Raw genomic sequence first — 134937 nt, 5'->3', positions numbered from 1 at the left:
GGGGACCTGATGTCCTGCCTAAGCAGAGGTGTCTGGGGCAGCCTGTGGCTCAAACGTCGCCATATGAAATGCTCATGCTCTGATTTGCTTAGACAGGATGCAAATTCAAGTGTATGCCGTCATGATTCCATTCACAAATGTGCACAGGCAGATCTCCGGGAGATACACACCAAGACCCAGTCACAAACAGAGACAAAGCAAACGGACAAACAAAACTAAAGTAAAAGATGCTAAAGTTTAAGGGTTTTTGTTGGTGAATTCCTTATTTGTTTTTCTGACTTAAACTTCCGACTTCTGTGGCTTTCAAGTAGTCTGAAGATAAAGTGTCCTGGTGGCCTCAGGGCTTTTCTAAGTGAAAGAAGTCTGATAACGCACAGGGATCCCTCTGTCCCTTTGTAGAGAGGGGAACCGAGGGAGATCAGGGTCTCTGACCAACGAGCCAGGCCTGCTTTCTTCTCGTAGCATAGTATCTTGTGTTCTTTTCACTGCACACCAAGTCTTGACCTCCTTGGGAGGCAAAAATAACCCTCTGGAAATGTGGGCCAAGCTAAGGAGTAAACAACTTTAGCCTTTCAAATATTAGGGTCCAACATCATAGTCACCATCATCACCACCACCACCACCACCACCACCACCACCATCATCATCATCATGACCACCACCACACCACCATCATCATCACCACCACCACCACACCACTACCATCATCATCATCCTCTCTCTTTCTCAATGATGCTTAGAACAGAACTACCTCAGGGCCCTTGCACATGCTAGGCAAGTATTCTATTGCTGATCTACCACAAGTCACATCAAGATTCTGGCCTTTTATTTGATTTTTCCATTGAGAGAATTTTAGGACAGTAACAAAACTTATTATAAATGGCAGATACATTATATGATATGGAGCTGATCATCAATATTATGTTAAGCCATCGAGTTCAAACAGGAACTCAATGAGAAAGGAACTGGGATTATCCCCGTTTTACAGATAGGTAAGTCAAGGCATAGAGAGAGGGATTGGCTCATACAAGTGTTATGTAGAGAAGTAAGATATAGGCTCTAGGCAACTTGTACCCAGAATTTGTACCCATTCATTATGCTTTCCTGTCTCACTAAACCTGAATGTGATCCAAGGAGGTGAGCCTTACAGAGGTGACCAAACCAAGACAGACCAAGTGTGTGTGTGAGCTACTCAAGCATTCACAAAGTAGCCAGGAAAAATTACTCTGTAAACACTTACCAGGCAGGTGTGCTCTGAAAGCACTTACTAAGCACATGCACTCAGCCAGAATTTTTCAAGCACCTATACTCTGCAAGTATTTCTCAACTACATGCACCCTGAAAGCATTTATGAAGCACCTGCTGTATGCTGGCTGCCACGGGAGCACGGTCTGGTTGATCTGCTGGTGTTTGTTTTCAAGGACTTCCCAGGAGCACTTTTCTCTGGCCCCAGACAACTGTGCCAAGGGCCAGGAGCTGGGCTGAGCCCTGTGGGGGAGGACTGGGGAGGCAGAAGTGCTTTCACCGCGCTACATCAGACTGCCCACTTATTAAACCCAGGCTCCTTGACCTCAGGTGCTTTGCCTTGCTGTCTCTTCCCCTAAGTCCCACTAAAACTGAGGTCCTTCTGTGGTGGAGGCACAAGCTCAGGAGTTCTTAGGTCAGGGCCTTTGCCCCCGAGGACGGATATACACTCTGCTGCAGGGACGGTGCGGTTATCAGGGTGGGATTCTAATAGAAAAGACGGCTTTGGCTCCCTTTCTTGTTCGCACACAGGGGTGCGCTCCTGCTTTCCGCCTTGGGCACCCATGCCCTCAATAGAGGCTATACCTACTCTTGGACTTTCTGCCTCCAAAGCCTGAGCCAAATAAAGTTTTATTGTTTATAAATTGCTCGTTCTTTTTTTATTTTTAGATTACGGAAGCAGAGAATTGACTAAGGCATCAGGACACACATGCCTGCCCTGCCCTGCCCCCACCCCCTGCCCAACCCCCCTGGTGTGGGCAAGCCACAGCCCTCAGAAGGCCAAGTCACTACTCACCTTACCTTCTATTAAGTCATTCCATGGCTGTTGTGGTTGCAAAATGCTGGGAGCTGAGCATGCTGGGTGCTGGGCAAAGCAGTGCCTCCAGGCTCATGGCAGGAGCAGTGGGGAGGTAGCAGGAGACTGGTCTGAGCTTTGTGCCTCCTTTGCACAGACCAAGGGTGCTGCTTTACCCTTATGGGTGCTCTGGCTACATGAGCACAGTTTCCCACCCTGGCTTATGGTTCATTTCAAACCAAAGAAGCCTCGCGGTGGGTAGGGAGACTCCTTTTCACTGCTTCTGGGCTCCACGTCCATCACATAGAGGGCACCAGGCAGTGCTCACCGTGGGAATAAATGACTCTGCCATGGGGTGTCCTAGAGAGCAGAGTGTGAGTTCCGACTAAATGAAAGCTTTGACTTCTGAGTGCTATCCCCAGCCCTGTGATGGCCTTTGTGTGAGCATCCAGGAGTGCCTCGGTTCACCCTGAAGCTATAAATACATTTATGTCTACTTCCCCATCACCTTCACCGATTGCCATCACCACCACTGTGTGTCTTCTGTCTGCCAGTCATTCATCTACCAACTTTTATCTCAAACCTCACCTTATGACAATTTAGAAAATCGCAGACTGTATGGGAGTAAATGGCGGACCGTTTGGGAGTCAATCTAACTACTTGAGACCACCCACTCTTCCCCCATATTCTGTGTTCATTTGCTTTTTCTAAGGCTGGTTCCAGGCTGGGATGATAGGCCAGTGGGTAAGATACTTGTCACAAAAGCACAAGGACCTGATCAGGTGCCCAGATCAATCTGGATGCACATGTTTGTTTTCCCAGCAAGCGGGTCCTGGAAGCTTACGGGCCTGCCTGATGTACAGTGGGGTGAGTGAGAGAGCCTGCCTCAATCAGGTGCAAGTGGAGGACCAACACCTGAGGTTATCTTCTGACCTCCACACTTGCACATGTATGTGTGTGTGCACACACACATACACACACATATACGTACACAGACACACACACGCATATATACCCATACACACATACATACAGATATACACATACCCATACAAACATACACACAGATATACACATATCCATACACACACACAAACATGCACACACACACACACACACACACACACACACAGGCAGACACACCCACACATACCCATACATACATACACACAAACATACATACAAACATACACATACATACATATATCCGTATACATGCGCAAACATACACAGACATACACACGCCCATACACAAACACACAGACACATAGACACACCCACAGACAGACAGACACATCCACACACTCATACACACATACATCTATACACACACATAAACACACACAGACATACATACACCCATACACACAGACATACATAGACATATACACACATCTATACTAACGCATGTGCACACGTACACGCGTGCGTGCACACACACATCATCACATACATACATACAGACAGACAGACATAATCAAGCAGTTAGATTGATCTCAAAGAGTTAATTCAGCTCCCCATAGAGCCCCTTCCTCATGAGGGCATGTGGATACCTAGTACCATGAGTGCCTGGTGCGTTGGCATGGCTGGCAATGTCATGGTCACAGGTGTCTCCATCTCTTTCAGACCACCTGTGCCTCCTGCAAGCATTTGCTGGACGCGTGCGTTTCCTGACTGGTCCTGCAGTGCTGGATGTCACAGATCGCCTCTCAGGTGAGTGCCTCTGACGCCACCCAGCCCACACAGCGGGTCCATCACTGTTCTCTCCTGTACTGTAGTTCCTTAGGTCTCAAAGGACATTTAGGAATTTTCATAGTCTGCTTTTTCTGTGACACTCTCCCCATTACCAGGGACAGTCTTTGCTTTCAGTCAAAGTGAAGCACAAATGTAGATAACCAAATAGTTTCTAGGAATCTATTTATTTCTCTTACAAACCTGGGTTCTCCTAGCCCACTGAGAACCTTTTTTAAAAAAGTGTGTGTGTGTGTGTGTGTGTGTGTGTGTGTGTGTGTGTGTGTGTGTGTGTGTGTGTGTGTAAAAGACACAGGCGTGGGCATGTGCACATAGAGGAAGCCACTTAGGGATTTCTGAGAGAGGGTCTCTCACTGACCTGGAACTTGATAAGTAGGCTAGGCTGACTGGAGTTTACTCTTCAGCATGAGCCACCACACCTGCTTATTTAGTTATTCATTACCATCTATTTATTTAGTTACTTATTTATCCTCTCATCTATTATCTATCTGTCTATCATCCATCTATCATCTATCTATCTATCTATCTATCTATCTATCATCTATCATCTGTCTATCTATCATCTATCAATCTATTTATCATCTAGCTATCTACCATCTATCTATCATCTATCAATTTATCCATCTATCCATTTATCCATCTATCATCCATTAATCTATCAATCTATCCATCTATTTATCTATCATTTATCATTCAATCTATCATCTATCTACCTATCATCTATCTATCCATCTATCCATTTGTCCATCTATTTATCTATCATCTATCTAGCAGCTATCTATTTATCTATCATCTATCCATCTATTTATCTATTATCTATCAATCTATCCATCTATTTATCTAGCTATCATTTATCATTCAATCTATCTTCTATCTATCTATCTACCTATCTACCTATCATCTATCCATCTATTTACCTATCATCTATCAATCTATCAATTTATCCATCTATCCATCTATCTATCTATCATTTATCATTCAATCTATCATCTATCTATCTATCTATCTATCTATCTATCTATCTATCTATCTATGTATCTATCTATCTATCTCTGTGTGGTGTATTAGTTATTTTCCTGCTAGTTTGATAAAGCACCATGACCAAGATCAATGCATGGAAGAGAGTTTATTTTGGCTTACATTTCCATAGGGATTAGAGTTCACCATGACAGGGAAGGTGTGGTGGGAAGCAGCTAGAACAGGAAGCTGGGAGACTACATAGTCAGATACAAACATGAATCAGAGAGTTTATGTCTGGTGATAGATAGTTCAGCATGAATTCTATCCCTAGAACCACATATGGAGACTTCCATGGCTCAGATCTGGAGCCCTCAGTCCCCAGCTGGTGCTGTTTCAAGGGACTGTGCAGCTTTCCTGAAGGAAACATCCCTGGGGGTGGGGTAGGGCTGTTCTTGGGATTGTTCTCATTTCTTCTTTCTTTCATTTGTTGTTGTTGTTTTGTTTCTCTCATTTTTAAAATTGTTTTAAGACGCGTGTAACATGGGTTTTTACCACTATCTCCATTTAAGGAGGTTCTTTGGTATCGAATGTATCCGTGATGTTGTCTGTCTGTACTACTATCCATGTCTCTTCATCTTGTAAACCTGGAACTCTCGCTTGAGAGATGGCTCAGCTATTAAGAGCACTGACTGCTCTTCCAGAGGTCCTGAGTTCAATTCCCAGCAACCACATGGTGGCTCACAACCATCTGTAATAGGATCCGATGGTGTGTCCGAAGAGAGTGACAGCATACTCATATATATAAAGTAAACAAATACTTTTAAACTAAAAAACCCTGAAACTCTCACCATATCTAACAGTAACTCCCTGCTTCCCTCTGCCCCTGCAACCATCACTCTCTCTCCAGTCTCTGTGCAACTGACTACTGCAGGCACTTGGAGGTGGGCTCCTACCCAACTTAACTTCTGGAGTCTGGCTTACTTCAGAGTTAACATGATGTCTTCAAGATTCACCCATATTGTAGCAGGCATTAGAGTCTGTGTGTGTACACCCGTGTGCACGCGGGGGGAGCATATATGTACATATATAGGCTAGAGGTTGACTTAGGGTGTCTTCCTCAGTTGCTCTCTCTTTTTATAAGAATACATATTTACTAATTCTATGTATGTATTCCCGAGTGTATGTCTGTGCACCATATGTAAGCAGGAGCCCTGGGAGATCAGTGGATGCATTGGATCCCCTGGAACTGGACTTACATGAGGTTATACGTCCCCGTGTGTGTGCTAGCGACTGAACCCGGGTCCTCTGTAAGAGCAATAGGTGCTCTAAACCACTGAATGAGCTTCCCAGTCTCCATCGCCTTACTTTTTGAGACAGTCTCCCTCACTGAACCTGGAGCTCATCGATTTGGCTAGATTGGCTGACCAGACAGCCCAGAGATTCTCTGGTCTTTGCTTCCCTACTGCTGGGATTACAGGTGCCTCAGTATACACGTGGGCCTAGCTCTTTTAAAAAAGCGTTTGTTTGCTTTTAAATGTGAGTTTTGGGGGACTGAACGTGGGCTCTCATGCTTTACTGATTAAACCGTTCGCTTAGAGCCAGGCTTCTATTTAACATCTTCAAGGCTCCTTGTAGAACCGCTCCCGTTCTAGTAAAGGCAGTCAATGAGATTTCCAGTGGATGCCTGGCTGGTCAAGTGCTAGCAAAGGTAATTTCTAATGGGTGACTGCAGGCTGCAAAGCTGCCTTCCAGCCATCACCTCGCCATCCGAGAGAACTGTGACCAGTGGTGGTCCCAGCAGACACCCGGATGGGGATGCGGGAACCTTGGGGTAGTCAAGCCAACATTTGCATTCCGTGATGATGCTATGGAGCATTTCTGTTTCCCTGAGGGAGGGATGCAGGTCATCTGGTTCCCCTCTGTTCCGGAAATCCGAGGAGCACCCTAGGTTTTGGGAGATGTTAAGTGGATGAGGGAAGGACAAATTGGGGATTTTCTTTTTAAAGCTCCAGACTAGGGTTGGAGACATGGAACTCCTTGAGTTTGGAGAACAGTGTGGGCGAAGGCTTTGGAGTCAAGGCAGAGTGGCCTCTGTCTCCAGCGAGGCCTTTATGAAGGAAAAGTCCTGGGTCCGAGTCTTGTTTTCCTCCTCTGAACAATGGGCTCACATCCATTCTTTTGGCATAAAGTGGAGCCTTAAGTCTAAGTCTTGGACTGAGGAAGTCTTCCAGAACCTTCTAGTTTCTTGGCCTTATAAATCAATGAAGCCCTGTTCTTTCATTGATTACCTTTACTAGCACTCGAGCAGGATGCCAGACAGAGTGGACAGCCTCAGACCAGCCTCTGGTCGGGGCAACCTCCCCATGAAGGCCTGGAGGCTTTGATGCTGCTGCGGCCCTGAGACCTACCTTGGTGATAGAGTGTGCTTGGGCTTACAGGGTTGTGTTCTCAAATAACCAGGTTTGGGGGTTTCTTCACCAGGATGGAGGGTCTATTTGGAGCCTGATGGCTTGCATACATTCACCCTCACAGACTGCCTCTTGGTTGTGAGGGTAGATGTCCAGATGCTCGGAAGGATCTTGTTCCTTGCCTGTGGTTTTATATGCCAGACTGCTTCTTTAGAGAGTCCCGACTTCTCTCCCTATTCCTCAAGTTGCTGGAGTCAGGACCCTGGTACCCCTGTCAAGCCAGTCTCTGTTACCTATCCTGAAGAAGCCAACTACAGGGGGTTGGGGATTTAGCTCAGTGGTAGAGCGCTTGCCTAGCAAGCGCAAGGCCTTGGGTTTGATCCCCAGCTCAAAAAAAAAAAAAAAAAAAAAAAAAAAAAAAAAAGAAGCCAACTACAGAACGAGTTATAAGGAAGAATACAGAAAGGAGATTTATTCAATGTGGCTACACTGGGAGGAGCAACAATGAGGCCCAGTGGCCTTCCCCGGTCCATCTTTGGGGTCCAGGTTGGAATAGAGGTATATGCAGCCACATTGCCCCAAACCAGGTAGATTTATTTATTGTCTCCAGTCTTACTGCAGGGCAGTCTAGCAGGGACCAGGGACCAGTGCCTCTTGAGGCTGGCATCAGTCCTCCACCTTTTCTTTCTATCCACACAAGATTCCTGGGGAAATTCTAGTTTCTTAGAGGCCATTGTCTCCATAGTTGAGTAGTCAAAGAGAGGGTTATGTCCCTAGCATAACTTCACTCCGACCGGGTCACACATCGCTAGTGTAGCATCTCTTGGTGTTGGTCTGGCCCTCACAGGTGGCCATGTGGATTAACGTAATGCAATATTGGCTCCTGCTTGTCGCCTGCTTGTTTAAGATACCTGACATTTATTTATTATGGGATCCTAATGATCTTGAATGCGTGGCTTAGGCCTCTGGTCCTGACTTTACGAATGTAAAAAAAAGGCTCAGAGAGGTGTTGTGCCTTTCTCAGGTTCACACAGCGGCAGATGGTGGAGGTGAGACTGCCACCCACCGCATCCCCCTCACTGGGTCCGAGGGAACATGTTAGGATCGTCATGGACCTATCTCGTTTGCATTGGCTTGGTGGTCCTTTCTTTCATAAAAAACAAAATTGTACTTTATGACTGTTATAAATACAAACCAATATTTCTCTTCTGGTGTTCAAATAAATTGAAACATTTGAACGGGCCTCTGATTGTCGTGGGGCTTGAGCACAGTGCCTAGTTGGGAAGCCCTGCTGGGTGCCTGCCCTTCGGAGTCCGGAACTGGTGATGCCAGAGACCGGAAGAGAGAGTGTGCGGCTCAAATGACCCTCCCTCTTTTCTTTGTGACAGCGCTGGTTGCCTCGGTGTACCCCCGAAAGCCGCAGGCTGTGGAGCGGCACATCCTTCCAGTCCTCTGGTACTTCCTGAACAAAATGACCGGCAATGGCGTGCTGCCTGGGCGTGGCGGGAACGTCCGCACAGCGGTGTGCAGGCTGGCCAGGAGTCTGCAGGAGCAAATGGGGTCCCGCTTGCAGGACTTCGCTGCTAATCAGCCCCAGCAAGCCCTCAAGACACTCCAGGGACTTTTAGTCTCTGAATCTCTGGGGGGCAACAACAAGGTCACCAGTGGAGGAATGGCCCCTGACATCCAGATGACTGGAGACATCTGTCCCCAGCAGCTGGATTAAGGATGGGTCTGAAATGGGCGATTATTATTTTCTACCTTATTTTATTTTTATGGCGGAGTCACCTCATGGCCTATGTTTCCCTTAGGGTCCCCAATGTATGTATATAGTATATTTTGAAGTAGAATAAAAGAATTGCTTATTTTTCTAAGGTTTTCTTATCTTACTTTTTTTTTTAACCACAGAGAATTTTCCAGTAGACAAGTTTGTGAACCAAGCCAATCTTGAACTTAGGTTTAGATGTGTCCAATAGCTAGGAAAGGAGCATCTAGTCCCACACGTGGCAGGAATACAGCCCCTGCCTCCGCATCCCTGAGCAGCCGGAAGTCCTCCTGAATCTCAGAGCCCCTAGCTGCTCACTCAGATGTGGTCTGTTTGTCATCGACTTGATTAGAAGTCATCATATCAAGGGTCTTCTAGCCTGTCATGCCTCAGCCCTGTGACATCTTGAGCTAAGTATCTGTTTATCCCATGGGACTTTCTAGGAGGATCTGCCCAGCTTGTCACAAAGCAGGAAGGACCTGACAATGCACCACTAAATGCCTTAGCCAGAGGTTGCCCATCTCAGGTGCCGCACGGCTATAGGAAATGGCATAGGCTGCTATGGATGGGCTGACTCAAGGGAATGCTGGGTTCAGTGTGGGCCAGGTTGCGAGAACGCAGAGAAAAACATTAGTTTCTAAGGAAAACCAGGGAGAGGGGTCCTGACTATGGGAGGACGGTCTGGACATCCTTGCGATAGCCTTGGTTTGCCTTGAAGAGTTGGCAATGGTATGACTAGGACTTAAGAGCTCGGGTCACTGCCTTGAACATGCCAGGCTGCTCTGATGTGGTGAAGGCTGAAGGGGTGACATTTCACCGTTGGTGGAGGGCTCAGACATAGCACCACATAGGGCAGGTACAGAGCGTCAAGTCCTGAGGCTCGGCAGGTTTTCTGGCAGGGTCTGCCCACCCAGAGGAATCCCCCTGCAGCATCCATCATCTGGCCTCTGGGTTTGATGAGAGGTCTGTGCTGGTTTGAGCCTCTCCAGGGGAGCCAGACCCTGAGCCAGAGAAGCTCTGTGCCAGGTGAATGTTGGTCAGCCCCTCCCAGGCTGAGTGGGTGATTGGAAGTCAGGTTGGGGTTTGGCTATTAATAGCCGGCTTAAGTGTGACTTCGGGTCATCCAGAGCCAGTGAGAGCAGCTGTTCACCTGATGATGACCCCAGCAGGTCTTCCCAGAAGCCATCTGAGACTGGGCCAGGAGAAATACTTGCAAAGGAAGCTGTGCAGATACACTCAAAGAGGCCGAGCTGTAAATCTTTCTAAGGATTTATACAATTTAATTAACTGAGTTTGCTTATTGTCTGAGCAAGCTTTTTTTTTTTTTCCAGTGTGTGCGTGGGAAGGCGACAGAGATCTGTATTTTCTGCTTGTCATGACCGAGGGAGAGATGAGATCATTCCAAGGTTATTTGGAATGGTAAACACCCAGGGAAGTAGAGGCTAACAGAGATTTTTGAAGGCAGAAATGAAAGTTAACAGGAGGATGGCTCGGTGGTTAAAGCACTTGTATGCAAAAATGACAGCTGATGTTTAGATCCCCAGAAGCTAGGTTAGTGCTGGTGGATGTGTGGTTGCTGTATAATTTCAGCCTCAGAAGGGGGGATCCCCAGAGGAAGCTGGCCAGCAGACTAGCCATGCTGGCAAGCTCTGGGGTGACTGAAAACCCCTGCCTCATTGAATAAGATGGGGAGCCTTCCACATATAACACACACTCATGCACACACGCATGCTTGCATGCACAGAGAGAGAGAGAGAAAGAGAGAGAGAGAGAGAGAGAGAGAGAGAGAGAGAGAGAGAGAGAGAGAATTGAAAGAAAAGGGGTTGAAGATTGATGCTATTTCCTGCCTTCTGTACTCACCTCAAACCCAAAGCTTCCTGTTTCTAGGGTTCTCTGGGTGGATGTGTTGAAAATAACTGTCAACTCTGGAAGAGTTTGCTCTGTTCTGTTTTGCTTCATGATCTCAGGGTCTAATCTATTTCTGGGAAGTCAAGGCCTCTGCAGCCCACACCCCTGGCACAGTGTTGGTTCTGGCAGACCACGGGAACCCTGAATCAGGTGCGTTGGATTTGAGCTTCAGGCAAAGCTTATAAACCAAAGAGAAGATAGCACTCTAACCAGGCTTCAGCCTTGGACAACTCCTCCAAGAGCCTCATATGAACACAATTAATAGGCAGTGAGCATTGTCCCAATAGACCCCAGAGATGGTGGCTTGGAGCTGGGCTCATCCCATTCATTGATTGGCTGTCTGAGCCAGAAACGCCACTTCTAGGATTTGCTGGTTTATGATATCAATTTGACAAGCTACAGTCATCTGAGAGGAGGAAACCTCAATTAAGAAAATGATGCCATAAGACAGGCTGTAGGCAAGCCTGTGGGGCATTTTCTTAATAAGTGATTCATGAGGAAGGAGGGGCTACTCCATTGTAGGTGAAGCCATCCCTGGGCTGGTGGTCCCGGGTTCTATAAGAAAGCAGGTTGAGCAACCCACAAGAAGCAAGCTTCCCCCTTGGCCTCTGCATCAGCTCCTGCCTCCAGGTTCCTGTCCTGCTTGTGTTCCTGTCCCGACTTCCTTCAGTGATGAACAGTGATGTAGAAACAAACCAAACAAATCCTTTCCTCCTCAAGTTGCTTTCATTGTATTATTTCACAACAGCAACAGTAACTCTACAAGACACAGGAGATGCTCCTGGGGGTGGGCAAATAGCTACCAGGATCCCACACTACTTCCTTTTCTGAGACAACAACTGCAGGTTTTATTTAGATCATGGTTTGAGGGAGGCATGGGGGTAGGAGGGTGAGGCAGTTGGCCACATTGTATCTTCTGGCAAAGAAACAGACAGAATAATGCTGCTGCTCAGCTTGCTTACTCCTCTTTTTATTATGTTTAGAGTCTCAGCCCATGGAATGGTACGGTGGTGGTTTGAATGAGAATGGTCCACATTGGCTCATATATTTGAATACTTGGTCTCCTGTTGATGGAACTGTTTGGGAAGAATTGGGAGGCGTGGCCTTGTTCGGGGAGGTGCGTCACTGGACTGTGCTTTAAAGTTTCAAAAAGCCATGCTCTTCTCTCTCTCTCTCTCTCTCTCTCTCTCTCTCTCTCTCTTTGCTTTGGTTTGTGTGTCTCAAGGTTTAAGAGCTCTCAGCTATTGATCCAGGGCTGTGCCATACTCTTTGCCATGATAGTCATGGACTCTAACTCTCAGAATCCATATGCCTCAAATATACTTTTCTGAGTTGCCTCGGTCATGGTATCTTATTAGAAAAATAGAAAAATATCTAAGATGGGTGCCATCCATATTCAGGTTAAGTCTTTCCCACTTGGTTAAACCTCTCTGGAAATGCCCTTAGAAACATGTGTCTTGGATGTTTTTAATCCAGTCAAGGCGACAGTGAAGAGTGATCATTACAACTTCCTTTTACATCAAGCAGAATGTTTGGGATTTTAGGAAGCATTACCCCTCTCTCCTGCCGAAACCCATCTTTTTAATCTTGTTTTTGCTTCTTATGTGTTGGAGACTGATTCTAATGCTTTGTATCTGTGTGTCTAGATGCTGAAGGTCCTGTCCCCAGTTGGTTTTTGATCTGTCAATAAAGATACCAACAGCTAATGGTTGGGAATGGGGTGGGATCTGGGCAGGGAGGTAAAGAATAGGACACAGGAACAGCAGGAGATAAAGCCACCCAACCATGTGGGACTTTGGGTAAGTGACCACCGGATCCGAGATAGTTCCTGGGCGGGTGTGGGGGTGCAATCTGCTGGGAGCGCAAAGCAATGTAGTCAAAAACTACATGAACACCTATATTCATGTCCTTCCTTCTGTGTAAGACCGGGTCTTCTGTTCTCCTTGGTGGAGGAGAGAAAATGGAGCCTAGAAAGGGAGGTGGGAGAAAAACATAGCTCCACAATCCACCTCATGCTTCAGACTCATTTGGCTGCAGTCTAAGAGTGTAACAGCTGGGCCCCTCCCCCAGGGTTTTGATTCAGTTGGTCTGGGGTGTGGTTCAGGTTATTTCCCTTCCTCCTTCCATCCATTCCTTCATTTGTTCCTTCCTTCTTTCTGTCCCCCCTCCCTTTCCTCCTTCTCCTTCTTCCTCCTCCTCCACCTCCCACCTACTTTCTTCAAGAGATTCTAATCTGTGTCTAACTTCAGGAACAACAGCATAATGTTTATGGCTCTATGGGTCGCTAGGCCTGTCAGTTGCCCTCTCATCTCGGGGGGGGGGGGGGTCCTGGGCTTGGAGACACAGACTGAGGTCAGGTACAGAGGCCTGAGGCCTGAGCTGAAGACTAGGCACTGCGACTAGCTGATGTGAGACATTGAGACCTTTGTCAACCTCTGTGTGCCTGAATATGTGGTAGTGGTGGTGGAGTATATATGACAATAACATCCACCTTAACGGAGCTGCTATGAAGACTAATGAGGTAACTCTTGCAAACTGTTTAGCATAAGACCCAGGGAGCCCTGACTGTGGCTGTGGTGTTGTTGGGGGAGGGGGAGGGTCCCTGCTTTGGAGACATTATCTTTGCTTTCCTTGTAGTCTTCGTCCTGGAGCCTGTGAGGGCTGAGAGCAGCCAATGGTTTCTTTTGCCCTCTCTGTTAGGAAGTAGGTCCCACTCACCTTTTGGGGTCCTGTCTTTTCTGCCCCTTTGTCCTTGCTTGGTAGGCGTTTGTCATCTCTCACTCCCACCCCTTCCACTGGGAAGAAGACCTGGACAAGGCCTTCCTCCCTGCTGGGTCGCTCCTAACTCCTCAGGAGACTCGCAGCTGGAAGCAGAAGTACGTGGCTGGCAGAGCACTCTCCAGCTGACTGAGTTTTCCTCTCATTTTGATTCAGTTCCGTCCTGAGGAAGGAGGGGTGCAGGGGAGGGTAGCGCTCTTTCTGCTCTCCTTGTGGAGTGAGCCGACGGAGGCTGGAGAGCGAGGCAGCCTGACAATCAAATGCTGCCATTGTGCTGGGCTCTGTCAGTCTTCTTGATGTCCTTGAAGGAAGAGGTTATTTCTCTCCTTCCCTGGAGGAACCTGGGACCCAGGGGTTCATTGAGAGTCCTCAGCCAGTATAGAGTTCTCAGGGAGTCTGGTCAAGTACAGACTCTGTTCAGATCAGGCCCTACAATGTAGACAGAAAGTGGCTGGAGCTCGGTGTGTGTCCAGGCCTGTTCTCTACTGAGCTGGACCTATCAGGGTCATCTATACCTTTAAGACAGTCCCCCCCCGCCCCCAAATCAGTCACAGCCCTTTGAGAGGAACTGTTGAAATCATGTGGGATCCGGGAGTTACCCAGAGATTTTCTGTCAAAACCTCAGATCAGAGAGAGCCTTTGGGTATCTGAGGCATGGTCTCTCTCTTTCCCTGACCCAGGGCTTACTGCGAAAAAGGATATATGGGCTGCCAGTGAGCCCTTGGGACCCAATTGTCTCTACCACTCTAGTTCTGCGGATACAGATATGAATTACTGTGCCCAGCATCTTTGTGTGAATTCTGGAGACTGAACTCAGGTCTTCGTGTTACTCGGTCAACACTTTACCCACTGAGCCATCCTCTCAGCCCAGAACCAGCCCACACAGGACCTCTGCTGTCTTCTTAAGACTCTTATTGTTAAGTTTCCAAGCGAGCCCACGTCCAAGTGGTCAGAATTTTCTAAACTAGAATCCCTAAAACATGATTGATGAAAAGCTCTGGGGAGGGGGAGAAAAGAGGAGGTCCTGATGGCTGCTTGGTTAGTCTCACTGTAGAGCTGGCTCTGGGGGAGGGGCCCGGGACTCTGCAGAGGATCAGACAGCCAGGCCAATGAGACCTAAGAGGAGACAGGAGGTTGGAGGAGGTACTGCTGCTAGCTGGGCTACAGGGTGCTCACTGCTTGCCCGGTGGGTGTTACTGAGTCAGGGCCATGTGGGGGATGTGTTTGGTCATTATCCCCGGGCTTATTCAGGGGGTGGTCTGGTGTCTGATTCCCTGTCAACCTGGTATTCCGTTGAAGAAGGCTGTGACATCTGAAGGGTTTGGTTTGTTTTAATCATGGCTTTATAATTACCTCCTTGTGGGCTGACAGCTGTTATTAGCATCACCTTGGGCTCTCCTTGGGTTTTACATGCAGAAAGTGATCCAGAGCTTCCGGAGCGATACCAGATGCCTGTAACCAAACAATAGTTCTAAAAAAGCACCCGGCTTTGTAAACACAGCCAGTTCTGTCCTGTTCAAAGGAAGGGTTATAGCTAAATAAGCAATTTTCATGAAGGGCCTGCATTTTCTTTTTCTGGTGAATCTGTCACCTTTTACCATTTTGTGGGTATACTGATGCTCCCTGAAGGGGACTTGTAACAGCAACTGCTGTGGACTGTCATATTGTCACCTGGCAGCTACTCTGTGGTTACGGCAGTGAGGGGCAGTGAGGTTTTAAGACTCCTATTCACTTAATGCTAGGAGGAGTCTGTGTTTGGAGAGAGAAGAGGGGACTAGCTGGGTCCAGAGTGAGGATTATTGTTTAAAATTCTACCCAAGTCAGTTTAAGAGGAATGGATAAAATTAGGGTGGAGCTGTGGTTGGATATGAAAATTAGCTTTCTATTTATAAATGGGTTCCACCCCCCAAGAAGGCTGTGCTGTCTCCTTCAAGAGCTGCTGCCTCAGCCCACCCTGGAACCATGTAGACTAGTGATTCTCAGCCTGAGGATTGAGACCTTGCAGGTGTCAAAGGACCCTCTAACGGGGTTCCATCAGAAAACAGTTATTCACATGATGATTCATAACAATAGCAAAATTACAGTTATAAAGTAGTGACAAAATAATTTTATGGCTGGGGGGAGGTCACCACAACATGAAGAACCTAAAGGGTGGCAGCATTAGGAAGGTTGAGAGTCACTGTTAGAAGATGCTTGTGGCAGGAGCATTGGGAAGGAAGCTGTTTTGGAATTCCTGCTACTAGCTGGTGACACATCTTTGACCAGCTCTCAAACATCACTTTCTATTCATTTTTATAAGAGGTGAGGAAGAAATACTTTGTTCATAATCTGGTAGGACATAAGTTTAATGAGACAATGTAGGTAGTTGTAGTTTGGAAAGGAAGATTGTTACACACAGAGAAAAGGTATAGACCTTGTCAGACTTTCCTCCTTCCAGCCTCTGTATCAGGGCTGCCATTTAGGGGCCACAGTAATTGCTCACCATCTATCGGACTGACAGATCACCCCAAGACTCTGCCTGAGGTAAAGGAGTATCAGGAACTTAATTTCACCCATGTTTGGTATATTTGACACAGACTTGGGGCTGTGAGCAAAATGTTTTAATCTTTTGTTTTCACATTGAAAGACATGGAAACTTTCAAAGAACCCAGTCAATTCTTACAAAGTTTGACAACTGATTTTCCTCCCTTCCCTTCCCGTCTTCTTCCCTCCTCCCTCCCTCTTTCTTTAGACAAAGATTTGTTATATACCCTAGGGTGTCTTGATAATGTGTGTGTGTGTGTGTGTGTGTGTGTGTGTGTGTGTTTGTGTGTGTGTTGATGTCTTTATGAAGGAAGGCAGGTACAGGATTGGATGAGACGGAAGGATGGACAGGAGAAAAGTTTTAGAAAGAGGAGAAGGAGCTGGGAGAACATGGCGGCAAATGTTAAGATTCTTCTCTGCACAAAGATACAGGTTGTTACGAATATTTTTAAGGGATGGGTGTGTACAGGATTTGTGCTGTCTAGATGGGCAAGTTATATCTTATCAATTGGATCAGAGGTTATTGTGTGGTGTGTTCTTTCATGTAGCGACTTAATTGAGTTCAAGAGACGGTGCACCAATCCCGCCATGGAATCGGGATGTGTGTGCCTGGCGTGGCAACAACCCACCAAGCCAACTGTGAGCGAAAGCAAAACAGCGTGGCAAGGTGCCGTGCTGGAAAGACTCGTGGACCGCCTGGGTTAGTGAGTACTATGGGGGCCAGCGTGGAGCTGATATAAATCAGCACTAGTTCCAATGGTCCACCGGAGACAGAACTAGTGAGAGAGCCACTGCTCAGGTCAGAGGGAGCCTGGGAGAGAAGTGTGGAACTGTATGCGAGGGAACCTGGTGCACCGTTTGTTGTTGTTGTTGTTTTGTTTGTTTGTTTTTACTACAACATGTGTGTGTGTGTGTGTGCATCTGTGTATGTGTATGTATGTATGTATGTATGTATGTATGTATGTATGCATGCATGCATGCAGGCCTGGCATTCATATCTTCCTCCTCCCCCCTCTCCACTACTGGGAATAACTTTTGCTACTAGATCCAGCTCTCTGACAGCCATTCCTCGCTTTTCTTATGGGTCAATGTGAAGCTCTGGGAAGAGGGGGAATGATATTGAGTTCTTTGTCAGAATTGTGAAATAAAGGCAGGCAGAGGTGAACATTCAAAACACACACACACACACACACACACACACACACACACACACACACACACGGGGGAGAGAGAGAGACAGAGAGACAGAGAGGCAATCTCTAAGATGCTCAAAAAGGTGATTTAAACAGGTGTGCCTGCCCCCTAGTCCCAGTCACCAGGAGCCATCTTGGTTTCCAAGAGTGAGCCACACTTCTGTCACCCCCCCTTCTCTAATTCTACTCTAATTCTTGGTCACACTCCCTGCCCCCCCATGTGGCTATCCCATAGTTAGCTAAGGCCTGTCATCACAGCTAAGGTCTGATGCTGGTGCAAACAACAGACTTTCGGGGTGTCTGGGATGTCAGCATTCAGAGCCCTGGTTGTTGGATCAGTAGAAAGCTACTGTTATCCAACGCAGGGCCACACGTAACCCTGGGAGTGACTTTCTGAAGTCCACAAGTGTAATCAAGCCAGCAGAGTCCGAGTTCTCCATAAAATTGAATTAGGGGAGCTGAGTGGATTAACTGTTTGCACCTCCTCGTGTGCAATGCATCTTTAATTACATTTCATAAAAACGTCTGGATGGATTGATGGGACTTTATCTAAGCTTTAGGTAGGCACAGGAAGTAAACGGTAGTGCAATATACCATGTTCTGTTAATACAGGCTCAGAATTCATTTACTTTATGGTGGTTCAACAAAATCTTTGATGTGGGGCTACTTAAAAATATATTACCTTTGAAAAGATTTCCTTTGGAAGACAGAGTGGGTGCTTGGCAGCCCGTAAGCGGTCGACCAGATGATCAATTGACAAACCTGTCAACACGCATAACTCACTGTACCAGCTCCCCTGGTACATGCAAAGCACTGGTTTATTTTAGAAGAAAGAATGCATTTCTAAGATCTTTTTCCATTCACACGGTAGGATTTATGAATCAAGCCTTGTTGAGCATCAGCTCTTTGCAATGGAAGGGGAAGAAAAATCTCTTTGGTCTGCCTGCCATGCATTTCTATCTGTTTGGATTACTTGAGGTTCTGGACTGGGTGTGTGGCAGAAGGAAAACAGATATAGCTTACGGTAAACAACAGCACAGTCCACAGAGAGTGGTTATATTTCATCGTGAGGATTGTATTTATACTTGCGAAAAGGTGTCACTGCTCTGTCAGAATACTATATTTGCACCGTTTTTTCCCCTCCCTTCATGATGCTTTTGATGGAAATAAAAGATTGTGTTTTCCCCTCGGGGCCTATCTGTTTGCTGTGTTACTAAATGTGTTGGGTAAAAGCTGGGCTGGTACCTCCCTCCTTATAGCTCTGAGGTTGCCATGGGGATGGAGACTGTGTCTGCACCGCCAGAGGCGAGTTAGCCCAACTAAGACTATGGGTGGGATGCACCCCACGGATCTGTGGAGACACCTCCTTGTCTGGTATGAAGGACGGCAGATTAGAATGCTGTTGCTTGCTGGTTTCTAACTCTACCCGGGAAAGTACATTCATAAGTGTTTGGTGGGTTGGACTCATTGGTTTAATAGTGAATAAAAATTGCGTTTTTTTCTCTCTGGAGCAAAAGAAGTGGATCTGGCCCCAGCAAGGCTCTCTGACAGAGTGGGCAAGCATAGGTAAAAGGCTCTGCAAGCCTGTGCGATGGAATCTGCCTGTCATGCTGTCAGTAATGCTCTCCCTATGGAAAGCCAGAGACCTGACTCTTGGGGAAGGCCTGGTCTCTGGAAGGGATACACCTGAGTTGATGCTTTAACTCTTGCAGGTTGAAGTGGGTTTAATTTCTTTCGAATGAAGTCTAACTCACTGGTAACTTAAGCTAGGTGAAGTTGGTACGGAGACCAAGCCTCCACTGCCAGCCACCTGCTCTGGGGTCAGCTCGTCATGTCTGACCTTTGAACTTCACTGTGTCTCTTGCTCCTTAACTCTCTCCTGACGTGCTCTGGTAGAAGGTGACTCAGAATTCCCATAGCCTGAGGGCCACTGGGCCATATGAGTGCTTGGTCATTGCTTCCTGGGTCTAGTGGCAGTTGGGGCCTCACATTATATCACACATAAGGACATATGGCCAACCAAGGAAGGCTCTCAGTACGTGACAACTTCTCTAGAGGGTAAGATGCTGCATGTGTGGCTGACAGGGTACTTGGCAGCTGCTGTTCACTGCCTCTGCCTGCCACACAGCATGCAAGGGGAAGACCTAGTTTCTGGGAGGCCCCTCAGATGCCCCATTCGAGAGGTACAGCATAAGCCCACCCCTACCTCTTTCAGAAAGTTGTCTGGGGCGCTGACCCTCTCTGAGGTAGCTCCCCTTCTGGTTTCAGGCTGCTTGCCTTAGCTCTCACAACTGCAGTAGAGGCTCTCAGACACTAATGGACTGAACCTAACCTGAACTTCTACAGTTGGGCCCTTAGATGAGGGAGGCCTGGGTTGGTGATCTGCCTTCCTCTGGGATTACCAGGTTCATCTTTGCCTCTGGGTTTCAGAAACTCCAACTTTTAAAAAATTCTTCTTCAGTTACAGCCATCTGTACCCCAGTGTAGTGAGCAAGAGGTCCACGAGCTCACAGATAAGTACTGGGGAGAACACAGTCGTTACACACGCGGGCTTCCCTCTTCAGTGGAAGGAACTGACACCTGTCCCATCTGGAAGGCTCCACGGAGCCTTCGCCTCAAACCCCAAATCCTGGGCATTGCTTACCACTCAGTAGAAACCATTCTGGTGCAAACGGTACCGGATTCTGTTAAAGAGATTGTACTTTGCAAAGGAGTTCGTTTAGCCACACCCAAAGCTTTATTGTAGTGATTGTCCTGAGGAAACTTTTTTTTTCAAGTTTTACTGTAAAAATAATTAAACCACTTGGCATCCGACTCCAGAAGTTTGACTCGGCACTGGCTAACTAATGTGAGCTGAACTGAATTTCCTTTTACCTCACCTTCATCATTTCTCCGCTGTCAGGGTCCCCTACACCCCGATTTCATCTACTCTGTTTCTGTGTAATACCAGTAATACCAACAGCTGGGGCTCTGCCTTGTCTCATTAGAACCCCAGGAATCTGCTTCTAAACCCGTGGTTCCCAGCCTTCCTAATGCTGCGACCCCTTAATACAGTTCCTCAGGTTGTGGTGACCCCCAACCACATTTCATTGCTACTTCATAGCAGTAATTTTGCTGTTATGAATTGTAATATAAATATCTGATATGCAGGATATCTGACATGTGATCCCCCAAAGGGGTTGGGACCCACAAGTTGAGAACTGCTGCTCTAAGCCTGAGAACAGGTCAAGAGCTACTTGCTCATCAGTGGTCCCTGAAGCCAGTGCATTGGGTAAGCTCTCAAAGGCCACTTGTATTGCTTGCTTCTGCTTGCCCTGATGTGCTGGGCTTGCCCTGATGTGCTGGGCTTGCCCTGATGTGCTGGGCTTGCCCTGATGTCCTGGGCTTACCCTGATGTCCTGGGTTTGCCCAGTCCTGCTTGCTTGTTCCCCAAGCTGCTTGCCAACCATTTTGGGAGCTACCCAGATTGAAGGCAGCATGTTTTAGACTCCATCTCAGAACTACACCCAAGGCTCAGGTATTGCCCTGAAGTCAACACAGCAACACTAACACACACAGGCCTGCTAACAGGGACAAGCGTGGCGCCTCTTGGTCATTTAGTTAATCAATGGTGATTCTGGTGTCACTGAAGGGATAAGCCCCGTCATTCCCATTTTAATAACGTGATAATTCACATGAGATCCTTGTAGTCAGAGTCACAAGTCTGACCCTGGGAAGAGAAGAACAGGAAGTAGCTAGAGGCTCCAGGACCCAGTATAACATGTGCTCAAGGCCACAATCTATTTTAACAACCACAAAAAGATTTGAGGTCAATCATTTTCTCAAACTTAAAACATCAGCGTTGCAGCAGATCGGGTGCGTTCAGCCTGCTCAGCTGTGCCCCTGGGTGAGAATTCTTGTCTTTTGACAACCCACTGAGCAGGCACTGAATCACCCAATTACTGCAAATTCTTTTCTAGACAGAAAGTACTGCACAGCTCCCAATGGAAAAATTCCAGGATCCACAGCAAGTATCTAGCTGTTTGGCAGAAGAGGGGTTTGGGGCACGAACAGTGCTTCTTCGCTTTGCTGCCAGCTCCAGCAGACGTTCTCTGCAGATGACCTAGGAATAAACTTGGCGAGAAGCTTCAGGGAGCCAGGCATGTGAGCCTGCACCACACCTTTCCCACCTCTGGAGAATTTGATCCACTCTGGGGCTGACGGAAGAGAGGCTGCAAGCAGGAGCTGGAGGCTTTGTGTTTGTAGCACTGGCATGAGCAGGGGTGCAGGGCTGGGTTGGTGGGGCTGGAAACCACTCGTCTGAGTCACTCTTCTTGATGGGACACACTATGTTGACAAAAATCGGCTTAAGGGAGGAAGGGTTTATTTTGGCTCACGGGTTGGGGGATGCTTGTGGCGGGAGTTGGAGGTTGCTGGTTACATTGTATCCCCACTCAGGAAGCAGGAAGACGTGAATGCTGGTAGCCAGTTGACTTCCTCTTTCTGCAGTTCAGGACTCTCCGTGGAATGGTGCCAACGACGGTGGGGGTGGGTCTTCCTACCTCAGTGAACTCAATCTAGAAAATCCCTCACAGACATGACCAAACGTTAACCGTCATAGCATTTAACCTTAAATCGAAAAGGCTTCTCTTTATTCGTATGCCGAGGTGGGTACAGGGGTGGAACACTTAAAGGCAATGGAACACAAAGAAGGCCACCTACGTCTGTACCCTCACATCTGTCTGACCCCCAGCTTGACCCTTGGGATCCCCCCACCCCCGACACATTTGGTTTTCCTCTCTGTAAAACTGGAGGACACGGTTTCACACGCTGTTGTGGTTTAAATGATTACCACCGGTTATCTTGTAAGACACATGGCCCTCTGAGCATGAATACGTTATCCCTCTAATTAAGGCCAGCACTCAGAAAGATAAAGAGTATCATCCTAGGGTCTAAAGTTTTCCTTAACATTTAAACCAAGGCAGAGCAGGCTCTGGAAGTGAATCCAACTGTTGCTTAAGATTTTGGAGACCCTTTGGCGGGGGCATCTTCGAGGTCTTTCCAAGTCAACTCCCCGGTGTGGACTGGTTTGCCTACCACCCATGGTAGAGTGTGAACATGTCTCTAGTTCTTCGTGTTCTAGGGTGACTGGCATCAGTGTGTGTGACCCCACCGGCCACCCATCACGAAACTTCCTTGTGCTGGAGATGTGACTCTGGCTGGGATCTGTCCTGGCTACGGCTCGGCCGGGCTTCTGGCTGCAACCCATGGCCCAGCACACAGAGCTCCAAAGGAGAGGTCCACTTGGTGCTACTACCCTGCAATTCTGGGACACGGGAGTTGTTCCAAGGTGGGAGTTCTTGCTTGGTGTTCTCCTCGCTGCTGCTGCTGCTGCTGCTGCTGCTGCTGCTGCTGCTGCTGCTGCTGCTGCTGCTGCTGCTGCTGCTGCTGCTGCCAAGAGAAAGAGAACAGGTCAGACACTCCTCTACTGTTCCTTCCGGTTCCTTCCCTGTACCTGGCTCCCCTCTGCCTATCCCTTCCCTCCACATCCCTCTTACATCTAGCCTAGGGCTTGGCCTGGGTACCAGTTCTCTGCCTTTCCGTCACTCAGCAGGCTAGATTGCTGTTTCTGTGTGCCTGGTCTGGTTAGGCATGGTGAGAACCAGCTCCCAGCACTTCCAGGGCAGGTTGGTTCCTGCTCTCTCCTCTGTGTTTAGAATCCTGTGGCTCGGAACTGAGCCAGAGAGGACTGACCCTTTATCTTGTTTTGTTTTTCTAAAGCACTTCTTGTTTAATAAAGTGCTAGGCTTCGTTGCTTGAATTAAAAACAATAACAGCAAGGGGGGGAAAAAGAATCATCCCTGCTCAGCACAACTGCCGTTCCTTTCCTGAATGGAATCAAATAGAAATGGCTTTGCCCAGTCTCACCTAGTGTTTGGCTAAACTAGAGCTTCCCTACCCCTGAGTGCCCTGACTAAGGGTCCTGAAAGGGGAAGGGACCCTCACAGAGCTCCAACGCTGATTGGTTATGCTTTGGGAGAATGGGGCGTGGTTTTGACAAGCGTAGAACAAGTCTAGTAGGCAGGACTAACTCTGAAAGCCACACAAGGCCTGCTAGCAGGCTGGCCTGGGATTGCTGGGGGAGGCTGGAGTCTGGCTGCCTGGGTTGAAAGCTTGGCTCTTCCTCTTGCCGTAGGTGTGCCTGGCTGCACGTGAATTAACCCCAATGAGTTTGAGTTTTTCCTTTGTAAACTGGAAATCATAACAGTGCCTCGCTTCCCAGGGCCCCCCAGGTACCAGTACTGGGTGAAATGGAGAAGTGCATGCACAACTCCCATGTACAAGCTCAGTGGATAATGAGGAGTTGGCTCTGTAGTGCTGCTTTACAGGAAATCGCACCCAGAAGGGGCTCTAGGGAACCACACATCATACAGTTTTGGTACCCAAGGCTCAGAGAAGTGGGCCTTGACTAGGGAGTTCTTAGTCACTTCCAGAGCAGAACAAGAGTTCTGCCTCCTACCTGTGCATCCCTGTGACATTCTGCCTGTAACAAAATGCTCTCCTATGCTTACCCAGCACATGGGTGTCAAGCCAGTGGACAAACTGTGTTTGGAGGTGAACAACATCAGGGTGGGAGGAGGAGAGTGTGGTCAGGGTAGAGCACATATGTCAGGATCAAGAAGCTCACTGGGCCTTTGAGCCACTGTCCCAGGGCTCTCCCGGAACCTGTTCAGAGCACACAGGGATCTCTAGCCCACCGATGCTTCTTCATTCATCTGCCGGGGACCTTGGGAAGTAGGAAGCATATACAGGTTGTACTGTATCCACACCCTGGTCTCTGTTCTCTGTGTTCCAGGGGCTGAAAGGGAGGGGAAGAGACATGCTGCCCCGTGAAGGCTGACACAGTGGCATGAAAGTTTGATTTAAAATTCTCTCTCTCTCAGCCCCACCCAAGTTCCATTGTCTGCGTGAAGCTGAGGCCAGAAGTCTGCTAATTTACAGGCTGTCGCTCTGTGACTGTGGCTCTGACTCTTTGGAATTGTTAAGACAGACTGCCTACATGCTGTCCTGCTGGCCACTGGGTAGCCTGAGCCAAGCACCATGTGGGACTCCCACAATGCTCCTGCCTTACCAGTTCAGGTCAGACAATGATGAGAAGCAAGGCATGTAGGGAGAAAGCCTAGAGCCTTCTGAAGTGCTTACGGACTTCAATACTTTGAGACTAGAGATGCGGTCTCTCCTGGGGATTCGGTATATATTCAGTCAAAGCTCTGATCTTCCTGGGGTACCCCCAAGGACTGTTCCTGATCCCCAGGGCCACCCTTTCCCTACAAAACAGGCTTCTGCCCAGCATGGCGTGACAGGAGAGTCAATGACAACTTTAGGGCCCTGGAGTCTGCACGCCTGACTCAGCTGCAAGACAATATCTTTGCAAGCACCAGCTTTGGAAGCACTCTCTGGATCTCTGGCACCAACTTGTTGTGTGGTCTTGGGGAAGCCACGCCTAAGCACCTGGTACAGTTTGCTCATGCGCAGGATGGTAGGAAACAATACTTGTTTTCTGTAGAGAGGCAAAGGCTCCGTGTGCTTACTTTGGACGGGCTTCTGCCTCCACGTGCAAAACGCACAGCTTGGTGTAGGGTGGTTGGTAGGATGTAGGCGTTTCCCCTTCGTGTGTTCAGACTTCGTAGTCATATCCAAAGGGTGGGGGATGGAGCAAGTGATAAATTGACCTTCCACTTGACCTTGGGGGACCCTTCTTTCAAGTTACAAGTATGCCTCCTTTTACACACACACACACACACACACACACACACACACACACACACACACACAATTGAGATTCAGAACATGGAACAAGCCTTTTAGGCTGTTCTATTTGGAGGAGAAGCCTGGGAGAAGGGCATTATTTTCTTCTTGAGCAATTTTACGCTCCCGCTGTTTTAGAATGTTGGTGTTTTTAATTACTGCCCTTTCATTGTTCCTGTACTCTCAAGCTCTCCTCCTGAAGGGCACAGTTTTAGAAATCTAATATCAGAGTAAGCAGTGTTTATCGAGGTTCTTAGAAAGAAAAGAGCAGTGTTATGTTAAGATTCTTGCAAAAATAATCAATATTTCATTTCTTCCAAGTGGCTGGGGAAGGTTATAGAACGATTACCATGCACAACTTTCCCGAGATACTATCTTTATTTAAAATTGACTGCCGAGTACTTTGTAAAAAAAAAAATTACCATTTATGCCTAGACACATTGTGAAGCCCGTGATGCATTCACCCAGGCAGAAATTAACTGCCGGTTGACACAGCTGCGAGCGATCCAGACAGCAAACGCCGGTGTTGGAGCATTGTCTGATCTGATCGCAAGTGCCCTGATAGAGTGTGTCTCTAATAGGCCTCCGGTTAACACATCCCCCACCCCACCCCTGCATATTCTGTAACACCATCTGTCAAGCATAGGAGTTCTTCTTCTGCCTCCTGGACCCCTCAGCTGTATGCTGGAACTGTCTGCAGGCTGGGCCGATAGCATGTATCAGCCTGTCCCTGCTGAGAAAGGCACACTGGGCATTCAGTGTGCCTGGGGCAGGAAGGGCAGCTCACCCTCTGGACGGTGGTGCTCATGAATGCCCCCACTCTACAGATGTCTGAAGCGGGCGGTGACGTGCAGCCAAGCCCTTGGGGATCTGGGAACCTGCTCCACTATTTCTAGTCCTGTCTTCAGGGCCAGCTGATCTTAAATTATAATCTGTGGGTCCTGGGTATCTCAGAGACACTTCTGGGTGGGGCAAGTTCAAGGTTCAACCAATTTCCCTCATAATTCAAAGGAGTTCCTGGTCCATTTCTTAGGAATGCGAGGGTAATTTTGAACCAGTGGATGTGTAGTATGCACAATAGAAGACCTGAGGATTCAACTGTCTTTCTACTAAGCCAGAAGACACCAACGGGTCTGCAAATGCAAGATGGAAATAGTCCTTTCATCTAATCTCCACCCCATCTCCTTCTAATGAATATATTTATTTTTGGCCTGGCATGGTAACTCATGACCGTAATCCCAGAACTCAGGAGGCCGAGGCAGGAGGATTGAGTTTAATGCCATTTATTTTTGACGAATGTGCTATTTTTGTGAGTGTAAAATGGGCTTATTCTTTTTAAAAGGTATTTAAATATTAATCAGTTTAAACTTCTAATAAAAATAGTAGGTGTAACTCACATTTATAATGGCTACTGGGTTCTCAATAATTTTTAAGAGTTTAAAGGGTCCTGATGATTAGAGGCACCAACAACACAGGGTAGCTGTTGTGTTCAGGCAGGCGGTGAGCTGGCTGCTGGGGGTGGTGTGAAAGCCCACGATCCGTGGGAGACCTGGCTGCTGGCCACACTTTCTCTCTCTCCTCTCCTGCCTCTTCCTTCGGAACACAGTTTGAAATCTATTAACCCAGACGATCCACAGAGCCCACTCCCTCTGCGTGGGCCGTGGTGTGAGGCACCTTTTACCTGTTTTGGCAGGGATGGGATTCCAAGTCTGAGCTGGGCAGCTGAAGTGGGTCGCCCTGCTGGCGCTGGCGGTCGGAAGCTGTCCTTCTGACAAAAGGCAGGGCGTTCAGAACTGTTCTCTTCCGTGAATCTGCCCTCAGTCGTGGCCCTGAGCTGCCCCTCCAGCCTCCTGCTGGGGTCCTCTGAAGGCCCCCAGGTTCTGGTAGCGTCTGTGGATGGGATGTTGAGAATGACGATTTAGCTTCACAGAAAGAAGTTGTGGCTGGGAAGAATATGGAACACGTGCCCCTGGTACCTTCGCTGTCCTCAGAGTGACTTGAGTCCTTGGACCCTCGAGACGGAGACACTGAGGGGGATGAAGAGGAAGCAGAGGAGGGGGTGTTTGTTTCTGTCCTTTGGACAGGAGGGCTCCCTGGGGCTGGGTTGGACTGCGGGTACTGGCATGGTGGGGAAGTTGGTTTCCTTGTGGCGGGTGGGCTCAGTGTCCTGGGGCTCAGGGGTGGGCTGGGGGAGCTGAGGACAGCACGGAGGCCCGGCTGGGACGGTCCATGAGTGGAGGGCAGGCTCTGCAGCCTCCTGTCTCCTTGGGATGCCCACTGAGCTCTTGGGGGAGAGGCCTTTCTGACTCTTGGAGGGCTTCTCTCTGGACCCTTCCTGGACGCTTCTGGAGAGTGTGGATCTCCTGAAACTCTGGCTGGGCTGGGCTCCAAGGTCCTGCTTTGCCCAGATGTAGGGTTAGCGTGATGCCTGGGAATTGCCTTTTGGTGATGCTTGGAGAGGCCTGCCGTATTCTCTGGGGGTGCCTGAGTCTGAGCCCCACCCTCTGCCTCTGGGCTTGGGTTAGCTGTTTGCTCAGAGTTAAGGTCCAAGGTCAACTTTCTGGAATTGCCCACATTCCTGGTGCTCCCGGGCCTGGTGCCCTGTAGCCTCGGGGAGCTGCCATTGCCCTTGCTGGGGAGCAAGTCCATGGGGCTCATGGAGGCTCTCAGCTTGGGGGAAGCCCATGTTCTTTTTGGACGTCTGGCCTCTTGAAGTTCTGGTAACAGCGTCTCCTCCAGGCTGCATTCTGGATGTTCCAGAGCAGTGAACGATTTGTCCATCAGAATTTCCAGAGGTGGTGGAGGGAGGTTCTGCAGGTCTTCCTCCATTTCACTGCCTATGTCTTCACCCTCAGATGCTTCCGCTGGAGGAAGGGAGGGTAAGGGTGCAGAAGGCCTCCAGCTCATGCCCAGCTTGAGAGGGTCTCTGCCTACTGCTGGAGAAATCTGGGGCTTAGGATACAGGGGGGCTAGCCCCCTGTATATAGGAAATCTGGGAGGCATGGCAGGAACCCCCCACTTCCTGAGGCAGGGGCTTGCCCCCAAGTTCCTGCAGTCCCTTGGCATCCTCGGACTCTCAGTAGGACTGAAAGTTTCAATAAGCTTCTTGACTGATGTTCTGGTGGGACAGGCCCTGATGTCCCTTTCATTGTCTCCGGGAGCCCTACTGTTCTTCTTGCCACAAAAGATGGCACTTGGCAGCTTTTCAGCCTTCCCCTGGCAGGGCTGGTCACTGTCAAAGCAGGGACTACCTCTTTGGAAGATGCTCTTGTCCTGGTTGGGCAAAATGCTGAAGTTTTGGGTGAGAGAGGCCTTGAACTTGCTGATGGCACTACTGGGACTCACCCTGCAGTTGGTAGGAGGCCATAGCAGTGATGTCCTGGGTGGCAGACATTGCTCCCGGCTCTGCCCCTGCTGTGTGGCACCCAGAGCATAAAATACCTCCAGCCTCTTACTGAGGTCTGTCTGGACCCTCCTCAGCTCCTGGAGGGTGGGGTCTTCCACATGGCTCTTGAGGCATCCCTCTGATTGCGACCTCCTTTGTCTCTCAGGGGCCCTCCTGCAGTCACTGACAGATCTGGGTCTTGGAGGGACCACTGACCTCCCTTCCTCCTCCTCAGCCCAGTCCTGGGGTCTGGAAGGCACGGGGACAAACTTGATCCTTTCACTGATGGCCTCTTTCATCTTCAGAATCATTTCCTGGGCCTGGGGGCTCCTGAGCTTCGTGGAGTATGGCTGAAACAGGCTCTCCCGGGAGTCTGGTGAGGACCGTGGTCTTGAAGGAAGGGCTTTCTGTGGCTCAGGATGCAGATCCGTGCTGCCAAGTTCATCCTCCTCCTCTGGGCTGCTGTCCTCATCTTCACTCGGGTACGGAGCACCCGTCAGTCCTGAGCTTCGTCGAGAAAGCTGTGTCTGCACAGGGATCTCGGTTCCCAGAGAGTCCCACGGAATGCTTTTGGCAGCCTCTGGAGGCCTGGAGGTGACTGCTTCTGGGCTAGTGCTGGAAGTGTTCGAACTCCTGGCTTCATCCTGTACTGCAGGCTGAACCTTTGCTATCCTAGGGCCTGACAGTGGACAGTCCTGGGGTCTGTCTGGACCTGTCCAGTATGGACCTTTCTGCCAGGCTGCTGGCTTCCATTCTCCAAGTTCTGCTGCAAAGTCCCAGCTGGCTTGCTTGCCCAGCTTCTCCACGGAGTGCACAGACTCATTGTCAGCACCGATGCCACTGTCCTCAGAGCATAAGGGTGGACCCAGCAGCCCCGGGTCACTGTAGCCACTGGTCAGACTCTCTAGCTGTCCCAGGGCCCTCAGGAGACATTCATCTATACCTCTCTTGGTACTCAGCTTACCTTCGAGGTGGCTGGCAGTGGCTCTGAGGTAGCTGCTGGAGCCTTCCAGGAAGCTCCCGGTGAGGGCGGCCACTGTGCCGTGCACCACCTGCAGCTTGTTGACTGTGTACTGAAGCAGCTGTTGGAGGAGGTCTGGGTGTTCCCAGGGCTCACCCTTCCTCACCGGCCATGCCAGATCCCCTCTAACTTCCCGGAGGAGCACCTCTCCATCTTTAGAGATTTCTCCCAGAAGCTGGCTGGCCTCCTCGAAGCCCAGCAGCAGGAAGCTAAGCATGGACTGCAAGAGCTCCCAGGTCTGGCTGGCTTGCTGGACGATGCGCACAATTGCTTCATATCTGGAAAGGCTGGTGTGCAGGTAGGCGTAAGCATGCTGGTGGGCCTTTACCAGGGACTCAGGGAAGTCCACTTTGCCTTTTGGCTCAGGAACTGTTTGGCAGCAATGGTCCTGGCTGTCTGATGGATGGCACTTTGGCTCTCTGCCCCGCTCTGAGGTCTCCTGGGGAGTGTTTTCCTTACCCTCTTTCCCAGAAAAGTCTACTTCTTGTATCCCGTGGGAGCCTTCTGCCCTGAACGAAATGTCCGTAGCCATGCCGCTTTGTGATTTGTTCATCTGGAAGATTTGGCTTTCTGGGAGCTGACAAAGACCTTCAGCCATGTCCGGGAGCTTCCTGGAACTTGCTGTCTCCTCTGCCAGCCTCGATCCCGGGTGCAGCTCCCCACCAGGGTCACAGAAGGTGGAACTTTGAACCAGCAAAGGGATGGGGCATTTTTGGCTGCCCCACTGACATCCTGGCAAAATCGCTTTAGGCCTCTTAAAAAACTGAATGCCACTCTTGGCGACGCTGTTGACGATGACGTTGTGTGACGGTGTGCACCCCATGGCTTCAGCTTGTCACCATCTTCTAACTTCACAGTCTTTGGAGAATCCTTGGAACGGGTAACAGAAAGCTGTCTGGCTGGTCTATCTGGACAGCTCCAGGCTGGATTGGAAGTCCATGGTACAAACTTGTAGACTTGGTGTCCATGCCACAGTGAAGAGGAAGACAGGCCTGATGCCCTAAGTTTTGATGCCGTTAGTGAGCATTGGGACGGTTCAGAGGGGCCCCGGTCTCACGGATTATGAGCCCGTGTTTTGCTCATGTCGTGACAGATGTGGATGGCAAGCGACGCTTTAAGCTTATTAGGTTAATCACGCCCCAGCCAGTCAGCGCCCGGCGCGTTCCAATATAGAACTTCTCAGCATTTACTATCTTGGGAACAGATTATTTTGGCACGTGCTTGTGCTTTAATTCCGTTCAGATGCCTGCCGTAGGAAACCTAGAGAAACGAGCCTAATTGCAAAAGGCTTAGGAAGACATCGTGGGAGGGAAATGAGGGTTTGCTGCTTGTAAAGCCTGGGGAAGAAATGACCTTCGTAGTTTAATAAGGGCAAACCAGCTAAGGGCTCTGGTCCTCTTTTTATCAGGAAGATCCAAAAGCTGGGCATGGTGATGCATGCCCAAAATTCTGGCACTTAGGGGACTGGGGCAGGAGGATTGCTGGCATATTTACCCAGTGTGTTCTAAGCTAGCCTGGGCTACAGGGTGAAACCCTGTCTTAAAGAAACAAGAGCAGAGGCTGGAGAGTTGGCTCAGTGGTTAAGAGCACTGACTGTTCTTCTAGAGGTTCTGAGTTCAATTCCCAGCAACTACATGATGGCTCACAACCATCTGTAATGGGATCTGATGCCCTCTTCTTGTGTGTGTCTGAGACAGTGACTGTGTATTCAAATACATAAAGTAAACAATTCTTTAGGGGGCTGGAGAGATGGCTCAGCGGTTAAGAGCACCGACTGCTCTTCCAGAGGTCCTGAGTTCAATTCCCAGCAACCACATGGTGGCTCACAACCATCTGTAAAGAGATCCGATGCCCTCTCCTGGTGTATCTGAAGACAGCGACAGTGTACTTATATATAATAAATGAATTTAAAAAAAAAGAAACAAAAGCAAAGCAAGATAAAACAAAAATGCAGGAATAAGCAAGAACTTCAGCAATAGAAAATTGAGTCAGATAGGAGGAATCATGTTCTTCCTGGTCTGGTCATACAAGCTCAAACCTAGCCAATAGGGCCCAGTGACTCAGGGCCATGACCTTCTGGGAAAAGGTGTTTTAGTAAATGTCTATAGGAAAACAAGCAAATCCTGGGCAGTGGCGATTTATTTGTTCCCAAGAACGTAATTGTAACACATAATGTAGTCTATCCCCCACCCCACCCCACATCCCTTTTTTGAGTGAAGGTCTCTCTATATAGCTCTGGCTGGCCTGGAACTTTTTGTGTCGACCAGGCTGGCTTTGAACTCCCAGAGATGCCCTGCCTCTGCCTCCCCAGTGCTAGGATCAGAGGCGTGCGTCACTACTCCTAGCTCTGATTCCTTTTGAACATTATAACTGTTAGAGGAGTGTAGGGCAGGCACAGCCAACATGCTGGCTAGCATGAAGCTGAAAGCTTATTTAAGACATTATTTTATCATTATTATTTATTATTATCCTTTGGCTTGATTGCACAGTTCTCAAGTGTGAATTTTATAGATGACACTATCCTGTTGTAATGTCAAAAGGTTCTAGAGAGTAAGGACTTAGAAAAGGGAGATGTGGGTTAACTTGGGGAAATAATAATAATAATAATAATAATAAATAATTAATAATAAATAATTAATAATTAATAATAATAATAATAACAACAATGTTTTATTTTTGGAACTGTGTAACAGGTTGGCTTTGGGCTTACATAGCCCTATCTCAGCCCTGAGTAGGTGGGATATAGCAGGTGTACAAACATGCAGGTTGAGTTTGGGAGAACATCTGAAAACTTGTTAACTCTGCTGAAGAAGCTTTTTGTTGTTGTTGTTGTTTATTTGTTTTTGGTCTTGTTTTTGTTTTTATTAAAAATAGGGTCTTGCTATATACCCAAGGCTAACCTGAAATTCACAACCCTCCGGCCTCAACCTCCTGAGTGTTGGGATTATAGATGTGTACCGCCATGCTTGACAGAGGCCATCTTTACAATGATGTTTGATTCACTGGGCCCTTGTGGGGATTAAGTCAATCAATGCTCTGGTAACCACTTAACTTAGTCTCTTATTCCCCTTACACTCAAGCTAGACCACTTGTCATCTGAAAAGTCATGATTTATTAAGGTCTGGTCTTTTTTGGAATTCTTTTTGGAAATACCTGTCAACCGCGTGTTGTGAGTCCTCTGAATCTGCCTTGCTTTCTTGCTGTCCCCCACCTGTGTGGAAAGGTCCTGTTGGGTGCCTGGCGGACTCTCTGATGCCTCACCTCCACTCTCTCTGCTCTTAAACGCAATGGCTCCGTCTTTCTGCAGAGGGCTAATCGTCAGCACGTCTCATTCTTGGGCGACTAGCTTATTGTCAGCTCTGAGTCATGGGAGAAGAAGTCAATGGTGATCCCCAAGGGTCCTGAGGCACAGCAGGTATTCTGGCTTTGCCCTCTTTGTTGTTCCTTTCTGAGGACTGCGGAGCCAGGACACCTTTGAAGCAGAGGACCGAGGAGCCACCTCCCTGTGCAGAGTCTCATGCCAGTCACGGCCGGTGCCCCAGAGTGCATCATTAGTAAAGTTCCCTGCTCTGTTTATTTGAAGCGGTGCTCAAGGGAAGCCCGGCTGAATCAGTACTCGGGGCTATGTAAGGCAGTGAGATGATTCATGTGTCACCTTCCTGGGCTGGGGAGTAAACATGGACCCTGTGTGGAGATCGTCTTTGCGGAAAGAGCATCTGAAGGATGCTTTACGCAAACTCTGCTCCTTTTGGGGTTTGAGTCTCCCACGTGAATTATCTGTGTACAAACCTTTGATCTAAATAACGGAAAGTATTGGAGAAAGCTGCCAGCACTTTTCAGGCTGCGTTTCTTGCCTTGTACAAATAGTTTAGAAAGCTGTCTTTGTCGCCATTCATTTTGCATCAAGACCAACTTTTATTTTTCTTTCTTTTTAAGGGGGGGGTTGTTTCAAATGATTAAAAAACAAAGCAGAAACAAGAACAAAAGACCTCTCAGGGGTGAGAATGGGAAACGCTACTATTTCGGATAAAACTCATGTTTCAACATGTGCTCTATGATGCATTCATTCTAAGATTTTTTCCCCAGGAGTATTGAATGCATATGTCCACAGAGAAACGAGTGTGAGAATATTCATTGCAGACATATCCAGTGTCCTCAGATTGGAGACCATATGATTGTCTGTCAACCGGGAAGGATAAATTTGTTATTTGTGTAAAATGGAACGCCACTTGGCAATAAAAGGAGAAAACAAACAAAATATATACAACACAGATACATTTAAGACTGGTTATGATGATAGATGTGCTGGTCACGGTGGGTCACACTTGTAGTCCTGGATACCCAGGAGGCTAAGGCAGAAAAATCTTGAATTTAAGTCTCACCTGCCTCAAAAAGGAAAAAACAAAGCCCATTGTGGTAGCACTCACCTCTGATCCTAGTATGTGGGAGTCAGTGGCAGGAGGATCTCTCTGAGTTCGAGGCCAGCATGGTCTACAGATCCAATTCCAGGTCAGCCCAGGCTACACAGTAAGACTCTGTCTCCAAAATCAAAATAAAGGAAAAACTCTGCACCTCAGCCCCCAGGAAAAACCATAGCTGGGTATGGTTGTGAGAGTCTATAATATGGAGTTGGGTGGATGAGCCAGGGGAATTATCAAGTTCTTGGTTAGTTGGGCTACAGTGTAAGTTCAAGACCAGCCTGGGCTGCATGCTGACATCTTGTCTCAGAGCAAAACAAAACATAAAAAAAAAAATATGTGAAAGACACCAGGCATAGAAGACTACATATGGGAAGATTCCATTTATCTGGTCAAGAGCAGGTGAAACTAACCTATGATTATTATCAAAGGAATTATTTATTTATTTATTTATTTATTTATTTATTTATTTTTTAGCAAGAACTATGGACTGGCTGTGGACGTGGAGAATTTCCTAGAATAGAGGAAACAGTTTATATCTTCATTTGGGTGGTGGTTATCGAGGGATATGTGTATGCACACAAATTCCTCAAGTTACACAGTTCAGTGGTGCACTTTGTGAACACTGCACGTAATTCCTAATCACGATACAGTATTGTACACTTCCTGTCAGAGAGAGTTCTAACTGTTGCTGGTTTGGATAAGGGGGCCTCTTTTCATTATCTGTTGTTATGTGAGCAGCTTAAGATCATAAATACTCTCTCATGTTTCTGTCCTTGTCATGAAGGGCTCAGTGTAGAGCTGCGTGAGTGTTCTTACAGTATAGTGGCCTGCTTTCCCCGGAACAGAGGATGAGAGGGATGCAGAGAGCAACGTGCCCTTATGTCATGAAGCCTCTTCACTTTCTTCATACTGTGGTATTCAGAAGACACTAAATGGAACCGTCCAGGAAAATAAACTCTACCTTCAAAAGGTCGATAAAAAGGAGGTCATAGGTCAAGCTATGACACGAAAAATGGACTCAGCTATAGTGTAAATATTCGTTTGTAACGTGTTTGCTCCTTGTTCTTCAATGAGTTAAACTGCACTCCATTTTGATTTAAATGACCCAGATTCAATTAACTAGTGTGCTGGCTAGTCTTATGTCAGCCTGACACAAGCTAGAGTCATCTGTAAGGCAGGCACCTTCACTTAAGGATATGCCTCCACAAGATCTGGCTGTAAAGCATTTTTTAATTAGTAACTGATGGAGGCAGGCCCAGTCCATTGTGGGTGTTGCCCTCCCTGGGCTGGTGGTCCTGGGTTCTATATGAAAGCAGGCTGAGAAAGCTGTGGGAAGCCTCTGCATCAGGCTTCCTCCAGGTTCCTGCCCTGTATGAGTTCCTGTCCTGACTGCCTTTAATGATGGACTACAATGTGGAAGTGTAAGCCAAATAAACCCTCTTATCCACAACATGCTTCTGGTCATGGTGTTTCATCGTAGCAATAGAAACCCTAACTAAGGCAGATAACAAGAGATAGTTTCAATGTACGATGAGTTTTGATGTGAAACTTAATGTAACAAACATAATCTAGAGTTCTGTACAGACAGGATAATTTAATTTAATTTTTTTCTTTTTGGTTAGTGTCTTTTCCTCAGTGAGGTTACCATTGTGGATCATTGATGTGCTGTGTGCATCAGTGCAATTGTATATATGTATGTATATGCATATAATAAATGTAATATCTCTATTTCAGTAGTATTCCCACATGAGAAGGCTTTTGGTAAATAGCTTGACACTTCTCCTAAGACAGTGGTTCTCAACCTTGGTAATGCTGCAGCCCTTTAATACGGTTCCTCATGTTGTAGTGACCCCCAACCATAAAAATTATTTTTGTTGCCACTTCATAACTGTAATTTTGCCACTGCTAAGAATCATATTGTAAATGTTTTTAGAGGTAGAGGTTTGCCAAAGGGGTCACAACTCACAGGTTAAACACCGCTCTATTAAACCCAATTCTCAGGTAAACTAAATATTGAACTATACATAGTACAGATTATCAACTTTGAAATAATGCACTGTTGACACAAGGGTAAAGCATGGGGCAGGAAAGGTGGCTCAGAGGTTAAAAACTCTTGTTGCTCTTGCAGAGACCCAGAGTTCAGGTCTCAGCACCCATGTCAAGTGGCTCACAATAGCACATGCCTCCACATTCATCCACCCACACAATGTCCCTCCCCAATAAAAATCGAAAAGTCTTTAAAGGTGCATTTTGTTTTCTTCATTATTGTCCATATGATGCAGGATATCATGGATAAAATCATAAAAATCACATTTCCAAACTCTCCAAGGAGAGATTGGAAGTGATCCAGTCTCAAATATCATCCTATTAATTCTTGGAAAAGCCCTATAATGAATATGTTTTGTGATGTGAGATGAAAAAAATGTGGTCGTCCATGTTGTTTTTCTTAATAAAAATACTGTTCAATAAAACAAATATATAATTTGAGGCTAGAGTTCACATGCGTAGTGAATGGAAGACTGGATCATTGATCACAAGTAAATAAATTCAGGAAATTTCAGAGTGGTACAACTTAGTTGGATATATTTTAATGAAAGCATTTTAAAACTGTAGATGCTGTCATGCTCCCACCTTGATGACAATAGACTGAACCTCTGAACCTGTAAGCCAGCCCCAGGTAAATGTTGTCCTTTATAAAACTTGCACTGGACATGGTGTCTGTTGCCAACAATAAAACCCTAACTAAGACACACACACACACACACACACACAAAATATAATAAAATTTAAAACTATTACTTGTATTCCTAGTCATTTGTATGATTACTTTTTAAAATTTGTTTTGCTCTTCAATTTATTATATATATAGTTAGCATTTTATATAGTTTATATAATTTCTCTTGTAATTTCTACCTCTTGTTCCATATGTATGTATATGTAGAGGTTTGTGTGCATGTGCAGGACTGTGTAAATACATGTGTACTCATGTCTACAAAGGCTAGAGGTCAGTGGTACTTGTCTTTCTCAACCACTCTCCCCCTCAATGTTCTGAGACAGGGATTCTCACTATTCCTGATTTCAAGTTGTACTACAGAGCTATAGAAAGAAAAACAGCATTATACAAGAACAAAAGAGACATATTGATCAATGGAACCAAACTGAAGTCCAAGACATAAATTCAGACCTATGGATACCTGATAGTTGATAAAGGAGTCAGAAATACACACCAGAATAAAAAAAGCATCTTCAGCAAATGGTGCTGGTCAGACTGGGTTCTGTACGTAGAAGAAAACAAATAGATTCATGTTTATTACCCTGCACAAAACTCAATTCCAAATGGACCTAGGTCCTCAACATAAAACTAGATACACTAATTCTGATAGAATAGAAAATAAGGAATAGTCTTGTGCTCAACCTCACAGGAAAAGACTTTCTGAACAGAACACCATTAGCATAGGCACTAAGACCAACAATTAATAAATGAAACTGAAAAACTTCTGTAAGGCAAAGGACACCGTAAATAGGACAAAACAGCAGCCTACACAATGGGAAAAAGATTTTTACTAAATATACATATGAGAGAGGACTAATATCCCGTGGGGCGGTGAAAGACACCTTGGTTCCAGACTGAGGAGCTTTGAATCCCAGAGACGCTTAAAGGGACCTGACTCCCAGGAAGCCAGGCAGGTCAGTGGCCTGCAGCCCTCCATAGATTTGTGACCATCAGTCATATAAGGGCAATGCCCCAAGCCCCTTCACAGGTAGAGGACTTGACCACAGGTCACATAGGCTCCAGACAGATCTCTATTGTAATGAGGAACCTAAAGGCCTGGAGGCTTAGCCAATGAAGCTTTCCTTCCCAGACACTCCTCCCTGCAAAAGGTATTTAATCTCAGGTCCACCCTGAGAAGTGGGGTATGGCTTTACTCATTCACTTTCTGCCATGACAATAAATGTCTTGAAACCATAAATGCCTCTTTTCATGAGATCCACCATGAGAGGCCATAGAGAAGCCCTTTGCCTATAGAGCCAACATCTAATCTCCCCCAGAAGGCCTCCCTGCCTGCCAAGCTCAAGCCCATCACTGCCACCACTGACCAGCCAAGGATTTTCCCTGCAGGACTAGTCAGAGTGTCCCCCTTCTCCCCCTCTGCCCTGGCTAGATCCAGCCCTGCGGGCCCCTATTCTGCTCTCAGCTCTTCCGTGCTGGCATCCCAGTGGTGCCTAGAGGCCCAAGAGTCTGAGAACTGATGGCCTGGCCTCCTTGCGGTCCAGGGACCCCCAAGCCAGCTCTGGCTGTGTCCCATGCTCAGACTGTGCTTCCCCAGCCCCAGAGCGGTGTCCCACAGCTTTTTATAGCCTTTCTGAGCAGCCCAAGCCCTGTGGGGGAATGGACGTGGGACCCCACCATTAATCCTACAATATCCAAAGCATATGAAGAAAGAAAAATATATATATATAAACCCAGATATCAAGAGAAAATAACACAATTAAAAATGGGGTACATATTTGTAATGGCTATTCCTGGTTGTCAACTTGACTATATCTGGATGAACTACAATCCATGATTGGAAGACTCACCTATGATCCAAATCTTGAGGCTGGGAGATACAAGTTTCTGACCTGGTCCTTGGCATGGAGATCTTGAGACATAGTGGCTATGAATCCCAGGAGACTAAAGCAAGGAAATCTATGATTTCAAATGGGCCAAAAAAAAAAAAAAAAAGTCCCAGATCCTGGCCTGGTGGTATACCTTTAATCTGGGCCACATTTCTGCTGGAGACCTACATGAGGACATTGGAAGAAGGAAGATTTGCTCTTCTTAGCCTGCTTGTCTTGTGGAATTGAGAAACTACTAGATCCTTGGACTTCCATTCACAACTGACCATTGTTGGGAAGTTAGACTGTAAGTCATCATAACAAATTCCCTTACTATATAGAGACTACCCATAGGTTCTGTGACTCTAGAGAACCCTGACTAATACAATATCTAAACAGAAAATTCTCAAAAGAGAAAACTCTATTGCCTGAGAAACACATGAAGAAATGTTCAAGAGCCTTAGTTGTCATGGAAATGCAATTAGAAATTTCATCTTAAACCCATCAGAATGGCTAAGATCAATAAAACAAGTGACAGCTCATGCTGACAAGGATGTGGTATGAGGGAAACATTCATCTATTGCTGATGGAAGTACAAAAGTGTACAGCCACTGTGGAAATCAGTGTTCCTAAGGAAGATGGGAATTGATGTACCTCAAGATCTAGCTGCACTATTCTTGGGCATATACCTAAAGGATGCTTCATCCTACCACAGAGGCACTTGCTGCTCTATTCATAATAGTCAGAAATTGGAAACAACCTTGATGTCTTCAACAGAATGATGTATAAAAAATGTGGTACATTTATATAATGGAGTTTACTCTGCCATTAAAAGAAATGAAATAATGAAATTCACTGGTAAATGGATGGGACTAGTCATCCAGAGTGAGGTAACCCAGACCCAGAAAGACAATATACCATATTTATTTGCTTATATGTGGATATTAATGGTTAAATCAATGATAAGCCACAACCCAAGAACCACAGAGGTTACATATAGAGTAATGGACTAGAGGGTACAGCTAGATCTCCTTATGACAGAGAAGTAAAACAGATAGTTATGAATGGATGAGGGAATGTTGCTGGATGGGGGATGGGGAGGGAAGAAGGGGATAAGGAAGGAACATGGGAAGAGACAGCTAAAATTAAGGACCATCTGGGAAGTAGAATGGAAATCTACTACAGTAGAAGCTCGCTAAAAATGTGTATATATAAAGACCATCTAACTGAAATTGCCAAACAATGAGAGAAAGAGCTCCAACTGGGTGTTTCTTGTCAACAAATGAAGTTTCCAATACCAGGGCTGGGTTACAACTAATCAATTGAGTTGTTGGATAAAGGGGTGCCATAGGAATCCTAAACAACTCAAGTTATTGCTGGGACTATAGTTTACTCTCTATGAACTGATGTCAGGGCTCCTTTGTGGAAAACAACACCTACGTAACTCACCAGACATGAAGAAGTCAAGCTGGTGCCTCAGAGAGCTTTCACCCCTACATTCCAGTGTCTCTGGTGCAGAGTACAGGGATAGCAAAAGAAAAACACAAACACCCAACCAGTCACAAACCATTCATCTACAATGGTGTCCTGCCTGCAAGATATGTTAGGACAATGGTGGCACAAAGCCTGTGGGAGTAACCAACCAATATTTGATTTGAATTAAGTCCCACTCCATGAGGTGAAACCCATACTGCTTGAGTGATGCAGAACCTGAGGCTATTTAGCCCAGAGACCTAGGATAAAAAAAAAATCTAAAAAATAAAGTAGGAATATAATGACTCTTAATGACATTCTGCTACCTGTAGATCACTGTCTTGCTCAGTGATCACCAGAGAAGCTTCCTCCTGCAGGAGATGAGAACAGATGCTGTCAAGAGCCGTCATAGGAGAAACTAATAACTAGCAGTGATCTTCTTGAGATGATGCCACCTTTGATTATAATTCACCACAGATTTGCTCCAGTAGGCAAAGCCCAAGAGAATGTCATTTTAGGAAAGATTCATGCTATTAATATTCTTTTCCTGTTATTATTAAACATATATAATAATTACTAGGTATTAGTCCACCCCTTTGAGCAGATCTCTGCAGAACAACAAAGACGTACTGTCTTGTAGTGATCCTATATAGACAAAAAGATGACTTCTTAATTCTTAATGATGATCCTGTAAGAATTCATAAAAGTATAACAGTATTTACTAAGCTCTTTTATAGTGGGACTTCTATTAAGTTCTCTCTGATAATCAAAACTGAAATGAGAACTCTGCCAGTCTTTAGTGTTATGAGTTAATTGCTTCTGGGTTAGCAAGCAGGCATCTGCTACTCAGAGCACATTCTAAGAGGTTGTAAAACCATTAACCAAAGATCATAAAAGGGAACTAATGATTTACTATAGGTGCTAGGACAGAAGATAAAATATTGACTGGGGTTATCTATACAAAACTTCACTAATACCTTGGTCACAAAAGTTATGGTTTTTAATTCTCTATGAACCTTGTTGAGCTTGGCATAGATGATGAATGTTTTGCCAGATAAGTACTCCTAATGGATATACATATAAACATCTTATAAACTTCTTATTCAATTTATGCTTTGAATTTATGTGTAAACTTGTTATGTAATTTTTACCATGTGATCACGTATTCTGAAAGATGTGCAGAGGACAAAGAGAAGACGAGAGTATTCTCCTTGTCTTGATTTTCTTAGCATTCTTTCTTTGTTCTGGTTTTCTTAGCATTTTACTTATTCCCATTTTTCTTAGACATCTGCTCAGGTCAAGTGGCAGGGCAGTTTCTGACTAGCAATCTGAAGCCTAGGGTTTGTTTGTTTGTTTGTTTGTTTGCTTGTTTTGTTTTGTTTTTCCCAGAAACTGACTTGCCTGGACTTGCCCAGTTCTAGGCATAGACTCCTGAGCTGCCAATTGGAAGCCTGTCATGGAATCAGCCTAGCCTTCTCTCTTTTCTTTAGCATTTTGTGTGGGCCTCCTGAGTGTCTACAAGCGGATCTCTGTTTCTTGTGCCTTCTCTTGGGGTCCTCCTTCTCCTCCTCTTTTTCTTTTTGTCCAATTTTGATTATGTTAGTTTTTGTTTTATATTATTATATTTTATCTTATTATTAAAAATAAAAGTGAGTTTTGCAGAAAAAAGAATCAAATTCAGTATACACATTGAAGGTAGGGAAATTTTTTTAGAGTTATTTTAAAAACAACAAACAAACAAAAACAGAACCTCTCTTCATAGCCATGGCCATGTAGAGCAGGCTGACCTGGCACTCACAGGGATCCTCCTGCCTCTCCCTTTTGAGGGCAGGAATTAAAGGTGTATACAACCATGCCTGGCCTTTTCAGTGTTATTTAACATACTTTTTAGGTTTTGTTTTCTGTTTTCTTTATTTTGCACATGTACATGCGTGTGTGTGTGTGTGTGTGTGTGTGTGTGTGTATGAGTGTGTGTGTGTGTGTGTGTGGTGTTTCCTGTGCAGTATAATTTGTCTGGGACTTCCCATGTAGACTAGGCTGGTCTGGAATTTTTGATGACCCCCCTCCCGCACCCCACCTTCAGTGCTAATCTTACACAGGTGAACCACTGTGCCCAGCCATTAATTTTGTTTTTTTAGACAGGGTCTCAGTACTTAGCAAGGACCAACCCTCAACTGGCATTACAAGTGTGTGCTGCACCACCTGGCTAAATGACACTTTTTTTTCCCTCTTAAGAATATTGAAATTGTTCAGGAGTTTAGATTATATTTTTTTTCTTTTATTTTTTTCTTTTTCTTTTTTTCGGAGCTGGGGACCGAACCCAGGGCCTTGTGTTTGCTAGGCAAGCGCTCTACCACTGAGCTAAATACCCAACCCCTAGATTATATTTTATATATTATTTTGTCATGTAGGTTTGTTTATTTCCCTTATGATTGGATTCAAATGAAATAACTTTGGTAAGAATTCCATTTGAGTCATCTTGTCTTTCTAAAAACCAGACTGAAACCAGCAGCATAACCTGACTAGTTTAGACAATCAGAACTCACAAGTTCTGGAAGAAAGTCCGAGGTTCGGGTGCAAACTTGATTCCTTCCAAGGCCTCCTTTTTTGGCTCATAGATGGCTGTCCTCTCTGACATCTCTTGGTGTCTCCTCTATATGTACCCCATTATAGTGATGAGTTACAGTGCCTAAGGACACCAGTCACATTGGACTAGAAGCCACCCTGACAATCTCATTTAACTAGTCCTTTGAAGGTTCTATCAGTAATACATCACATTCTAATAAGCTTTCTTCTGTAGTTATACTCTTCAGGTTTCCTCAGAGCACCCTGGGCACTTTTATGCACAGCCATATGACCTGTCTCTGGGATTCCCAACTTCTAAACCTGCCAGGAGTCAAGCATGCTCAGTCTCAGGAATTCTTCCCAGGAGTGCTCTGCTCATTATATGGCCTCTATCTTCTCAGGAATGCTGTCCTCATTATATGGCCCCTATCTCCAGGAAAATTAAGCCAGTTACAGCCTTTGGCCTTGGGACACCTAGCCAGTTGTCTGTTCTTATCAATGTATACCTACAATTTATGGTTTAGAGTTATAGGGAGGATGGTGGCAGTGATGGATTGTCCTACGTGGCCTTCCCGCCTGCTTGTCTTTATAAGCCACTGTTTTTTTAAAAATAAACTTTGAGAGTTTGATCAGAACACAGACTTGCTCTCTGTCTTTGCGCCTCCTTTCCCCCATTCTTTCGCCCCCTCCCAGGTCTACTCTGAACCCCCTCTGGCCGGGGCATAAACCAAAAGACTGTACTCTGGAGTAAGGCAGGGAGGTCTGAAAGGAGACGTTATCAGACAGAACATCAGAGTCTATCAAAGGGTTTGGAAGGAAGCCACCGGGTGTTATGTATGCAGGGCTTCTTTGTTCCCCTTTGTCTGATCTCAAAGCCTCACTGGAGAGTCCAGAGTATGAAGCTGGGGAAAGAGCAGGGATTGTGCTTTGTGTAGAACTAGCTTTCGTCCTGTTGATGTGGCAGATTACAATTGGTGTCTATGTACAAAAGAATGGGGAACCCTCTGAGTATGCAGCCGCTCTCTCCCACAGGTCCAAGTGGCATAGGAGGGCACTATGATGCTCTAAAGCAATGGTTCCCAACTTGTGAGTCATGGTCATGACATCCATTTGAGTGGGCGTTGGGGGTTTCACGTATAAGCCATACTGCACATCAGATATTTATATTACAATCCCTGACAGTAGCAAAGTCACAGATATGAAGTAGCAACACGAAATTATGGTTGGGGGGTGGTCACCATAGCATGAGGAACTGTGGTAAAGGGTCACAGCATTAGGAAGATTGAGAGCCACTGCTCTAAAGACTTCCATGAAGAAAAACACATTTTTTTTTCCCAGAGCAAGAAAGCACCAATGAGTCAGTCTAGAATGAGGCGTGGGGACCAGGTGAGAAACATAAGGATATTCTGAAGAGAGAGAAGCCATGGGGTCACCCAGGTTTAGGTACCTGGCATCTAATTTTTCTAAAGGTTATTTATTTTCATTTTTCTTTTCTTTTAGTATGAAATAGAGTTTATTTAGGGTATGGGAAGGGGAGTTGAGGGGGTGGTAGAGACAGAGAAAGGCACACATAGACACACACACACACACAGAGAGAGAGAGAGAGAGAGAAAGAGAGAGAGAGAGAAGAGAGAGAGAGAGAGAGAGAGAGAGAGAGAGAGAGAGAGAGAGAGAGAGAGAGAGATGGGAGAGGGGAGAGGGGAGGGAATGGGAAAAGAAGGGCAGAGCGGGAAGAAAGGAAGAGAGGAAGAAGAGCAAGAGAAGGTCATTTATTTTCAAAAAGAATACTTACAGCAGACTCTTTCTATAATCCCTTAAAACTTTAGTTTTTATCTCCCATAAATACAGCAGATTTTGTACCAGATATGGTACATCAATCCTAAGCACATGTATTAACTTCCAAAATGTCATACCACCACTGCATCTTTCTTATTATCTGTGTATATTCATTGTACACAGTGCCGAGTCTCACGGGGACAATTTATTTCAAGTACATTAGAGCCCAGGCTGACCTGAAACTCGGTGATCCTCCTGCCTCTTCCTCCTAAGGGAAGCCTGACATCTGTGATACTAAGGTGCAGACAGTACGAATTAGCACCAAGAAGGGTACCCATTCTATTAGCCCCCAGGAGCTTCGACTTAATTCCAGAGAAGAAAGGAAAAAAAGAAAAGGAGAATTCCCAACTTAATTGTGACTGAATTATAAACTTGAATTGACTAAGACATGACTGTATTTGAATGAGTTTATCTGAAAGTGGCTAGATTCAATTTTCTCTGCTTTGAGGCAGAACAGAGAGGCTCAGGGAAGAAATTACACTCAATTACAGGAGAATAGAGAAAATTACATTTTTGCACACTCAAGTCAGTGGCTGTGAAATTTGTGTTGGCTCCAATAATTACAGGCAGCGAGGTGTCAGTATAATCTTAAGAACAGACCAATGGATCATTATGGGTAGTTTTTCCAAGTTATTACCTGATCCACAGCTGTAACTCAGAAGGCCAGTGCAGTGTCTCATTATTAGACATCATGATGAAGCGAATTCAAATTTCCATTCAAAATCTTTTTCTTTTTATCAGAAATCAGAGTCAAGTCTTGAGAGGTAGAAAAAGCGTATTTCTTTCAAAGTTTTCAGGGGCCTGGTCCAGAATACAGCCTATGACCAACATGAAGAAAATGTGAAGTCACAGGTAGTGTTGGAATCCGATTAACACCTGTGGACCCACCCCCCACACAACACCACTGAGACCTGGGCATGGATCCCTGAGGGTGTGTCTCACAAGGACTCAGACTTTTAATAGGCTTTGGCAGGCAAGGGTCACAGAGGGAGGAGGGAGAGTGAGCTTGCCTTATTAAGTCCCCCATCTTCCAGGCCTGGGCTTCCAGTCCTGCAGACCCTTTAGAAGATCATAGTTCCTGTCAGGGAGCCTTCTCCACACATTTACGTAGCTCCCCCGGACTCTTGGTCTCTACGCATTCCATTTAGGACAGACGTGTGCTTGTTAAACTTCTCTTTCCCGTGGGGAGTTTCCTAAAGCATTGCCCACGAGCCTGAAAACAATGGCCTTTGTAAACTCTCCTCTGACTACTGTGCCATCTTCTGTGGTGTTTTTGGCTGATGCTTCAGGGACAGTTGTAGAACAACCCCTTGCTACCTGCGTGGATTAGGGGGAGGTGTATAATACCTGTGGATTGAAGGGAATGGTTTTCTTTTATAGACAAGTCTGAAGCCCCATATAAGAAGGCTTGTCTTTTTCTTTTTCTTTTTCTTTCTTTTTTACTTGATTTGCCTGCTCTAGGAAATGCTCAGGTTGTGTTGATGGCGAATAGAAAGTTCTGGATACTAAAGGGCAGTTGTTCTGTTTAAGGCAAGCCATAGTCACTGCTAAGGTGAGCACTTTTATTGAGTTTGCAATAGCTGAGAAGTCACCTTTGGATAGAAAGAGGGAAGCTCGGGGCAGCTTGCCCTATTGAGCCTCTGATCTATTATAGCCAGCGACATTATTTCAATGGAAATTGTGATCCCTTCAGCTTCTAGCCATTTGCAGAAAGTTCTAGAAGCTTGAAGCCTTCCCTCACCCTGATATGCCAGACTGAGGGACGATACCTTAATTTTCCAATGTTCTGTTTTTCATTAGCTGAACACTTTAGTTTAGAAATAGGCAAATCATCCTGACAACTGGAAGATGTTTCTTCCGGTGGGGGGACTTGGTGAGTGGCATCCTTCCAGATACAGGTGGGTCAAAAAGGCTTTCAGTTAGGTGTGCAGAGCCGTGGACTGTGTGGTGTGTCAGGTTTACCGTTATAGTGCCTACACTAGGAAATGCCACTACAGGAAATGCCACTATAGGTGATTTCCATCTGAAAGTTAGACTATCTTTCCAGAGACTTGACACAACTTGAGAACTCTGGGCCTGGCATGGGAGTGATGTCATTCTGAGTGTGGCCCCTCTGTTTGCTGGAAAGAAACTCAACAGAGAGTCGGTGATGTCCATTTCCCTGCTCTGTTCTTCAGAGCACAACAGAGGGTGCAGCCTTGAAATACTGCGGTGCCCTTTGTCTCTCTCTGTTCTTTTAAAGGTTTATTTATTTAATATCTATACGTACAGCGTAGCTGTCTTCAGACACACCAGAAGAGGGCATCAGATTCCATTACAGATGGTTGTGAGCCACCATGTGGTTGTTGGGATTTGAACTCAGGACCTCTGGATGAGCAGTGAGTGCTCTTAACCACGGAGCCATCTCTCCAGTCCCCTTTGTCTCTCATTAATCGAAGGAACCCCTGTAGCTTAGGTTTGGGTGATATGACAATTTGGGCAAATTCTGTTTTCAAAAGGTGGGTCCTAATAGCAGTCACACATAGCCCAGTGTAACTCAAGCACTCAGCCTGCAGCCTGAACTCCATGTAGGGGATTCTATGAACACACACACTGGAAGAAGTTCCAGATATTCAGAAAAGCTGATGTGGAGGGAGGCCCGAATTTGGGGGTGGTTGATCTCTTCAGTAACTTGACAGTCATTTTGAAAGAGTCTGTTAAAGCATCGGAGCTTCCTTCCTGTTGTGAAAGGAAGGGCTTGTAGGGGTTTCTTGGGTCCTTCCGCTGTCTTACTGCCGCTTAGGCTAAGCATTAGGTTAAGGGTCATAATTAGTGCCTGGCCCTTTAAATCTTGTTTCCACAGCACCTCAGCATGCCATTGTTATGTATTTGTTGCCTGTGGTGACCTAGCTTGCTGGGGCACTTAAAAGGGACTCCACCAAAGGGAGCCAAGCCAAAGCTTGCTGCCAGTACCACCGTGGCTTTCTGGAACTGGAATCTCCCTAGGGCCTGAGGGAGCCCATTATGAAAACACCCGTTTCCACACAACCCCAGCTAACACGCTAGGCAATTTGTACTCTGCTGAGGAAGGCTGATGAGCAACTGAAAATTTTTGACATTGAGAAGACAGTCACATGATTTGGGTAAGTCGTATTAAAAAAAAAAATAAACGTGTCTACTCAGACCTCCCGTGGAACTCATTTCTGTCAAGGCAGAGGTGGATAACCCCAACCACGGCAGAGCACACAGGGCAATCTCAGGCAAATGAACATGGGCCATCCTAATTGAATGCACACGCCGCCTGGCCATGTAGACGTATGTCAAAGAAATACGTCTTTTTTTTTTTTTTAAATACATGACATGATCAGGAAGTGAGGGGGTGCTCCAAACCTGGGCAGAGTGTGGGAATTCCTGCAGCCTATTCTTCCTTTCCGTAATCGTTGAAATTATCGATCGATACATTGTTATTAAAGAGGTCCCGTCATTTAAGATTAGCCCATCATCCTGTAAGTCATCTGGTTTTTTTAACAAATGCATAAGGTCTTCACCATTCCAGTATCGGGATAGTGTTCTTGTTCCTCAGATCCCTGGCGCCCCACTTACCACCCAACCTCTCTTCCCTAGTCCCGATAACCACTGAGCATGCGTGTTTACCGTATTCACCTGTTCCTGGAGGCCAGTTAGAAGGGGGTTACCCTCACTACTGCCCACGCTGACGAGATGCCATATAGCTGAAGACACGCAATATAGTCATTTGACATTTCTCTTTGACTGATATTCACTTAAATCAACTCCCTCTCATCTGTTTGTGGCGCATTAATCGATCACTGCTGCTAAATATTGTGTTTTCCCAATTTATCCACTCACCTACTGAGGGCAGAGGATGCCTTAATTGCTCCAATACTTGGTTTTAGGGGCGTGTGTGTGTGTGTATGTGTGTGTGTGTGTCTTCGTGAATATATATATATATATATATATATATATATATATATATATTTTTTTTTTTTTTTTGGTTTTTTTTTTTTTTGGAGCTGGGGACCGAACCCAGGGCCTTATTTCCTAGGCAAGCACTCTACCACTGAGCTAAATCCCCAACCCCGTGAATATATTTTTAAATTACTTGGGCAAATGCCTAGGAGCATGGCTACTGGCCCATAGCGTCACACCCTAAGAGACCGCCAGCCCATAATGTGAAGTGTGAGTACCATTTTGCTGCCGCCACAAGTAATGAATGAGAGATTTCCGAGTTCCATCTCCATCAGCCTCTGTTAGCGCTTGGAATTTTAGCCCTACTAACAGATGCACAGTGGCCTCTCACTCCTGTTTTCCGTTCCCTGATGACTTAGTGACTGCTCGTTTCCTGATTGGCCATTCATGTTTCTTCTTCAGTGAGGTGTCTGTTCCGATCTTCTGCTCATTGAATTTGAATTTTCTTACCGTTGAGTTTAAAGAGTTCTTTTGGGTGACATCAGATAAATACTTTGCAAAGGTTTTCTCTTGGTTTGTGTTTTTCATTGTCTTAACATAGCCTTTAAATTTTACTTAATTCTTTATTTGTGTTGTGGTGTGTGTGTGTGTGTGTGTGTGTGTGTGTGTGTGTGTGTGTGTGATGGCCTGTGCTTTTGATATTGTGTCTAAAAAATTATCATTGAGTCTGCTGTCACCTAGATTTTCTCTGGTGTCCTCTGGAAATTGTATGGCTTTGATTTTATTTCCATGCTCAATTGATAACCAACTTTTGTGAAAGGTGTGATGAGGAACTATCATTTTCTCGACATTGACTCGCCTTTACTCCAAAGACTTGGTGGTTATGGTGGTGTGCGTATGCTTCTGAGAAATTGTTTGACCTGTTTAATTTTCCTATTCCATATTATCACAATTACTGTAGTTTTGTACTAAAAGTTCAAGCTGATCTGTGTCAATTCTTCAAGTTTTTTTCCTAAATATTGTGTTGGCTTTTCTGGGTCTTTTGCATTTTATTCTGGGGCCCCTTTGGGTTTCTGGGCTAAGGATTCGTCAGATCAGTGTGCTTAGTGGTGGCCATTTGCCCCTGAGCTTGGCTGGCGACCTCATAGCAGAGCCATACTGGTTTGCACAATGTCACTGGATACAGCTTGCAAAGATGCACCACCATTCCTGCTAGGAACTGCACCTCTGACTGGTGAAAATACGAGTTCCTAGTAGGTGTGCGGCATCTCATTGATAAGCTGAACTTGAGAGGTTGCCTGCTGGAAAGTCTGGGTTAGGGTGATGCTGGAGAAGCGTAAACGTGGGTACCACATGGAGCTGGGTACCTAGTGGGGGCAGCAAGCCCCTTAGCATGTTGGTGAATAGAATATCACTCTGGAGAGTGGCACAGCTGTTCCTTCTTTACTAGTACTGTGCTTTCATCCAACGGGTGCTTTCTTGAGGATTATATACTAGTATATCATTATATAATGGCCGGTGATTAAGATGGTAATGCGAGCTTTCTTGTTACACTGCCAAGTGGTTAACAAGATGATGGGAAACAGAACAACAGAGAGCCAACCACCTAGGCCATCAGGATACCTTATCTTGACTTGATTTGGAATGAATGCTGTCACTGATGATACACTATATATATGAAAAGTAAGCAGTCTGGGCAGAAATCATTTGTAAAATCCGTTTATTCTTAAAAGTCTGAGCTAGCAAAGCCCTGGGATCTCAAGGCAACTTTATTTCCCGTTGCTAAATTTTACTTCAAAATGCTTAGATTTTGGGGGTGATTGTAACAATTGTTGCCTTTTCTTTATAGTGTGTAACAGGTACAGGGGGCCGAGAGAAGGACAGGACAGAGCTGACAAAGTCCCCAACTTTCCATCACTGGAAACTCGAGGTAGCTTTTCCCTGACCTTCTGGGACAGTGTCTCAGGCTGTTAATGTGATGTTCAAGGCTAGTCTAGCGCTAACTTATCTTTCTAGTTCATCTCATAGTTTCTCACTGTTAGGTTTGCTCCAGCTCGACTGTTCTGGCTTGAGTGTTGGGATTCCCCTCAAATTTTTGGTGTTAAAAGTCTAATCTCCAGGTGAGAGTTCTTAGCGGTGATGACTTTAGCATTTAGTGCATTCGTAGGAACTCTCACTTCCATTCCCATCAGATAAGGGCGAAATAAGGAGGATGCTCGCCAATAAAGTAGGAAGAAGGTTCTTGCCAGACTCAGAATCTACTGGTACCCTGTCTTTGGCTTGCCAGGCTCCAGGCCTGAGATAAATCTCTAGTGTATAAACCTTCAGTCTGTCTCAGTCTCTGAAAGCAGCCAGAGTAGACTAGGACTCTTGTGTAACTTAAATCCATTTTGAACGTTTTTCTGTCTTCAAGCTTTCTCTCACAAAGCATCATGTTTACAGAATTCAATCTCCAGGAGCTGGGGGGTGGGGCACCTCAGAGGTTAAGAGCACTTGCTATTCTTGGAGGGTACCAGAATTTCTAGTTCCCACTAGGAATTAGGGTTTCTAGTACCCACATGGAAGTTCATAATCATCTATAACTCCAGTTCCAGGGGATCTGACGTATTCTGACCTCTGCACACACACAGTGCAGATACGCACACGCAGACAAAGCACTCGCATACATAAAATAAAAATAAATAAGTCTGAGAAAAAAGTTTAACCCCCCAATCAAGGTGGTCCAGGTTTGAAATCCTGGTTCTACTCCCTAGTATACGCCCTTGGGCAAGCTGCCTGACTCCTCCCTGACCATTTTTTAAAAACCTGGGCCTATGACTCCACATGGGTTGTCTAAGGGAATGTGGAGGTGAAAGGGATCATGAGTGGAAAGACATATCAAGCCCTACTCTATACTGAAGGATTGAAGTCCTACTTCTCCAACTAAAGGATTGAGACCTGAATGATATTTAATGAATGAAGGCCCAAGGCTCACAAAGACACCAACACACAGCATATACAAAGCCCCCAGGACAGCGAGCTCCTCATTCGCCTAACAGCATCTTGTCATGCTCCTTATGAGCTCAGGATGCCTCTGTCTGAAGCCTTTCCTGACCACATCAGTCTACAGTGTGGAAAGCCTCTCCTCGGAAAACCGTGAGAGCCAGCCCATTTCTTTAGTAGGTGCCTAGCTTTCCTGTCCACGGCTTATCTTTGGATGATCACACATTGACAAACATAACTTTGAGGCAAGCCTGATGAACCGCACCAGGAGGCAGAGACCACTTAGTCCACAAAGGAGCACGCCGAGGTTCAGGGATGTTAAGAATGGTGGGGATTGCAGAGCCGGTGAGAAATGATCCTCGGGTTCTGTTCAGGCTGCCCACGATGGCCTATGGTCACGGCAGTCTGTCTCTACTGGAAAACCAGAGTGACCTAAGTTATACGTGGTCACAGTGTCCACGCTGACCTCAGAGTAGGAGGCCCTAAACATATTTCTAGTAATTTGCTGGACCCGGGTATAATTTGGTGGCTTTTGTAAGTGCTATTCAGGGCCTGAAGGCTCTGGTTATCTTGATTGTAAAAAAGATAATGCATGCTATATTTAGTGGACTTTTAAAAGCACGACTATAAGAATGTCTTACTCTCATGTTGACCTCCACATGAGTCTTAAAAAAGCAGCTTACATTTCTTTTTCTCTGGGCCATGACCTGCAGTCTCAGATATGCCTAGATGAGCGACGACAGAACCATTCATTCTCAATGCTGTTTTTGTCACAAAGGAGACTTTCTTGTGATTCGGAACCAGCGTGTTGGTCTGTCAATGGCTTTCTCTGGTTAGGTGACTCACTCAGCGGATGCTTGTTGACAGGTGCAAACCCTGCGCAGCCCCAGTGGGGGAGGGGCCTGTCCTGATAGTCTCTCAACTCCTAACCACAAAGTTACTAAAGCCAGATGGTTTATCACGACCCAGGGTGAAACTGCACTGGTTTGGAAGCAACTGATGCAAAGGCAGCTTTGCCCTTGCACTGTCAAGCATGCACGTGAAAGGAAGGCAAGCATTAGGCTTCTAAAGGCCCTGGATCGGTTCTCAATCTGTGGGTCGTGGCCCCTTTGGTGCTGAATGACCCTTTCCCAGGGGTTGCATATCAGATGTCCTGCCTATAAGATATTTACATTGCAATCATAACAGTAGCAAAATTACAGTTACCAAGTAGCATCGAAAATAACGTTATGGTTGGGGTCACCACACGAGGAAGAGTTACGCCATAAAGAGAGTTGAGAAGCACTGTGTCGGATGGTATAATCTGCCTTGACCGGGGTGAAGGGCCTGGTCCCTTCCATTAGCTCATGTTTGCCGAATTTGTTCTATTCCAGAGACTGTTTGGGTATTTGTGACAGAGCAGTGACAGAAGCCCAATGAAATCCCTGCCCTCTTAGAGCTCCTGGGAAGTAAAACAAAAAAACAAAGCAAAACATTTTTAGTATAGAAGAATTTCTGAGTTCACGCAAAAGAAGGCAGGAGGGCGAACTCAGTCATCATTCAGCATTAATTATTACTATTTATCAGTACTGTTGACCTCTCCTCCCTTCCATACATTTACTGCTAGTGAAACACCTCAAAGCAACCTCAGGCAGGAGACACTTTATCCTATCCCCATGACTGTTTAATAGATAAAGATTTTTAAAATAAAAATGTAACTGCAATGTCATGATCATAGATAGCAGAATTAATAAACATTTTTTGATATAATTTAACATCCACTTTGGGTTACATTTCCTCTCGCAGTCCTAGTGTTTCCTTCCTTTTTGTCTATAGCAGGGTCTCTCACACTGTAGTGCAGGTTGATATGGAACTCACTACGTAGCCCAGGCTGGCTTGAGACTCATAGAAATTCTCCTCTTCCCTGGTGCTAGGATTATAGACATGAGGCACATGCCTGGCTCGAGAATTTCTTTTTAATATGTATTTGTTTGAATCCAAACGAGATCTGCACTGTAGGCTCTAGATAGGGCTCTGAATTGTTCTGGTCTCTGGCAGTTTCTCTGAGCTCTTTTGCTGCTTGTAGGAATGAGTTCTTTGATCTCTAGAAGTTCCCAAATATGAGTTTGTTGGATGGCACGTTTACGTTCTCTTGATGGTATTTCTTAGAGCTTTGCCTTTTCTGTAAAATGATGGCTAGGCAAAGAGATTTTTGTCAATGTCAGTTTCAATGATAGGAAAGGGGGGTCATTGAACTAAAATTCTTGGAAAGTAGCTTGATGCTATTATGTGTGCCAGAGATGTTTCTAGAGGTATCTTGGTCACTCGAAATTTAAGTAACTGGTGTGAAAAAATGTAGTTCTCATGCCTGTGTATGTGTGCATTCCTGTATTTGTGTGTGTGTGTGTGTGTGTGTGTGTGTGTGTGCGCGCGCGCGCGCGCCCGCGAGTGCATGCATGAGGGTGAGCCCAGAGGTCAGAGGTCACTCTCCATCTTTTGTTTTGAAACTGGGTCTCTTGCTGAACCTGGAACTCACTGATTTTAACAAGGATGGCAGGCCAGGGAACTCAGGAATTTCCCTGTCTCTGCCCCAGTGCTGGAGTTATAGGCCTATGCTGCCACAGACAGCTTTATATGTGGGGCAGGGGATTTGAGCTCAGCACCCCCCATATTTGTGTGGAAGGTGGCTTTTTAACTAAGCCATCTATCTCTCCAGACCCTGAAAACAAATGCCCTTGAGCCACAGTGGTAGTTCTGACCCTAATGCTGTGAAACATTCCCTTGGTCCCTGCTTTTCTTTATGTAGGCTTACAAGCTTGGCCTTTGAAAGTGGTCGTCTGATGGTTGGAAGTGTCTATTTTAACACGGGTCTCCATGTGCAGCCTTGAGAGGGGAGGTGGTCAGAGAAGGGCAAGCCAAGGAGAGGCAGTAGGAAGGTCTGTCTGGGGTCTCAGCAGCTGTAGGCTGATGGCACTGGTGAGTTTCTTCAATAAACGATGACATAAAGGTTTTGAAATATGAGATTGGGCTTTTCATTTGGGGAGTCCAAATAGGATGACCCCGGTGAGCAAAGTGAAAAACATAGTGTCTACATGGGCAAGGTCACGGGAAGGGGTTACATTTTGTATACAGTATATCGGACATATCACAGGGTAGATGACGAGGACACATTTGGATATTATCTATATCTATATCTATCATGTCTGTATCTCTCTGTATATAGCACAGAGATGAATATGTGCTTAGGGTTAGGAAGAGAGATAATATAAAGGTATGGATTAGGTGCGATCACCCGGTGAAAGACTGGCTTCCTGGAAACCCCATGGAGAAGTGCTTGGGGACTAGGTAGGGCTTCTCTGAAGTCTACATAGGAGCACTCACTGAGCCATAGCATCTCAACTACACTCAGTGCTGCTAGACTATGATGCAGAGTCTGTTTCTCACGTTAAATACCCATAGGTAGTGCAGGAGGATTCCATATCCTTGCCAACACTTGGGATTATCTTTGACTTCTTTGCTTCTGATAGGGAGAAGTCTATATATACATCACTTTTATACTTTAACTTTCAATTATATTTTTAGGCACATATCTAACACACACACAGACACACATACATACATACACACATATAACATACATTGAAAAAGCACAAGAGTTAAAACTAGAAAAACAATTAGTTTTGTATCACCCTTCACGACTGCATCCGTCCTCCCTCATGGCCTGATCTTACCCTTTCTTGGGCGCTCTTGTTTTTACATATACTATGCCCACAGGACATTTTGTTTGCACACATACATGCATACATTGTAGGCTAGAATCCGCATGTGTGTGAGAGAGAACATGTGGGTGTTTTTTTGTTTTTTTTTTTTTTCTTTCTGAGACAGGGTGACTTTGCTTAACATTGTACATTCTAAGTCCATCCATTTCCTGGACATCTTGTGATTGTTTTTATCTCTCACCCATCTCACTGCTTGCTCACCATTCTGGGCTTTCCTTTTGACACCAGGATGAAAAAGTAGCTCGGGGAGGAAAGGGTTAATTTCACTCACAGTTCCATATCACAGTTCATCAGCAGCAGAGGGTGAGGGCAGGAACTCAAGCAGGGCAGGAATCAGGAGGCTGGAGCTGATGCAGGAGCCGTGGAGGGGTGCTGTTTACTGCCTTGCTCCTCCTCATTTGCTCAGCCTGCTTTCTTATAGAACCCAGGACCACCAGCAGAGGGGTCAAACTGACCATGACCACGATGGCCTGGGTCCCTCCCACATGAATCGCCAACTTTAAAAAGTGTTCTCCCGGCTTGCCTACAGCCCAATCTTAGGGAGGCATTTTCTCAGCTCAGCCCCCCGCCCCCATCCCTGATGATTCTAACATATGTCAAGTTGACAGAAAGTAGCTGTGTTAATTTTCTATCCGATAGCATCTAGAATTGGTTGAATAGGCCTCTGGGTATGCCTACAGGATGCCTATAGGACATGCCTATCTTGATTATGTTAATTGATGCTGGAGAACCTACCTACTGTGGGTGGAGCCATTCCCCAGGCAGTAGATTCTAAAGTAAAGTGAGCTGAGCACCAGCATTCATCTCTCTCTGCTTCCTGACTGTGGATGTGACGTGACCAGCCACTTCAAGCTCTGTTGCCTTGACTTCCCTGGGGTGGTGAGTCTTTGAATTGTGAGCTAAAATAACTCCTTTCCCTCTTAAAGTTGTGTTTGTCAAAGTGTTTTGTCAAAGGGGGGGAATCAAGATACATCCCCACAAACTGTCTACTGCTACCCTTTCTTCAGTTTTCTATTAGTTTTTTGACTGATTTTGTTTTAGGTATTAATTCCTAGTTATGCTTGTATATTTCACATAGCTTCTTTCAATTTATCATCATACCTTATGTTTTTCTTTTTTAAAAGTGTGTATCTGTATTTGGGTAGACGCGTGGTGTAGTACCCACTGAGGCCAGCAGAGGGCATTGGATCTGATAGAGTCAGAGTTACAGGCGGCTGTAAGCTGGTCTTTCTTGGGTACAGGGACTAAACTCAGGTCTTCTGCAAGAGCAAGATGCACTCTTAACTGCTGAGCTGTCTCTCTACTTCTTTTTTGCTGGAGGTGTTCACCTATGGCTACTGGGTGGAAGAATTTTGTAATTTTTCTTTGTTAGTCCTGGTTCCTGCTAAGAACACATGAGGTTGTTCTATGTCATTTCCTCCACCATCTTTGTCATTGGCCCCAGACCCCCCAGCATGTCTGGCCCACTGGTTCCCCCTGAGAGCTTTAGTTTTGTATTAGGAATTCTTACAGCAGATTCACAGCATCTCCCATACTTTCTTTTCCGTTTGTGTGTTCACACAGAATTACTCTATGTGTTTGGCACATGCTTTTCTTTTTCGTTTCGATTATTAAATAAGCCTGTTTGACCAACACTGTCCTATATATAATTCACACTTATTTTATCATCGGCTTGTGGTACCCCTTTTATGTATACCAAGGACATGCTTACCCGGGGCTGTCCTTCAGAGCCCTGCTTTCTAGGTCATTTTTCTGTTTATTCCTAGAGCAGCATCCAATTACTTTTATTATGATATAGTAAAGACTTAATCTCTAGTGTAGCAAGTCTCCTCCTTTTGTTCTTGCTTTTAGAAATTTGCCCTATTTAAAGTTATATTTGTCCTTACATATTTTATGTTTATTGAGCACCTTAAAATTTTAGTTATAAGGAAACATTGAATCTAGTGAACAGCTTGACATTTTTACAGTGCAAAGCCACCCTGCCCATGGCATATTTCTTCATCTGTTCAGTCTTTTTTTTTTTTTTATGTCCTTCAATAGAGTTTTAAGAGCTTCTCCATAAAGTTCTGAAAAGTTGTTAAGTCAATCCCCAGATGCTGTGAGTGTGCAAAATGTCTCACCCTCTCCTTCTCGCTTATTGGCTGCTGATGTTGACTAATGGATTTTATAAACTGATCTTGTATGTGGCAGCCTTGCTAAACGAACTCCTTCTAACGATGTGCTGATTTCTTTTGGGTGTTCCAGGCAGAGAGTTACATCGCCAGTGAATACAGGAGAGAAGAAGACTTTGCGAGTTCGGCTAAGCACTGTAAGCATCCCTGCTGGTTGAGGTCCCATCCGTCTGGCTCTCCCAGAAGACTGTATCTCATGCATTCACTTTGGGAAAGTGAATCTCCTCCTCCTCTCCGAATGATGCCCTTGCCCAATGTGTGGAGTGAGGAAGAGCAATGTCTGGATTTCTGAGTGACCCCTGCTCATCTTTCAGGCATCTCTGGGCCCCAGTGGCTACAAGGATATTTCATGTGGGCGATGCCAATCAATGTCTTGAGAGGCTTTCAGATCATACTTAGCGTCAATCTTCGTTCCACTTCATTTGTGGTGAAGACAAGATATTATTACGGGTAGTGTTGTGTGTAGTGGACAGTTGGCCATGCCTCTTCTCTCCATGGTACTGACCCACTGATGGATGCCATCCCTCTTGGCACTTTGTTTCATTGTGACATTCTGCTCAGCACCTGGGATGGGTCATAAGCACCTGTGATGGGTCATATCCCACGTGCCTAGCCATCCCAATGGCTAGTTCAAGCTCCGAATTTTGGCCCCATATAATTGTCCCATTTCCTTGTTAATAATTGACAAGTCCTAGCTGCAAAATTTGTGTGATGTGTTGTGATGTGTGTGTGTGTGTGTGTGTGTGTGTGTGTGTGTGTGTGTGCCAGGGAACAGCACAGCAATAAGGGCGTGTGTTCCTGATGGCAGAGGAGTGGTTTCAGGTTTTGGAATAAAGGCAACTAAGAGAGCCTCCCTGGTGACTTGTTGTACTTGGAATTTGCCTGTGTACCGTGTATGTTGGGTGTAGCAAGAAGAGGCAGTAGTCTGGCTGGTTCTAACAGAGATCTTCATTATAGCTTAGAACCACTTAGACCAACTCAGCTTGCCACACCCCGTCACCTACTAATAGTGGTATCTTAATGGATGCTTTTAATGAAAGCATTGAAAGTAAACTGTGCAGCTCCTGTTACAACAGATCTTTATGAGTTTCCGAGTTTCAGTGGCAACGGGATTCATTTAAAGGTACTTAGAACCAACTAAAGGCAAATTGCTTTCTCTTTTAGCCAGCTGAGAAGGTGGGTGGGTTAGGCAAGAATTGGGTGTGATAAAAACAGGGAAAGGGGGGTGGGGTGGAGTCCTCCAAGGGAGGGATAAGCATCTGTGTTACATTACCATCCTCAAGAGTGCATGAAGACAGAGTCTGCAGGGAAAGAGAACTTGGCAGCTGTCCAGGGGTGTGGGATGGTGGAATTTAATACTGCATAAGCACCCTGAGTTTTAGTTGGCCCCATGCCCCACCCAGTTCTCCATTGTGGTCTGACTGCCTCAAACAACTATTTGGATATCTTGGGTTGAGTTAGTAGAAGCATAAGAGGTAGGTAGAGGTGGCAGGCTCTCTTTGGGACTCCCCAGGTCACCGTTTCGTTCCGAGCATCACATTTAAGAGGGCTCAAGACAAGCCAGGATGCACCCCGAGGAGTCCTTCAACAGACTGGTGAGTAGGGTTGCAACCATGCTATAGTCGGGCAGTCTGAGGGACAGAATGCTCACCGTTCTGTCTTGAACTGGCTTAGATGTTCTTTGAGTTCCACGGCTGAAACAACCCTGGATTTTGGCTTCCAAGGAAGGATGTTTCGCAAAAGTTTAGTCTAAGCTACTGTCTTAGTCAGGGTTTCTATTCCTACACAAACATCATGACCAAGAAGCAAGTTGGGGAGGAAAGGGTTTATTCAGCTTACGTCCATGTTGCTGTTTCATCACCAAAGGAAGTCAGGACTGGAACTCAAGCAGGTCAGGAAGTAGGAGCTGATGCAGAGGCCATGGAGGGATGTTTCTTACTGGCTTGCTTTTCCTGCCTTGCTCAGCTTGCTTTCTTATAGAACCCAAGACCACTAGCCCAGGGATGGCACCACCCACAATGGGCTGGGTCCTCCCACCTTGACCACTAGTTGAGAAAATGCCTTACAGCTGGGGTCTCCCGAAGGCATTTCCACAACTGAGGCTCCTTTTCTGTGTTAACTCCAGCTAGTGTCAAGTTGACACACAAAACCAGCCATTACAGCTACCTTAAGAGTTAGCAAGTCCCTTCTTCTTAAGAGTGTCCAACTAGAGCCATTTGGTGGGAGAATGTTTCGAGGACTCAAGCAATGAGAAAGTATTTGCGTTTGTTTTCCTAGCCTCTAGAGCCAATAGTTCTAACGAGTGTGTTGGGCACTTACCTCTGGGCTGGCAGAGGTACTAATGGACATTCATTCGTATGTTCTCTCAACATGTTAGTTACCCCATGATAGCGAAGAAACGCCAACGGGGTAATAGTTTGTGAGGCCTGGCAGAACATGGCTGTGGTGTGACACTCAAGTTTACAAACTTGTCGATCGTACCAGGTTTCCCGATTAAAGATCAACATCTTTCTGCAGCGTGGGGAAGAACTAGGGTTCCAGTGCCTACATCTGCTAGTGGTCAGTTTCACTACTTCCGGTTATGGGAAGACAGATGACATGGGAACTAGAAGGTAGGTGAGGAGGGAGCAGAAACTAAGGAACCTAAGTGCGGACTGTGATTATTCACTTCTTCCCTTGGCTAAAGCACTGTCTTTGTATTTGCTAAGCTGGGAATTGAGAAGGTTTTTCACAGCAGGACCTGCAAACAGATAATTCACTGATGGATCTTACCCTAGGCCATGCATGGCCACACTATTTAAAAGGGTAAAATGTGGTTTATGTCACCAGATGCTGTGGGCGGGAGCTCTTCCGGCCCAGGATGCTAGGAACCAAGGGTGGTCAAATAGGGTCAGCTAAGACCTTGCAGGAGGAGGGTATGCCGGCTGCAGCACCAAATCGTTGTCCAGGCCAGTCGAGGTTCCTTTTAGAGCCTGGTTGTGCTGCGCTGGACAGATCCCCACTTGTGCACAGCACTGCCGGGGCTCCGGGAAGACACCGTGAGCTTGGGGACAGCAGGTGCAGCAGCCGCAGACCTTCCCGCTGTTGAGGGGCAAAGGGGCGCAAGCGGGAGGCGAGCGAGCGCAGGCGCGTGCGCGGGGCCGAGGGCCGAGGCCTGCGCGCAGCCCGGGCGGCTGCACTGCGCGCGCGCCGACCCGCGTGGGGCCCGGTTCCGGCGCGCGCGGCGTGGAAAGCGGCGGGTTGCTGCTCCCCTGCTGGAGGCTCCGCGGCGGCCACGGGACCCCTGGGGGAAGCGCGCCCCTGCGCCTTGCCTCTGCGTCCCGCGTCCGCAGCCGGCGCTCCGCAGGGACCCGGAGCAGGCAGGTGGCGGGACGCTGGGGACTGCGGGACCGGGAGGCCGGGAGGCCGGGCCGCAAGGCGGTTGGCGGTGCGGGCCGCACCGAGGTGCTCGGAGGCCTCCTAGGACGTGTCCGGGCGGGCGGGGAAATGGGTGCTTGTGGCGCTTGCTCTCTGGCTGAGATGAGTGCCTGGCTGAGGCCCGCGCTCCCCGGACGCCTGGGGTATCTCCCACGCGTGACTGCGCACCCTGGTGGGTTTCCACACGCCGGCCTCTTCAGGTTCTCACTCTCATCCCCTTCTGACTTAGATCTTTAAGAAACCCGTGACTGTGCGGGTTCAAAACTGAACTGCCTTTGCCTCACCTAGCTGCTCTGAGATTCCTTCGTACTTCAAATCGTATTGAGAAGTTGCAGGAGGGTGTGGACTGAGTGAGACCTGTCCCGTGCGGAACTGCAAGGATTAGACGAATCGGTTCATAGCTATAGATGTGAGGCGGTTCACTTCATCCAGACGCTGGGTAGGCCTTTGGGATTCCAAGTCCGATCTGAGACAATGTTTTGACTTGTATCAGAATGCTCTTATGGTGGGAGAGGAACTTGGTGACAGTTCCAGGCTACACTGTGGATACATTGTAGCACTATCATATCCTAAAAAGAGTGCCTTTGAAATTCTTCTGAGATGTGTTCCTCAGTGGAGACCTTCATCAGATACTTAGTTGCAGTCGACTGTTGCTTTGACTTTTGTCAGTGAGCATGCTGCAGTTTAAGTTGACTATGTGGCAGAAGAGCAGATAGGACGCAGAGACTGGAGGGAAAGAGACTTGGAAATGGCCGGATTCCAAGCTTTCTACCTTTTACCGGTTTGAAACCATCTTGGTTTCATTAAACATAAATATGATGCATTTTTTGGTAATGCTTTCATTTGTTGGCCACTGTTTGGGCTCAAAGATGGACTTGACACAACCGAAGTGTTTATATCTCTTTTATAGATTTAGTACATGGTGCACACCGTTCCTTAGATTTATTTCGCAACTCCTATTCCCAGATACAATCCCAACAGCAAGGCCTTTTTAAAAAGCAATGATTATAGTGGTATTACTTTGCTTATAACAGTCGAAGGTTTCAAATATATATTCGTGAGCTTGAGTTGGCAGAATCAGCTTCCCTGTCTCTCTGCTAAAACCCTTTAAGCATCTGGTTGCTTTTAGTCTGACTGTTCTCTTAATTATTTATAATTATGCTGCTGTAAGCTTGCTTGGCACATCAGACTTTATTTCTCAGTTCAGGCATCTGTAAGTTGTTCTCTGAAGAGTAGGAGTAAGAGTTTTTCTTCAGTGGTGGTCAGGGGAATGTCCATAGGTGGAGTGTCCTTCTGGCTAGCCACATGCAAATTGACCCTTTGAACATTCAGACAGAGCTAAAACAGGGAATGTTACATAGTCCCAGGTATATAAAATAGGTATACAAGCCAAACATTTATTGACAATAAATCATATATTTGTCTTGTAATAAAGGTGTACATAAGATTTTTGCAGTTTAAAGATGAAAACGAATTTGCATGCTGACTAGATGATTTGCTCGTTAATTTTTGTGTGTAAGTTGGATGAACATTTGGTACTACAGGATATGGAATATCTTCAACATTTTGTAGAACTGATCTACAGTGCTGACAGTGTTGTTTTATATGAACATAAATAGAAAGTATTATAAATATACACAAATACATACATGTGTACTTAGGACCCTTTCAGAAATTTTTGGAAATCCTGTCCTCATCCAAAACCAGAATTAATTTATGAGTTTTAAAAATGTTTTATTTTTAATTTACGTGCTTGAGTGTTTTGCCTGCAGATAATAGATGTGCCTGGTGCTGCTTGCTGGGTCCAGAAGAAGGTGTTGGATCCCCTGGCACTGGAGTTGCCCATGTGATTGCTGGGAACCCAACATGGTAGTCAGTGTGCCTGACTGTCAATGATTTTTAAATTTTTAAAAAATTTATTTATTTATTTATAGATAAGGTCTCACCGTGTAGCTCTGGCTGTTCTGGAACTCACTATGTAGACCAGGCTGACTTTGAACACATTGAGATCTGCTTGCCTCGGTCTTCCAAGTACTGGGACTAAAGGCATGTACTACCATGCCCAGCTAGTGATTTTTTTTTTTAAATTTAGAACACAAACAGCAATTAGTGAAATCAACATTGGAACAAAATCTAATTCTAAAATATGCTAATTTGATGCTTACATGCTGAGGAACGACAATGGGAACTTATTAAAAGTCTTTGTTTTCTGCAATTAAAGCATTACATTTCTGTAAGAGCAGAATATTTTGTAAAAACACTGCAACCCGTGACATACACCTGGTCTCGAATGTGGGAGGAGCTATTTCGGGAAATGTCAGATGGCACCGAATGGCATGTCCACATGCACAGTGCTGAGTGCACACACTGTGTGGTCAGAGCCAAGGCCACAGTGAGGTCACACGACAACACTGTAAGCGCAGTCTGAAACGCCCCAGACACAGTATGTATTTGAGTTTGTATTATTTTTAGGAGACTGTGCATTTGGAAACCTGAATTATTTCAGATTGCCCTGTGTGTGTGTGTGTGTGTGTGTGTGTGTGTGTGTGTGTGTGTGTGTGTGACTATATATTTGTGTGATGCCCCCTCCCTAGCCCACAGTTTTAAGAAACTCTGACCTAGACCAATTAAAAATTTGGAATCTACATGTAGCTAGCCACGTGTCCTAGGTTGTCATTGGCCCCTAGTTATTAGGGCCCAGAAGTCCTACTGGGCATTGTACCAGCTCTTGTCCATACTAATTATAACTATTTGTGCTTTCTGGTGCAACCTAGCCCTGGGCTAGCATCTGCAGGAGGGAAAGTGCATAACTCTTATCATTGGGACCCACAGCTTAGGACTTAATGAGAAACAATGTTTATTGGATGTGTGATGGAACTCCTTGAGGGCTCATGTCTGATATTCTATGTAGGGTTCAGGGCTGCTTTTCCAGTTTTGTTTGTAGCATGTAAACGAGCATGCCTATTTGCTTAGGTTTGTTTTTAAACCTCGTGAAAACAAAGGCTTACATACTTGAAACATATATGTGTCGAGTGAACAGATGTTTTATATGTAGCAAAAAGAAGGATCATTGAAGTTGTGTTTATGAAACATAAATAATTAGTCATATTTTGGAATTTCACAAAAATGAACAGCATGACCCACTGCTATGGGACACTGGGTGAAATGACTGTGACTCTTATAAATGTGGACACAGCTTGGGTCTCTTTGTTAGTCAAGAAACTCCAGTATGTGGCTCTTGAGCCGTAGCTCAAGCACATTTGAGGGAGAGGCTGGGGTGTAGCTCAGTGGTAGAGCACTTTCCTGGTATATGTGAGGCTGTGGATTCAGTCCCTAGTTTCACAGAAATAAGCGATTTCTTTGCTTCAGTTGGTTCTCTGTGGAGGCTGGATACCCCCAAAGCTCTCTGCAGAAGTCGATTGGTTGATACTTCTCATTATTGATGTGTCAAGGCTCGATCAGGCTCCTTGGAAAAGCAGGGCCTGTTGGGGATATGACCAATAGGCTTTTACTCAGAAACCGTTTGAGTTAATGGAGTAAGATAGGATCCCATGCACCTGAAAGTTTGGAGAATTTAGCTCCAGCTATTGAAACTATTAGAAGTGGTTGTACTCAGTTCATCAGGGATGATTTCTTTCAAAACAGCTCTCACCTCATCAGCCTTAGGAGATTTTGGAAAAAATGCCTACATGCCTACTCAACTCAGTTCAGTACATCTCTAAACTTGATCAAGGCTCCAGGTGCCATAACCCTTTAGATCTAGAAATTGCTTCTGGGAAGCATTCTTGGAGTACATGAAGGTTTGTGTAGTGTGTAGTTTGTGGTGAAATGAAAGAGTTTTTCTTTTCCAAGAAGATAAAGAAGTGGGACCAAGAAAAATATTAAGATGCAAAAATATGGGGTTGGGGATTTAGCTCAGTGGTAAGGCCCTGGGTTCGGTCCTTAACTCCAGAAAAAAAAAGATGCAAAAATACTAGGGATGTTCCTCATGCAGGTTACATGATATTGTAGCTTCTTGGCCTTGAAGTCTCATGAAGATGATTCCGTCCTTATGTGAATTATCTTCTACAATAGATCTGAAATCTCAATGTTTTTGCACATGTACAAGATGCTAGTCTTGTTCTTGTGGTCGTTGACAGTTGTGTAAGACGTAGTTCTGTTGTTATGTGTATGCACATATGCATGAGTGTTCACATGTGCATGCCTCAAGCTGGAGGTTGCTGCCAGCTGTCTTCATCCATACTTTTCTACTTTATTTACCAAGGCAACTTACCAAGAGGTTCCCTTGCTGAACCCTGAGATTTTGATTTGTCTGGTCTAGGAAACCAGCCTGGCTTGAGGAATTTGTGTTTCCACCTCCTGAGTGTTGTAATTAAAGGTAGGTCACTGTGCCCGCCTCACTTTAATCTGGGTTGCGAGGGTATGTGTGTGTGTGTGTGTGTGTGTTGTCAGAACTCTTTCCCTGTCCCAGACCAGTTCTAATCTTTAAGGGCCTTGATAGTCTGTAAGAAATGAAAGGGACTCTTGGGATCATAGTAAGCAATTTTGTTTCGCCACTTTGCTGACAAATTAAGAGTGTAGAAAATATGTCTAAGTCCCAGAAGTGTGGTTACAGTGAGATTATTCTTCCCAAAGCACTACTTGAAGCATGCCTGTCTCTTGGCGTGCCATTTCCCCCATGCTTATGGAATTGAATGGTTTGGTTTATTTGTCTTGTCAGTTCAGAACTAGAGTAGCTACCTCCCCCTCAAGACCCCCCAAAACAAGAAACAAAACAAAACTAGCCAAACAACCAACCAAACAAACAAAAAACCAACCAGCCAACCAAAAAAACCCAACCAACCAAACCACCAAAAAAACAACCAACCAACCAACCACCAATCTTTTGTTATTCCTGTTTATGTGTTAAGGTTAATGTCACAAGATTCCATGTATTGGGTGTCAAGTAATTTCTATATTAGCTCCCCCATCCCCCAATATTTTGGGATTCCTTTAATATAGCAAGAACCAGGCTAGTTTGTTTAACGTACAACATTCCTGTGCAAGTAAGTGTATAGTCTTCAAGCCATAAGAAAGCATACTGTTCCCGCTGGCTCCTGCTCCCAGAGGGAAAAGGTCAGGGTCCCGTGAGAAGGAAACCAGTTCCTTCCAAGTGACTGTATCCTTGGAGCTGAGGGGGCTGGAAAAGGTTATCCAGTTAGTTAAGATGTGCCTTAGTTAGGGTTTCTATTGTTGTGATTGAACATCGTGATCAAAAGCAACTTGGGAAGAGAGGGCTATTTCATCTTGTAGTTTGTAAGTCTGTCATCATCCAGGGAGGTGAGGCAGGAACCGGGAGGCAGGAGCTGATGTAGAAGCGCAGAAGTATGCTGCTTACTGGCTTGTTCCTTATGGTTTGCTCTCAGCCTGCTTTCTTATAGAACCCAGGACCACCATCCCAGGGATGGCATTGCCCACCATGAGCTGGGCCCTCCCTTCACTCATCAATCAAGGCTTTCCCACGGGCCAGTCTAGTAGACATTTTCCCAATTGATGTCCTTCCCAAGTGATATTTTTCAAGTTGGCTTAAAACTAACCAGCATATGTTCATTACGCAAATGTTAGAAAGCACATGCAGAATCATAAATTTCTACTAGATTAAGCTACTAGTTAACTTTTTCTTACTGTATTGAATATAATCTAAAATCATTTGGTCTTGCTTATATCTAAAAATATACATGATTCATAGTATTTCAGGACAGAATAAAACCCCAAGCTTTTAGCTCTGTAGTTGAGCTTCTCTTAGCATTTTCTCTGCTTTCTACATTGTTTCTGAGCTATAGAACGGGTATAACACAGGTTTCACACAAATGAAAGCGAAGTGATTAATTTTCAATGATGTTTTCTGGGATATCATAAAGTAATGGCAACATGCCAGCTAGAGGCACGGGCCCCAGTGGCCGATGATGGAACTCCGTTGCATGATGAGAGTTAACTAAGGTCAGTCTATGGGGGCGCTGTGCCTTTTAATGCTGCCCTTTTGGATTAGCTCAGCCTTGTAACAAGGTTTTCATCTCTCAGCATAGAGTTAATTAAACAAATACTATAATTTATGTTTCCCAAGCTTTGTATTGCAGCAATACAGGGGCTGCTGATGGTGCAGGGGTGTGGGAAGCGATACGTAGTTTTTAAACAACTGTTTGCTCAGACACTGAAAATGTCAGGTTATAGGAGTCTGTCAGGATTTTTGTGACTGAAGGCGGCCACCTAAGTTGTATAGTAGTGAAGTAAAAGTGCATTCTGACCTTTTGCTTTCCCCATTATAGGTGGCCTTCTAGAAGATGACCATAGAGGACCTCCCGGATATCCCACTGGAAGGAAACTCTTTGATCGGAAGATACCCATTCTTATTCACAGGCCCCGACACTTCCGTTATCTTTTCCATTTCTGCAGCACCGATGCCTTCGGATTGCGGTATGTCCTGGGTCTGTCTGCGGTCTGTGAACTGGTCACGGACTGTGGCATGTCACAGGTCTACCCATTGTCTGTGAACTGGTCATGGATTCCTGTCTCAGACTGTCTATGCTCTCATACTATTTTAAAACCACGTGCTGTAATTTTTTAAAAATATTTATTTGTTTATTTTTGGTTCTTTTTTTTTTTTTTTTTCGGAGCTGGGGATCGAACCCAGGGCCTTGCGCTTCCTAGGCAAGCGCTCTACCACTGAGCTAAATCCCCAACCCTTATTTGTTTATTATATTTAAAGAACAGTGTAGCTGTCTTCAGACATACCAGAAGGGGGCATCAGATCTCATAATAGATGGTTGTGAGCCACCATGTGGTTGTTGGGAATTGAACTCAGGACCTCTGGAAGAGCAGTCGGTGCTCTTAACCACTGAGCCATCTCTCCAGCCCTGTTGTAATTTTTTAAAATAAGATTTTCAAACTTTTCCCTTTTCAAAATTACATTTGCATATTGAAGTTTTTGCTTCTCATGCTCAATGTTTTATTTCTGCTGTCAGCGTTTTTATTATGTGAAAATGTTGATTTTTTTAGCACTATTATGGATTTGGAGGATTTCATTTTTAGAACATAGTGGTGCTTAAACATGTAGCATTCTGTTACTGGTGCTGCTTAAACGTACTGACTTGCAGATGTACTCTTGTGCTTAGGGATGGGGAGCATGGAATCTCCACGGAGGCGAGAATGAGATCAGCTTCTACTGAAATTGGTCCACTTAAGTTTCCTCTGTAAAATGGAAACTTGGAAGGGGTCTACTGTTTGTCCTTTTTGATTTACTCTCCCCAAGAATATATTTCATAAGATAATTGATAAGTGAATAAAATAATTTTAGGAGGTAAACAGAATTGTTACATTTCCAATGTGGTTAGAGTTTTCAGGTCAAATCGATCACCATTTCAGAGTGTCTTTGAAGGCAGGGATAATTCAGGTTTTCAATATTAGTAGATTAGTAGATTAAAATTACTACCCCGGGGATTTGCCTTGAAAAGCCCTCGCTCACTCTAATGTTTCCTCATTTCCAATCTGTATTCAGAGTCCCATAACCATCCAAGGACTCTGTGTTCCTAGATCCTAGATCTACAGTGTTTACTAGTGTTGACTACATTCATTGCAGTTCTAGCAAAAATGAGCTATGTGGGAGAAGCCTTGAGCAGAAAGACATTGGCCCTGCTTATGACACTTACTCTGTCTTGAGTTGGTCACCTTCTTTAACTAGACCCTCAGGCCTCGGCACGGAGCAGCAGGTGTATTCTGTTTGGCTTACCTGGTAAAGGGTAAGGCAGTCATTTGATGTAAGTTGCTCAATGTTTGTTGAGTATAGCCATTGGCAGATGATTGTGAGTACCGACCTCTGCCTGACTGAAGCAAGCACTGCTTCTGTTCGTAGGATGGTAGATGCTTAGCATCGGAGGCTTTGTCTTCCAGAAATGTCATTTGTGCGCTCTCTGACACAGCCGATCAGCAGCTCCTCAGCTATGGGCGTCTTAGTCACTTTTCTATTGCAGTGATAAAAAGCCATGACTAAGGCAACTTTTAGAAGGAAGGGTGTATTTTGGGATTATGAATCCAAGGGATCATGGGAGATGAAACAAGAGTCCATCACCATCCTAGCCGGGAAGTAGGGCAGCAAGCGCCAGGCAAGGCAGCAGGAACAGCTGAGAACTCACGTTGCGACCCACAAGCGGGAGGCAGAGAGTGCTAACTTGAAATGGTGGGAGTGTTTTGAAGCCTCAAAGCCCCCATCTGCAGTGACATATTCTCCCCAGTAAAGGCCACTTCTAATCCTTTCTAAACAGCTGCCAACCGAGGAACAGGTAATTGCCTGAGACTTCTGGGTGACATCTCATTAAAAAACACCACAGTGAGAAACCAATGAAATGATCTATTTTATTGTTGAGGAGCTTCAGTTATAAAATAGTTCTTGTCTGTGGACTCAGAACTTCTCTCCCTGGACTCTGGCCCGACGGTACTTGTCTGGTATGTGGGACTCTCACTACTCAATATGATAGAGCCTCAGAGACTAGGAGGTAATTTGACATTTTTCTTAGACCATACTTTCTTTGACCATACGTTTCTAGTCTCCTTACCCATTTCTGGTGGTTGGGATTTCTAGGCTCTTCAGTCTAGATGTTTTCTTACTAAGCTGTACCAGTGGTGTACTGAAGCACCATTATATGCCGGGCATGGTGGCAAATGCCTTTAGTTCCAGCCATTGTGAGGCATAAGCAGGTGGAGTTCCAGGCCAGTATTGTTTATATAGTGAGTTAAGGACAGCCAGGGATGGATCTCTCTCTCTCTCTCTCTCTCTCTCTCTCTCTCTCTCTCTCTCTCGATCCTATCTTAATTAAAAACAAAACAAAACAAAACAAGAAGAGAAGGAGGAGTCCCATCCCAGATGCTAGCCAAACACTTAATAAGTACAATCCACTGGTATTATTCAAATGAACTGTCTACTTTCTTGTCGTTTAAGTACTATTTTAAAAGTAAAAATTTGTTTTCTTCGTGTGCATGTTTTGTCTGTTGGTGCCTAGAGCCCTCTGAAGCCAGAATAGGGCATTAGATCCCCTGGGATTGGGGTTACAGTTGTGAGCTACCATGATAGTGCTGGGAATTGAACCCAGGTCTTCTAGAAGAGCAGCCAGTGGTTGTTCTCATTGAGCCATCTCTTCAACCCATTTGACAGCTTTTTATTACTGAAACATTGTTGCATGCTTTCCCTACCCTCAGGGCTGATGGTCCTCACTCAAGACTTCTTATTTCTCCTACATTAACTTTCCTTTGCTACTGTTTGTCTCTTAGGCTGATAGCATGGTATCTTGGAGCTCATTAGGAAGGTAGTCTAGGGCTCAGTGGAGAGTTACTAGGTCAGAGTCTACACTGTAACAAGATGGAGACATGTGTCTCCATTAGTGTTGCACCAGCTCTGATAAAGAACAAGAGCATAACTGTAAGTGAAGGTTTGACTGGAACTGAAATTACTTAAGAGCGCTGCAGAGATTTGACAGCTTTCAGTTGTTTCTCTTAAAATCCTGGAGTGTGATATTCTTTTCTGCTCAAGTCCCTGCACCTTTAAATTTTCTCTAAATAAGACTGGTATTTATTGGCATGCCTGTTATTTTTATGGAATTTCGATATGGGATATTTTTCTCATATTTCCCTTATGTAGGAATTTTTTTTTTTCATGGAGAAAATATCCATTTGACTATGCATTTGTATCAGTACATAGCCACCGTTGGTCTGGTGAACTGACAGTTATCGTTTGATTTAGCTAAAAAAATCTTCAAAGAGATTCAGAGTTTTCTCTATTTAGCCTCTGCACTGTTCCCCTTGTTCCCAGAGGAAATGGCTCTTACAATTAGTGTGAATGATTAGATCACTAATTATATTTCATGAGCTTTGTGAAAACCTGCAAACAACAGGTAGGAATGTTTTGTATATTTACGGTCTTATGTAAATGTGTGTATAAATCTGTAACTTAATTGATTCACTACTACACATTTCGAGATCTGTTCTTAATATATGACTTAGGTCTTAATGTATTTATTTAGTTTCTAATAAATGTATTTATTGATTCCTCTAAAGAGACATTTCACTGCATTATTCTCTCCTAATACCATCGCTGCTAGACTAGGCATTCAGTTAAAAAGTATTTAAAATTAAAATGTAATTATACTGTTTTACCTTTACTTTTTCTCCCTCTAATCCGCCCAGAACCCCTCCCTCTCTCAAATTCAAGGCCTCTTCTCCTTTAATTGTTACTACACACACACACACACACACACACACACACACACACACACACACACCCTGCTCTGTGCACTTAGTGTTGTTCATACACATATGATTTCAGGGCTGACCACTGGTCTTGGATAACCAATTAGGAAGCTCATCCCCAGAGAGTTGGTGATTCTCCTCTCAGAAAAGACTGAGCATTCTTGTAGGTCATGCAGAAGAGGCTCTTCAGGTGTGTACTCATATATTTAGAAATTTCTCCATTAGAAATGTTCGGTGCTGGGGCCTGGAGAGATGGCTGCTCTTCCTGAGGTCCTGAGTTCAATTCCCAGCAACCACATGGTGGCTCACAACCATCTGTAATGGGGTCTGATGCCTTCCTCTGGTGTGTCTGAAGACAATAACAATGTACTCAGATACATAAAATAAATAGATCATAAAAAGGAAAAGAAAAGTAGTGTCTGGTGCCTTTGAAAATGACTAGTGGATGAGTGAGTGATTTGAACCAGAAAAACAAAATCCATTAATTGCTTGGTAAGAAACTGCTTGGTAAAAATAAAAGCCGTTGGTAAGAAACACGCCCGAGTTTATGAGTAAGAGTCAGTGCAGCCTGTTGACTGACTTGTTTCCCCAGATTCCTCTCTGTTGTCTCGATGGTGCCGCCTCTGAGGCACTTTCTTAGTCCTTTCTCCTTCTCCTTCCCCGTTCCCGGGAATCTGCAGATACCCAGCAACCTCTCAGTGGGTTCTTCTGATGACTGCCGTGCAGTTTTTGTTGTTTGATTCCTGTGGAGTTGATTGCCAAGTTAGTGGAGATGTAAAAGGTTTAAGGCTTGAGGATGAAACTGCTGGAGAACTTGAGAGTCCTTGGGTGAGGGTCGTACAGTACATTGTACTTGAAGTACCTTGGAGCCAGGGTGTCCACTTACCCATCTTGAACCAGCTGAAAAGATCAAGTAGGCCACAGTCAGACCCAGGCTTCATCGGTCCAGGCCAGCTTGCATTTTCCAGTGGGACTTCAGTTTCCTGGGTGATTGAGACAGGTTCGTGATGCCTGAGTGAAGACTTCCCAGTTATTCCAGGAAGTCCTCCAAGGCCACGTGTGCCTCATACAGTTCTACTGAAGAGTCTAGGGGTTCTCGTACTAGGGAAGGCTCCTTCCAGCGAGATGCAAATGCAACACTGACTGTTGTCTCTTCTACGAAACCAGGTTTTGATGTTTGGACACATTGTCTTTGGAAGCAGATTATAGGACAGTTCTGAGGCCTGGTGGAAACTCACCCTCACATCTTGTATTAGGGCTTTTCACAATGGCAGTCGTTATGATCAGTTGGTATATACTGAGCACCAGAATATCTCCTTTCAGGAGGCATCAAGACACTGAACCTCTTCTCAGCCTTCCTTTAACACAGGAAGGCTTTAATACAGCTCTTCGTGTTGTGGTGGACCCTCAACCATGATGCTATTTTCATTGCTACTTCATAACTGTAATTTTGCTACTGTTACAGATTTTAATATAAGTATCTGTGTTTTCTGATGGTCTTAGGCAAACCCTATGAAAGGGTCATGACCCACAGTTTGATTTATGACAGTAGCCTTCAGGTATTTAAGGGACAGTTCACAATAAATGTTTGGAACAAATGCTGTAAATAGTTGGGTTTCTAGATTTGTGCTTGAATCTTTGATGGTGAGATGAAGACAGTGTTTTCAATGGATGCTTCCAGTGTGAATGTTTGGTAATGCTGTCTGGTATTTTGGCAGACTCTTGAGTTAACCTCCATAGCAGCAGGCACCAAGGTTATTGATGGGTGAGCTGTGATGGTTATCTCTCTGAGGTTCACTTGTATATTTCAGCTTCAGCTTGGAGAAATCAGAGGATGGGCACTCTCAGAAAATTGGAAACGTCAGTTTGGAAAGTGCTGGTCAGATACTGGAGAGGAAAACTAGAGAAACACAGAATCCAGTCAGGCTCACAGATACCTAAGACCGCAGAGACAAGAGTCTGACAGCTTAGGTCTCTACGGAATCACAATCTTCTCAACCCCATCCACATTTATTAACAGACACAATCACACTAAACTAACTTGCTTGTAAAATAAGTTTAGTCTATTTAAACTTGGCCTGGTTATCCCCAGAAAAAGCATCGGAAAAAACAGCTCTGTGCTTACGCGCAAATACGATGTCCCAGCCAGAGGTCTGACGTTAGAGGCAGCCAGGTTTCTTCAGGTTAGCTGGTAATACGGAGTCTCAGAGCAGACTTTTAAATTTAATCCAGGCCAAGACATCAAGCTGAGACCTTTGTGCCCGCTGAGACCTTTGTGAATTCTGGATTCAGACAGATGGGGATGAGCTCAGAGAGAAAAAGTGCTTCTGCTTTTGTGTATAAAGGCAAACTTTTCCAAACCACTGTTAAGTTTCTTAAGAGGAAAGGGGGCACTTTAAATTTGAACAGCATAACGTCGAAGTGCCAGAAATGTTTCTAACAGGGCCATGAGCAAGTTCTTTGAGTCTTGCACGGCTGAGCTCAGGCCCACGGCCTCATGGTCGTTTAGCTTCCCAGAGGACTCCTTTGGGTCTCACCGAGCCCAGTGGTGTGGCCTTTAAGTTACCAGAAACCTGTAATTTACAGGCTTTCCATAAATCCTCTTGCACTTGTATGATGCATGCTTACAAAAGGCTTTCAGAAAGACACTGGAATAAAATAAAAAAATCCGTAGGTGATTCAGGACTTAAGACCATGGTTAAAGGTTCCGTGGGAGTTCAGTATAATGGGATTGATGTAGAAAAGTGGTTATTGCTGTAACGTTTCAGATAGCTTGAATTGTAGCTGTTACATGTAATATATATGTATAATTGTAAGTCATACCAGGGCCTACCAGACTTCTAAGAATTTCATACAGTTCCTGGACAAATTGCAGATATCTATCACCTGCCACTCATCTGTCAGTCACGTAGCAGGTGAAGAGTTTCACGTCACAGAGATGGTTAAGCAGCACTTGTCATTGGTCAGCATTTAAGCCATTCAGTTGGATTCACCATGTCGACCTGATTGGTTTCTCCTTGGCTTGATAATTCTTCCCATGCAAATGAGTCTAATTAGTTCAACATCTCTCAGGCTTCTCTGTGTGTATGTGTGTGTATATGTGTGTGTGTGTATATGTATATACATATGTATTTCCAAATATATACATATATATTTCTGTTGTGGTAAATAAAAATTGGAAGCACCGTCCCTCACTATTGCTGGCACCGGTGGGCCACATGGCGTCTCTGAGGTATTTTTATCTCAATCAGCAAAACGTCTCAACTTGGTAAATTTCCAATTTCCATCTCATGCTGCCACCAGCTACTCTCCGTCTCTGACTGTCTCTCTGCCTCCGTGGCTCGCCTCATCAATGACCACCCATCTAGTTCCCAAGGTGGGTCGCTGCCTCACAAGTCCCAGACAGAGACCGCCTACCTCATGGCTCTCCTGCTGCAGACTCTGCTCACATCCCCAGCATCTGTCCCCTGTGGTTATAGTCACAATTCTTAGTATCCCGGTAATATCAAAACTCTAGAAGCTTGTAATTTATCAATCAGATTTATATCGGTAAATTCTTACCCCACAGAATGTCCACACCGTAAACTCTGATCCAATTAATATTGATATAAACTGCCCACCTAGATAAGACAAATTGTCCTATAAAAATCCATCCCTTACAAAATATTCATAACTACCTGTGGCCCTTTAAGGCCACACAGATCTGGGTCATCCATCTTGGTTTTTCCTTCCTTCTTCTCTCTCTCTCCCCTCTCCAAAACTCTGTGCCTGCCTTCCTTTTCCACTGCCCAATCACAGGCCTTGCCTTATCTTGTGCCTGCCCTTACCTGCACATAGACATCAACCCACATATTTCCATGTATACATGTACATATATACATTTCCATATATGTACATATGCATACATATATGGAAAGGGAACAGAATCATTTCCATTTGGAAAATTTGTGTTCCTCTGAAAAACCCCAAAGTTACTGTGAAGTCAGAATGACTTCAGAATTTGAGTTTTGAGAAGTTTGTTAAAAAAAAAAGTCAAGACATTAAATAGGGTCGTATTTTTACCGTTTCCTATTAAACCAAAGGGACAGGCATTTCAAAGACAAATAAGGCCATATAGTTTCAGAGAAAATGAGAAAACCCCTTGGTTCTTTTAATGTAAAAGCTTGAAACACTCAAAGACAGCAAAAGGCCCAGAAAATTACCTGGACAGCTCAGAACCGTCACTTCCTAGGAGGACTCCGTGAAGGTTGAAACCCTCGACAGTGCCACCAAGAGCAGGCCAGAGGGCAGGGGCAGAGCAGCTCGCCTTAGGGTCCCCTTCCCTTCCTGCAGGAAAAGCTGTCTCCACACTTGCTGCCCTGTCTCCTCTCCACTGCTTCGCTTGCGCTCTTTAGGTTGCTGGATGCGCCCTCTCATAATGTCTAGACATTTTCTTAGCATAGTTTTTCAGGGTGGGACAGGACATATTTACTGAATCTAGATAATTGTCCATTCCTCTGACTGAGATGGATAAATGTGGGTTTAGAAGTTGATTTTCATTTTATCATAGAGACTTATACCAACGTAATAGACTTATATTAGAGTACATTAGGTGACCCTCAAAACTGTTATGAGACTTTACATAGCTCATCACCTTACTTTATTCAGGACTCTTTTAGATGTAGACAGCATAGGCTAAGTAGTGACTCAAGTTTTTATAACATGAGCCTTTTGAGTATGAAGCCCAGGTAGAATGCAGGTTCAATGCTGCATATATTTCTTGCTGACAACTCTGAAGCCATATCATTTTTTTAAAAAAAAAAAGTAAGTGAAAAATGTTTTTGTATACCATAGTTATGCCCCAGGAAGCATTTGTATTAGCTCCTAATTGTCTGGATGCTTTTAGTTTTTATTTACATCCATTTACCAGCACAAATACACATGAGCAGACCATAACAGAAATATTTAGCTTTTATTTTACAATTTGGAGGTATGCCAGACAGTACAGTGACACAAGACTTCCTAGTTGTCTTCCTTAGGGTCATTGTTGCTGTGATGAAACACCATGACCAAAGCAACTCAGGGTGGGGGTATCTGGCCTCACCCATCCATCATTGAAATAAGTCAGGGCAGGAACTCAAGCAGGGCAGGAACCTCGAGGCAGGAGCTGGTGTAGAGGCCATGGAAAAATGCTGTTTGCTGGCTTGCTCCCCACACTTGCTCACCCTGCTTTCTTACAGAACCCAGGACCACCAGCCAAGGGATAGCATCACCCACAATGGGCTGGGCCCTTCCCATCAATCACTAATTAGTGATTAGCTCTCATAGAAGCATTTTCTCAGTTGAGTTTCCCATCTCTCAAATCACTCTACTCTGTGCTAAATTGGCATGAAGCTAGCCATCACTAGTTAGTAAAGGAAGCTGGGTGAGCATTGTGCATGCCTACCAGACGTCCCTACTCAGCCACAGCTTTCTACCTATGACTTCATTTGCATGCTCTGATAATCCTTTTAGAGACGTTATTTTGAGTCCTTAGGTATTAGAAACTTGTCACACAAATCAAAGGCTGCACGCCACTGTCTCTGAGAGGCTCGGGAACCTTTGATTTCAAGGTTAGCCTTGTGGTTGGTGTCTCGCTTCAGTTACAGGCTTCCCAAAGTTGTCACTGTAATGCCAGTATTCACCCTTTTCCCCCCCCCAAAAAGCACCAGTTCTTGATCAGTGCCTGATTTTGGACCAGGTGGAATCCATTCTTGCTTTAGGGTTTTTAAAAGAACTTTCGGATTCTTTTTTCTTTTTGAGGCAGACTGGCCTTAAACTTACTATGTTGATGATGTAGCCAAGGCTGGCCTCAAACTTACGGTTATTATGTAGCCAAGGCTGGCCTCAAACTTATGTTTATTATGTAGCCAAGGCTGGCCTCAAACTTATGTTTATTATGTAGCCAAGGCTGGCTTCAAACTTGCTATGTTTATTATGTAACTAGTGCTGGCCTCAAACTTATGTTTATTATGTAGCCAAGGCTGGCCTCAAACTTACTATGTTTCTTATGGTAGTCAAGGCTGCCCATGAACTCCTGGTCTCTTAACTTCTACATCCCAGAAGCTGGGATTACAGGTATGCACCAAGCACTCTTGGCATCTGTAAGGGATCTTCACTGAGAGTTCTCATTTTTTTTTTTTTTTAGCAACTTTGCTGAAACAGAGAATCCCTCGCTTTCTTTCTTCCCTGTTTAAATAGAAAGGTATGACCTGGTAGGAAAGGGTTTGTACAGAATCAGAAAGCTGATACTCTCTTCATGGACAGCTGCTGTTCTTTCCTAGACGCCCTCAGCTCTGTGCCTCTCCTTAGCCTTTTGGCTATCTCACTCCAAATATTTGAAAGCACAGAGACAAACTTGAAGACCCCAGGAATCCCAGGACTGAGTGTGCTCTGAGCCTTTCATTGAGGCGGCATGACTGGGAAGGGAAGATGGCGGGGACAGGCCTGGTTCCCACCCCACACGGTTGAGCCAGTGTTGTGTGTATATGATTTGAATTTTCCTTATGCAAAACGCGAATCACATTTTTGGGGGACTTATATGGTGTTTGTTAAACTGTGGGTACTCAGCAAATGTTGCTTGGACCGTTTCCCAGTTTTAGACTTTTCTGCCTTTTATAGTTTCCTTTTTGGATTGAGACAGTAGAATCTGATTTTCTTCTGAAGTGTTGTGTTCCTTTGCAAGCCGGCCTCTTTCATCCTTAGAGGTTGCTTGGTTCACCAACTCTTACTAAAGGCATGCCAAGGAATCCTGAGATGGCTCCTTCAGGTTTCCTTAGGGTTTTACTAGCTCATATTCCAAAATAATGCAGTCGCTTTGTGCCCCTGTTTCTTCAGTTCCTGCATTGCTGGTCACTGGTTCCTTATCTGTTGGAGTGGTGTCTTAGTTAGTGCTCTGTTGCTGTGAAGAGACACCATGGCCACAGCATGCACTTTCACAAAAGAAAGCGTTTAATTGGGGCTGGCATACAGTTTCAGAGGTTTAGTCCATTATTATCATGGTGGAAACACGGCAGCCTGCAGGCAGACGTGGTGTTAGAGACGTAGCTGAGAGTTCTACGTCTGGAGCCACAGGCAGCAGGCAGAGAGAGACTCTGGGCTTGCAATGGGCTTTTCAAATCTCAAAGCCTACCCCTCAGTATAAGACCATGCCTCCTGATCCTTTCAGATACCATCAGTTCCTGTGATCAAGTATTCAAATCTGTCAGCCTCTGAGGGCCACTATCATTCAAACCACCACACTTGGCATTTCACCTCATATTATCTGGTGGGTGACAACTGATGTGAGTTATTAAATGTGACTAAATGCTGAGGGGTAAAGAGAACATGCAGACTTCCGGCTTGTCATGTTTACTTTTACCTCTGTTGTACTTATCCATGGGAATCCACTCTCTGTCATTCGAGTGTTAAAAGAAAAATATTGATAAAATTTGATGATGCTTCTGTGCCTTAGAACAGTGTTCGCTCATGTGGTGTTAATGTGCTATACGCGGTTCTTAGGAGCCTCACAACCAGGACACGTTAAGCATGCCTTGTTCTTGGTTTTGAGAGTTGCTTAATGTTATTTTCCTTTTTTTCTAGCCTTATAAAAATGTTTGTATCAGTCGCATGTTTATCCAGTCACTTATTCTCAAGGTGCTAGAAACCATTAATAAGTTTAATTTGCACTGTTTTGTATTTCAGAGTTTTCTTTTTTTGATCCGAATGATGCATCATGCCAGGAAATTCTCTTCGATCCCAAAACTTCAGTCTCAGAATTATTTGCTATTTTAAGACAGTGGGTTCCTCAGGTCCAGCAGAACATAGACATTATTGGAAATGAGGTGAGTGTGTCTGACACGCTAAGCTTTGCACTACTGGGACTAATGACGAGAATATTTTCTTCTCCTGAGAGGGAGGATCCCAATGGAGGGAAGCCAATAGCAGCTCTGTAGTGGGTCTGCTTTTCCAGGTCTTTATGGCACGGTGGGCATGCTGTACGTGCTTCCCACCTGCTTCTCTCACATCAGCGCTGTTACCGTGGACTTCTGGTGGGAGCAGGGAGCGGCATTTTGCATACCTCTTTCTTTGTATACTGTAGTTCCGATAACTTCCATACAATTCACAAAAGTTTTGAAGACCATCGCATTCCTTCTACATCTTGGGGATGGTTTGGTCATGTTCTAGGTTTAAACGAATTTCTGAGGGTTTTCGGTACACATGTTGTCATGTGTGCTGTAGGAAGAAGGCACATGCATTTTTTTTTTTAAAAGTATAACTGTTGGGAGTTTTTTTCTCACTTTTGAAAGAACATACCTGGAGTAACCATTGGCATTGTCTTTAAGAACAGTCTCCCAGCCACAGTCAGGGTCAGAGTTCATTATTGCTGAGGGCAGTGTTGGTACAGGAAGGCCGGATGAGACGAGCTGGTCTGAAGGTGTGGGTGCCTCCCGTTGTCACGTTGGGCTCCCTCAGGCTATGCTTTTAAAGTTTAATTTCGTTTTATGTTTTGTAATTCAGATATCATTACATCATTTTCCTCTTTCCCCCTCCTTCCTCGAATCCCTCCTATGTACCCCATTCCCTGCTCTCTCTCAAATTCATGGGCTGACTTTCTTTGTTGTTTCATATTTAATTACTTAATATCTAAATACAACTTGCTAAGTCTGTATATTATTATTTGTATGTATATGATTTCAGAGTGGACCACTTGGTATTGGATAACCAGTTGGCAGTGGGGGTGGAGGGTCTTCTCTGGGAAACACTATTTTTCCTGATCTTAGCATTTCTTAGTTGCCCGTTCAGGTTGGGGTCACATGTGGTATGCCCCCTTCATGTTAGCCTGCCTGTTGCTGTTTTCCTTGCTCAGGTCTCATACAGGCTGTCATGTTCCTGAGACTTCATGGGTGTAGCTTCTCGGTGTTTCTAGGAGACACAGCTCAGAGCAAACTCACAATCTTCCTCTCCCCTCCCATGCTATGATCTCTGAGCTTAGGTCTGGGAGCTGAGTTGCAGATGTATCAGCTGGGGTTAGGCACTGTGCAGCTTTTACCAGCATTTTTATCAACCGTGGTTTTCTGTAATGGTCTCTGTCTGTTGCAAAGAGACATTTCTATGCTGACGGGTGAGACATACTTACCTGTGGGTAACCATTAAGAACGTAGCTAAGACTTATTCTGATTTAGTTAAGTGGTGATAGTAGGTTCTACAGAATCCTTGGCTTCACTATTCCTGGGTATCTGGCTAGGTTTCCAGTACCAGGCATAGCTTTCCTCTTGTTGAACTACCATGGTGGCCATTGTAGTTCACCTGTATCATACCTGGTTACTTCCTTCCCTTAGAAGCCTACATGGTACCTTTTGGTCCTTAGGCAGGGAGGCTTTCAGGTCAGAACTAGCTCAGACTCCTCGGTCTTCTGTCTTAAGCAGATGGAGTCTTCAGCAGTAGGGACTTACCCTCCAACTCTAGGAGGCAGCCAGCCGCAATAGCCTATGATGTTCTGGAAGTCTCTTGGACTCCACTGACCAAGATTCCCTAGAAGGGGAATTTCATGACCAACGTTGGGGGTTTTGTTAATATATGGCTTTTGGGTTAGAGGAACGTTGTCAGCCCAGATGGGAAAGTTTCATTTGAACTATAGATGTATATGTTTAGGAAGATTTACGTGTTTAGGGGAATAGAGGATATGATTCCTATGACTCCTTCCTTAGTGTCTTTTCACTTCCTTCCCCAGATTCTTAAGAGAGGCTGCAACGTGAATGATAGAGATGGACTGACGGATATGACTCTGTTACATTACACTTGCAAGTCTGGGGCTCATGGCATTGGTGAGTATCAGCTGACCATCAGCCAAGTAGGTGAGGAGTCAGTTTGGTCCACTCAAAACTTTGTTCCTTCCCCAGGGGAAGTCTTTATTCCTGTGATTACATCTCCATATTTTCTGTAGTAGGCTTCATACCTAACTGCCCAGTAGTTACGATTAACTGGTACCACCCAAGAGTCTTCCAGAGGGCTTCCAGCAAGGCACTCCTTCAAGACTAGGGCATAGGCTCATCTCTGAGTTCTGTTCCTACTTATGAAACATGTCCAAGATTGTTATTCTTCCATGCTTTGCGAGGGATTAACCTGCCCCTCTTACTAGACTCTATATTACGGTTGTCTCTCCTTGTTTCAACAGTCTGATGTAGAACTTCTTAAACTGTTGGTGGTAAAGGGATTTTTCTTCTTGTAATCTGCAATGTGCTCATATTCCCATAAAATCAGTGATCTGAAAATGAGATCAAAACAAATAGTAGCCCAGACATTTTGCACTGGTCTGGCATTTTACATTTAGTGTTTCCATTGTATTGCATATGATGGAGGTCTTAGTTTACTTAAAGGATGTTTCACCATGCTCTTAGTCTGTCAGAATTTTACTCAGTGTCAGTAAAGGTATAGTGAGTATCTCCACAGTGTTCACTCACACTCTTGAATGGGAGTGCTCTCTCGGAATCAACTCCTGAAATGTAAGCTTTCTGACGTGTAAATGTAGATGCAGTATGCCGTTTTCTTTGGCTTTTAGAGAAAGACATTAGAGAGGTATGTATTGGGAGTTAACGTTTGTGCTGAAGACAAATAATTTAGAGTTTTCATTTTCCTTCAGGTGACGTTGAGACAGCTGTAAAATTTGCAGCTCAACTTATTGACCTGGGAGCAGACGCGAGTTTGCGGAGTCGCTGGACAAACATGAACGCCTTGCATTATGCTTCATACTTTGATGTTCCAGAGCTTATCAGAGTGCTTTTGAAAACATCCAAACCAAAAGGCAAGTGCATCCTGTAATGGCATCCAGGTCTCCGCTGAGGAGGCCTTCCTTCTACTGTGCTTTGGTTTCACTCCCTACCATGGTTGACTTGGAATTCTTTGTTGGAGGTTATAGTCCTTTCACAGAAGGCTTGGTACAAAGAGCTATAGTGAAGATTTTATGTGTAACCAACAGGGTGTCTGCTGTCTAGCCTGGGAAGCCAGAGAAGGGGGGGGGGGAGAGGGGAGGGGAGAGAGGAGGGAAGAGGGGAGGGGGAGGAGGAGGGGAGGGGAGAGGGGGAGGGTAGGAGAGGGGAAAGGGGAGGGGGGACAGGGGAGGGGAGAGGGAAGGGAGAGGGGGAGGGTAGGAGAGGGTAGGGGGAGAAGGGAGGAGGGGGGGGGGGGGGGGGTGGGGGACTCGTGGGTGCACACAGCGGAATGTTTTGTCCGGCATTGAAATAGTAGGGGGTTCTTTTACTTGTCATTCATTTCAGAAATCTTTGATGAATTTTCAGGTCCCCTAACATCTGGTTGGAGATACCCTAAGGTGGATGTTCTCTCTGGTTCTCCTCTTTTGAGAAGAACGAGAGCAAGAGAGAGTACTCTTTCAGCTTTGAGAGAGCACCCAGTGGCATCTCTTTTAGAAAAGAAAAGATACTTTAAAGATTCAAGAGACAAACCTACTGGAGTGGTTTTCTAACCTCCAGTTCACACAGTCATTCAAGCTCTTTAAAATCCTGCCTTTCCAACTTCTGAGTGATGTTGGGAGAGAGCCTCTGTTGATGGTCCTCTGTGCAGTCATGATGGAGTCTGTGTGACCTTTTCTGTGTTGTCACAGGTGTGTGTGGTCCCCTGCAGATTATTGTACAGCTACAGAGCCAGAGACTACTAAACTCTTGTAGAGAACATTCAAAGTAGGCTTCTCCTGTCAGAGGACTTCCTGTTCAAATAAAATGCAATGCGATTTACTGTTATCAAATTGTTACTGTTATTTAGAATTGCAAGGTTCGCTTTCTTATTGTAGAGGCCAAATTCATCTGCCGAGTAGTGTCATGACTCAGTGTGTTTGCTCCTCTGTGTTCCCGTACTTGTTATTGGTTTGAGGATTCTTCATTGTTCAGCCGCCTTTCCCTTTGTGAAGAGCTAACTGATCAATGGCCGCTTTAGCTTCTCAGACTACCTGGTGCCTGTCACAGCTACTCATTTCCACAGTTGGAGTGTGGATGCAGGCGCCTGCATTCCCGTAGAAGTTTGAGAATCAGCGGGTAGGGTGTATTTGGATCAGAGGGTTCCTTTACTGATCCTTGACTTAAAGGTAATTTTCTTTCCTTACTAGTTCAAAGAAACGGCAGGGAGGGGAGTGAGCAGACACAGAAAGCTGCTTATGTCCCAAGTATGAGTTAATGCCATTCACTGCCTCCATATAGTGTCTACCTTAGGAAAACTCGTGGCATTCCACTCCACTTTACGAGGAACTACCCTGAGCTAGGAGAATATTCATCTGGTTATTTTATTTTAGGCAAGTTATAATCATGGAGATTTGTCCCACTGTGAAATACTGCGCTTGGTGGGGGTTCAAGTCTATAAAAAGGAAGAAACCCCCTCCCTGAAACCTCATGAATCTTCTTAGAAATTGCGATAGCAGAATTGAAAGTTTGAGCTAATATATGTGTGATTGTTTATTTGTAGATGTGGACGCCACTTGCAGTGACTTTAATTTTGGGACAGCCCTGCATATCGCAGCACATAACTTGTGTGCAGGAGCCGTGAAAACCTTGCTGGAGCTGGGAGCGAACCCTGCATTTAGGGTAAGAGGCTGAAGCCAGGACATGCAAACCCGACGTCCTCCCCGTGAAGGCTTGAATTCAGACGCCATTGCTGACAGGGCTCTCACAGGGGCAAATGCCCTACATCTTTGCTTTACATATACAGAGTGGGATGACGACTTTTACTTTCAATAAACTTAAATCATCCTGGGGAGTGTCCCTCCTGTTGACTTATATAAAACTTCCATTCAGAAAAAGAGAATCTTAAAGTGCCTTTCATTTAGGCTTCTAGCCTATTTATTGAAAGTTATACAAATGTTGTACGTGCTAACGTTATTAAGCTCCTTTGAAAAGAATAACAGTTAAATATGAAGTCCAAACAAATGTTCCTTTAATAATCAAGTAACCTCTTAAACCACTCATGGGTCCAGGGAGCCACCCCTGGACCTTGCTTTAATGGACATTATACAGCAGAAAATGGGGTTCTGCTCTGAGATGTGAAGAAGCCTTCTGAGGTTTGGAAGATAATGTTGCTACCATTTTGTATGTGTGTATGTGTGTGTGTGTGTGTGTGTGTGTGTGTGTGTATGTGTATATGTATATGTGTGCATGTGTGTGTATGTATGTGTGTATATATGTATGTATGTGTGTATGTGTGTATATATGTGTGCATGTATATGTATATATGTATGTATATATATGTGTATATATGTGTGCATGTGCGTGTGTATATGTGACTTTGTGAGTGTGTGTGTAAGCACTTGTGCATGTTTGTGCACAAAGGCCAGAGGTTGCCATCAAGTATTTTCTTCAGTCATTTTCCACTTTAATTTTTTTTGAGACAGGGTTTCTCTGTGTAGCCCTGGCTGTCCTAGAACTTCTTCTGTAAACCAGGCTGTTTTCAAACTTACAGGCTGCCTCTGTGCCCCCAGTGCTGGGGTTAAAGGTGTGTGTGCCACCACCCGACTCCACATTAATTTTTGAGACATGGTTCTCCACTGAACCTGGATCTCACCGATGATTCAGCTAAGTCTACCTGGCCAACAAGTACAGGGCTCTTCCTGTCTACCTGGCCAGCAAGGCCAGCCACCACAGCCAGCCTTTATATATGGGTTCTAGGAGCCAAACTCTGTGCTAAGCTGTCTTAGCTCCCAGGCCCAGCCTTTTTTGAAAAAAGTATTTATTATTATTATTATTATTATTATTATTTATTTTTAATGTTTCTTCCTACACACAACCTTCACTTTCCAGACCATAGACTTGAGTGCCATACATACATTCATTGTATTTTCTAATTTTTTTGAAATCTGACGTTAAATTAGTTCAATACCATTCCAGGAATCTTATATCTTTTTAAAGCCGACTTGAATTTTAAAGCCAAAAACAACAAACCCAGTCCAAACAAAAGAAATTTACAAGCAAAATATGTTCTTAAAGCCTCATGGTCCATTTGAGGGTTATCACAGGAGAGAAAAGTGGAGTTTTTAGTTAAGAACCCTGATAGTATAGAGACTGTCTGCCCTCTTTCTGAAATCTGAGTTGCTGCCTGACCAGGCAGGTGACTGAGGTCACAGATCCATCGTGGCAACCGGTGGACTGTATCTTGTGGCCCTTAATGACAAGGACAGGTTTTAAGAAAAACATGGTTGGGTGAGATTCTTTACCTTTGTGTGAACTCCCATACGCTAAGACGGCTGTGAACCGGGACCAGGTCGGTGCCTGGTGCAGAAGAGTTCCTTAGGTAGTTTTGAATACATAGATGGCTGCATCTGACCTTAGAGCCCTACCCAGGTAGGGAGCCGTCCAGTTCTCTTGAGTGTAACGAGCTGAGGCTTTTCTCTTGTCTGTGGCAGAATGACAAAGGACAGATCCCTGCAGATGTTGTTCCAGACCCAGTGGACATGCCTCTGGAGATGGCCGATGCCGCAGCAATCGCGAAGGAAATCAAGCAGATGCTCTTGGACTCAATGCCTCTGCCCTGTACCATCGCTAAGGCCACGCTTCCAAACTGTGACATCACCACTAGCAAGGCCATGCTGACAACTCTTGGCCTGAAGTTGGGAGACCGTGTCGTCATCGCTGGACAGAAGGTACAGTAAGTCACTGCAGTGCCTGAAGCTGGACTTAATGGTCTGTGTCTGGGGGTTGCGGACCAATACCCTCACAATTTCAAGTTTGGGAGAAAAGTTTCAACATGTGTGGACATAAAAATGCATGGTTTAAAATGTGAAATTTAGATGTAAGTTTACTGGTGAATATACCAGTGAAGGAAGGGTTCTTTGTTTGCGTGGGAAACAGTGGCGTGGAGAGCTACTGAATGACTTTAGAGGCAGGAGGTCAGTTCGTGCCTCTTTACATAAAAGCTTGATAGGCAGAGCTGTGGTTTCTGTGTGACCTCCACTGAGGCAGTTTCTCTCTTTCCCTTGGATACCTCTTTTGGGAGCTTTATTCCCCTTTAGTGCTGGGACTTTAACACTGTGAAACGTGGGAAGTGCCCCACTACTGAGCCACGCTCTACTTTGTTAGAGGTTTTTATTCTTATGAGGTTAGTAGGAAGACCCAAGAGTGGAGTGGAATGGGGAACTCATGCCTAGACATTAACCTTTCCAACTGCTAACATCTCAGTATTCGGCTGGGTGATGAAGGTTTCTCAGGGAACCATGGCTTTGAAAGCTTAAGCTACAGGGGATGGGGTTGGGTGGGGGATCGCTTCACAAAGGAGGCAACTACAGATGCGTTTTTAGGTGAAGAATGAATGACATTCACCAGTTTACAAAACAATAGGACATTTGTCAGTTTGTTATTGGTTAGAATTAAAATGCCAAGTGTTTATTAACATGTGGCTTTTAAAAACTATAGGCGAACAGCAAGTCTTCTTGGTCACATCCTTGTAACTATGTCTCAAGGGGCTTAAAAGAGTTACTGTCTATTTTGAAATGAGGACTTCCCTGTAGGCATAAGGACAAATGTTCAGATTATTATTAGGGATCATGGTGATTTACATACAAGCAACATTGTACAGACAGAGCAGGTTAGATTACGGATAAATGTATATGTGTGTGTGTGTGTGTGTGTGTGTGTGTGTGTGTGTGTGTGTGTGTGTGTGTGTGTGTATGTGTGTGTGTGTGTGTGTGAATGTAATTTTTCCCAACAATTAAAAGAAGAGGCCATGAGTTTGAAAGAGAGTAGGGAACAGTGTATGGGAGGGTTTGAAGGGAGGAAAGGGAATGGAAAATAATGTAATTGCATTATAATCTCAAAAATAAGAGAAAAACTTACTTTATTTACTTTTTGGGTTGGATAATTTTACACTCAAGTAGAAGCATCTGTTATGTAGCTAAGAGTGACTTTGAATTCCAGATCTTCCCTCTCCCCAAAAGCCAAGATTGTAGTGAGCACTACAGCCAGCTAGTTTATATTTACCGTTACCATTTACCAACAAGCATCTTGTCTCCTCCTCCTCCTCCTCCTCCTCCTCCTATGTCTCCTCCTTTTCTTTCCCCTCCTCACGCCCCCCCCCCAGTGAGGTCTCATTATACTGCTACCTGAGGATTTAGTGTAGATGTCATTTGTCAAGCTGACGAGGTCCTCAACTGCCAAGTCATATCTTTCCTTAAAGCTGTCACCATAGAAGGATGTGGCAGTTGGTTGTAGGTTTCTTCTGTATCTTCCTTCCCATCGGTCTGTAGATTATGCCAGGTGGTTCCCTCACTGACAAGCTTTGAATCCCATTGGAAATCTCGCTTGCCACCATGGAGTAGTCTCCTTAATGCTGGCTTTGGTTGGTCTGACATGTGGTAAAGTTGCTTGTGTTTGTGTTCAAGTGGGATATTGGTCTGTAGTTGCTGTGTCTTGACCAGTTAAATGTCAAGGTAATGTTGACATCAATGCCTCGGGAACCAGTGTCTCTTCACTCAGATTTTAGGAGAGCGTGTATAGAATTTGTATTTTGTCCACACATTTTTGGTAGAATTTACCATTGAGGCCATCTGCCTCTAGGGACTTTTTTCTTTTTTTCAGTTTTAAATTACAAATTCCAGTGTTAGCTTTTTTTGAAAGTTCGTATCTTCTAAGCAGTTGGCAGTGTTTTACAGCGTCCTTAAAATGGGCAGACACAGCCGTTTGCCTCATTGTCTCATCCTGTAAGATGGAGTTTACAGTGCTCCTCTTGTTACAGATGTTGCCAGTTTGTGTCTCATCTCTCTTTAAAAAATTGTTTTCTATTTAGAGGTTTGATACTTTTTATTCTTCTGAGAATGTGTTATTGGTTTTATTGATTTTCTGTTCTTAGTTTAATATTCAGCATTCACCCCTTTCTCTGGCTTTAGGTCTTCACAGTAGTTTGTGGAGGTGGGAATTCAATCGATTTTAGGCGGTTTCTGAGGCACACGGTCCTCTCTAAGCACTGCTTTTGCTGTTTTCCCGTGCACATTCTGACATTCATTTTCACTCAGACTATTTATTAATTTTCCTTAATTTTTATTGGAAAGAAATTCTATTTTTTCTCTTTCACTATGGGTTATTTATACTTACTTGGTGCAGGTCTATGTTTTGGAGATTACCATGTATCTCCATGATAATGGTTTGTAGAACTCCATTCTGCTTCAAGAACATATTTTGTGTGATTTCTGTTCTTTTTTTTTTTATTGATTTAAATTTTTTTGTTTGCTTTTTATTGTATGTGTGTAGGTGTTTTGCTTACATGTATGTATGTGTGCTATTTGTGTGATCTGCTCTTCTGCTTCAGCACGGTACCTCAGATTTCATGGAACTGCATCTACAGACTGCAGTGCACTGCCGTGTGGTGGGCGCTGGGACTTGAACCTGGGTCGGTCAATGTTCCTAACTGCTGAACCACCTCTCCAACCCATTCCTCTGTATTTGTATGCTTCTGTTTGGGGCGGAGTGCTCTCTAGATATCAGTTTAGTTGAATTGGTTTGTAGCTTGCTTCCTTTCTCACTGATTTATGGTTGGCTCGATCTGCTGGGAACTGAGAAAGGTTAGCCGAGTCCCACCACAGTGTGGACTTTTCAGTTCTGTCAGGAAAGAACTTTACCTAGGAAGGATTCATGTCTTTCCTATAAACCCCTTTTCCACTTAAACATATCGTTGGTAAACTTTCTTACTCTAAAGTCTGCTTTGATAGACGTAGAAAGTGATATTAAGAATAGGGTGTTTAGAGTTACTAATAAGACTGAAAACCTGTTTGGATTTATATTTTTTCTAGGTTGGAACATTAAGATTTTGTGGAACAACGGAGTTTGCAAGTGGGCAGTGGGCTGGCATTGAACTGGATGAGCCAGAGGGGAAAAACAACGGCAGTGTTGGGAGAGTCCAGTACTTCAAGTGTGCCCCAAAATATGGTAAGACCAGGGCTTGGTGGCCACTGCTGAGTTAAACCTCACCCTTCCTTGTAGTTCTAAACTAAGCCTTTCCTGGTTACTCATAAGAGGGTGAGGGTTGTGGGTATTCGGTTGCATGAGCTGCTGTATCTCCTTTACACTGAAGAGGAGGACAGGGAGTGGTGCTCTTAGAGCCGAGGGTGGTTGGAAGGGGAAGGTCACTGAGACATTGAAAAGGTTTTGCCAGGGTCGGCCTGGCATTGGGCCAGGCATGGCTCATCCTCCCCGAGGAGAGAAATGCTGGGAAGATGTTTTTGTTTTCTCAGAAAGGAGAAGTGAGGTCATTTGTAAGGAGAGGGGACTGGGGATTGTGTGGAGGTGAGAGAGAGAGGGACTGCAGGCCATTTCAGTGCAGTAGACTGGACAGGCATGAGATACCAAAGGCTGATACTGTCATGTGCACACGTAGGCTGCAAGGCTAAGTTCTCTTCTCATCATGGCTTGTCAAACTGTTTGGGAACAGGTGCCCATTAAGCACAGTCTGGTTTATCAGGGTTGTTTCTTCTAGAATGTTCCACCAAAAGAAGTCTGCAGAAGAGCTGAGGCCAGATAAAGCAGAGACACTAGAGTGACAGATTGGTAGATCTGTGGTGGCCAGGGGAAAAGTGAGGATGTGACAGGAAGAGAGTCCAGGAGAACACCCTGGGATCCCAGGGTGAAGGATCGAGCGAGGTTGTGGGGATTTCTAGTTAACAGGGGCCCCAGGCACCTGATAGTGACTGGTCGATAGGGAATGTGAGGGATTGGCTCGTTCTTTAGGAAAGGAAATCTGCTTATCTGCCCTGGTATTCACCAGGACTGATCGTGTCTGCGCGCGCGTGCGCATGTGTGTGTGCATGTATGTGTGCATGTGTGTGTACATGTGTGTATGTATGTGTGTATGCATGTGTGTATGTGTGCATGTGTGTGCATGTGTGTGTGCATGTGTGTGTATGTGTGCATGTGTGTGTGCATATGTGTGTGTGTATGTGTGTGTGTGCATGTGTGTGTGCATGTGTGTGCATGTGTGTGTATGTGTGTGCATGTGTGTTGTGCGTGTATGTGTGTGTGCATGTGTGTGTGTGCATGTGTGTGTGCATGTGTGTGTATGTGTGTGCATGTGCATGTGTGCGCGTGCATGCATGCACGGGAACGTGTGCGCATGCCATAGGTGTCGTTCCACTGGGTCTGGGGCCTCAAAGAACCATGAAGAATTTGAGAAGTTATAAAAGCAGGTGAGACCAGCTCCTGAGCTGGCACAGTCCTTTCTCATTCTGACAAACGTTGGTTTAAATTCATTCCCATCTGCCCCTCCCCCTCTCCTCACCCTCTTCTCGGTTCCCTCTCCCCTCACTCACTCCGATGGCGTCAGTCTGCTTTGCTCACTGTGTCGCTGATGTTCCCTCTGACACTGTCTCTGCAGTTGCTCAGCTCAGTGGAAGTGGGGACAGCTGACTGGTGAGACTGTGGGGCTTGGGGTCTGACTGCTGGGGTGGGGTCAGCATCACCTCAGGGCTGGGGCGGGGTCATGCTCACTGGTCCGCTCCTCTTTGGCCTCTGTGAAACCAATACAGGATCCCAGGGGTTTGTGTCAGGACGGAGTGCTGATAGATATATAAACTACCTGGGCGGGGATTGATCCCCGAGCAGCCAGCTCTTATCAAACCGCCAGAATTCCTGTTTCTTTCTGTCACACACTTGTCTTTATATATTTTACGTACAAAAAGGCTCAGTGTACCAGGCTTGAAAAATCATAAAACAGGAGAAAGAGGAAAACAATCACTCAAATACTTTTGATACCACTTTTAAGTAATTTTTCTTTGACAATTTTACATATTTAAGCAATATATTTTGAACACATTGGCCCACCATTCCTTTCTCCAGCTCTTCATAGTGTCCCGTTCATACATTTGCTCTGTTTAATAACTGCATATCCTATTATGATTTGTGCAAGTCTTTGAATATTGTATGAAAATTGATTTTTTTTAATTATTTTATTTACATTCTAGCCATTGTCCCCCCCTTCTGGTCTCCCTCCCACAGTTCCTTATCCCACTCCTCCTCCCCCTTGCCTCAGAGAGGGTGCTCCTCTCCCACCAGTTCTCCCCCTTCCCCTGGGGCCTCAAGTCTCTTGAGGATTAGGCACATCTTCTCCCACTGAGGCCAGACCGGGCAGTCCTCTGCTGTATATGTGCTGGGAGCCTCCCGCCAGCTTGTGTAGGCTCCTGGTTGGTGGCTCGGTCTCTGGGAGCTCTCATGGGTCTGGGGTAGTTGAGACTACTGGTCCCCCAGTGGGGTTGCTTCTTCAGTCCTTCCCCTAATTCAACCATATGGGTTCCTGACTTCAGTCCAATGGTTGGGTGCAAGTATCTGCCTCTGTCTCAGTCAGCTTCTGGGAGAGCCTCTGAGAGGACAGCCATGCGAGGCTCCAATCTTCAGTCTCTTTTCCATTTTTGTCCCTGCAGTTTTTTTAGACAGGAACAATTCTGGGTCAGAAATTTTGACTGTGGGTGGGTTAGTAACCCTGTCCTTCCACTAGAGGTCCTGCCTATCTACTGGAGATGTGGTCTCTACGAGTTAGCTCTCCTCACTGTTGTGCATTTTGGTTAAGGTCACCCCCATTAAGTCCTGAGAGTCTTTCACCTCCTGGTCTCTGGTACTTTCTAGAGGGTCCCCTCATCTCCCCCTACCCCAGACTATATTTCCGTTCATTCTCCTGCCCCTCTGGACTTTTCTCCTGCCCCCAACCCCATACCTGATCCTGTTCTCCCTTTCCCCAGCTCCCTTCCCTCTCTCATCCAGGTTCCTCCCTCCTTCTGCCTCTCCTGATTATTCCCTTCCCCCTTCTAAGTGGGATTAAAGCCTTCTTACTTGGGCCTTTCTGCTTATTACACTTCTTACAGTCTGTAGGTTATATTCTGTACATTCGGCTAGTATCTACCTATCAGTGAGTATATACCATGCTTGTCCTTTGGGTCTGGGTTAACTCAGGATATTTTCTAGTTCCATCCATTTGCCTGCAAAATTCATGATGTCCTCGGTTTAAATAGCTGAATAGTTTTCTGTTGTGTAAATGAACCACATTTTCTTTATCCATTCTTTGGTTGAGAGACATCTGTGTTGTTTTTAGCTTCTGGCTATCACAAATAAGGCTGCTCTGAACATAGTGGAAAGTGTGCCCCTGGGTATGGTAGGGCATCTTTAGGTTATATTCCCTAGAGTGGTATAGCTAGGTCTTCAGGTAGAACTATTTCCAATTTTCTTAGGAACCTCTAGACTGATTTTCAGAGTGGTTGTACCAGTCTGCAATCCTACCAACAATGGAGGAGTGTTCCTCTTTCTCCACATCCTCATCAGCATTTGCTGTCACCTGAGTTTTTGATCTTAGCCATTCTGACTGGTGTGAGGTGGAATCTCAGGGTTGTTTTGATTTGCATTTCCCTTATGACTAAAGACACTGAATAATTCTTTAAGTGCTTTTCATCATTCGAGATTTTTCTGTTGTGAATTCTCTGTTTAGCTCTATACCCCATTTTTAAATTGGGTTATTTGGTTTTTTGGGAAGTTAACTTCTTGAGTTATTTATATATTTTGGATATTAGCCCTCTATTGGATGTAAGGTTAATGAAGATTTTTTTTCCCCAGTCTGTAGGTTGTGGATTTGTCCTGTTGATGGTGCCTCTTGCCTTACAGAAGCTTTTCAGTTTCATGAGGTCCTATTTATCAATTGTTGATTTTAGAGCCTGAGCCATTGTAGTTCTGTTTAGGAAATTTCCCCCTGTACCCATGAGTTCAAGGCTCTTTCCCACTTTCTCTTCTATTAGATTCAGTGTATCTGGTTTTATGTTGAGGTTCTTGATCCAGTTGGACTTGAGCTTTGTTCAAGGTGATAAATATGGATCTATTTTCAATCTTCTACATACAGACCACCAGTTAGACCAGCATCATTTGTTGAAGATGCTTTTCTTTTTTCCACTGTATATATTTAACTTCTTTGTCAAAGATCAATTTTCCATAGTTGTGTGGGTTTATTTCTGGGTCTTCAATTCTACTCCATTGATGGACCTGTCTGTCTCTGTACCAATACCATGCAGTCTTTATCACTATTGCTTTGTAGTGCAGCTTGAGGTCAGGGACAGTGATTCCCCCAGAGGATCTTTTATTGTTGAGAGTTGTTTTGATTATCCTGTTTTTTTTTTGTTTTGTTTTTTTTTTCCATATGAAGGTGGGAATTGCTCTTTCCATTTCTGTGGAGAATTGGGTTGGGATTTTGATGGGGATTGTTTTGAATCTGTAGATTGCTTTTGGCAAGATGGCCATTTTTATTATGTTAATCCTACCCATCCACGAGCATGGGAGATCTTTCTATCTTCTGAGGTCTTCTTCAGTTTCTTTCTTCAGGGACTTGAAGTTCTTGTCATACAGATTTTTCACTTGCTTTGTAAGAGTTACACCAAGGTATTTTATATTGTTTGTAGCTATTATGAAGGGTATTGTTTCTCTAATTTCTTTCACAGCTTGCTTATAATTTGTAAAAAGGAAGGTTACTGATTCGTTTGAGTTAATTTTATATCCTGCCACTTTGCTGAAGTTGTTTACCAACTGTAGGAATTCTCTGGTGGAAATTTTGGGGTTGCCTATGTATACTATCTTATCATCTGCAAATAGTGATATTTTGATTTCTTCCTTTTGAATTTCCTCCTTTTTTTTTTTATCTCCTTTTGTTGTCTAATTGCCCTAGCTAGAACTTCAAGTACTATATTGAGTAGATAGGATAGAGTGAGCAACCTTGCCTTGTCCCTGATTTTAGTGGGATTGCTTCTAGTTTTTCTCCATTTGATGTTGGATGTTGGTTTGCTATATATTGCTTTTATTATGTTTAGGAATGTGCCATGAATTCCTGATTTCTCCAAGACTTTTAACATGAAGTTAAATTTTGTGGAAGGCTTTTTCAGCTTCTAATGAGATGATCATGTGATTTTTTCCCTTGAGTTTGTTTATATAACATATTATGTTGATGGATTTTCATATGTTGAACCACGTAAGATGAAGCTACTTGATAGCTGTGAATGATGGTTTTGATGTGTTCTTGGATTCTGTTTACAAGAATTTTGAGTATTTTTGCATCAATATTCATAAGGGAAATTGGCCTGAAGTTTTCTTTGTTTGTTGGGTCTTTGTGTAGTTTAGGTATCAGTGTAACTGTGGCTTCGTAGAATGAATTTGGTAGTATTCCTTCTGTTTCTATTTTGTGAAATAGTTTGAAGAGTATTGGTATTAGCTTTTCTTTGAAGGTCTGGTAGAATTCTGTATGGAAACAATCTTGTTTGAGACTTTTTTTGGTTGGGAGGGTTTTAGTGACTCTTTCTATTTCCTTTGGGGTTATGGGACTGTTTAGTTTACCTGATCTTGATTTAACTTTGGTATATTGTATCTGCCTAGAAAATCATCCATTTCATCTAGATTTTCCAGTTTTGCTGAGTATAGGCTTTTGTAGTAAGATCTGATGATTTTTTTTTAGTTTCTTCAGTTTCCATTGTTATATCTCCCTTTTCTTTCATTTCTGATTTTGCTAATGTGGATACTATCTCTGCGCCCTTTAGTTAGTTGGCTAAGGGTTTGTCTATCTTGTTGATTTTCTCAAAGAACCAACTGTTGGCTTTGTTCATTCTTTGTGTCATTCTCTTTGTTTCTAAATGGTGGATTTCAGCCCTGAGTATGACTATTTCTTCCTGTCTACTCCTCTTGGTGTGTTTGCTTCTTTCATTTTTAGAGCTCTCAGGTGTGCTGCTAAGTTGCTTGTTGGAATCTCTCTAATTTATTTATGAAGGTACTTAGTGCTATGAATTTTCTAATTAGCACTGCTTTCATTGTGTCCCATAAGTTTGGCTATGCTGTGTATTTGTTTTCATTGAATTCTAGAAAGTCCTTAATTCCTTTATTTCTTCCCTGACCAAGTTATCTTTGAGCAGAGAGGTGTGCAGTTTCCGTGGGTGTGTGAGCTTCCTGTTGTTTTTGTTGCTATTGAAATCTAGCCTTAGTCCATCGTTATCTGATAGAATGCATGGGATTATTTCAATCTTCTCATATCCATTGAGTCTTGTTTTGTCTCCAATTATATGGTCAGCTTTGGAGACGGTTCCAAGAGGTGCTGAAAAGAAGGTATATTCTTTTGTTTTGGGGTGAAATGTTCTGTAGATATCTGTTAAATCCATTTGGCTCATAACTTTTGTTAGTTTCACTGTGTCTCTGCTTGGTTTCTGTTTCAATGACCTGTCCATTGGTGAGAGTGGAGTGTCGAAGTCTCCCACTATTAATGTGTGTTTTGAGTTTTAGTAAAATTTCTTTTATAAATGTGGGTGCCCTTGTATTTGGGGCACAGATGTTCAGAACTGAGACTTCCTCTTGGTGGATTTTTTCTTTGATGAATATGAAGTGTCCTTCCTCATCTTTTTTGGTAACTTGCTTAAAAGTCTACTTTATTGAATACTAGGATGGCAACTCCCACTTGTTTCTTGGGACCATTTGCTTGGAAAACTTTTTTCCAGCCTTTTATTCTGAAGCAGTGTTTGTCTTTGTTACTGAGGTGTGTTTCTTATATGTAGGAAAATGCTAAATCCTGTTTACATATCCACTCTGTTAGCCTGTACTTTTTATTGGGGAAGTGAATCCGTTGATGCTGAGAGATATTAAAGACAGATTGTTCATTCCTATTATTTTTGTTGCTGGAGGTGATATCGTGGTGTGTGTGTGTGTGTGTGTGTGTGTGTGTGTGTGTGTGTGTGTGTGAGAGAGAGAGAGAGAGAGAGAGAGAGAGAGAGACTTCTGTTTTTATTTTTTTTGTGAGATATTTAATTATTCATGTTTTCTAGGTTGTAGTTACTCTCCTTGTGTTGGAGTTTTTTTTTTCCAGTATCCTTTGTAGGGCTGGATTAGTAGAAAAATATTGTTTAAATTTGGTTTCTTTTTGGAATATCTTGGTTTTTCCATCTATAGTGATTGAGAGATTACTGGGTATAGTAGCCTGGACTAGCATTTGTGTTCTCTTAGGGTCTGTATGACATCTGTCCAGGATCTTCTGTTGAGAAGTTTGGTATAATTCTGATAGGTCTGTCTTGATAGGTTTCTTGGCCTTTTTTTGTTACAGCTTTTACTATTCTTTCTTTGTTCTGTGTATTTAGTGTTTTGAATATTTATGTAACAAGAGGATTTTCTTTTCTGGTCCAATTTATTTGGTTTTCTGTAAGTTTCTTGTACATTTATGGTCATTAGGGAAGTTTTCTATTATTTTGTTGAAGATGTTTTCTGGCCTTTGTACCTGTTGTTCCTGATCTCTTTCCTAAGTTGTCCGTCTCCAGGGTTGCCTCTATCTGTGTGTGTGTGTGTGTGTGTGTGTGTGTGTTTATTTCTATTTTTAGGTCTCAGACTGTTTTGTTTTTTCCTCTATGCCTCTATGAATTATTTTCATATTTCAATAGATGTAATATATAATTGTTCTTGGTAAATATATAATTCAAGAACTAATTATAAATCATATATTTTATTCCTTTGGAAATGTTTATGTTTTTCTGTTCATAGTTATGAAACGCATTAGAGCTTGCTGACTAGTGGAACAATGTCAAGGCTTTGGTTCGAATTCTCCTCTGATAGCTTCTCTTGGCAGCTGCCAAGCTCAGGAAGGACAGGCTCAAAGCTTCCAGTCACCCACAGGGCAGGGGCCAGACAGTTTATGGTAAGGAGTGAGGTTGTCAGCAGAGTCTCACGGTTCCAAGGAGAGGCCAGCAGAGTTTGGGGGTGATATAATATGGAGAATGCCCATGAGCCCTCCAAATACTTGGAGGCAGGTTGGTGTGTTGGGGTCATGTGTGGCGTTGTTTAAAACTTAAGGTTGCCCTTCTTGCTGAGAAAGCTTAGTGTACTGAGGTAGGGCATTGCTGAGGTACAGGGCAGGGTACAAGGGTAGAGGGCAGGGGAGTTGGAGATTCCCTGGCAGATCAGAAGAGGTCATGTTAGTGTCTTCTCAGGAGGTTCTCTCTTCCTCTTATCTCTACCTTTCTTGTGCTTCTTTTATGCACCTTTAGTTCCTATAAGCGCCGTGGCTCACCTCAGGGTTACTTTGATCAGTTTGTTAGCTTTGGCAATACTATTGTTTAAATTGTAGCCATTTAATGGTTGAGTTCATACTTGCGGGTACTATTATTTTTATGCTTTCCAATGCTTGCAACAGTAAACACATGTGTTTAGCTTGATAGATTGAAGGCTTATTCAAAGGCAAGCCTACCCTCCTTCCCTGGTTCTTTGGAGGCCGAACCTTTTTAGAAGTCCCCAAGCTCTGTCTTCTGATATTAGTGTTTATGTTTGTAAATAGTCTATTATATGGCTCATTCTTGATTTTCCCCAGCTTTAGATACCTATTGACTTCCTTCTGTGAGGGGAAAGACTAGTGTTTGTGAAGCACACCCTTCTGTAGCATTCTGAGAGGACTCACAGGAGTAAAATGAAAACCATCCATTCTGGTCGTATGCTTCTCTCTGCCGTATTTCACATGAAGTTTGGGATAAGGAGCGGGAGATTGTAGCACCCGTCCCCGTAGTATTTTGAAGGCTGTGTTATCTAATGTAGAACTTTGGTAACTTTTACTGTAAAGGCCAGAGATTGTCTCCTTTGTGGATATCATGGTCTGTCATTGCCCAGCTCCACTGTTACAGTGAACCAGCAGCCACAGACAAGTGTAGAGGTGGACATGGTTCTGTGCCAGGGCAACCACAGAGCCCAGCGGTGGCCAGGATGCATCTCACTGGCTGAAGTTTGTCAGGTGCTTGCTTGGGCTTCTCGGATTGCTGCTTAGGAGTTTCAGGGTCTGTCTTCTTCCCCCCTCTCAGAAGCTTCCATTTTTCTCCTTTAAAAAATAAATTTCTCTTAGAATTTATACCATTTTTATTCATTGCTGGTGTTCTAATAGGATTAGGCATATTAAATGGTCCACATTTATCTGAGAATTTACTGCTTTTCTTTTTAAAGAGAGTAAGTGTGTGCACTTCCTTTTGGTCAACCTCACAGTTTTGTGTCAGCCTCTGGGGGAAGCCAGTGGGTATGCTGGGTTACCAGGCAACAAGGGTGACTGCTCACTATGCTTGCTGTGGACTGTGTATCCAGCCGTAGCTTAAATATAGTCATGGATTACCCAAATGCTTGATTATTGATGATGATGATGATGATGATGATGATGATGGTGGTGGTGGTGGTGGTGGTGGTGGTGGTGGTGGTGGTGATGATGATGATGATGATGATAGACACACAAGATCTCTGCAAATGAGGAATTGTGTGTAATATAATTCTTTTAAGTCATTAGAATTAAATATTTGATTATCCTTTGAAACAAATATATTTCTCTGTGGAAAAGTTCAGAGATCATGAAAGAAAAACCACATTTCCCCTCAATTTAAGAAGAAGAAGAGAAGGAAGGGAGGGTGGTGATGGTACATACCTTTAATCCCAGCACTCAGCAGGCAGAGACAGGCAGATTTCTATGAGTTCAAGGCCAACCAGGCCTACTAGGACAGCTGGGGCTACACAGTAAAACCCTGTCTCAAAAAAAAAACCAAAACCAACCAAACAAACAAACAAAAAAACAGAAAGAAAGAGACAGACAGACAGAAAGGAAAAGAAAAGAAGGACGTTGGGCTGGGGATGTAGCCTCAGTAGAGTGCGTGCTGAATGTGCTTGAGGCCTGGCTTTCATCCCCAGCACCACATGAGGTCGATGAGATGGTGTGCACCTCATATCCCAGCAGGAAGTTGATGCAGGAGAACCAGAAATTTAAATTCATTCATAGATATATAGCTAGTTTGAGGCCATCATGGGTTACATAAATTCTCGTCTCAAAAAAACAAAAAATGAGGAAGTAGATCAAGTATTGAACATCATCATGATATTATTCACACTAATCAAATAACTTAGAAATACAGTTTGTACTCTACTCTCATATATATGTTTTAATTTTAGGCTCTTTGGTTTGATTGCCTATATCCTCACAAAGTTTCCCACAGATTTAATTCTATCATTTAATAATAGTGAGTTTTTTCTTTTTTACATTTGTGTATTATTGCCAGACAATTACATTTCTTTCTCCTAGGAGTATCCCTGTAGCATGGCGGTAAGAAATCAGCACATTTCGATAAGCTACACATACTTGGGTCTCTTGCGAGCTGTCCTTTTCTTACACAAGCAATACCACATAGCCTGTGTATGCACCTCTATGTTTATTTCATTTTTTGATTTATGTATTTATTTATTCTGATCTCAGCCCCCCTCTCCTCCAGGCCCCCCTCACATAGCCCCTCTCCAGCTCTCCCCTCTTCCTCTGAGAAGGGGGAGGCCCCCCACTGGGTACCAACCCACCCTGGCACATCAAGTCACTGCAGAAATAGACACATGTCTCCAATTGAGGCCAGACAGGGCAGCCCAGTTAGGAGAACAGGATCCACAGGCGGCCAACAGAGTCAGGGACAGTCCCTGCTCCAGTTATTGAGGGACCCACATGAAGACCAAACTGTCCCTCTGCTCCATATGTGCAGGATGGCCTAGGCCCAGCCCATTATGCTCTTTGGGTTGGTAGTTCTGTTGTTCCCATTTCTCGAACCCCAAAAGACTACCTAGGAGCTGATTCTGGTATAATCGAACCAGGGTCTTTATTCTAGCTCAAGCTTGGGCTACGCCTCAGATGCTGACACGGCGGGATGGGGGATGAAGCCTTCTCAGTGGGACAGGGTTTTACAGGAAATGGCAAGCAATCGAGGGGGTTTCTAGCCTGGCACACATCTGAGGGGCACACATCTGAGGGAGGGTCTGTTATAGAATTTTGTTGCCCTTTAAAATAATAGGCTGGTGCTATGAGCCAAACCATAACTTAACTAACCTGACTTCTGCTTTCCTCCTGATTGGTGGTTGTTAGGAAGTGAAGTGTAATCTGGAGGTGCAGGTTTGTTGGGGGTAACCTAGGAACTGGTACTAGAGATTCAATCTTAGGTCAGGTTCTCTACGATCTGAACCCAAGATCTGGTCTCTCAGTTCAGTCTCTGGGAACCCCCGAGTTCCCAGGTTCGTTGACTCTGTTGGTCTTCTTTTGGAGTCCCTATCCCTTCCGCGTTCCTCAACCCTTCCCATAACTCTTCCTCAAGACCTCCCAAGCTCGGTCTAATGTTTGACTCTAGGTCTTTGCATCTGTTTCGGTCAGCAGCTGCTCTCAGAGGACAGTTATGCTCCTGTCTGCAAGTATCATCAGAAGTGTCAGAGATTGGTTCTTGCCCATGGGATGGGTCTCAAGTTGGGCCAGCCATTGGTTGGCCATTCCTCTGTCTTTGCTCCACGTTGTCCCTGTACTTCTTTTAGGCAGTACAAAGGGGGTCAAGGTTTTATGGGTGGGTTGATGGACTTATCCCTCCGCTTGGAGTCCTGCCTGGCTATAGGAGATAGTCCCTTCAGGCTGCATATCCCGCTCTGTGGAGTCTCAGCTACAGTCACTCTCATAGACTCCCTGGAACGTCTCCCATCCCGGGTCTCTGGCACGTTTCAGAAATGCTGCCCCCTTTTCCCTGGTTCCTTTTATCCTCCTGACCCTTTCCCTGGCTCTCCCTACACCTGATCCCAACCGTCCCTCTATTCCCCCCCCCATCCTTTCTCCCATTCAGTTTCCTCCCTCTATCCACTTCTGATAACTATTTTACTTCCCCTCTGAGTGAGATTCAAGCGTCCTCCTTTGAACCTTCCTTGTCATTTAGCCTTTTTGGGTCTGTGGATTGTAATGTAGGTATCCTGTATTTTAGAGCTAATATCTACTTATAAGTGAGTACATACTATGCATTTTCTTTGGAGTCTGCGTTACCTCACTCAGGATATTTTCTAGTTCCATCCATTTGCCTGCAAATTTCATGATGTCCTTGTTTTTAGTAGCTGAGTAGTATTTCATTGTATAATGAACCATGTTTTCTTTATCCATTCTTGGCCTGAGGGACATCTGGGTTATTTCCAGTATAAAGGAAGGGTACTTTTTCTTTTTGAGTTAATTTTGTATCCAGCCACTTTGCTGAAGGTGTTCATTACCTATAAGAGTTCTCTGGTAGAGTTTTTGGGGTTACTTAAGCACACTATCATATCATCTGCAAATAGTGATACTTTGACTTCTTCTTTTCCGATTTGTTTCCCCTTGATCTCCTTTAGTTGTCTTATTGCACTAGCTAGAACATCAAGTATTATATTGAAGAGATGAGAGAGTGGACAGCCTTGTCTTGTCCCTGATTTTAGTGGAAGTACTTAAATATCTCTCCAATTTGACATTGGTTGTAGGCTTTCTGTATTTTGCCTTTATTGTGTTTATGTATACACCTTGTATCCCTGCTCTCTCCAAGACCTTTTATCATGAAGGGGTGTTGGATTTTGTAAAAGTTCTTTTCAGCATCTAATGAGATTATCATGTATTTTCTTTCAGTTTGTTTGTATGGCGGATTACGTTTATAGATTTTCATATATTGAGCCACCCCTGCATCCTTGGGATGAAGCCTACTTGATCATGGTGGATAATGTCTTTAATGTGTTGTTGGATTTGGTTTACAAATATTTTATTGAGTATTTTTTTCATTAATGTTCATAGGAAAATTGATCTGAAATTTTCTTTGTTAAATATTGTGTGGGTTAGGTATCAGTGTGACTATGGCTTCATAGAATGAGTTTACCAATGGTCATTCTGTTTCTATTTTGTGGGATAGTTTGAAGAGTATTTGTATTAGCTTTTTTGAAAGTCTGGTAGAATTCTTTGGTAAAACCATTGCACCCTGGGCTTTTTGGTTGGGAGACTTTTAATGACTGCTTCTATTTCCTTAGGGGTTATAGGATTGTTTAGATTGTTTACCTGATCTTGATTTAACTTTGGTAAGTGGAATCTGTCTAGATAATCATCCATTTCATTTAGATTTTCCAGTTTTCTGGAGTATAGGCTTTTGAAGTAAGACCTAATGATTCATTGCAAATCCTCACTGTCTGTTGTTATGCTTCCCTTGTCATTTCTGATTTTGTCAGTTTGGATGTTGTCTCTCTACCCTTTCATTAGTTTGGCTAAGGGTTGTCTATCTTGTTGATTTTCTCAAAGAATCAGCTCTTTGTTTTGTTGATTTTTTTATATTGTTCTCTTTGTTTCTAGTTTATTAACATCAGCCCTGAGTTTGACTATTTCCTGCTGTCTAATCCCCTGAGGAATGTTTGCTTCTTTTTGTTCTAGAGAGTTCAGGTGGACTATTTAGTTGCTATTATGAGATCTCTCTAATTTCTTAATGAAGGCACTTAGTGCTATAAACTTTCCTATTAGCACTGCTTTCACTGTGTCCAGTAAATTTGGGTATGTAGTGAATTTGCTTTCATGGAATTCTAGAAAGTCTTTAACTCTTTTTCTTTATTTTTTTTTCTTTGACCCAATGGTCATTGAGGAGACAGTTATTCAGTTCCCATGAATTTGTAGGTTTTGTGTTGTGTTGTTGTTGAAGTCCAGCTTAAATCATAGTGATCTGATAGGATACAAGGGGTATTTCAATCTTCTAAAGGATTACTTTGTGACCAAGTATATGGTCAATTTTGGAGAAGGTTCCCTGAGGTGCTGAGAAAAAAGTACATTCTTTTGTGTTTGGATGAAATGTTGTATAGATATCTGTTAGGTCCATTTGATTCATAACGTGTTAGTTTCGTTATTTCTGTTTGGTTTCTGTTTCAATGGTCTATCCATAGGTGAGAGAGGACTGTTCAAGTCTCCTACTATGTGTGTCCAATGTGTGATTTAAGCTTTTGTAATATTCCTTTTATAAATGTGGGTGCCCTTACATCAAAATTCATTTTTTTAATAATTCATTCCATGAGGGGGATTAGGTGGGGATTCCTAAGCTCAAGAAAGTCTAGAAATTCATATATCCGGAATAGAACATTTCTTTCTTTAAACCAGCAGTTCTCAACCTGTGGGTTGCTACCCATTGGCAAACATCTAGCTCCAAAGATATTTACATTATGATTCATAACAGTAGAAAATTACAGTTATGAAGTAACTATGTAAATGGCAATGACTATAAGTAGCAATGAAGATAATTTTATGGATGGGTGTCACTACAACACGAGGCATTGTATTAAACGGTTGCAGCATTAGGAAGGTAGAGAAGCACTGCTTTAAACCTTGACACATTTAATTGTCATCATCATCTTCATCATTGTCATCGTCATTGTTATCATCAACAACCTCACATCAGTGACATGAGAAAAAATTACAAATAGGTTTTTAAAAAACCAGAAAAGTCAAGGCAAGGTCATTCAGAGTCCAAATGAGAAAAGAATTCCAAAGGTTTTCAGGAAAGTGATGTAGCTGGCACTGCTCAGGTATGAACAGAATGCTCCTTTTTGTAAGGGTGCAAGTGTTCTTGCTTTAACAGGACCATTTCAATATGATGTGTGTTCATTAGGTTTTAAACACTCAGAGTGTAATGTACGTATTATGACTTTATTTTCTTTTTAAGTGTGGAAGGGAGATAATCTTGGTATTCATAGTCTGTGTTCACTCTCTTCAATGTCTGTGTGTTCTTACTCAAACTGGATATTTTATTGCCTCCATACACTTTCTCAGTAGGGTTTTATGCTCCCAGCTGCTGTAGATAGGCAGTCCCCTGCCTCTGTGTACCTCCTTTCCTCAACTCACGCTACATCGTTTCTGCTTGTCAGGAATCGAGGGCTAGGCCTTTGGGGAAGATTGTTTTATAAGGTGTCTGTACTGTGTGTAAGGAGTTATAATTAGTTATAGTGGGAAAATGCAGACAAGGGCAACATTTGAATTTGCCCCTAAAAGGTGTGCAGTACAGAAGGGAAATGTTGGGAGGTCACAAACCCTAGGCAGACAGCAGGCAGCATGGCTTCTACTGTGTAGTACCTATTATTCTCAGTCACTTAGAACAGCAGATGGCAATGTTTACACATTTCCCTTTCCCCTGAACTTCACAGTAATCACGTATCTCTTATGTGGCTCCTAAATCATAGCATATTTAGTCTTGGCAACTAGTCTTGCCACTGAGGGCAAGAGCCATGTCTCATCCCAAGATGCACGGTAGGTACTGAACAGAGCCTGTACTAGCAACAGTTCTATTAGCCTTGAATTTGAAAGTGCGTTCATTTGCTCCACACCAATTATGGTTCTGTCTTTGCCCTCAGGTATTTTTGCGCCACTTTCAAAGATAACTAAAGTAAAAGATGGGAGAAAAAACATCACAAATACTCCTTCCACGAAAGCCACCCTCCATGCCCGGTCCCAGAAGGTCGATGTAGCCCACGTCACATCCAAAGTAAATTCCGGTAAGTCACACTGGGGAGGTCAGCAGCTCCTAAACCATGCTTTAAACTGTGTTTGTGGGGTTCAAGTGTTTGGACTGCTTCACTCCGTTAGTCCACCACAAAGGCTGAACCTCACAAAAGCAAGGCCTCTGTGGTTTGAGCCTCAGTTATGAATGATGACTTAAGTCTGTGGCAATGGCTTCTTTCCTTCCCTACTTTCTGTGCTTCAAATGCCCTATGATCAGGTCAGAGCTGGATTTTATGCTTCCAGTGAGTCTTCATGAAACATAACTCACTTTCGGGGCTTCGTCTCTTCCTTGACGTCCCTCTGTTGCTCAAAGTGGCCTCTTTCTGCTCCAGTTGTTAGTCCTGCTTTACTGTTTACCTGTCCTGCTGCTGCACGCATGCCCATTGTCCCCTCTGTGTCTCTCCTCACCTGTGGGTGGCTGTAGGCTGTCCTTACTGTTCCTCACCCCGTAGTCTCCTAACTGCAGCCCGGTTGTTTTCCTGCCCACCGATTGCTTTCTTTGTGTAGATCTTCTGTTCTGTGGTTAGACTTCAGAACTACCTCGATGTGATATCCAGCAGACAGGAGTGCCTCACAAACTTCTTAAAGATTGTCTCCCTTATTCAGGGCCCCTAAAGGTCACATACTTCTTACATACTTAAAAATCAGTTCTCAAAAGTTTCTTTTAAAGAAAGTCTGTTAACATCTAAGCAGACATTGCATTTAATCCTTGTGCTAATTTGAAAAGAGCTGTTTTGTTACAGCCATCTTTAATTATGTGCTCGGAGCAATCTTTCATTTGGTTGGGTAATTTAAAATACCTTAACATGATTGTAAATTTTTTCTGTAGGTATTTTTGGCCTGTTTGTTAGATCTGTTCCCAGATACTCCATACCTGGGGCTACTTAATGAGAACCCCCTCCCCTCAAAAAACTCCAACCCAAACCCAAATAAAGAATATATCACAGTCATGCTCTCCATGAAAGTGAAGGTGGGCTCTCTCACATTCTGTGTTTATGTGTATGAATGCATACACGTGTGTGCGCACGCACATATGCACACACACTTGCACAAATGCACATGCAGGCACATGCACACACACACACACTCACACACACTCGCACACACTCGCACAAGTGCACATGCAGGCACATGCACACACATGCACACACACTCACACAAATGCACAAGCACACACGTGCGCACACACGTCAGATAACCGGAAGGTGATTTGAGCCGCATCAGTGGATGAGAGTAGCGCATGTTTCCTGTTTGGATATTATTGTATAGTTTTGTGAAATGCTGATTTGAGGGAAGCCGGGCACACGCACAGAGAACTTTATACTATTTTTAAAACCTCATGTTCGGTTATCTTGATGACAGGGCCAAATGGAATCGCAGAACTGAAAAGTAGAATAATTGAAAGCTACACTCGGCAGGTTTTCTCCCTCCACAGCTGCTTCGGTGTCTCCTGTGCTCTTTGACCACCAGAGGGACTTCCCTCCTCCTCCTCCCTCTAGCTGCGGCTGCTAAAGAAATGTCACATAGCTGGAATTTTGTCCAGGCCTGTCCTCCCCTTCAAATTCAGGACAAGACTCACTCTCCACAGAACATTTCCATCTGTCCCCTAGCTGGAGATTGCAGCCCCTCATCCTCCCTCCCTCCCTCCCTCCGTCCCTTCCTCCCTTCCTCTCCATGCCCCAGCCTCCTCTTCTGCAGATCTAGGATTGAACTCAGAGCCTAGCAATGCTAGGCAAGTGCTGTCCAGGTGAGCTGCACCCTTGGCCAGGCTCTGCCTGCCTCTGAGGTGTCTGCTCCCTGTGTGTCCTGCTTGCCTCCCCTGAATCATGGAGGATTCCTTCCAGCCAGGCTGCCCACAGTCTGTGTCTTCTTGTGAGATTTTCCTCTGACTTTCTAGAATCCCCACTCTCACTTCCTCTTACTAGACCCCCTGCTTTGGGAAAGAAATTTGACCCAACCAAGCCCCTACTCAGAGAGCATCCTGATGAGCCACTGGTTCCTCTTTGCAGAGTTTCTGCCCCACTCCCCACTCTCCCACGTCCCCTCTTCATTGGTGCTTAGATAACAGAGGCCTTTGGTCACACTAAACTCAAAGTCCACTTCAGGGTGCACACAAACTGTCTTGTTTCTGTTTGCAGCAGAGTCTTATGTAGAGTTTTTCACTCAAAATGCTTTTTGAGGTGACTGGGAATGGCCGATGACAGCACACAAGAAGTTGGGAAGCTCCCAGGTGCTCTCTTTAAACAAGCTGATTGAGTTGATATGAAGGTCTTATCAAACAACCGTTATTCACGAGCTCCCACCCCCCCGCCCTCAACCCCAGATGAGGCTGTTGTGGGGTTTGGTTATGTAGGAAAGTGTCATATAAGTTGTCACATCTCAGCTGTGACAAGTTTGCCACTCCCTAACTGTGTGACACAAGTTCTGAGCAAGCCTATGAACTGTAGATACCGACACTGGGATGTTTTAGAGATCTGTAGCAGGGCAGAAGCTGGAGTTGTTAGACGTCCTGAGAACACATCCTCTTCTTTCCTCGGTTTGCCGTGCTGGATTCTAAGCAGGACCGGTGCACGCCCGGCAGGCGCCGTGTCTCTGAGCAGTGTGTCTAGCTCCTTCACCGCCTTAAACACTCAGGTGCTCCTTCTGCCTGTCTGTGACAGCACGTTCACCGTGTTTCCACAAGTGGATGAGTGGTGGCCCACGCCTTTCATGCCAGCACTCAGGGGGCAAAGACAGGCGGATCTCTCTGAGTTCGAGGCCAGCCTGCTCTGCAGAGTGAATTCCAGGACAGCCAGCGCTGTATAGAGAGACCTCATCTGAAACCAAACCAACATCGTCTTTTGCTGAAATCATCTTCGTGTGTTTACTCACCAGGATTGATGACATCCAAAAAAGAGAATGCTTCTGAGTCCACACTGTCACTGCCTAGGAGTGAAGAACTGAAGACTGTAGCCAAAAATGATGGTAACGTAGCCACTGCTTCCTGTTCTTACGGCCACACCCATGGGTGGGATTTCAGATAGCACAGCACACGCCGGCGTATACGATTCGGGTTAAAGCTGGGAAGGGGAGAATCATAGTAAAACTACTCTTGGAAAAAAAACCTTTAAAAATACGGATGCGTAAAGAACTACTGGCTTAGTGGGGAGTCCACAGCACAGAAGGTGTGGCCAGACTTTCAGCGTCAGGAGGGAGGAGCCCGTGCAGTCTTGCTCACCTGCAGGCTGACTACAGAGTGACTCAAGATTAAAATGCAGTCACCTTAAGATGTGTTAGTAGTGTGCGTGAGTGCATATACGTGTGTGTGTGTGTGTGTGTGTGTGTGTGTGTGTGTGTGTGTTTGAAGGGACTCTATTACAGTTTCCCCTAAGGAGAGGGGAGTGTGTGTGGAAGGGACTCTATTACAGTTTCCCCTAAGGAGAGGGGTGTGTGTGTGTGTGTGTGTGTGTGTGTGTGTGTGTGTGTGGGGGGGTGTGTGTATGTGTGTGTGTGTGTGTGTATATGTATGTGTGTGTGTATGTGTGTGTGTGTGTGTGTGTGTGTGTAGATGTGTGTGTGTGTGTGTGTGTGTGTGTGTGTGTGTGTGTGTGTTTGAAGGGACTCTATTACAGTTTCCCCTAAGGAGAGGGAAGTGTGTGTGTGTGTGTGTGTGTGTGTGTGTGTGTGTTAGATAGCATTAATTAGTAGGGTGACACCCCCTATATAAGATACGTTACTGTGAATCCTTAAAATGTTCTGCTTGTATAAACAGCGATCTATTTTGTGTATAAACAGCCGTGCATTTGGATGAAATCAGGCATTTAATTTGACACTAGATAATCCACAATTGAGGACGCTAAATGAAGCGTTTCAGAAGAATTTACCCAGAAAACATCTTATTAGTTCTTTTCTCTTTTCTTTCTTTCTTTCTTTCTTTTTTGTTTTGTTTTGTTTGTTTGTTTTCGCTTTTTAAAAACGCCCTTTAAACTGTGATTCTTTCCTGCTCCCCGTCAGCTGCCCAACCTGGGTGCATCAGCAGCTCCTCCTCCACGTCCTCCCTGGACCACAAGCAGAGCCACCCAAAGAAGCTGAGCACAAGCGGCAGCAGTGGCAAGAAGGCCTTGAGCAAAAGCCCCTCTCTCCCGTCCAGAGCCAGTGCTGGTATCTATGGCTTTTTCAACCAGGCTTTCTTGGTGTTTTTTATCTTGGTTTGTTTGTAAGTGGATTTGCTCTTTTTAACGTGTAGAAGGAGCCCTTTACCCTTCTCCGAACCCCCTTCCCTTCCCTTTAGTTGCCCCTTTCCCTCCTTCCCCCCTTTACCCTTCCCTGCTCCCCTTTTCCCTGTCCCTTGTCTCCCTTCACCCCAGGCAGATCGAGCTGTCTTGCTCTTTGGGCGACACCATGTAGGAGCCCTTCACCACTTCTGCCCCTGGGCTTCAGTCACACTGAGCATCATGGTGTCCCTGGCTCCCCGGCCTGCAGTCAGGACTCCTGGCTCTGAGGTTTTTACTGTTATTTAGTTGATAGTTTTTGCATCTCGGCCCTCCACAGGCCTGCCTGTCATTGTTTAGGAAAGCATCTCCACTCTGCTTTTACTGGAGTTGTTTGAAGCCCTGCAGGAGAGCTCAGGCATCCCCCAGGGGACAGTGACTTGTGGCTTGCATGGTCTCCCTGACCACTGCCCCTCAGGATATGGGATGGTGTGAAAGCGCACGCCCAGGCTTCCAGCTGAAGTCTACCTAGATGGTGACAGACATTGTTTACCTTGTCTGCAAACTGTCAGCAGTGACCCTAATGTAGTAAACCCAGAAGTGGGGATCTAAGGAGGGGGAGCCTGGACGTTGGGCCTGGAGCAGCGGTACCCCCTCCTCCCCACTCCTGGCCAGTTTCTCTTCTGGGGCCTGAGGAACAGAGGGTGGTGGCAAGGCTGCCCTGTTCTTACTCTATTGTATGTTTACTACTCCTGTGTTTGGGATTTGGACTTTTGGCATTTACTCAATTTTAGAATATGAGTTTAGAATGGCTTCCTTTCTCCCTTTTCCCCGGAACAAGCAGTTCCAGTGTGCCTATATACTTACTATTTTTCCTTTTTATTCAGTTGAAGATTATGTTGACATAAATTATAGTGGGTGATAATCAGAATGAAAAAAAACAACAACAACAAAAATCAAAGACCTTCCCTGGGGAAAGGCAAAGAATGGGAGGGGGGGTGTGTGGCTGTGGACCACGGTTGGAGCTTCTGTGTTTGGGCCCCAGACACATCTCCTTAGACTTTTCTAGAGTGCACAGAGAAGCTTTCTGAATTGGAGGGAGATTGATTGGCAGAGCCCAGAGAAGGGTGGGAGGGACAGTGACTGGAATCAGAAAGAGGGGCCAGGAGCATGGGGAGGTGGGGAGGAGGCCTGCACTCCGGGCCTGGCTCACTGGCAGGAGCAGTGGGCAGGCCTGAGGTGTCCTGGCCCCGGGCCTGGGTAGCACCTGTGAGTTGCTAGCGCCTGTCCTGGTTAGCTCTAAGGCCAGGCCTTACCCACCGTTGCACCATTTTATGGAAAACACTGTGAGCTGCAGAGCAATGACTGACCAGGTCTGGGTCTCTCAGTGGTCCAGTGGTTTTTACCTCTGCCTCCACAGGCCCGAGTCTGCTCCTGTGTTTTCAGTCTCCCCCTTCCCACAGTTGACCCAGCGTTCTCAAGGCCTTCCCGGATGGTAGCTGTCCAGTCGGTACTCAGTACCAATAGGACAGGGCCCAGGATCCCGCCTTCTGGATTTGAACAGCTTTTGAGATAGTATTTCTTAGAGGCCAGATACCAGGTAGTGGGCACTTTAGGGGTAGTTCTGAATTGGGGTGATCAGGACCCGCCATGAGTCGGATATTCCTTACCTGACACGATTGGGGTCAGAAGTGTTTTGAACTAGGGCGGTTTGGGATTTTGGAATATTGGCACAATCTACTGTTTGACCATCTCTAGCCAGAAGCTCTGAAATCTGACACCCTTCAAACTCTGAAGCGTCGAGAGATGGCACATTCCAATCTGAATGTGAATTCCCGCATCTGTGCTAAGGATGGTCAGGCTTGGGAACACCGTCCATTTCCGATTGTCCTGTTTGGGCCACTCCGCTTACAGCAGTTTGACCAGGAACTACATTCCTGAGTGTGTCTTACCCGGAATCTGGGTGAATACAGCAGCTCTGTGCTTCACATGACTAGGGATTGGCCCCCGGGCCACAGGGAACTACCACTTGGTTTCCATGCTCTTCCCGTGTCCTCTCTACCTGCTTTCGTGCCGTAGCACCAACAGCGAACCAGTGACAGGAGGCTGAGCTCGCACGGCTCTGGTCTTCACAGACCACTCCGTGTCAGAGCAGAGCGTGTACCTGGCTGTCTTAGTGGAACTGATTCTTTTCTAGGAGCAAGGTTTGTGCTGTTCCCAGGTGGTGGTTTTTCTCGGGGAACCTTCTCGTTTGCAAGCTTTGCGAGCCGTGGCCTCCTGCGTGAGGGTCACAGCTTCGACAACTATGTGGTGAAATGTCCAACTAACCAGACTAGTTAGCGCACGTGGGGTGAGTTTTAAAAACTAATGTGCTCTTTTGAGTTTTTCCTTCCTTTGTTTTCTTTCTTCTTCCCCTTCCCTCCCCATACCTCCTACCCACCACTTGAACAGGTTTGAAATCTTCAACAACATCTGCAGCAAATAACACTCACCGTGAAGGAGCACTCCGCCTTGGAGAAAGGGTGCTGGTGGTAGGCCAGAGAGTGGGGACCATTAAGTTCTTTGGGACAACAAACTTTGCTCCAGGTAACGTCCCCAAATAGTCTTGGTTTGACAAGAATTTTGTACAAAAGGTTTAAAACTCACACAGCAGATGAGACTTAGTCCTAGGGACGGCCTCCCTTCCCATTCTTGTGGCTGGGGGCAGAGGCAGAGAATGGAAAGTGATACAGCTGCCTGTACTAGACTGACTAGCTGTCTGTACTGGACTGACTAGCTGTCTGTTCTAGACTGACTAGCTGTCTGTTCTAGACTGACTAGCTGTCTGTACCAGACTGACTAGCTGTCTGTTCTAGACTGACTAGCTGTCTGTACTAGCTGTCTGTATTACACTGACTAGCTGTCTCTATTACACTGACTAGCTGTCTGTACTAGACTGACTAGCTGTCTGTATTACACTGACTAGCTGTCTGTACTAGACTGACTAGCTGCCTGTACTAGACTGACTAGCTGTCTGTACTGGACTGACTAGCTGTCTGTACTAGACTGACTAGCTGTCTGTACCAGACTGACTAGCTGTCTGTTCTAGACTGACTAGCTGTCTGTACCAGACTGACTAGCTGTCTGTATTACACTGACTAGCTGTCTGTATTACACTGACTAGCTGTCTGTACTAGACTGACTAGCTGTCTGTATTACACTGACTAGCTGTCTGTACTAGACTGACTAGCTGTCTGTATTAGACTGACTAGCTGTCTGTACTAGACTGACTAGCTGTCTGTACTAGACTGACTAGCTGTCTGTACTAGACTGACTAGCTATCTGTATTACACTGACTAGCTGTCTGTATTACACTGACTAGCTGTCTGTACTAGATTGACTAGCTGTCTGTACTAGACTGACTAGCTGACTGACTAGCTGCCTGTACTAGACTGACTAGCTGTCTGTACTACACTGACTAGCTGTCTGTATTACACTGACTAGCTGTCTGTATTACACTGACTAGCTGTCTGTTCTAGACTGACTAGCTGTCTGTATCAGACTGACTAGCTGCCTGTACTAGACTGACTAGCTGTCTGTACTAGACTGACTAGCTGTCTGTACTAGACTGACTAGCTGTCTGTATTACACTGACTAGCTGTCTGTACTAGACTCACTAGCTGTCTGTATTACACTGACTAGCTGTCTGTACTAGACTGACTAGCTGCCTGTACTAGACTGACTAGCTGTCTGTACTAGACTGACTAGCGGTCTGTACTAGACTGACTCTTGCCAACTGTGTTGAACATTTGTCTAATATCAAAATTAGTTTTGACTTGTGTAGTTTATTCTGACTGCAGAGTGTGCTAAATACCTGGAAAGTATTTCAGGATAGTCACCCCTCCCACACTCCAGGACAATCCTGGAGTTGAGCAGGGAGATGGACAATCTTGGGTTTTTTTAAATTTTATTTTATTTATCAGGATAGCTTGGAGAGAAAAGCAAAGATATAAAAGTTGTTGCATGCCCTGGAACCTAAAAAAATACATGTCTGTGAACTTAAATATTCATCCCAGCTGACCTAGTACTGTGTTTCCTAAAGGAAAGATTGGTGCTGGAGGGATGGCTCAGTGGTTAAGAGCACTGACTGCTCTTGCAGAGGACCTGGGTTCAGTTCCCAGGAAGCTACATCGGGTGGCTCAAACCTGCCTGCTACTGCAGATTCAGGGGATTCGATACCTCCTGGCCTCCATAGACATCTGCACACCTGGCGCACATAAACCCACACAGTTTTATATACGATCTCCCTGTGTGTTTGCACAGATTAGAAGCCAGCTGTATACAGAGCTGAATCCGAGGTTTAGTAGCAATGCGCCATATTAACACACGGTGGCATTGCAGCATTTAGGAAAGGTCATCTACAAGGCTGAAAGAGAAAAGTTTATAGCTTTTCAGGACCCACGAAGCAGTTGACATCTTACTCTATCTGCAGACCAACAGATTAGCCCGCCACAGTGTCATCTGACCAAAGCTGTAACAATCCTGCATCACAGCAGTAGCAGGAGGCAGCAGCAGCACCATTCTGTCCTGGTCCTCAAGTCCCAGCTCCCGCTGGCTGGTGCAGAGAGGGCCAGCGGCACCTGCACACCCGGGAGCCTATGATCTGGAAGAGGACCCTGAACCTTCATAGGTTGAGGTCCCTCTGCTCTGAGCTGGTGGCTCAGCATGGCTGCTGCTTCACTTGACAGAGACCCCACCAGTTCACCAGGCATGTCCGCTGCCGTGTACGAGACAGAAGCATGAGAACCGGGCAGATGTCTCTAGCTGCTCTCTCTTCTTTGATTAATGCCACTTTTCGTCTAAGCTGGTGCTCTGTTTGATCCTCCTTAGAATTCAAGCCTCCCTTGGGCCTCCCTTACGCATCACACTAGTGAGTACAGAGCATAGCTCTCTGATAGGCTGTTTTCACAACTACTGTGCCAGAAGGCAAATGGCCACACACCCATTCCTTATCTGCTATGGATGGCAAAAGAGCAAAAGAGGTGTGCCGAAAATGCTTGGACTACAAGAGAGAGAACTGTGAGGCCTGTTTAGCTGATCACGGAAACCCCAAGAATCCCTGCTTTAGAATATGTCCACCACTCTCATGCTCCGGGAAGTGCAGCCATGCTGCTTGTTTTCATATCTCCAGGGACTCGATTTTCTCACAGCTAGCCCCATAGATACTGTCTTTTAAGACAGGTTCTCCTATTAGCAAACCCTCGTCCTTTCATTTACTTAGAAGACGGAGCGGTATCACCGTGTCTGCCGTGTTATCTCTGCCCTTGCTTAATTATTTAATAGTTGTTTGCGGTGTTCTCCTCTGAGGGGGTGAGATGGCGAGAGCTGTCCACCTGAGGACTCATGGGCCTCAGTAGCTCTCTGTGCTGCTTTCGCAGGGGAAGCATGCTATGTTAGAGCCAAGGACGGTTTCTTTTGCATTATAGCCTTAAGATGTATTTTGGTGGCTCTCCCCTTGCATAATGGCTAATTCCCTGCAAATCTGAGTTTGTGCGTTTCATTTTTCCTCCCTTAATGCACTGCTCTGCAATTACGCCACTAAAATGTCTCTCCCGCCTTTCAGATTTTCAAGTTTTATTTTATAATTTTATCATCTCAAAGCTTAGAGATCATCATGATCTCCCATCATCTCGGTCATTTGTGAAAACATGGAGACGTCTTTGGGTTTGTATTACCATACAGTGGTTGTGAATGAAGTACAGATGCCTTTAAAATGCAATATTCATGTTCTAGGGTATTGGTACGGCATAGAGCTGGAGAAGCCCCATGGGAAGAATGACGGTTCGGTTGGAGGTGTGCAGTATTTTAGTTGCTCTCCGAGATATGGAATATTTGCGCCCCCATCCAGGGTACAGAGGTGAGGAGAAACCGGGATGTGCATCTATTCACAGAAGCTCTGCCAATCCCCTGTGACACACGGGGACCCTGAGTTCATTGGGAAGATAAGCACACATGTGTTCCTTCAACGGGTTAACCTGCCACCTTCCTTGGAGGGAAGGCTCGTGGGAAGCTAAATTTGCTTTGCTGAGGATTTGCAATTTTAAAAACCTCCTTTCTTCCTCATTTGCAAACCCTGCGAGTGTGTGTAGGCTATTAGAAGTGGCGTTTGCAGCTAAGAACAGTGCAAGGAACCAGCTTAATCCGTCATGCAAACAAAAGTAAAAATGCTCTCTGATTGCTTTAGTCACATCCTAACTACATTAAATTTCCTGCCAGCAGGCACCCATTCACTCTCCTACAAACCTAATGGAACCAAAATGGCTTTTTCCTCTGATTTCCTTAGTTTTCAAAAATAGATAGGCAGTAGCTCTCCGGGGGGAAGCGAAGTCTCAGAGATTTATATGTAACAAGCCTCCTGAGTGTTTCATGGTAAGGCAATGTATTCCTGTGTCACCTCACTCTGGGTTTCGAAAGCAAGCTTATCCAAAACACGGGCCCTTGTGACATTCCGGCCGAACGTGGAGCTGGAAGAAACTGGTTCTGTCTGTTCTTCAGAGGCTAGAAAAGGGGATTATAATCTCTGGGCCAGATATAACATATGTGGTGGAGTCGTACTCACAAGACTAGAAGCATGGTGGTGGTGGACTGGGAGTCCCTGCCGGTCCCCATTTAACTGGACGCTGATGGTTTCTGGTCAAATCGAAGTTTTTTTGTTTTTGTTATTTTTAATCCTATTTCTTCCTCAGTTTTTTCTTTTTCTTACAAACCCCTTTGGTGTTAATTCTCTTCATTTGCCATGTACTTCAGCATACAGTACTTTGTAGCTCGTAAGGTGTCTTCCCTAGGTGTTGTTTGATCCTCATAAGTACCTGGTCAGGTGAGTTGGAGAATAACCCTAAGTATCACCAACCCTTACTGGACATTTAATGGTAGGCTCTATACTGAGCACCTAAGTGGTACACGCCATTGTCTTCTGCAGACCCAAGGAGCCACGAGCTGCTATGTTTATTCCCACATCACGGGTGGGAATCTAGTACTCCATAGAAAAAGCAGAGGTCGCATCGCTGGGTAACGGAAGAGCTAGCATGGCCTGGCTTTGTTAGTTTCCCGTATTTCCTAGGCCCATGCGTTTAGCCACTAGCACAAACCACTGTTGGGAACCATCCTCAGCTTTGTCCCTGTGTCTGTGACCTAAAGCCTCTCATCCAGCAGGGCTTGTGATTGCCCCGGGTCCACAGGGGAAGAGCGTCAGGCCCAGTGAATGATACCGGATGCCGCAGTGGGGATTGAATCCCCATTCTCTGGAGTCACAAGTGAACTCCTTGCCTCATAACCTTGTAGTAGTTCCCGGGCTTCTGCGAGTCTCTGTGGACCTGTGTCTGGCGGGCGGGCGGTTGATACATTACCTTGCACAAGTTTGATTTGTCTCCCCATCACAAGGACTGGGGTTCATCTTGGCATATTTCAGGCACAGTGGGTACCAGCAGGCCCCGTTGCCAGTTCTGTGCCCTTCACACCGCAGCCCCGCCTTCATTTGTGAGGTCACGTTTTTTTTTCCCCTGTAGTTTTGTATTTTCACTGCTGTGGTACAGAGCACACATGGCCTCACCCCCTTTCTCTTGCCTTCTGTTTGGTCTTCTCCAAGGTAGTGAAAGCAACCCCCACTCCTTAAAAGAAACAGGGCTCTGTTGAAATAAACCAGTCTCTATCCAGCTGTCTTCCTGTCATCTTCTGATTGTCTCATTCATCATCATCAAATACTATTAAGTGTCTTTTCGCACTTTGTGCTGCGCTAGGCATTCTATGAGCAAACAAAACAGACATGGTCTCCGATTTTAAGGCATTTCTAATGCAAGCCAGTTTGGAGCTCTTTAAAGGCCCTGCTGGTCTTCAGGACGGGAAGATTTTACTCTAGGGGCTGGGGGAGACTGTCTTGGTGACTAGTCACTCTGTGACCCCTGCCGCTTCACCTCAGGGTCATAGCTGGCTTTTTATCCCCGCCCCCCCTTGGCATTTTTAGAATATGTGCTTGTCCCAGGATCCACCCATGTGACTTCCTCTGTTTGAATAGATTTCCCGATCTATCTGTCATTATACAATTTTCATTTAGTAAATTGTTTTGGTTAATAGCATCTGCGAATATTCTTTAAAGACCATCTGAGGAATCTCACCCACTGCCTAACTGGTCCCCAGAAACATCCCGTTCTTGTTTTTCTGTTGGAATTATTTCTAATGAACTCATCACCTCTAGAAGTAGGTTCCTCTCAGCTGCCCAGCACCTCTTCATCCCAGGACCTGCTGCCTACCAGTCTTAGGCCCTGTCCGTCCGCCCCTCCTCAATTGTCATGTGTTGTGCACCCCGTAAAAACAGTGAGGTGCAGCCTGACACACTGCAGGACTGCAGGAATTTTGATGGAGACAAAGTGTGTTGGGAGAAGTGTTTGCAGATGAAGGTCTTGCAGATTTAGGTCAGTAAACGGCTGAAGAAAAATGAGGCTTTCAGGAACTGACTTTTTAAAAAATAATGATTTGAATATCAAAAAAACGGGGAGATACTCACTGGGAAGGTGACCTTTGCAGTGTGGGTAGAGTCAAGCACAGATTTTGTTACTGAAACAATTATACACGTATACAAATTCAGGAAGTCTCTTTTTTCTAATAACAGTTGGTAATTGTTTTACAATTTTAATCTTATATTTGTTAAACTTGGTATAAAATAATCTCCATGCTTTTTAGTTTTAATCTTTGAGGATAAAATTTTAAAGCAAAGTCAGAAGTTATCGTGGGTCCAATTCCTAGTACTGAATAGCAGCAGCAGTAACAACAACAATAGCAACAGCAGCAGCAACAACAACAGCAGCAACAGCAGCAGCAGCAGCAACAACAACAACAACAACAGCAGAGCTGTGGGTACAGTGTAGTGGCAGGGTACTTGTCTGTCATGTGTCAAGGTCCAGGGTTCAATTCCCAGCTCTGCAGAAGCCACCAAGCAAATACATGTCAGAAGTCAGGTTTCAAATGAACTGACTTTTCCAGCCTACCTGTCCTTGGTAGTGGGGACCCACCCTATCTGCGTATTGCTCGTCTCCCATGCTAGAGTCAAGCTCTTTTCCTGGCTCATGGGGCTGCCCAATAGCTGCTTGTCGAATGAATGAGTGGGAAAACAAACACAGCTGACGTGAAAAGAGGCCACCAGACCCGGGAGGCCAGCTACACCTAACGTGGTGTGCTCTGTTTTATTCTCAGACTGTCAGATTCCCTGGATACGCTTTCAGAAATATCTTCAAATAAACAGAATCATTCTTATCCTGGTAAGACTGTGGTTTTCAAATCCGGTTTTTGAAGTATTTCCTTGCTTTCACTCACTGAAATGTATTTTAACTGTTAAATATCTGTATCCGTATGTTTCTTTCAAAGCGTCTATATAGTACTAGTAAGCCCGGAGCAGATCTGTTTCCTGCCTCCCAGCTGTGTTGGAGAAACACGGGTGCCCACCTCCCTCTCCCCTGCCTCCCTTTGTGTATCCCATGCTAAGGTTGTGAGCCCAGGATTTGTATTCACGATTCCCTTGGTTTTCTGATCTTTTCTACCTCTTGCGGCTGTTATCGGTGAGCAGTGTTGGTCTCCATTATCTGCTTTTTCTTCTTTTAGCGCCCCATGGGATACGTGACTGATTCCATAGCTGCTGCTTATTTTTGCTGTATCCTGGTTTTTGTTATTACACTGTCACGCACACGCGCAGAAGTGGCCCTGGGGTTGGTAAGCATGGCTACCAAACCTGGGCTCTCCCCAGGCGATGCCAGGTGTTTGCGCTGCATGCTCCCCTCAGCCACCGACTAGGCCCCCTTCCTCCCAACCTGGGAGCCTCTTGTTGGGCAAGGAAATAGTTGCTACCCTGCTAGATTTAAACAGCATCTCACTGTGGCCTTAACTTGCATTTTCCAGAGTTTAATCAGTTGATGTGGAAGCAGTTGGGCCTCTCAGTGTTGGGTTTGTGGGACATGAGCATTGTCCCTTTCCTGTTTAAACCTCCTGCTGCTTCTTATCTTGGGAAGTTAGGCTTCTTTCCATATTGCGTCGTTCACTGGTTTTATGTGTTACTAATTTGTGCAAGCTGAGGACAGACCTTCACTTTTCTGACATCTTTTGGTGAGAAGACATTTTTAATTTTTATGTGCTCAAAGAATAAAACATTTTATGGCTTGCATTTTTTAATCTGAAGAATTTTTCCCCCAGTGACAGAAACCGTAAGGCTCCTTCCTGGACCCACCCTTCCTTCCTTCCTTCCTTCCTTCCTTCCTTCCTTCCTTCCTTTCTTTCTTTTTTTTTTTCTTTCTTTTCTTTCTTTCTTTTCTTTCTTTCTTTCTTTCTTTCTTTCTTTCTTTCTTGATTTAGATTTTGTGTTTCATGTTTCTCAGTTTACCCACAACAGATTCTGTGTGTGGTAAGGATCTGATCTGACTTTCTTTTCCATCTGTGGGTAACTATTTATGAAAGTTATTAGTATAATGAATGAAATATTTGTTGTGGTCAGTCCATGGTCATGGTGTGTCCCCATTCTGGAGGTACAGTACCTTCCTGATGCTGTGTGCTGCTGTGTCCATTCTGACTTAGAGGCAGATGCGTTCTGGTACTTCCATCATCACAGTGGTTTCTCCATGGAGTCTGTGTCACCTTCCCCTGCTGTGTGTGTGTCTGTGTGTGTGTGTGTCTGAGTATCTGTGTGCATGCGTTTGTGTGTGTGTGTGTGCATGGGTGTGTCTGGGTGTGTGAGTGTGCATGGGTGTGTCTGGGTGTGTGAGTGTGCATGGGTGTGTCTGGGTGTGTGAATGTGTGCATGGGTGTGTCTGGGTGTGTGTGTGTGCGTGGGTGTGTCTGTGTGTGTGTGTGTGCATGGGTGTGTCTGGGTGTGTGTGCATGGGTGTGTCTGGGTGTGTGAATGTGTGCATGGGTGTGTCTGGGTGTGTGAATGTGTGCATGGGTGTGTCTGGGTGTATGAGTGTGCGTGTGTGTGCGTGTGTGTGTGTGTGTGCATGGGTGTGTCTGGGTGTGTGTGCATGGGTGTGTCTGGGTGTGTGAGTGTGTGCATGGGTGTGTCTGGGTGTGTGAATGTGTGCATGGGTGTGTCTGGGTGTGTATCTGTGTGCTTGTGGACGAATGCACGTGTCTGTGTAGGCACGTCTACATGTGTGAGCGTGTATCTGTGTCCTCCAATTTTATCTCCACTGATACTGTGTTGGTTATTCTGAATTTCTTTCATTCTTACATGGACTCTATGATCCTTTTGTTAAAATCCACATACTGGTATGCTAGGATTTTGAGGAGGTTGGGAAGATCTGGTCTTACTACTGTTCTGTCTGTAAACATGGACTCTCTCTCTCTCTCTCCACTTACTTATGTAACCCCCTTTTGTTTTCTGTGAGATTGATTACTCCATTAAATGGACAGTTCCATAAATAAGCAACTCATGTCCTAAGTGTCATATTGTTCTGAGAGGCATGATAAAATGTCACACTGTCCTGCCTGGGACATGAGTTGCCCTTTTGTTCAGCATATCTCGGTACCTGTTACCTTCTTGTTGGTCCTCCATAATCCTCTGGTCACAGATTGACTGTCCATGTCCTGTTTGTGTTCAGCTAACTGTAATTTCACTTAGTAATAGATGCTAAGAGTAATGTCTCTAGTAATCGAGTATTAGAAGGCTCAAGTGTATCCTTTTAAGTGAAAAGGTGAGAGTTTGCCGTAAGAATGTGCTTCTGGGGAGAGTCACATTGGTTGTGGTACTGTCCATCTGAGGCATCCATGGAAAGCCCTGGGAACACGGGAATGAGAGGACCACTGCTGTGTACCTTCGCTGGCCTGTCAGGATTTTGTAGCTTTCCTCATACAGATTTTGTACATGTTTTGTTAGATATTTATTTAGCATTTTAGTATTTGGTTATTTAAAGTCATGGCCCTTCTTTCTCTTTCCCCTTTCCTGTTCTCTCTCTTCCCTATCCTTTCCTGACCTTACTCTTTTCTCCCTACAGAGTATCGCCATGTAGCCCAGGCTAGGCCTCAACTCACAGCTCTTTTTGTTAGTCTCCTGAGTGCCGGGGCTGTGAAGATTCACTATAAAGTTCTGCTTGGTACTGTTTTCATAATCATTCTTGTTTCTTTAGAGCAGCCGTCTCTCGGTCAAGCATTTCTCTGACAATTTTTTTCTGTTGATTTACTTTCTGCTGTAATACTTTTAGAGTACTTTCCTGCATAGAACATACTAGGGTTTTACTTAGAAAAAAAAATCTGGCTGGGCAAGGCGACACATGCCTTTAATCCCAGCACTCAGGAGGCAGAAGCATTGTATCTCTGTGTTCCAGGCCAGCCTGGTCTACAGAGAGAGTTCCAGGATAGCCATGGCTACCCAGAAAAACCCCGGCTGAAAAAGTAAATCTGGTTGTCTTTACCTTTCACTCTGAGAGCTCCGTTCATTTTAATTTATCACTGTATTGACGTATTAGCAATGTTCTTTATGCTGTTTTACTTAGTCCCCATTCCATTTTAAATATTTATTTGTATGCGTGTCTCTTTGAGAGTGTATGAACATGTGTTGGGGGACTCTGTGTGCCACGGAGGTCAGAAGAAGATGGTAGATTCTTTAGAGTGCAGTTACAGGAGTTTCCTGTATGCTTGGCTTGCTATGTGGGTGCTGGGATCTGAACTCTGGTCTTCATGATTGCACAGCAAGCTATCTTAACTACTGAGCTATCTCCATAGCCCATAATTCATTTTGGGTTTTATGTATGGTAAATGGTGGGTTTCTAAATAAGTCATGAATGGTGATTGTTTTCTGGTTTTGTTTGTTTCTGTTTCTGTTGTTGGGTGCTACATCTTTACATAGTCCTGACCAACTTAGAATTCCTAGTTAGAAGTCCTTGAACTCAGAGGGGTCTCCTCATTTATTCTGCCTCTCAGTGCTGGGATTGTTGTGTACACCGCCACGCCCAGCTCTTGCTTCCTGCTTGACTTTATTCCGCATGCATTCCTACCTTTTCTGCACTGTTTACTTCCCTACTGTGTACAAGCTGAACTGTGAATATGCTACTTAAGAATTATCATAGATCATTTAATGTACATACTTTGCACTGTGTAAGGTCAATCATTCTTACTCCCTTCCTACACAATTTGAATCCTTAGAAGTTGAACTGTCTTATTTCTATTTTAGCACCCCTGTAAAGTAGACATCATCACAATAGTTTTTCTGTAATATTTTATTTCACCTCTATGTTTACTCATCTGTATACATAACTTCCTCTTAGGATAACTTTGTTCTGGCCTGTGTATACTTGGTTTTTGGTGTCTCTTTCAGGCAGCTCAGATGGTCTGCATATCTTTCCGTCAGACTGGCTTTCAGGCCTGGGTCTAGTCTCTGTCTCTTCTTCCAATTTATGCTCAGAGAGGGAGGGACATAATGTATCTGGTCAGTTTCAGGAACTTCCTGATGGATTTGAGTTGTTTACTTCCAGAGTTTAAGGCACTTCTCTACAGGATGGAGAATTTTTATCTTAGAAGAATTGCTATAAAACAGTTTTCTTCAGGAAAAGACAAAACATACAGAACAAACAAACCAGCCTCTTGGTGTCATGGTGTACTGTAGAAGTGATTAAAAATAACTCCCTGTAAAGGCTGAAAACATGTGACATATTTTCCTTTTCTGTCACTCTCGCATCCAGGTTTTAGGAGAAGTTTCAGCACAACCTCTGCTTCTTCTCAAAAAGAGATTAACAGGAGAAATGCTTTTGCCAAGTGAGTATTAAGAAGCCTTAGAAAACTGCCTTTCAAGATGAGCATGCCAGGATTCGGTGAAGGAAGAAAAATGGAATTTTGTTTCGTACACCCTGCTCGGTAGAATGTTAGGACGTAAGAGAGAAGGTGTGACCGGTGTGTTGAGTTCTTCCCTTCTTTAAAAGCTCAATTAAACATGTCACAAGTGGCTAAAAGCAGCCCACTGCGTGTGTTTTCTCTTCTCAGAGATCAGTACAGCTGCTAATAGCAGCTGGGGGATTCACATTGTATTTTCATTGAGGAAGGCCGGTTGATTTTGAACTCCTGTTTACTGAGTTAATCAGATCTGATTTAATAACTCAGCCATGCATGAAAGAAATATAAGGCCCATTTGCATAAAGCACTCTCAGAATTATTATTTTTTAAATGCTTTGGTTTCCCCTAGGAGTATAGACTCCTTAAACCCATCACAGATTTGGAGTTTGACATCAGTCTTCCTGCTCAAATAGCCGAGAGAGTAAGGAGAGTAACTGTAAGCTCCTGTGCATTGTGGGTATTCAGGGGCTCTTAGGCAGAATGGAAGATAGTACTAAGAAGAGACCACCTGGACAGAGGGGATTCTGGAGACCGAGGGCAGCAGGACTGGTGCGGAGGTTGGTGAGCAAGAGGATGACACAGAGAACTGAGGGAGGAGAAAAAGTGCTACTCCCTGGCGAGGACACAACAGCGGGTCCCGTGCACATGGTGGACTGCAGACAAGAGGAACAGGTGGTAATGCCTCCCTGCTTCCTAGAGAAATAACAAGAAATCGAACTTTATGGATAAATATATCTTCATGAGTTCTTTGAGGATGTCACACGCACACAGTATATTTTGATCATATTCATCTTATTCCTTCTAGATTCATCCTGTACCCCTTTCCAAAGTCTCCTTAAATCTGCTGGGCCTGTTTTACATTCATATAAGCTATAAGTGCAGCACCTTCCTGTCAGAAACCTGAACCAACTTCTCAGAGCCAACTTCGTTTCTCTGTCTTGTAACTAAATTGTGTGGTGTCTTCAGCAGTGGATCTTAGCGTCAGCGTCTGGTGGGACATCGAAGAGTGGTGGCAGTGGCACATGTGCATGCATGCACTCATGCTTACACATATATACATACACACACACACAAGCACACACATGCATGTGCGCGCGTGCACACACACACACACCAGTGGAGGCCAGAAGATGTCAGATCTGTTGGAGTTGCAGGCATTCGTGAGCTGGGTCCTAGAATCCAAACTCCTCATGATAGGACAGTGAGCACCAAGCCACCTTTCCAGACTCAGTTATATGGCACTTATAAAATGATGGGTTTCTGCATGGCTTTCCCAAGCATCCTTACAAATAATTATGCTTTTCCCACCTCCCTCTGTGATCTACCTTCCATTCTTCCTCCAACTTAAGCATCCATCCCCATGATTCCTGTTTACCCCTCCCATCACCTATGACATCACCCATTACCTTATCATCTATTATCGCTTCCTCTCTGAAAATTCTCCCCTGCCCCCATCAATGGTCCCTTTATAGTTTTCCGTTTTTACAGACACTCCGATGCTAGGGTCTCTATATGATAAGAACAGGTGGTGTTTGTCTTTATGGGTCTGGGTTACTGTAGTGTAGTTAATGTTTTCCAGGTCCATTGATTTACCTTCAAATTTCACAATTTAATTTTTCTTTACAGATGAATAAAATTCCATTGTGTGGGGGTACCATATTCTCATCTGTTCCTTAGTTGACTGATATCTTGGCTGTTCACATTCTCACTACCGTGAATTGAGCAACAAGGCACACAGACGAGTGTGTGTCTTTGTAGTAGGTACATACCCAGGAGTCGTAGCTGGGTCACGTGGTAGTTGTGGTTTTTTGAGGGCCTACCATACTTTCCACAGTGGCTGTACCAGTCTGCACTCTCACCGACACTGTATAAGGGTTCATTTCCCCCAGATCTTACCCATCAAGAACCATGAAACTGGGGCTAGAGAGGTGGCTCAGTAGTTAAGAGCACTGGCTGTCCAGAGGACTAGGGCTCAAATTCCCAGCACCTACACAGCAACTAGGGGCTCTGACGCCTGCTTCTGGCCTCTGCAGGCACTGCACACTGTGACACATAGACAGACATCCAGGCTAAACGTCCATACATGTAAAATACAGTAAGCGTTAAAAATGAAAATATTAATAACAAGGCAATGGTTATTTTAAGTCTTTGTTTTGTGAATGTTTTACCTACATTCGTGTCTATGTACAGTTTGCATACGTGGTGCCAATGGAGGTGGAAGAGGGTGTCAGCTCCCCTGGAACTGGAGTTACAGACGGTTGTGAGCTACCATGTAGGGGCTGGGAACTGAACCTGGATCCTCTGGAAGAGCGGCCAGGGCTCCTCACTGCTGAGACTTTTCCCCAACCCCTCACAGTCGTTTTAACCTACATTTCCCTGATGACAAAGACTGGACGGTCAATGCTTTAAAAATGTTTCTTAGCCATTGCATTTTCTGAGAAATCTTTGTTCAGTTCCATTGCCCACGTTTTAAAAGGGATGGATGTTTTCTGTTTTTTTGTATATTCTAGACATCCCAATTTTTGTTTTATATATATATATATATCCCAATTTTATATATATATATCCCTATATCATCTATCTATCTATCTATCTATCTATCTATCTATCTATCTATCTATCTATCTATCTATCTATCTATCTATCATCTATCTATCTATCATCTATCTATCTATCTATCTATCTATCTATCTATCTATCTATCATCTATCTATCTATCATCTATCTATCTATCTATCTATCTATCTATCTATCTATCTATCTATCTCTAGAAATCTGTGTCTCCGTCATCCTGTGGACTGCCTCTTCACTGGATTGACAGTTTCCTCTGTGATACAGAGACTTTCAGTTCTTGCATTTCCACTTGTCGGTCTTTGGTTCCCACCAGGAAGTCCTCCCTTCAGCCTCTGTCCTGAAGTGCACTCTATCCTCGTCCCCCCCAGCACTCTCAGTGTTTCGGTTTAACGTTAAGATCTTTGATCCATTTTGGAATTGATCTGTGTGCACAGGATAGGAGAAGGATCAACTCAATTGTTATGTGTACATCCAGCTTTCTCAGCACTGTTTGTTGAAGACACTGTCCTTTTTCCAGTGTGTATTTTGGCATCCTTGTAAAAGCTCAGGTGGCTGTAGGTGCAGGGGCTTAGACGTATCTGGGTTCCTGGTTCTGCCGCACCTGCTCAGTTCGTCTGGCCCTGTGCCCACGCTGTACGTTTTCACCGTGGCTCTCTAGGATAATTGAAAGTCAGGAATGGTGATATTTCCAGCTGAGTTTTTATTGCTCACCGTTGTTTTGGATATCTAGGGTCTTTTTTTTTTATTTCCATATGAATTTTAAGATTGATTTTTTTTCAACTTCTGCTTGCAATTGCATTGGAATTTCTATGTGGATTGCATCGAATCTGTATATTACTTTTGGTGGGATAGCTGTTTTCAGGATATTAATCCTGCCAGTCCATGGGCACGAGAGGCCTCCCCATCATCTATCTATTTCTTCAGTGTATGTGGCGGTCACGGTTAGGTTTATTCCCCGTTGGTTGGTTGGTTGACTTCTGCGACTGTGATTGTTCCCATGGTTTCCTTCCCAAGCTGTCTTCAATGATGTTGGTTTTGGTATTCTAATTTGCAGCACACCACTTTGCTTTCCATGTTGGTCAGGGAGTTTCCCTGGGGAAGTCTTTGGAGTCTTCATGCATAGAATCAAGCCATCTGCAGAGAATTACACTTGTTCGTTTCAGTTAAAAAATCCAGTAACCATTTGTAATAAAAACTGCAAGGACAGGGCATGGAGGGAGCATAAACAATAAAGACTAGATATGACAGACCGAAAGCCACCATCGTATTAAGTGGAGAAGAACACGAAGCATTCCTACTCAAATGAGAAGACAAGGCACCCACTTTGCCCTCCTGCTCAATATAATGCTTCAAGTCCTAGCTGGAAATATGCTTTTGTTGAAATGTCTTTCTTTAGAGCAAGTCTTGCTCATGGGACACGAGGGCGCAGCATTTTCTGACTACTGTCCTTGGGAACATTAGTCTTGGGCAGTGGCTATAGGAGGAAGTCTGGCAGGACTCGGCCGTGTTCTGGCTGGACGGTTCTTGCTGGTGTGCTGGTGTTGGCCTGGAGGAATCTGTGTTGGAAAGGGATGGTCGATGACTGATCAACGTGGTGCTACTTATTTTTAATTATTCATATGGAAATAAATGCTACCTTCAGAGCAAATGTAGGAAACAGAGACAGTGAAATTCCTGGCTTGTATGAGGCTGAGATTATGAGAGGCATCGGGCACATGGTGACTGTTCAGAAAACACAGCCTATGGCCATTATTTTTCTGAGAAATGTCGCCAGCTTTGTCAGGCTACGGAAAGCATCCATTTGGTGGGAATTTGGAGACAGAGAGAATGGATGTTTTTGTGCAGTAGTAGAACACACATGCTGCTTTTGTGTATTTGGTAAAAATTTGTTTCTGTGCATTGCATTTAGCATTTGATGGGATAAATAATTGTAAATGTTTTTATTCTATTCACTTCCTTTTGCCCCTCTTTCCTTTTTGAAATAGTTCTTCATATTGTCCAGGCTGACCTTGAACTCCCCATCCCCTGACTCCAGCCCCATGGCTGCTTGTCTTATATATATAAGCCGCTATGCCTGCCTCCTCATTTTCTGTTTCAAGGTAGGGTTTCACCATATAGCTGATGCTAGCCCAGATCTCACTACATAGCTGAGGTTGTGCTTGAACTCGTGATCGATTTGCCTCAGCCTCCTGGCGTTACACATGTGTACTGCCGTGTTGGGCTTTAAAAGAATTTCCAGATTACAGTTTCTTCAACTTAGGAAAGTCCCTGAGCTCTAGCGTCCTAGTTATAAATTCTGAATCCTCTTCCCCTTTACTGGGTGCCTGACAGAAACAGATGAGCTACTGTGTGTGAAAGTGTATTTGAAACTGTAGAAGACAGGAGCTGGAGGTGGTTGAGGAGGTAGAGCCTCCTCAGCTCGCTTCCCAGCCGTGAAGACTAGAGCTCAGATCTCACACCCACACAAGTCAGGTCTGCAGGAAACTCTTACTCCAGCTCTAAGGTGAGTAGGGACAGGAGGATGGCTAGGACTTGATGGCTTCAAAAGAGGAAGTGGAAAGTGCGGAAGGCGCCCACGCCTTCTTCAGCAGGTACACGCACTGACTGACATATACACTCAGACGCATAGTGAATTAACCCTTTAAAAATGTAGAAAATGAGACAAAGGGTGAAAGAAGGCCCCGCTTCTCTTTACAGTAGGAAGGTTTTAGGTAGTTGGGGTAGCAATGCCCCAGCCTGCAGTGGGAAGGGAGGGAAGGGAAGGAGAAGGGAGAGGAAAGGAGGCAGGGAGGGGAGGGGAGGGGAGGGGACAACGGACCAGCTTGAAGTGGAAGACTCCTAGTTCCCTTTGCAGGCCCTAATAGCCATCTGGACTTCCCAAGTGTCAGGGTCAGCTGTCTCCTGTGGACAGAGAAAGGTGACAGTGTGGGCAGCGAGGGGCCCTGGGGTGGACAGTATGACTAGGGGAGGGGCCCTGGGGACAGTATGGGTAGGGAGGGGACCCTGGGGGGGCAGGACAGTCTCAGGCCTATTTTGTTCCAGTTGGGTAGGTGGCAAGTGCTAAAAGGTACTCACACTGTAGGAGGTGCTGTGTTAAAGGCAGGAATGCTATTCTGCAGAGCCCAGAAGGGAAGGTAACTGGAGTTCATGGGAAAGACCTACACCTTTATCTAAAATTTAGTTTTAAGATTTGTTTTCACATAAAAATATTTTAAAGTGAAATCACGTTCGGAATACCAGTTCCTTTTCCTTAACTTACCTATACTAATTCAAGTTCTATGTATTTTTCCTAATCATTTACTGAAATGCACCCCCCCATGTGTGTGTGTGTGTGTGTGTGTGTGTGTGTGTGTGTATTTTTATAAGTTGTAGGGTGGTGTTAAAAGTTCCAAAAGAGAAAAACTTTTAGAAATTGGAAGCATATTTCTAATACGGCTGTTTCTAATTTTAAAAATTATAATCTCAAAAAATTTTTCAAATGTTTTATATTTAAGGAGAAATGGTGACATTAAAATAAAAGATACTATCTTGCGACAATAGAAAAATAAAAAGAAAGGGCATTCAGAACAAGCCTTTCACCTATAATTAAGATTCTTCTGAGGGATGGCAAAGTAAAACATAATAAATAAAAACAATACTTAACTACTCAAAAAAATAACTTATTCTAAACTTTTCTCTTTTGTAAATTAAACGAATGTGGAGGTGGCGGCAGGAACAGATGCGGAAGTCGCATCCCTTGGCTCTAATACCTAAGTTCAATTCTTCCTTTCCCTTCCGGACAGGACTAAGACCACCCTGCGCCGCAGCTGGAGCAGTTCCACCACGGCGGGTGGTCTCGAGGGGACCGTGAAGCTCCACGAGGGGTCTCAGGTCCTGCTCACGAGCTCTAATGAAATGGCCACCGTTAGGTACGTGGGTCCCACGGACTTTGCCTCTGGTATCTGGCTTGGACTGGAGCTCCGAAGTGCCAAGGGGAAAAATGACGGCGCCGTGGGTGACAAGCGCTATTTCACCTGTAAGCCGAACTACGGAGTGCTGGTTAGACCAAGCCGAGTGACCTACCGAGGGATTAACGGGTCAAAGCTCATTGATGAGAGCTGTTGAGTTAACCACAGAAAGCATTGAGCTCCTCTGAGTATGACTATGTGCTAGATGAAAATAGGGACTATGACAAAGGGCTTACTTAACAGAAAATAGAGTAATCTTCATAAAAATCTCCAAAGGAACCCAAGTATGAACTTTGAGGGTCATGGTTTTGAAAATAATTTCAGAATAAGCACTTTCTAAAAGTTTAGGTCCCAAGAAAATTTGAGGACTCAAAAAAAAAAATAAATAAAAAGAAAAAAGAAAAGAAAAAATAGAATGTGGTACTTAGCAATATGTTGTGGTTACTTTGCCATTTGGCTTCATTTTTGCACATGGTGTTACGTTCTTCACAGAGTGAAAGTTTTCACCACCAGCTTTGTGATGTTCACACCACCTGTTTCCAGTCCAAGTGTTCTGGAATGTTCTTTTCCATCCTCTAGTTTGTTGCTAAAAAGTACCTAGAGAGCAGTCACTAAATAACTGGTGTATCTTTTATCCTCTTGGTAGGCTTACTTGCCCTTTGGGGATAGGCTCCTGTGAACACTTAGAACCTGGGAGGACGGTGGGCACTGGGTGATACCCGGCTCCGCCTTGCACCCGTTGTCAACCACAGAGATGTGATTCCCTTCACTACCAGCTGGTTGGTTAACAGAGCTGAGCGGTACACGGGCCTCCTGACTCCGTGCATGCCTCCTCACGCAGTGTGCTCTCAGGTTTCCAATCTGCTGCTCGACTGCCCTGCCCGTAGGCACAACAAGAGACTTGCAGTTAGGCTTGTGAACTCAAGGCAGAACTCTTTTTTTTTTTTTTGCACACTTATTTAACCTTGTAAGCTCCCGACATGCACAGCACTTTTGAAACATGATGCACTTTTTACTTTTTGAGACTTTGCCTTCATTTCCTCCTGGGATATAAAAAACTTTAAAGAAGTATTTCACAGAATGAATAAAAGTGTGTTGGGGAGGGTGTGTTATCTGTGTGGGTGTCCATGGTGTCTGGGCTTGGGTGGGGTCGGGGTTTAGCCATAGCTGCTGAGTTCTGTTGGCTACACAGCTGCAGAGCCATGGCTGACCGTTCACTGTCAGGGGCACATGTTACACTAAGCTTCATGACAGTGGTGTAATAATGTTACACATTTGTCTTGTGGTTATGTATTGAAGTTTCTGTCCTGTTATGTGTAAAAATGTATCCACTCTTGTATATATTTAGACTTGAAACTACCACACAAATATTGGAACGGTTTGCTTTATGAAGTTAAAAGTATCCTTCCGAATGGAACTAACTTGCTTTGTGCTCAGACATATACTATGCTGATGTATTTTGCAATATACTATCTTAAATTAAATCTGGTCACTTTGTTGCCTTTTTAAAAAGTGTGGTATTTCAAATAGAGTTATTTTCCTGAAATATATTTGCAAACTCAAGCTGCTTTATAATCAAGGAATATTTTTATTGATTGAAGAAAATGACTGCTGCAATTCAAAAGTGAACTTATTTTATTATATAGATGATTTCTTAAAAGCTATTTATACCATGATACAAAATCCGTGACTGTAGTGAGCCTGGGAGTCTGTAGTTCTTCCTGTTAATAACATTCAACACTGTATGCTAGAGGCAGCAATGCCAACACTGAAGTTATTTTGGGTGAAAACCGTTGTTCTGTTCCTGTTTAGCTGGGGATTATTAAATCCACATAATGTATGTGCTTACGTATGCTACATGTGCAAGTTAGGTGTTTCCTTTGTGTTCTGCTTATTAAATGTCATTCAGATTCACTTCCTGAATTCTAATAAAGAGGGAAGCTGTTGGAGCGGAGTGTTGTGTCTTTTACCCTATCTGCAGCCCTCTTCGGTGTCTCAGCTCCCACCTCCATCATAATGGCTCAGAATTGAGCTGTCCTTATAGGTCTTAAAGGTCTTTAATAGAGTATGTTTTTTCTTTGAGATTCCCATACATGTATGCAATGAATTTTGACTCCCCACTTGGAACTCAGACACCCTCACCATGCCCCCTCCAGTGTCATTTATTTATTTATTTATTTATTTATTTATTTATTTATTTATTTACAACTCACTAATTCTAACTAGCAGTGTCCATATGTGTATGGGTAGAGGGCCATCTATTGGAACACAGACATCCTCCCAGGAGCTACACTTGTGAAGAAAACCGATGGCCCCCAGCAGCCATCAACTGCCAGTAGCTCCTCAGCTGAGGGGGGCGGTTATGTGAGCCCCTCCGTCACTTCTGCGGGCTTGATGGTGTGCTCACAGCTGCAGCTCGTGCGAGTCCGTGAGTGCGTTGGCTCTGACATGTCCGGAAGTTTCGTGCTTTTTACTCATCAAGAAGAATCATGACTTTAGCCACCCTTCTTTAGCATCAGTGAGGAGATGCTCAAGAATGTGATTCTAGGGTTTGATGAGGTCACTTTCTTTTCCTTCTTGAGGGCTGTAGTTCACTGTTCACCCAGAGCAAGATGGGAAGCTTTAAATTTTGGTTAAAAAGCCTAACCTTGTGTTGTTATTGTTAGAAAGTTGTGTTACATTTTAGAGTAATATGGGGGAGGGGTGATTTTAAATGATTTCTTTACAAGTGAAAGTGGACTCAGTATCTCATGCCATTATCCCTCCATGGGAAACAGCACTTGGGGTCCACAGAGTGAAGACAATTGGACGGCCTGAGATGCCCTTGACAAGGTGAAATGTGATACCAACATCACCAGGTCAGAGGTTCTAATGGGAAGGAATTACTGTGGGAAGGACAGACATTTGCTCCCTCTGGGGGCCTCAGGGTGGAGTTCTGGCAAGACTCTGCCTCTGGACTCCCCCACTTCTCAAGCTCCTCTCATGCCCCTCACCCCACATGTGTCACTTCTCTCTGAAAGACTTGCCTTTCTGCTCATTTCCCATTCCGGCCCAGGATGGAGCAGTGGGCTTGGATGGCTTTGTTCATCACTTCATCCTCACACCTAGATCAGTCCTCAGCACCAGCCTGCTGTTCCACAAAGCCTATCGAACAAAAAGAGGCGCAGAAGACATTGATGGCACAAATGCCTAGCATCAGAGAGGTGGCACTGAGAGATCAGGTCATGGGATTTGTTTATTTTACTAGAGACATGAGGGAAAGATTCCTGTGCCTCATCCCAACTCTGCTCCATGTCTTGGTCAACTTTCTGTGATAAAACACCGTGATCATGGCAACTTAAAGAGTGTATATGGCTCCGGAAGGACAAGAGTCAGTTACCATCATGGTGGTGGAGAGACATGCAGGCAGGAACAGGAAACTAAAGACTCCATCTTTGGCATCGAGCAGATGATGAACTGAATAAACAAGCAGTAGGGTAAGATGTTAAGCTCTCACTCAAAACCTGCCCCCAGTGACATACTTCCTCTTAAAAGGTGGGACTTCCTAAACCTCCCTCAGACAATGCCACCAACTGGGGACTGAGTGTTCAAACAGGTGGACCTATGGGGGACATTCTCCTCCAAACCACGTGAAGGATCGAGAAGAGGTAAAGATGCTGAAGGGCAGAGGGAAGGAAGGGGAGGACACAGGCCCACCAAGACAGTGCCCTGTTTGTGATGTGACCAGTTTATATCATGGTAAGATGTTGTTCTCATGGAGAGAGAGAGTGAACTGTATACCATGGAAGTGCAAACATGCAGGGGCCGTTCTGATGCTAAGGTCCTGTTCCCCAATTGGTTCTTGGTCAGTAAATGGGTCAATTGCTGGGCGGAAGGGGTAGCTGGGACTTCCCGGTCCCTGGAAGCAAGCAGAGAGATGCAAAGAGAGGAGAAACAAGAGTTCAACGTGCTTCTGATGAAGAAAAGTTGACCAGTCATGTGAGATCTCCAAATAGAGTGGCCACACAGGCCACTCCTACAGGCCGGCTGTCAGGGATGTTTAGCAGGGACTAGATTTAACTGAGCCACTAAAGTTAGGGTGGGTGGGAGGTGCAGAGATAAGAATTTGATAAGGGCAGACTTTTCTGGGCAGGAGATAGCAGCGCTGAGCAATTGTGTCAGGAGGCAAGTTGAAAATAAGCAACGTGTGTGTGTGTGTGTGTGTGTGTGTGTGTGTGTGTGTCTGTCTGTCTGTCTGTCTGTCTGTCTGTCTGTCTGTGTTTCATCCGTAGATTCAAGTGAAGCTGAGTGAGGACTGGTAGTTCTGCCCGTTCCTGGTGGGTAGCAAATCTACACACAACACAAACACATTGGTCTCTAATGTTAAATAGTTTCATTTTAGAGTTTGAGGCTGTTTGGAATTTGTGGTAATAGTACTTAATCATTGATCAATGGCTAGAAACAACATGTTAGGATCATTTTAATTGAGAAATCTTACTGAGTAATTTTAACTCTTGGTTAGTGATTTGTTACCTAAGTAATTGACACAGACGTGCAATATACAATACACCATTGCAAGCCAATAGGAAAGTTTAAAACTATATTATGCCCTTTGCTCCATTATATTTACGTACTTATAATACCAGTATACTTGCTAATAAAAGCATATATATATGAAAGTCATTTATTTTTTATTTCTTTTTGTATTTTTTATGGGTTAATTTATTTCCCAATTGAAACTTCTCCTCCCTCCTCTCCTCATCTCCCCCCCCATCCACCCCTCCTCCCCTTCTCAGAAAAGGGGAGTCCTCCCATGGATATCATCCAGTCTTGGCATATCAAGTTGCAGTAAGACTAGTTGCATCTTCTATTGAGGTTAAGGGAAAAGGATGCATAGGCAGGCAACATAGTCAGAGACAGCCCCTGCTCCCTTTTTACTGCCCCACATGGAGACCCGGCTGCACAACTGTTACACATGTGCAGAGGACCTAGGTCATCCCATGCGTGCTCTCTGGTTGGCTGTTCAGTCTTCATGAGCCCCTATGGGTCTAGGTTGGTTAGTGACTACAGGACAGGGGCTAAGCATAACCGTCATCAGAGAAGCTTCACCCAGCAGCTTATGGAAACTGATGCAGAGACCCACAGCCTACCACTAAGTGGAGCTGGAGAATCCTGTGGAAGAGGGTGGCCGGGAAGGATTAAAGGAGGTCAAGTGTCAAGGTCACCACAAGAAGACTTAGGAATTAAAAGTCTTGTGATTGGGCTGACCAAGCTTATCTAAGATTCCGTTGTAGTGTGGAATCTTAGTGCCTTTACCTAGGCTTAGGAAAAGTTTTTCTACTAAAATTTTTATGAATGCTTTGTACCTGAGTGAGAAATGTGCGTATAGGGACATTAAAGTAGACAGGCCCGCATTTCTAATTAAATGTGGTTTCATTATGTTTGATGGAAACACATCTTTCTGTTTCCTACCCTTTTCAAGGGGGAAGCACCAAAGGGGTGGGTGGTTTTTTTTTCCTCTGTGTATAGAACTGTCTTAATGAGAGACCAGTGGTGAGTCACCCACTTCATTGAACTTTTCCAATAAGAAAGCATGTGGTTAGGGCTGGAGAGATGGCTCAGTGGTTAAGAGCACTGACTGCTCTTCCAGAGGTCCTGAGTTCAAATCCCAGCAACCACATGGTGGCTCACATCCATCTGTAATGAGATCTGATGCCCTCTTCTGGTGTGTCTGAAGACAGCTACAGTGTACTTAGATATAATAAATAAATCTTAAAAAGAATACTAGTTATATAAAAAAGAAAGTGCGTGTCCTGGTGTGCTAAGGAGGGCCCGGAGTGCGTGAGATTTTTTTGAGTACTGGCAGCTACTGGTTTAGACATAATCTGCTCTTCCCAATGTCTAGTATTGTTGCAGAAATGCTCACAAATCTGCATTAAGGTCAGCAGTAGAGTCCTGGGTGAGCCCCATATGAATGTCTCATGACATAGGTGATCGAACAGCTCTAAAACCTCATAGGCTAGGATGACTTTGATCCTCAGATGGCGTGTTATCAGTTATTTCAACTAGATCAACGAGATAGGGACTCTCAGAAGTCTGCCTGCCCTGTGCTGAACTTGAACTGTAGATTTCTAAAGCTTAGCTTTGAATGTCTGACGCTGTGCGTCCCTGCTCTGA

The 134937-nt window shown here is 44.7% G+C and overlaps 3 protein-coding genes across 3 annotated transcripts in view; 2 read left to right on the top strand and 1 right to left on the bottom strand.

Moving 5' to 3' along the window:
* Togaram2 (TOG array regulator of axonemal microtubules 2) overlaps positions 1-9035 on the top strand; it is a 57181-nt gene extending 48146 nt beyond the window's left edge. The window contains exons 19-20 of the mRNA XM_032908955.1: positions 3668-3754; positions 8550-9035. Coding sequence (XP_032764846.1) covers positions 3668-3754; positions 8550-8887 — 425 coding nt within the window. The 3' untranslated portion in view covers positions 8888-9035. The remainder of the gene's footprint in view (positions 1-3667; positions 3755-8549) is intronic.
* A 12893-nt stretch (positions 9036-21928) lies between these two features.
* Pcare (photoreceptor cilium actin regulator) lies at positions 21929-30345 on the bottom strand. The gene is made up of 2 exons (XM_032908619.1): positions 26798-30345; positions 21929-22704 (listed from the first exon to the last, which is right to left on the bottom strand). Exons 1-2 carry the CDS (start codon positions 30343-30345, stop codon positions 22491-22493), a joined length of 3762 nt encoding a protein of 1253 aa, XP_032764510.1. The 3' UTR covers positions 21929-22490.
* Positions 30346-60467: 30122 nt separating this feature from the next.
* Clip4 (CAP-Gly domain containing linker protein family member 4) lies at positions 60468-130735 on the top strand. Its single transcript, XM_032908954.1, has 16 exons — positions 60468-60592; positions 66956-67103; positions 78627-78766; positions 80656-80749; positions 81565-81726; positions 83394-83512; positions 85324-85560; positions 88699-88834; positions 104084-104224; positions 107106-107195; positions 108225-108371; positions 110873-111007; positions 114194-114317; positions 117647-117711; positions 122113-122185; positions 128617-130735. The coding sequence occupies exons 2-16, from the start codon at positions 66971-66973 to the stop codon at positions 128936-128938; spliced, it is 2118 nt and encodes a 705-aa protein (XP_032764845.1). The 5' UTR covers positions 60468-60592; positions 66956-66970; the 3' UTR covers positions 128939-130735.
* Positions 130736-134937: the final 4202 nt, after the last annotated feature.

The sequence above is a fragment of the Rattus rattus genome, chromosome 7 (assembly GCF_011064425.1).
Source record: "Rattus rattus isolate New Zealand chromosome 7, Rrattus_CSIRO_v1, whole genome shotgun sequence".
NCBI lineage: Eukaryota > Metazoa > Chordata > Mammalia > Rodentia > Muridae > Rattus > Rattus rattus.
This window is presented reverse-complemented; position numbering and strand designations above follow the sequence as displayed.

What these genes read in the sequence shown, in the direction of transcription:
- Clip4 (XM_032908954.1), top strand. Translation starts at nt 66,971, where the DNA reads ATGACCATAGAGGACCTCCCGGATATCCCACTGGAAGGAAACTCTTTG. An exon ending in CAAGTGTGCCCCAAAATATG is followed by an intron (nt 88,835 to 104,083) that starts GTAAGACCAGGG and finishes CTTTGCCCTCAG; the next exon opens with GTATTTTTGCGCCACTTTCA. An exon ending in ACAGAATCATTCTTATCCTG is followed by an intron (nt 117,712 to 122,112) that starts GTAAGACTGTGG and finishes TCTCGCATCCAG; the next exon opens with GTTTTAGGAGAAGTTTCAGC.
- Pcare (XM_032908619.1), bottom strand. Translation starts at nt 30,345, where the DNA reads ATGGGGTGCACACCGTCACACAACGTCATCGTCAACAGCGTCGCCAAG. An exon ending in TCCCATCCCTGCCAAAACAG is followed by an intron (nt 22,705 to 26,797) that starts GTAAAAGGTGCC and finishes CAGCAGCAGCAG; the next exon opens with CAGCAGCAGCAGCAGCAGCG.